This window comes from Lissotriton helveticus, chromosome 6 (genome assembly GCF_964261635.1).
Source record: "Lissotriton helveticus chromosome 6, aLisHel1.1, whole genome shotgun sequence".
NCBI classification, from domain to species: Eukaryota; Metazoa; Chordata; class Amphibia; order Caudata; family Salamandridae; genus Lissotriton; species Lissotriton helveticus.
The window spans coordinates 755,039,839-755,184,017 of NC_136067.1; the positions used below are offsets into that span (position 1 = coordinate 755,039,839).

At 45.0% G+C, this 144,179-nt stretch overlaps 1 long non-coding RNA gene across 2 annotated transcripts; it reads right to left on the minus strand.

Moving 5' to 3' along the window:
- Window positions 1–37,656: 37,656 nt before the first annotated feature.
- On the minus strand, window positions 37,657–118,003 carry LOC144761521 (uncharacterized). 2 transcript variants are annotated; one of them, XR_013595758.1, is made up of 6 exons: window positions 117,893–118,003; window positions 39,132–39,217; window positions 38,931–39,035; window positions 38,754–38,840; window positions 38,451–38,515; window positions 37,657–37,893 (listed from the first exon to the last, which is right to left on the minus strand). It is a non-coding gene; the product is annotated as an uncharacterized LOC144761521 (long non-coding RNA). The 2 variants fall into 2 exon arrangements; XR_013595759.1 differs by lacking the exon at window positions 117,893–118,003 and adding an exon at window positions 46,868–46,890.
- Window positions 118,004–144,179: the final 26,176 nt, after the last annotated feature.

Sequence of the window (144,179 nt, forward strand, 5' to 3'; positions counted from 1 at the left end):
AAAAAGGGATGAGGAGACTACAGATGGAATTAGAAGTAGGCAGCAGTAGACACATATAGGGGCCTCCAGCTGGAAGGTCAAACTCACAGCTGCAAGCAGAGAAGGACAAGCTGACAGCAAGAGACACTGAGAAGTGACATTTATTGAGATTCTTCAGGCGCGAGATAACAAGTAAATCCAAAACTTAGAAGTGTTGTTTGGATGCGATGAGTATTTCATGCCCAAATAAGGGTGTATTGAATTTAAAAAAAACGAATTCTATTTGAACTCCCTGCCCATTGCTTGACACAGCCAAAGGGATATCATATACACAAATACCTTGAACTCCCAGTGATATAAAGAACTTCAATACGTGAACAGATGGCGGAATACCCAATTAGTCTATCCCAGTTCACAAATGGTCAGAAATAAAGTCTACAGCTACTGTGTTATAGACTTGCATGTCACATAAAGAAAATTAATATAGGATTATCTACAGTTTGTATACGCCTCTTGGTAAATTTTACTATTTTTCTAGACATTCACCCCAGACCACATTTCTCGGGTTTTTGCAGGTGATCTGGCACAGAAAAGTAGGGGAGAGTGGTAATTATCGCACTACTCTAAATTCCAATATCAGTGAAAGCTCCTGTTTACACCGAGATCAGTATTTCCCCCACTACTCAGCATAGGCCATATTCCTTTGTCAAACTCTCAATATATGTGGTTTATTTTACAACTTGCACAAGTTCATGCCACTGAAAATTCCACCATAAGCCTTGCTAGCCATTTCATGTTTGGTGTCTTTGGAATTGTAATTAGTCAATTACAATTTTGAAAATGCCACTTTTAGAAAGTTAAAGAAATACAACATGAGAAAACACAAACACCCAGTTGAGACCTGGGTGAATTTGGTAACAAACAATGTCTCAACAGGTAATATTTTCCAAAGTCAATTAGATAGGGTGAAGAATCAATTCCAAATGGATAGAAATGGAAAATAACACGTAAGTTGAATAGTGCGGTCTGTATTGAAAATCTTAATGCAGGGCGTTTTAGTACTGTCCGCAATATTACATCATTTGCAAATGTACTCCAAAACATCAGAGCAAAATAAAGTGCATGTGAAAAGGTGAATGGCACAAGTGAGACACATGATATGATGGAATAAGCAGCGAAAGCAGTGCAATGTTTTAAAATGGATACATAATGAGCAGTAAGAGAACGATTTGCATCCTCCCAAGTAGTGCCATCTCAGTCCTGGACCCTTGGAAGTGTGCCTTAGGTGTTCTGCAAGCCTCTGTGATATTGTGGAACTGAGGCATCACCTCTGCTGTGCAGCACAACCCTGAGCAGAACTGGTACATCGCAGCTGCTGTGTGGATCTTCCCCATCATAAAGACCTGGATCCCCTTTGCAGCCTGCAACCTCATCAGAACAGCAGCCTTGTGGCTCTTCAAAACCAACGCATTGCCTTGACTGTGTGATGCATCCTCGATGCCAAACTACACACCGCAAGGCCTCATTGGTAGAATCATCAACGACGATGCAGGACCTTGCATCACAGCCTTGCTGCATCTCAGAATCAACGCATCACTTCAGGTGTGGGATACATCTTCTACGAGGACCCTCACAAGGCTCCACAGACCAGGATTTAAGGTAAATTGTTCAGCAGGTCTAACTAGGTGCTTGTAACTGGCCTGCACTCCAATGCAGTTGGTCTGAAGTTGTAACTTTGTTCTAGTCTGGCACGACCAGATATAAACAGTTGGTCACTGAAATCTTCTAAATTGCATCTCTCCGGTTCTACTGATTGGATTATTGGTTACTCTATTTTTATAACGTGGTGTGGGATCTTTTTTGTGTGGTGTTTTCACTTTATTACTGTTTGAAGACTTTGACAAATACTTTACAGATTGCCCATAAGCCTGACTGCTCTGTGCCAAGCTACCAGAGTGTAGCGCACAGGTTAATTTATTATTGGATTGTGCCTCACCCTGACATGGACTGTGGCTGCTGCTTGACCAGGGTTCACACTCCAGACAACCAATAACCCAATTTCTTACAACTTTACTCTAGTCCAGCGTTTCCCAAACTGTGGTCCGCGGACCCCCAGGGGTCCCTGACACATTCCCAGGGGGTCCGCAGGCAGCAGTTGTAAAAGCACTTCAAAGTATCTTGTTTAATTAGCAGTTTTCAAAGACCAATAAAAGTGTCAAGATAACAACAGTGATTAATGTCTCGGCTGGAGAGACATGAGAGTTTTGTCCAGTGCAGCTTTGACTTAACTAATGCAGCACAGAGGGTTACTATGCCTACTGCAAAGAACATGTACCATGCATTTTAAAAAACAGTATTTTAAATGCATAGGTCAGTGGATTACTGCTTTTGTCAGAGAGATTCTTTTGTTACAGTGCAGTTCATAAGTGATAATCGTAATCTAGCACAGTGGCCTATAAAATGTCATCAAACAGCTGCTTGCAAACTGCATGGTACAAGTTAGTGACTTATGTTTTTTCTCAGTCTTTCATTATCCTGATGCTGCTTAAAAAGGTTTATTTGGGTGGAAATGCATTTTTATTGTTAAAGTCAATGCTAACCACTGTGTTATGTTTGTATCTTGAGGTTGTGCTTCTCCAGTCCAGCACTCTTTAAAAATGCCTACCAGTATGAATGACATGTGAATTCTACACCTTGAAGTCCCCTTTGCCTTATGTAACATTTTCGATATACTGATTGACTCGTATGATTCACTGTCTCTATATGTGTGTGATGTAAAGTGCTCTGTCATCCTACAATGGTGTGAGACATGCTATAAAAAATGAAATACATGTGACGGACGGGCGAGGAGCGATGAGAGGCACTGTTGGAGGGTGACAGTGAGGGAATCATTGAAGAACCCCCAGAAAGATTGTCGTATTCTTGTGCATAGTCAGGTCTTCATTTACTATTCTTTAAAAGCTAATACAATTCAATATATAATAATAAATGTGTTGCAGAATGCACAATTGTTTCCTAAATTTCTTAAGGGGAGAGCCTCCCAAAGCCCCCTTTGTAGTGGTCAGGCTCAGTCACTGCACTTGGTGTGCACCGTATAAAGACGGGTCTGAAATCATTTGCCAGGGCTGCTTTGGGTTTCCAGTCTGGCCCTGGCAGGAGCAGGAGCCTTGTACTGCAAAATAAAACCAACCATTGAAAAGTTAGTCTCGGAGATGCAGCACCAACCTTCCCATTAACTTTTTTCGTTTTCTTGCAAATTCTTTCAATATAAAATACAACAGAAGTGGTGAAGTGTGTCGCTAGCCTCCTTGGCATAACAACACACTCCGCCACTTCAGAAACGCAGGGCTGCACCATATTTACAAGAATATGGAAGAGCCCTGCGTTTCCCCTGTGCTGGTGCTACACTTTTCAGGGGAAGATTGCTTATGTGCAGGAAGGGGGACCTTCCTGAACATAAACAAACAATCTCGAAATGTTGTGTTGTCACTTCTATGTGTTCAGCTTAATGCAGCACACATGGAAGTTACCAAAATGTAATTTTTTTAAAAGATTGTTGATGTGCAGGAAGGGTCATCTTCCTGATCATAAACAATCCTAAGCTTTTGCATAAACGAGGAGAAATGAAGCATTTCTTCTTGTTTCGCCAAGTTAAGACCAGGTTTTCCCTGATCTTAATTTTGGCGCTGCTTCCCATTTACGCTGCCCTTGTAAATAGAGGGCAACGTCAAAATCAATGGGTGTTGCAGGGGAAACGCCCACCATAACACCCACTGCCCACCCCTTTCACACTAAGCATTGGGTGAAAGGGGGGTTTATTCACAAGGCACCGGTAAGCCACGTTAAGTGGCTTAACGTTGCTTTGTAAATAAGGCAAAGCCCCTATCGCCACGGGAACGTCTCAAAAAGTGATGTTCCCATGGTGATTGGGGCTTGTAAATATGCCCCTAAAATCATTAGTTATTCATGTTTTTGTTTTGTGTTCACACGTGGGTTAATTTGTCTGAATGACTGTTTTAATGTTTGAAATTTAAATCCTACAAATTGCTTGGGGGTCCTCGCCTTCCAGTGGCGACTCAATGGGGGTCCTCAGTAGTCAAAAGTTTAGGAACCACTGCTCTAGTCTATTATCACCCTAGAACTCTCGGAGTCATGTCAGGGGAAGGAAGGGAATTCCAGAAGCAGATGTGGGGGGGAAGTCTAGAAGTCTCTCCCACTATAAAAGCTGGCACAAGGTATAAATATTGGACCCTGAGACCAACTCTTCAGTACACTTATGGAACAGTGTATACAACAGAAAAAGTACTGCCCTGCTGCCAGTGGACTGTATCAGAACACTCCTACCCAGTCAACAGATCAGGGCTTGATCCATCACCGTTTTTTAGCTCACTGCACCATCCCAGTTCAGAACCTGGCTATATGCAAATTAGTCTGTCCCTGGCCCAGTGCATCATGGGAACAGGGCACACCAAACTACCAAGCCAATTCTTCACTGGAAAGGAAACAAGCTTCCGGGGACCGGTTTCTGGCATTACAGCCGTCTTCGGCCCGGCTTGCTGGTAGTTTGGTCTGCCCTGTTCCCATGATGCACTGGGCCAGGGACAGACTAATTTGCATGTAGCCAGGTTCTGAACTGGGATGGTGCAGTGAGCTAAAAAACGGTGATGGATCAAGCCCTGATCTTTTGACTGCGTAGGAGTGTTCTGCTTAATTCAGATACTCTGTCCATCACCACCCCCCTTTTTGAATCGTTTTGGCCACCACAAGCGTGGAAGGGTATGCTCAGATGTGAGTCCCTTGCTCACTGCACCATCAGGATTCAGGCAAGCCGGGCCGAAGACGGCTGTAATGCCAGAAACCGGTCCCCGGAAGCTTGTTTCCTTTCCAGTAAAGAATTGGCTTGGTAGTTTGGTCAGCCCTGTTCCCATGATGCACTGGGCCAGGGACAGACTAATTTGCATGTAGCCAGGTTCTGAACTGGGATGGTGCAGTGAGCTAAAAAACGGTGATGGATCAAGCCCTGATCTTTTGACTGCGTAGGAGTGTTCTGCTTTATTCAGATACTCTGTCCATCACCACCCCCTTTTTGAATCGTTTTGGCCACCACAAGCGTGGAAGGGTATGCTCAGATGTGAGTCCCTTGCTCACTGCACCATCAGTATTCAAGCAAGCCGGGCCGAAGACGACTGTAATGCCAGAAACCGGTCCCCGGAAGCTTGTTTCCTTTCCAGTAAAGAATTGGCTTGGTAGTTTGGTCTGCCCTGTTCCCATCAATCAATCAATCACAGCATTTATATAGCGCACTACTCACCCAAAGGGTCTCAAGGCGCTAGGGAGGGGGGGTCCGCTACTGCTCGAACAGCCAGGTCTTGAGTTGCTTCCTGAAGGCGAGGTGGTCCTGGGTCAGGCGGAGGTGGGTCGGGAGGGAGTTCCATGTCTTGGCGGCGAGGTAGGAGAAGGACTGTCCTCCTGTGGTGGCTCTTCGGATGCGGGGGACGGCGGCGAGGGCGTGGCCGTTTGATCGAAGCTGGCGTTTGGGAGCGTAGAAGTTGAGGCGGCTGTTGAGGTATCCCGGGCCTTGGTTGTGTAGGGCTTTGTGTGCGTGGGTGAGGAGATGGAAGGTGATTCTCTTGTTGACCGGGAGCCAGTGCAGGTCTCTCAGGTGTCCGGAGATGTGGCTGCGACGGGGGATGTCCAGGATGAGACGTGCTGAGGCGTTCTGGATCCGCTGAAGTCTCTTCTGGAGCTTGGCGGTGGTTCCGGCGTAGAGGGAGTTGCCGTAGTCCAGACGGCTGGTGACGAGGGCCTGGGTGACCGTCTTCCTGGTCTCGGTGGGGATCCACCGGAAGATCTTGCGTAGCATGCGCAGTATGTTGAAACACGACGAGGAGACGGTGTGACTTGTCTGGTCATGGAGAGGGATGAGTCCAGGATGAAGCCCAGGTTGCGTGCGTGGTCTGTTGGTTGGGGTGCGCTGCCCAGGGCGGGGGGCCACCAGGAGTCGTCCCAGGTGGAGGGTGAGGACCCCAGGATGAGGACTTCCGTCTTGTCCGAGTTCAGTTTCAGGCGGCTGTTCTTCATCCATTCGGCCACCTCTTTCATCCCTTCGTGTAGGTTGTCTCTGGCGGTGGCGGGGTCGTTGGTGAGGGAGAGGATCAGCTGGGTGTCGCCGGCGTAGGAGATGATGTTGAGGTTGTGCTGGCGTGCGATGTCTGCGAGGGGGCCCATGTAGACGTTGAAGAGGGTTGGACTGAGCGAGGAGCCCTGAGGGACGCCGCAGATGACTTCGGTGGCTTCCGATCTGAACGGAGGGAGGCGGACTCTCTGTGTCCTTCCGGCGAGGAAGGAGGTGATCCACTCCAGTGCCTTCTCCTGGACTCCGACGTTGCTGAGGCGCTGTACTAGGGTACGGTGGCAGACAGTGTCGAAGGCCGCGGAGAGGTCTAGGAGGATGAGGGCCGCTGTTTCTCCGTTGTCGAGCAGGGCACGGATGTCATCGGTGGGTGCGATCAGGGCGGTCTCGGTGCTTTGGTTTGCCCGGAAGCCAGACTGCGAGGGGTCGAGGGATCCGTTCGTCTCGAGGAAGGCGGCCAGCTGCTTGTTGACGGTCTTCTCGATGACTTTAGCCGGAAACGGGAGCAGCGAGATGGGGCGGTAGTTCTTGAGGTCGGTGGGGTCGGCTGATGGCTTCTTGAGTAGGGCGCTGAGTTCGGCGTGCTTCCAGCTCTCCGGGAAGGTAGCGGTGTTGAAGGAGGTGTTGATGATGTCCCGCAGGTGGGGTGCGATGACAGCGTCGGCAACGTGGTGAGGGCAGGGGTCGGTCGGAGATCCGGAGTGGAAGGAGTTCATCGTGCGGATGGTGTCTTCGGTGTTGATCGGAGTCCAGGCGCGGAGGGTGGTGGTGGGGGGCGGGGGTTCGGTCGTTGCGTGCGTCGGTTGAGTGCTGAAGCTGTTGTGTATGTCTGCGATCTTGTTGTGGAAGTAGGAGGCGAGGGAGTTGCAGAGGTCTTGCGAAGGGGTGATGTCGTTGTTTCCGGCGTTGGGGTTGGAGAGCTCTTTGACGATGTTGAAGAGTTCCTTGCTGTTGTGTGCGTTGTTGTCCAGTCGTTCCTTGAATGCGGTTTTCTTGGTGGCGCGGATGAGTTGGTGGTGCTTTCGGGTGGCGAGCTTGAGGGCCGCCATGTTGTCCGGAGTTGGGTCTCTGCGCCAGGTTCTCTCGAGGGCTCGGCAGTTCTTCTTGGAGTTCTTGAGTTCGTCGGTGAACCATGGGGCTTTCTTGCTGCCGGGTCTGCTAGGCGGGGTCCTCAGGGGGGCGAGGTCGTCTGCGCAGTCGCTGATCCACTTGGTGAGGTTGGTGGCCGCCTGGCTTGGGTTCGGTGTGCTGGTGGGGGGGTTCATGCTCAGGGAGGTCGCGAGTTGGTCGGCTGTGATCTTGTTCCAGCTTCTGCGTGCAACCTGTTGCTGGTGGTGGTGGATCGTGGTCCTTCTGAAGCTGAAGTGGACGCAGCTGTGGTCCGTCCAGTGGAGTCCGGTGGCGTGGCTGAAGGCGATGTCCTTGCTGGATGAGAAGACGGGGTCGAGTGTGTGTCCGGCGTAGTGGGTGGGGGTGGTCACCAGCTGCTTGAGTCCCAGGTTTGCGAGGTTGTCCAGCAGGGTGGTGGTGTTGCGGTCGTTGTTGTTCTCCAGGTGGAAGTTGAGGTCCCCGAGGAGGATGTAGTCAGCGGAGGGAAGGGCGTGCGGGGTGATGAAGTCGGCGATGTCCTCGCTGAATTGTGTGCGTGGTCCCGGGGGTCTGTAGATGATGCACTGTTAGATAACCCCACTTGGGTCTTTTCAACTACTCCGCATATATCGGGATTATCTATAGTAATGGTGTCCACAGTGGAATAAATTTGGAGGAAATACTGTTTATCTTTGACGATGGTTCCAAAACTGAAGCACTGTATTAGGAAACAGAATGTGACACTACCTGTGAGAGAGGTTAAATCATCCCTATTGTATTAAAACATGGTGTATGGTGTTTGCCGTGATGAGTTTAGAGCTAAAAATGGATACTGACATACTGCTTTGTCCCCCAAACAGAGAAATTAAAACCCGAAATCTTCTTGACACAGGAAACCCCTTACAAGAAGTCCTGAGGAAGGTGCCACAATATCTGATCTACTGCACCGAAACGCGTCGACGCATTTTTTTAAACTAAAGAATCCAAGAGAAGCCTAGTACACACTGGATGCACATATATAAACTGTTTTGTCACAGTGGTACACAATAGTGTAAGCAATCTTGGGCTATTGGATCTAGAAATCTATAGTGGCGAGAATATCCACAAGCCATAGTTACAATAGGGGTTTTTACTTTATTTTACAATGTATTCTTGTGATATTTGATATTTTTATTGTTGATGAATTATGATTGTGTGATACATGTATTATTTTGTTCTGTATTTTTGTAGTGTACATATGAGATATTGATTGTATATCTTTTTACTTTTCAAAGAATATTGCTTTGAAATTTTAAACATAATTTTTGTGTATTGTCGTATGGAAAAATAAATATCTCCTTTTTTCAAATAGAGTGTTAACAAATTTTATTTCACTGTGGAAATTACTATTATTACTGTTCTCATGATGCACTGTGCCAGGGACAGACTAATTTGCATGTAGCCAGGTTCTGAACTGGGATGGTGCAGTGAGCTAAAAAACAGTGATGGATCAAGCCCTGATCTTTTGACTGGGTAGGAGTGTTCTGCTTAATTCAGATACTCTGTCCATCACCACCCCCCTTTTTGAATCGTTTTGGCCACCACAAACGTGGAAGGGTATGCTCAGATGTGAGTCCCTTGCTCACTGCACCATCAGGATTCAAGCAAGCCGGGCCGAAGACGGCTGTAATGCCAGAAACCGGTCCCCGGAAGCTTGTTTCCTTTCCAGTAAAGAATTGGCTTGGTAGTTTGGTCTGCCCTGTTCCCATGATGCACTGGGCCAGGGACAGACTAATTTGCATGTAGCCAGGTTCTGAACTGGGATGGTGCAGTGAGCTAAAAAACGGTGATGGATCAAGCCCTGATCTTTTGACTGGGTAGGAGTGTTCTGCTTAATTCAGATACTCTGTCCATCACCACCCCCCTTTTTGAATCGTTTTGGCCATCACAAGCGTGGAAGGGTATGCTCAGATGTGAGTCCCTTGCTCACTGCACCATCAGGATTCAAGCAAGCCGGGCCGAAGACGGCTGTAATGCCAGAAACCGGTCCCCGGAAGCTTGTTTCCTTTCCAGTAAAGAATTGGCTTGGTAGTTTGGTCTGCCCTGTTCCCATGATGCACTGGGCCAGGGACAGACTAATTTGCATGTAGCCAGGTTCTGAACTGGGATGTTGCAGTGAGCTAAAAAACGGTGATGGATCAAGCCCTGATCTTTTGACTGCGTAGGAGTGTTCTGCTTAATTAAGATACTCTGTCCATCACCACCCCCCTCTTTGAATCATTTTGGCCACCACAAGCGTGGAAGGGTATGCTCAGATGTGAGTCCCTTGCTCACTGCACCATCAGGATTCAAGCAAGCCGAGCCGAAGACGGCTGTAATGCCAGAAACCGGTCCCCGGAAGCTTGTTTCCTTTCCAGTAAAGAATTGGCTTGGTAGTTTGGTCTGCCCTGTTCCCATGATGCACTGGGCCAGGGACAGACTAATTTGCATGTAGCCAGGTTCTGAACTGGGATGGTGCAGTGAGCTAAAAAATGGTGATGGATCAAGCCCTGATCTTTTGACTGGGTAGGAGTGTTCTGCTTAATTCAGATACTCTGTCCATCACCACCCCCCTTTTTGAATCGATTTGGCCACCACAAGCGTGGAAGGGTATGCTCAGATGTGAGTCCCTTGCTCACTGCACCATCAGGATTCAAGCAAGCCGGGCCGAAGACGGCTGTAATGCCAGAAACCGGTCCCCGGAAGCTTGTTTCCTTTCGAGTAAAGAATTGGCTTGGTAGTTTCGTCTGCCCTGTTCCCATGATGCCCTGGGCCAAGGACAGACTAATTTGCATGTAGCCAGGTTCTGAACAGGGATGGTGCAGTGAGCTAAAAAACGGTGATGGATCAAGCCCTGATCTTTTGACTGGGTAGGAGTGTTCTGCTTAATTCAGATACTCTGTACATCACCACCCCCCTTTTTGAATCGTTTTGGCCACCACAAGCGTGGAAGGGTATGCTCAGATGTGAGTCCCTGGCTCACTGCACCATCAGGATTCAAGCAAGCCGGGCCGAAGACGGCTGTAATGCCAGAAACCGGTCCCCGGAAGCTTGTTTCCTTTCCAGTAAAGAATTGGCTTGGTAGTTTGGTCTGCCCTGTTCCCATGATGCACTGGGCCAGGGACAGACTAATTTGCATGTAGCCAGGTTCTGAACTGGGATGGTGCAGTGAGCTAAAAAACGGTGATGGATCAAGCCCTGATCTTTTGACTGGGTAGGAGTGTTCTGCTTAATTCAGATACTCTGTCCATCACCACCCCCCTTTTTGAATCGTTTTGGCCACCACAAGCGTGGAAGGGTATGCTCAGATGTGAGTCCCTTGCTCACTGCACCATCAGGATTCAAGCAAGCCGGGCCGAAGACGGCTGTAATGCCAGAAACCGGTCCCCGGAAGCTTGTTTCCTTTCCAGTAAAGATTTGGCTTGGTAGTTTGGTCTGCCCTGTTCCCATGATGCACTGGGCCAGGGACAGACTAATTTGCATGTAGCCAGGTTCTGAACTGGGATGGTGCAGTGAGCTAAAAAACGGTGATGGATCAAGCCCTGATCTTTTGACTGCGTAGGAGTGTTCTGCTTAATTAAGATACTCTGTCCATCACCACCCCCCTCTTTAAATCATTTTGGCCACCACAAGCGTGGAAGGGTATGCTCAGATGTGAGTCCCTTGCTCACTGCACCATCAGGATTCAAGCAAGCCGAGCCGAAGACGGCTGTAATGCCAGAAACCGGTCCCCGGAAGCTTGTTTCCTTTCCAGTAAAGAATTGGCTTGGTAGTTTGGTCTGCCCTGTTCCCATGATGCACTGGGCCAGGGACAGACTAATTTGCATGTAGCCAGGTTCTGAACTGGGATGGTGCAGTGAGCTAAAAAATGGTGATGGATCAAGCCCTGATCTTTTGACTGGGTAGGAGTGTTCTGCTTAATTCAGATACTCTGTCCATCACCACCCCCCTTTTTGAATCGTTTTGGCCACCACAAGCGTGGAAGGGTATGCTCAGATGTGAGTCCCTTGCTCACTGCACCATCAGGATTCAAGCAAGCCGGGCCGAAGACGGCTGTAATGCCAGAAACCGGTCCCCGGAAGCTTGTTTCCTTTCCAGTAAAGAATTGGCTTGGTAGTTTCGTCTGCCCTGTTCCCATGATGCCCTGGGCCAGGGACAGACTGATTTGCATGTAGCCAGGTTCTGAACAGGGATGGTGCTGTGAGCTAAAAAACGGTGATGGATCAAGCCCTGATCTTTTGACTGGGTAGGAGTGTTCTGCTTAATTCAGATACTCTGTCCATCACCACCCCCCTTTTTGAATCGTTTTGGCCACCACAAGCGTGGAAGGGTATGCTCAGATGTGAGTCCCTTGCTCACTGCACCATCAGGATTCAAGCAAGCCGGGCCGAAGACGGCTGTAATGCCAGAAACCGGTCCCCGGAAGCTTGTTTCCTTTCCAGTAAAGAATTGGCTTGGTAGTTTGGTCTGCCCTGTTCTCATGATGCACTGTGCCAGGGACAGACTAATTTGCATGTAGCCAGGTTCTGAACTGGGATGGTGCAGTGAGCTAAAAAACGGTGATGGATCAAGCCCTGATCTTTTGACTGGGTAGGAGTGTTATGCTTAATTCAGATACTCTGTCCATCACCACCCCCCTTTTTGAATCGTTTTGGCCACCACAAGTGTGGAAGGGTATGCTCAGATGTGAGTCCCTTGCTCACTGCACCATCAGGATTCAAGCAAGCCGGGCCGAAGACGGCTGTAATGCCAGAAACCGGTCCCCGGAAGCTTGTTTCCTTTCCAGTAAAGAATTGGCTTGGTAGTTTGGTCTGCCCTGTTCCCATGATGCACTGGGCCAGGGACAGACTAATTTGCATGTAGCCAGGTTCTGAACTGGGATGGTGCAGTGAGCTAAAAAACGGTGATGGATCAAGCCCTGATCTTTTGACTGGGTAGGAGTGTTATGTTATGTTATGTAATATTAATTTATTATGCGCGCAGATACTCCAGCAAAGGAGCGTCCCGGCGCAGAGACAAGGTAGAACATAACACAACAAGAAAATGAAAATACGGAAGAAGCAGCTTAAAACAGGAATGTTTTTATAGCCCTCCGGAAGGTCAAAAGGTCCTCCAACAAGCGAATTTCCACAGGGAGGGAGTTCCAAGCTGATGCAGCTTTTACACTAAACGAGCGGCCGCCCATACGACTAAGTCTGAATCTGGGGACCACAGCAAGGGCCAAACCCTGGGAACGGAGGGTACGGGTGGGAACATAAAAGGAAAGACAGCTGGATAAAATTTCCGGGCCTATACCTCTCAAGATCTTAAAAGCAAGGCACAGAACCTTAAAGAGGATGCGCTTCCTTACAGGAAGCCAATGTAGGGAGCGCAGAACATTTGTCACCGAACAGAATCTGGGCAGGCCGACAATTACCCTAGCCGCAGCATTCTGAACCCGCTGCAGGCGAGTTAACTCGGCCTGGTTGGCCCCGGCCAGAAGAGAGCTAGCATAATCCAGGCGAGAGATGATAGTTGCCTGGATCATCAGCTGCCTGGTCGGGGCATCGAAGAACTTGAGAACGGGTCTCAAGCCTCTTAACAGACCAAAGCAGCAGGCAGCAGTTTTTTTGGTGTGCCCTACAAAGGTGAGGCCCGCATCCAGCCAGACCCCCAGATTTTTCACCTCCGACACCGGGGTCGGAGTGGGTCCCAGCTCTGAAGGCCAACATTGGTCACCCCACAGCTCCACTCCCTTACCGACAACCATCACCTCTGTTTTAGTGGCATTTAGCTGGAGACAGTTACCTGTCAACCAGCTGGCCACCGCCTTCAGTCCAGACTGAAACCTAGGGGCCTCAGTCTCCGTGTCCCCGCTGAGAGTAACCGCCAGCTGTGTGTCGTCGGCATATGAGACCAAGGTTAGGCCCCACTGCCTAGCGACATCAGCCAGCGGTCTCACGTAAAGATTGAACAACGTGGGACTTAGCGAGGACCCCTGCGGAACCCTTATGGCCAGCGGTTGGATTTTGGACTTGAAGGGAGGGATGGCAACACAGAAGGAGCGGTCATCGAGAAAGGAGCGGAACCATTGCAACGCCTGGCCGCCAATACCATACTCCTCAAGCCGATGCAGGAGGATGCTGTGAGATACCGTGTCAAAGGCGGCGCTAAGGTCTAACAGTATAAGCGCCGCCGTTTGACCAGCGTCCAGCCTTGCACGGAGATGTTCCACCATCACAAGTAACGCGGTCTCCGTGCTGTGACCAGCACGGAAGCCGTTTTGTGTGGGGTCGAGGGCATTGGTCCGGACAAGATGTTCAGACAGGGCCAAGTTGACATGGGCCTCTGTGATCTTTGCCGGCCAGGGTAGCAACGAGATGGGACGGTAACTTTCAGGCTTAGACGGGTCCAGTGAGGGCTTTTTAATAATTGGGGACACCACAGCTTGCTTCCACCTAGCTGGAACTACTCCCGATTCCAAGGAAAGGTTGACAAGGGAACGCACAGCTGAGCGTCCCATAAAAGCCTGATCTCGAAAGAGAGCAGGCCTTACTGGATCAGAAGGAGATCCAGATTTGATTTGCAACGCAAGTTTGTCAAACCCGTCCATGGTAAGAGGGGGGAAGACAAGCAGAGTAGTGTGATGAGGTGGCCCACTGGTACTTTCCCAACCGGACCCTATGCTAGGGAATGTCCGATATATGGCTTGGACTTTCCCCAAGAAATATGAAGCAAGGGATTCACAGTGGGAAAGGGAGGTTACAGTCATGGAGGTCGTCCGCTTTGCCATAAGATCTTTCACGGCCTTAAAAATGGCCTTAGACGGATTGGCACTGTTCCTGAATTCTGCGGCATAAAAAGCCGCTCGAGCGCGACAAATAGCCCGATGGTAGAGCTTTACGGACCTGGCATATTCAGCTTTTAAATCAGCCCCATAGGTCTTCCGCCAAGCCCTCTCCGCCCGTCTACAGGCTCCCTTCAGGGCACGAAGGGCACCATCGTACCAGGGACTTGACTCTCTAGAGTTGACTTTAGACGATACAATAGGTATCAGAGAGTCAAGAGCCCTGGTAATCCAGGAACAAAAGAGGTCATACCCCTTTTCTACATCCGTCAAAGGACCCAGCGGCTCCTCTAGTAGAAGAAGATGAAAGTCTTCTAACCTAAGTTTATTCCAAGCTCTCCTCGGTACCCGCCTAGCCGAAGAGATGGAAGGGGTGGCTGAGACAGGACAAAGAATAGACACCAAGAAGTGGTCTGTCCATTCTACCGGTAAAATAGAGGTAATTTTAATCTCCGGCAAATTGGTGAAAAAGGGATCTAAAATATGTCCCCCCGTATGGGTCGGCTGGGAGACCATCTGGGAAAGTTGAAAGGCCTCTAGGTCAGAGGTAACGGAACGCACTGTCAGACCTGAGAGGGTGTCGAAATGCAGATTCAAATCACCCATGATGGAGAAGTTGGCACAATCTGCAACCAAAGGGCCAACAATGTCGGGGAAAGCATTTCTAAACACCACATCGCTGCCGGGCGGACGATAAACGACCATCCCGGAAAGCGTAAACTCAGGGCAGACAGAGACCTTAAGCAAGGCACTTTCACACCCAGAGATATTAAGGGCACTCCACACACAGGAAAAACTGGACCTTACTATTAGAGCTATACCCCCACCTCTGGACGATCTATTCAAGGTGTACATAGAATAGCCAGGGGGGCAGGCTAGATTGGGAATAGCATTATCCACATCCTGGAGCCAGGTTTCAGTTAAGGCAAATATATCCGGGGCTTCCTCCTCAATGAGGTCATAGATGTTCTGATGATGTTTCAAAGCTGACCTAACATTAAGGTTCAGGATCCGCAGAGAGGAAGGGGGGTCTCTAATACGGCGAGCAGCCAGGGAGTTGTTCCGAGGGAGGGGCCTCGGAGAGTCAAGAGCCCACCCTTTACAAGGACACTGATAAGGGCCTCGTAACGGATGCACCGGTGGGTGGATGCAACTGGGACTCACCTGACCGATAGAATACAAGCACTCCCGCGAGTATGTCAGCATGGCGGCGCAAAGATGGAAAACTAGCCGTTAACCAGAATCCCGCGACGTGTTCTGCTTAATTCAGATACTCTGTCCATCACCACCCCCCTTTTTGAATCGTTTTGGCCACCACAAGCGTGGAAGGGTATGCTCAGATGTGAGTCCCTTGCTCACTGCACCATCAGGATTCAAGCAAGCCGGGCCGAAGACGGCTGTAATGCCAGAAACCGGTCCCCGGAAGCTTGTTTCCTTTCCAGTAAAGAATTGGCTTGGTAGTTTCGTCTGCCCTGTTCCCATGATGCCCTGGGCCAGAGACAGACTAATTTGCATGTAGCCAGGTTCTGAACAGGGATGGTGCAGTGAGCTAAAAAACGGTGATGGATCAAGCCCTGATCTTTTGACTGGGTAGGAGTGTTCTGCTTAATTCAGATACTCTGTCCATCACCACCCCCCTTTTTGAATCGTTTTGGCCACCACAAGCGTGGAAGGGTATGCTCAGATGTGAGTCCCTTGCTCACTGCACCATCAGGATTCAAGTAAGCCGGGCCGAAGACGGCTGTAATGCCAGAAACCGGTCCCCGGAAGCTTGTTTCCTTTCCAGTAAAGAATTGGCTTGGTAGTTTGGTCTGCCCTGTTCCCATGATGCACTGGGCCAGGGACAGACTAATTTGCATGTAGCCAGGTTCTGAACTGGGATGGTGCAGTGAGCTAAAAAACGGTGATGGATCAAGCCCTGATCTTTTGACTGGGTAGGAGTGTTCTGCTTAATTCAGATACTCTGTCCATCACCACCCCCCTTTTTGCATCGTTTTGGCCACCACAAGCGTGGAAGGGTATGCTCAGATGTGAGTCCCTTGCTCACTGCACCATCAGGATTCAAGCAAGCCGAGCCGAAGATGCCTGTAATGCCAGAAACCGGTCCCCGGAAGCTTGTTTCCTTTCCAGTAAAGAATTGGCTTGGTAGTTTGGTCTGCCCTGTTCCCATGATGCACTGGGCCAGGGACAGACTAATTTGCATGTAGCCAGGTTCTGAACTGGGATGGTGCAGTGAGCTAAAAAACGGTGATGGATCAAGCCCTGATCTTTTGACTGGGTAGGAGTGTTCTGCTTAATTCAGATACTCTGTCCATCACCACCCCCCTTTTTGCATCGTTTTGGCCACCACAAGCGTGGAAGGGTATGCTCAGATGTGAGTCCCTTGCTCACTGCACCATCAGGATTCAAGCAAGCCGGGCAGAAGATGGCTGTAATGCCAGAAACCGGTCCCCGGAAGCTTGTTTCCTTTCCAGTAAAGAATTGGCTTGGTAGTTTGGTCTGCCCTGTTCCCATGATGCACTGGGCCAGGGACAGACTAATTTGCATGTAGCCAGGTTCTGAACTGGGATGGTGCAGTGAGCTAAAAAACAGTGATGGATCAAGCCCTGATCTTTTGACTGGGTAGGAGTGTTCTGCTTAATTCAGATACTCTGTCCATCACCACCCCCCTTTTTGAATCGTTTTGGCCACCACAAGCGTGGAAGGGTATGCTCAGATGTGAGTCCCTTGCTCACTGCACCATCAGGATTCAAGCAAGCCGGGCCGAAGACGGCTGTAATGCCAGAAACCGGTCCCCGGAAGCTTGTTTCCTTTCCAGTAAAGAATTGGCTTGGTAGTTTGGTCTGCCCTGTTCCCATGATGCACTGGGCCAGGGACAGACTAATTTGCATGTAGCCAGGTTCTGAACTGGGATGGTGCAGTGAGCTAAAAATGGTGATGGATCAAGTCCTGGTCTTTTGACTGCGTAGGAGTGTTCTGCTTAATTCAGATACTCTGTCAATCACCACCCCCCTTTTTGAATCGTTTTGGCCACCACAAGCGTGGAAGGGTATGCTCAGATGTGAGTCCCTTGCTCACTGCACCATCAGGATTCAAGCAAGCCGGGCCGAAGACGGCTGTAATGCCAGAAACCGGTCCCCGGAAGCTTGTTTCCTTTCCAGTAAAGAATTGGCTTGGTAGTTTGGTCTGCCCTGTTCCCATGATGCACTGGGCCAGGGACAGACTAATTTGCATGTAGCCAGGTTCTGAACTGGGATGGTGCAGTGAGCTAAAAAACGGTGATGGATCAAGCTCTGATCTTTTGACTGGGTAGGAGTGTTCTGCTTAATTCAGATACTCTGTCCATCACCACCCCCCTTTTTGAATCGTTTTAATCATGAAAGTAGCTCTATATTACCAGTGACAGGAATGTAGCCAGTATTTCAGCTATCTTTTATGAGTGTCAAGATTTGTTAATATGAAAGGCATATCATATGATCCTTCCACCATTTTAGAATATTTATCAGGACACCAACATTGACGGATTACCGGGAAGCACTTTGTTCAAGACCTTTACTAGCTCTTCTGCCAAAGTTGAAAAGGTCCTTATAAATCTAAACAGGTAATCCCTCATCTCTGTAAGATTTACCAAAGGGAATTTACTTAATTAGACTTGTCTGGAGGGTGAGTTTTCTGGCAAGAAGGAGAGCATTCATCCTTTTGTTTAAAACCCCTCACTCACCAACCTAGTGGTGACATGCTTCATCATCGGGGTCCACCCTGGCGGCCTAGCGCCACCAGGATGTGCTTCCACACCTGTACTACAGTGGAGCGGGTTGTGACTGTGGGTGCAAAAAAATTAATGTTAAAAATTGTCCTGGTTGTACTCAAAAATATAATTTTTATTATGGAGCAACTGAACAATATTAAAATGAGTGATGGGCGAGATCCTGGTAGGGGAGTTACGACCAAGAGATCTCTATATGTGTATGTACTGAGAAAAATCCTAACTTTAGGACTTTCGGTATTCACAGATGGCATTTAGGAGTCCTAAAGTTAGGATTCCTAACTTTACTACTACTAAATTGAGAAAATTCCTAATTTTAAGACTTTCGGCATTCACAGAAGGCATTTAGGAGTCCTAAAGTTAGGAGTCCTAACTTTACTACTACTAAATTGAGAAAAATCCTAACTTCAAGACTTTCGGTATTCACAGAAGGCATTTAAGAGTCCTAAAGTTAGGACTTCTAACTTCTGTGAATACCGAAATGAGTAAGTGCCTTCTCTGAATACGAAAATGGTAGTAAGTTTAGGATTTTTTCTTAAGTTAGTTCTGTGAATCGGGCTATAAGAAGGTATTAGTCAGCCTGCCTGTGGAGGAGTTTGAAAGTGTGAGGGCCATACAGTACCGTTTTAATGCCAAGCTCAGAGATTTCTTGGAGAGCAGGGCACAGGCCACCTCGGGGGACGACCACTAGTGCCCCATGCCGAGAGCCTGGAAGAGGTACTTGATGTGCTTTAACCATGGAATATTCCCCACACCCCCTCTGGACAGAAGATCCCCCAGGTCCTCCCTGTAGCTCACAAGCTCAGGAGTGGGCCAGAGTCGCTCCAGTATAGTAGCAGACGATTCGAGACAATCTCCTGGATGGGCACCAGACCTAGATCCAGCCTTAAGGGAGTTAGGGGGGTACTCTGGGGAAGTCTCAAGAGGCGCCTGATAAAGCTATTCTTGGGAAGGGATAGCGGGGCAGCGCTGACATGACCCCATAGGTCCGCACCATAGAGCGCTCCCCCTCTCGCCTGGACTTTGTAGATTTCAACGGGCGGTCCCAACGATTTAAAAGAGGTTTCGTTAAAAACCTTTAGGATATCGCCAGAGGATTGGGACCGCTTCAAGTTGGCCTCAGCCATGTGAGAGCCCCAGTCCATTCTATCATTTAGGTTAACCCCCAAATAATCAAATGTGGACACTCGGCCCAGCGCCATTCCATCCAAGTGTGGGTGGGGACAATTAGATTGTTTTGTGTTATAGACCATGTACTTGGTTTTAGAAAGGTTAATCTCTAAGTTCCTCAGTCTGCAAAAGCGACAGAAGGCCTCAAATGTGCGCTGGATACCCCCAGATGACTTTGACAATAGGAGGGTGTCATCGCCGAACATTAGGGATGGTATTTTCCGCCCGGCTAGACTGGGAGAATCCAAGTCTCTCGCTCCCAGTAGGTGCGCAATTAACCCGTTAAGGAAGAGTGAGAAGAGCGTGGGGGATAATACGCACCCCTGCCTCACTCCCTTTTCCACCGGGAACGGAGCCGACAATTCCCCACCCCTCCCGTACCTCACCCTAGCGTACGTACCCTGAAGCATGCGTTTAAAGAAGTCGCACAGGTACCCATCTCAAGTAATATTGCCCAAAGCTTATCCCTCTGTACCAGGTCAAATACGGACCTGAGGTCCACGAAGATCAAGTACAGACTACCGGCCCCTAAAGTAACCGTCTTCCAGTATACCAGCTGTAATCTAAACAGTTGGTCGGTCGTGGAGACCTTTGCCCGAAATCCTGCCTGAAGGGAGGTTAGGATGTGATGGTCTTCCATCCAGCTCTGCAACCTGGTTAGGAGGACACGGGCAAAAAGTTTCTGAAGGATGTCGATCAGACTAATGGGGCGGTAGTTGGCCGGGTCCAGGGGAGAAGCTTTCTTATAAATGGGTATGATTTCTGCTCCCAGCCAGGTCGGGGGAATATCCAAACCCTCTATGATGGCATTAAAGAAGACACAGATATAGGGGGCCCACACCCTCTGCTCGCTCCGGTAAAGATCACCAGGGATCCTGCCTAGGCCCGGTGCTTTCCCCGGGGTCAAGCTTCTAAGTGCCGCCTTGACTTCCAAGAGCGTACAGGGGTAGCAGTCATGGACCATACCCTCCAACTGGACTGGTTCAGGTAGACTTATTTGTACGGCTGTATCTACAGGAGGGTCCGAAAGTCTAAGTGAATAGAGGGGCTTAAAATGGGCAAGCCAGACCTCTTCGCTAAGGTTGTAGATAACAGCAGACGTCCCTGCAGCCGATCCCCCACGGACCAGGCTCCAGAAACACCTGTAGTCGCGGGCATCCAGCGCCGCTCTAATACTTTCCCATCTATCAGCCTCCCACTCGGACCTGGCCTCTCTAGTCAATCTTTTGTAGGTTTGTCTAGCATTTCTGATGTACTACTGGGTCCCCAGTTTCACCTCCTTTATCAAGGTGATTTTGGCCGCCCTACAGTTTTTAAGTTCAGAACCATTCTATCAACCCCCCGGGGTGATGGTAGCCAATCCACGTTAATCAGGGCCCTATATCTGTTACTCACTGGGATGTTATACTCTGGTTCATAACCGCCATAAAAGGAATAGGGTTGTTCCGGCCTGGCTGGTACCAGAGTACGTGGGTAGAAGTACCCCAGATGGCAAGAGTGTATTGAACCTGCAGTGGCAGGCCCACCACTACCTAATATATGTTTGACGACTCCAGGATCCCTAAAGTTGATAATTACGCAGTCACCACCAATATCTTTAGGTCTGGTCCCTAATCAGCTGACTCTACGTACAAATAAAATCTCCCCCTGACCAGATCCCATTAGGGGTCCGTGCCTGTTTAGCCAGAAATTGATTTTATTCTTTAGCTCGTAAAAGGTTTCACCGCGAGCACTGGCCAGAGGTGGAACTCCCGTAAGCACCACCACATACGACGATGCCTCTGGTGGTAGCTGAGGGCAGGGAAGGGATTTTTTAGGACCAGTTTGGTGAGGTTTCGGTGGAGAAATAAATTCGGGTCTACTCACGTCTGGAAGCTGGATTCCAGAGATTATCGGGGAGGGGAGGGAACCGCACGGTGTCGGGCCAGATGCAGCTGGGGGCGCATTAGGGCAATTGGTAAGACCAGGACTAGTAGAGTCTGTGGTAGGTTTCTGCAGGGTTGCAGGTGCCAGGACATGTGTGGATTTAATGGGGCAGGTACTATCACCTGGCTTTGAGCCTGTGGGGACAATCAAGATAGAAACAGACCCCGCTCTAATTTCAGAGTTCCCCAGTAATCTAGTTGGCTTGGCTCTCCCTAGGCCTTTGTTGTTGATGAGTGAGGCTAATCTATCGATCCTGGAGGATAAGGATTTAAAATGTGAGGGAATAAGCTGTTCCATGTGGGCCTGAAGATCGATTAATAAGTGAGTAGCCCACACGGGTGGTCCAATAGGGGGAGAAGGACCAGGCTCGGGCTGCGGACAAACAGGTGTAGATACTAATCATTTCGCTTGTTTTCTTGCAGGTTTCTTCTTCTTACGTCTGGGGTGGGGTTTAGGGACCTTTATACCTACTGGGTGTGGAGGGTGCGGGGAAACCACTACGGAGACATTCGCTTCCGGTACCATCTGAGCACAGGGTAGCTCCAAAAAAGAAGACATGAGGAATGAAGTAAATTCGATGGGGTTATCTGTGGCTACAGAGGAATCCCCTACTGACTGTGAGGGGAGCATAGCAGGGGTGAGAGAAAGTCGCCTTTCAGTGTTTTCGATAGCCGTTGCTACTACTCCTATTGTTTTTTGGAGCATTTTATCGGTGGCTGTGAGGCTCGGGAGTGGTTGGGTCGTGGCTGCTAATTGCCTAGTCATAGGGCGTGAGGTGGTGGACTTATTGTTTTTCCCCATAATGCTCATTATAAAAGCTAGGAGGGCGTGTTCCCCACTGCACAGAGATTTATAAGAACAAATTAAACTACGCGTTTATACAACAGGATAAAAGATAATGTACTAGTCAGCCCCTCTAGCGAAGCTACTCATAAAACAAAACCATGTAGGGGCAAGCTTTGACTGATTAGATAAACAATAAAGTAAATAAGTTACCACAACAATAAAAGTACCACGCCAGTGGAGGTTACTTTCAGGGGGGCTAAAAGGGGTGGCTCAGCCCAGCATCCTTCAGCCCCTGACGGCCACAGACGGGCCCGCCCTTGGCCCGGGCTTCGCCCGGCGCACTTCCCGCGGAGCGGGTATGAAAGACAGTTATGTACAAGTGAGGGGAGGGGCCAAATGCGCCGCAGGTGTGAGAGGCACAGGGCTGCTGGGACAGTTAGTCCTCGCGGGGGTATTGCGGCGGTGAGCGTTAGGCAGTCTCACTCAGTTGCACCCAGGGTCCCAGCCTCGTTGTCCTCGCTGGGAGCAGATATGGCAATTGGAGGTGCAAAGCAACAGCAACAGCCCACGGTGAGTTTCCCCTGGCGACGAGTGCGATACCAAGACTGAGGGCGGTAGATACAGAAAAAGGACTAGAGTGCGATATCAAGATTGAAGGCCGCTCACAAATCTCGGTCAGACGGACCCGGCGCGCCCCAGCAGACTCAAAGCAGGAAGGGGCCGTGCACCGCAATCACTGCATCCACTGGGTGAGCAGCTTGACTCACATCGGGCCATTGGACAATGGATGTTAGACTACCTATCCTGTTAAGTGTGGATGTTCCAGCATAATTTGTTTCTGTCCAGGAATGTCAGGGAAAGTCTGGTAGTCCCAAACAAGAAATAGGATAAAGTACCTCAAAGCTTTAAAAAAACACCAGCACACGAGAGCCTTTCTTTTTTAAATTTGTTGAACAACTACCTTGTTTTAGGAATTTGTATTTGAAAATCCAAAACTATGCTGTGTGGGCACCTTGAGGATTATGTGCATGGTGCCAAGACAGCTAATATTTCAGTGTCTTCAATGGGGCCACAGTGGTGGTCACTCGACTGCTGAAGGAAATCACATCTCCAGCAACCTGGCAGAGATTTCTAAATTAGATGTCTTCAAAGGGTAGCTCAGGGGCTACTGGTAGATTGCTAGTAGCTTGGAAATAGCTCACTGAAGTGCAGCAGAGCACATAATTCAGGCCACAGACATATTGAAGATGACTGTGCTACATATATCTGAACCCTTGGAGTTATTGCCAGCCAAAACAATAGCAGAGCCACATGCTTACACACAAACACACACTTTGACAGCCTGCAGCACCTGCAACATGGCCACTTGTCATGGCTCTTAATTCAGTCAGTCAGTCAAAAAGCTTTTATTATCGGTTGATAACCATAAAAAGACATTTTTACACATTTACAATCAAAGATAAAAATATTTACAAGTACTATAAAATCCTAAAAAGATACTGAGTTCATATGAAAGCTCCACTCTATCAATCATACAGTACCTGTGAAATAGAAAAGAATTGCCAGCCCTAGCCAGAGTGGAGTTGTTACAGTGTGGGATTGCTGGAGTGGAAGTATGTTATAACAGTGCATTAGCAGCCCCATAGCCAAAAAAGGCAGAGGCTGGATTTGGACTGGAGACAGGTAATGGTCTTGTATGCTTCAGACAGTGGTAGTGGTATGTGCATGCATGTAAGTGTATTTGTTGAAATCCCAACATGTAGCTCAGGAGCCTCTAGTAGCTCGCTATTACGCTGGATGTAGCTCCCTGAAGTGCAGCTCAGCCCAGTAGGTAATTCAGAGGGTCTAGTCATTTTGAAGATGGCAGTGTTACACATTTCCAAAATCCTAGGTGTACGTGTTAGCAAATCACTGGCAGGGCCACATGCATAGCCGCAAAACACACAGTTACAGCCTACAGTAGCTGCATACCCGTCAGTGCCCATAAATAGTCTGCAGTAATTGCTGCAGCGTATGCAAGGTCTCTGACATCTATGCACTGCAGTGGTTGTTTCTAAACAGGGAAGCAAAAGGGAGTAGTCCCTCTATGTTTAATAAACACTACATATTAAGCTTTCATCTGGAGTGACTTTTAACTATAGGAGGACTGCTTCCTCTTCCAGCCCTCCTTAGAAACAATTGATTTTACTGCAGATTAATTTTGCGTTACAAGAGTAACCCGCAATTGCCAAATTCCTCAGATTCCGCTGGTGGATTTAATAATTCCACCCAGGCCTACACAGAATGTATATATTATTGTTTTATTAAATATCATTGTCTAACATAGTTGTATTAAATATAATTTTTTAAATAATTTACTACATATTAGTTATATTAATTTTAGATATTAGTGTTATATTAAACATTTTATAATTTCTATTATATTTTGTAAATTTTAATGTGTAATTAATTTTGTTACATGTAATTAGCACTCTACAATTTAGCAGTGGGTTGGTGGACATGTAAGCATATGGGACGGGAAGTTTTATATATGATACATTATTGCTTTTACGTTAATTATTTTTGATAATTAATTATTTAATTGGTAATTAATTATGTAAATTAGGTAATTGACAAATTGGTATTTTAAATACATCAGTGCACTCTGGGATTTTTAATGTGTAATAGTAATTTTCTATATTAAATAATATATAATTTAATTGCAGATTGTTGGGTTTGTAAAGGAGTAGGGTGGGTAGTTAGTTTGATTTTAATATATATATTTTTAATTGTTTTCATTATATTTGAATGCAAAAAGTACAGTCACTTTTGGTAATGTAAAATGCAGATGGTATGATGCTTCCAATCACCACCCCCTTTTGTACCGCTTTGTTCGCCATAAGTTGACATGGTATGCTCAGACGTGAGTCCCTTGCTCACTTTGCCACTGGATTCAAGCAAGCCTTCGGGCTGGACTGTTCCCATGAGGCACAGGGTCAGACTGATTTGCATAGGCCATGTCTGAACTGGGGTGGCAGAGTGGGCTAAGGAACGGTGATGGATTAAACCCAGATCTGTTGACTGGGTGTGAGTGTTTGATTGGTTCAGATGCTCCGTCCATCACCACCCCCTTTTGTACCGCTTTGTTCGCCATAAGTTGGCAGGGTATGCTCAGACGTGAGTCCCTTGCTCACTTTTCAACTGGATTCAAGCAAGCCTGGCTGAAGACGGCTGTAATGCCAGAAACCGGTCCTAGGAAGCTTGTGTCCGGTCCAGGGAAGGCATGGCCTGGCAGTTCGGGCACCCCCTTTTGTACCGCTTCCAATCACATAGCCAAGTGTTCATACATAAACTGTCAGATAACATGCAAGATTTTAAAAAGAGGAGAATAAAACCCAACAGTACATGGCATTCGTAATAGTTTTCAGGGTACAAGTCTAGTAACGCAGTGATGGTTCTGCGAGGCGCATTCTAAAGATTATGATATGTCTCTCGTGTCTTGGTCTAGGGCATGAATGTACTCCCGGAAGCAGGACCAGACATGTATGGGACAAGAAGAGGGGGCTGCAGGCTGGCATAATCTTCCCCCATGCTCTCATATCTACTCAAGCTCTCGAGCTAGTCTTTAACGGAGGGCAGTCTGCTTCCTCCCCATCTCAAAGATATCTCCCTCTTGCCAAGTAATAGCACCATGGAGACTAGTCGGCGGATACCCTGAAGGACTTCATGAGTGTCCCCCAATGGGGCAGTCACGGGGTTGAGGGGCAACTTACAGCCGGTCATGTCAGAAATTTTCTTACATATATTTTTCCAGTAGCTCGCGATCATTGGGCAAGTCCAGGTCAGGTTGCAAAGTCTGCTCTGGGGGCTTGGCATATTGTGCAAGTGTCTGGGTTAGTAGGGTCAAATCTGACAATGTCCTTTGGGGTGATATAATGCCTATATAGGCATTTAAAGTATATCAGCTTGTGTCTGTGGCTGATGGAGATTCGCTTTATTTGTGCACAGCAGTAGCCCCATATATGGTCAGTGAGCAGGACTCCCAGTTCTTTTTCTCAGATCTCCCGTACCTTGAAGGTGGTGTCAGGCTTCATGGCCATGCAAACGTGGTATATTTTAGATGTCATATGTCTGCCATCTGCTGCCTTGATCACTAAGGTCAGAGACGGAAAGTCCTCCGGTGAGAGCGGGTACGTGGGTATAAGGGATTGGAGGGTGCTCTGTAGCATCTTGAAGACAAAGCGGTCCATGTAGGCCGCATCAGGTGTATACGCATCTTCCGCGAGTTATAGAACGTGGCCCTTAGGGAAGAGGTCACCCAGTGTATGTAGTGAGTATTTGTCTAGTGTGCGCTTAACTAGAGTTTCCATAGGGGGGGAACCCATGGATTGTCTGATATAGGGATGGCGTCAGAATAGAGAAGGTCCCCGGGTAGCATGCTTCTCAGCTTGCGCCATGCCCAGCATGTCGCGGCAACAGTCTGAATATCTTCCATGTCAAGCGGCATACGACAGGGTAGGATCTGGAAATGAAGAATTTTGTCCAGCTTAGCAATTCATTATTTTTATGTTAAATTAAATGTAATGTTTATTACATATTTAATTTGTAATCAATGATGTAAATAATTTAATTGATTAATAATTATTTTAATTATTTTTCAGTAGTTTATATTTTTTGATGTGTAGTACTTAATTTCTATAGCTTAATTTCTAATGTATTATTTTGTAGTAGGTTGTTGTATTTGTATGGGAATAGGGGAAGAAGTTAATTAAATTACAAATTATGTTTTTTAAAGAACATTTTATTTTAATTTAATAATTGATTTTTATGTAATTTATTTGATTTATTATTTGTTCAGTCACATTTTTAAATCCATATAATAATAAACATCTGAGAATGAATTGTTTAATGATTAGTTTCAGTTGTATTTGCTTTGTTTAGTAACTATTTTGATATTAATAAAGCTTTATTTAATACTTTATAGTTAGTGTTGGAGGTAGGAGGGAGGGAAGTGTTATCATTTTAAATGTATTTATTCCATTTAAATGTGTTAAATAACTTTTATATTATTAGATTTATTATCTCAATAACATTTAATTTAATTAATTTATAATGCATATCAATTGGAATGGCATAGCTAACACTTCCAAAGTCTAAAGTTTCCCGGTGTTCCCTTACATTTGAGTAGGAATAGTAAATCTAACCCTACCATGGGCCAACACTTTCCCTACTGTTGTTTGGAGTGGAGCAGTAAATCTAATCCCTCCAAATCCCAACACTTTCCCCACTGTTGCTTAGATTTGTGTGGGAATAGTACACCTAATCCCTCCAAAGTCAAACACTTTCCCTACTGTTGCTTACCTTGACTGATCTCGTCTTTGGCATCCATTAGCAACACAGGCACAAGCCATTGCTGCTTCCTTGCTGGGTTCTGAAATAATTTGAACATTCGACTGCATGATGCAGCTGTTGTACGATCACTAATCTTGACGTCGCCCCTTTGACTTCTATGTTCCAGACAGTACTCTTCAATTGGATTATATAATTAACTGCAAAACATTCCTCTGAACTTTCCTGCACCATTGGAATTCCTTGCCCCGAGGAACCAGCCAACACTGGGGGTCTCATGTCTGTACCGTTGCATTGATTTCAATGCTGATCCCAGCAATCGTTCCTCATGCAGCACTCCCAATTCAATGTAACCTGGTCCTGATGATGACCTTTTATCAGGTCAAAGCATTGTCGACTCTCTAGCGCAACCCACCACACATTTGCTTTGTTTAGTAACTATTTTGATATTAATAATGCTTTATTTAATAGTTTATAGTTAGTGTTTATAGTGTTATAGTTGTGTTTTGGTCTTTAAATCCTGAAAATTGTGTAGTGATTGTTAAATTGTGACTGGACCATTACCCGAAGTTTTGTGTATAGTCCTTCACTGTTCCTTTGCACCGTACCTTGCTGGTTCACCCTTGCCACTTTGCGCCATCCACACTGTTTCACAAGCACAATTTGCACAAGTGGTACAGGTTAAATGCCGTTAAATGGAACATAGTGCTTCTCTCTTAACTCTGTGCATAAAACTGCTCTGAGCATTGTTGCTAATTCATTGATCGTCTCCCTTCTTTTTTATCCACTTGCTTTCCTACAAATATTGTGTACATATTTAAAACTTGCCTTGAATTGGCACCTGTTGATACATTGTTACTTGTTCCATATGCTTGCTACCCAGGTCTCAACTGGGTTTATAGGTTACCTCCTGTTTTTTGTTGCTTAGATATCTTGGATTGGGAGCAGTAGATCTAACCATTCCAAAGTCCAACGTTTCTCAAACTTTTGCTTACTTTGGAGCAGAAATTGTAAATCTAACCCCTCCAAAGTCCAACGCTTTCTCTACTTTGCTTACACTGAAGTTGGAATAGTAAATCTAACCCCCTCAAAGTCCAACACTTTCCCTACTTTTGCTTAAATGAATGTTAGATTATTACTCCTTTAAAGTCCAATACTTTTGAAAGTATTGGTTATTTTTTATATATAGTACATTTATTTTCTAATTAGGTGCGATAAATGTTTTAGTTAATATGTGTCGGTTAATTTTATGTTGGTTTTATCAATCTTCCTGCCTCCTTATGGCAATCTTAACACCCCCTAACTTCATGATCTTCATGATCAAATGCCCCATTCGACCACGGAGGCAGGGTGGTGTGATTGTAGTCATTCACCGACACTCCTTACACATGAATCCCTTCCCTATGTATATACTCCTCCTATGAGAGAATGCAAGTCAAAATTGTGACAGAAGGCAGATCAGTGTATAAATTGCATTTTATGTATCACCCTCCAGGGATAAACAGATTTTCCCCGAACAAATAATAGAAACAATTACAGTACACTTCGTGCTTCACCTGAACACCATCTTTTTAGGGCATTTCACCCGCCTCAGAAAGTACAAGGATGATATAAAGGATAAAATATACCAGAAACATAAACAGTGATGATCTACTCTCTCTGTCAGAATGGCCTCACTCCTCCAAAAGGAGCATAGAAGACCTAAATAAGCCCTACAACCAAACAATGACAGACATAATGAGATAGTAACCCCACTACAGCGTAAAATACACAAAAACAACTTGTCCCATCCATGGTAAAAACAAAATCTATATGAAGAAAAAAGGAGGCTAAGACTCCCAGACAGACTATGGAGGCACAAGCCTTCCTCCGTGCATCCAAAACCAAAGAATCATTCTTCAGATCCCAACTAGATAATGCCAGAAACCAGCAAGGTAAACTCTTTGAAACTAGCAAACAACAACCTGGGAACAACAATGCCACCATGATCAGTCTCACTTCCACGTGAACTGTAAAGCATCCTCAATCTTCTTTGAGGAGAAAAAAATGAAAATGTAAAACTCAATGGTTATCGACAGAAAAATGTTACGAGATCGGAGTATCAGCATACACCACTCCCAACAGGAATTTACTGTCACAGAGAATGCCCAATCTTTCAGCCATCTCCCAAAGACCAAACTTGAGGCACCATTGAGTGATTTCAAACCCCTCATTGAAAAGAAGATCCTGAAGATCATAGCGTCAATTAAACTTATTATTAAAATATCGCGGGAAGCTTTAACGAAGAAATATGTTGTGCCGATTTTTAAGCCCACAGAAAACATTGACACGGATCTATGTAAATATGAACAGGCCATACATACAGCTGTAGATTTTATTGCCCCACTTAAACTATTCAAAAAACGGCCAGCCCAAAAACAGGAAGTTTGGTTTTCTGAAGACTTGCGGGTTCTCAAAAGAATCGCCAGGAAACTTGAGAAAGTCTGGAGAACGTCGTACCTGGAGGCGGATAAATCCAGCTACCAGACGGCACTGAGTAGTTACCACAAAGCTATTAGAGTTGCCCGTAAGAATCATGTCACTTTGCAACTTGAAGCGGCGGGTAAAGCTCCTAAAGCACTATATCTGATCCTAAACACCTTCCTAAAACCTGTGGCATGTGAAAGTACAGACATATCGTCGCAACAATTATGCGACCACATTTCAGGCCTTTCCACTGAAAAGATTGACAACATTTACAGAAAAATCATGCTGTCTAATCTACCAACAGGCCTATCCACAGGCCCCACGCAGATGAGGGTAGGTGCAAATCCGGACACACTCCCCATATTCCCTAAAATCACCTTGTTGGAAGTGGAAGGGCTGATTGACCATATTAAAAGTGGATGTCCGTCCGACCAGATCCCAGCTAGAATTATGGGGGTGGTTGGCAGGGCACTTGGCCCGGATATCCAGAGCCTTGTTAACCTCTCTCTGGGCACGGGTTGTGTTCCCCGGGTGTGGAAAAAGGCTCTGGTCAGACCTATCCGGAAGAACACCGCTATCCCATGGACGAACTTGTCCAATCTAAGAACGATTTTCCTGCTTCCATTCTTGAGAAAACTCATCGAAAAGCATGTAAACAAACATCTTTCAAACTTCCTGGAATCTAACTCTTTATTCCACGATACCCAATCAGATTTTAGACCAGACTATAGTACTGAGTCGGCGCTACTCGAGGTATCCGAGTCGATCCGAGAATGCACGGATAGGGGAGAGGAGGCCATGTTGGTCCTCCTCGACCTATCCGCGGCATTTGATACCATCTCTCATGACAAACTCTTGGCTCGCCTGCAAGAGGTAGGTGTCTGCGGGTCTCCCCTCTCGTGTGTAAAATCTTTTCTTACGCACAGAGTCCAACAAGTAATGTTGGGATCCTTTCTTTCCTCCAAAAACCACTGATCTGGGGCGTTCCGCAAGGCTCTGCCCTTAGCCCGCTCCTTTTCAATGTGTATCTCAAACCACTGGCAAAAGCAGTTGAATCCTGTGGCGTCAAAGTAACCTTTTACGCTGACGACACCCAACTGGTGTTCTCCTTCAAAGACCACTCCGAAAAATCATTCAACAACTTTCACCATTGTATGCTTAAAATCGCCTCCTGGATGTCTGCCAACAACCTAAAGCTCAATACAGATAAGACTGAAGTCTTATTTTTTAATCAGAAATCACCCTTATCTTCCAATCTCTAGTGGCCGACTGAACTCAACCCCCCCCCCCCGAACCAGTCCAAGCCGCCCGAAACCTAGGCTTTCAATTTGACACCACCCTCTCCTGTAAGACCCAAATCAACAAAGTCACCTCAGCGTGTTTCGGGAAGCTACGAATGATAAAAAAAATCATCCCCTACCTACCGCTTGACTCCCGTAAAACAGTAGTCCATGCCCTCATCACCGCTCATCTGGACTACGCAAACAGCCTGTACGTAGGTGCCCCTACTTACCTCATTAACCAACTACAAAAAGTTCAAAATGCAGCGGCTAGGCTGATTTGCAATATCCCTTACCGTCATTCCATCTCACCCCACTTGATCAAACTTCACTGGCTCCCAATAAGACTGCGCATTCAATTTAAAGCCTTAACTCTGGCCTTTAGAGCTCTTAATGACCGAGGCCCCACCTACCTACGTCGCAGAATGAGGTTTTCACAGGCACCACGAGACCTCAGATCTAACCATCTCCGCCTCATGACCTGCCCCCGTTTTCGTCTTGCACGCACGGGAGGAAGGGCCCTTGCAGTTGCCACTTCCAAACTATGGAATCAATTGCCCACTGAGTTAAGATTTCTGACGTCAGAACCCCTATTCCGGAAAAAACTAAAGACCTGTTTTTTTTCCCAGATCTAATTCTAGTTCTTCCTCCACACTCCCCTGACCCTCTGAGATAATGTATTCAGCGCCGGGACACCTCCGTTGGAGGTAGCTGTGCGCTCTACAAAATACTAAATAAATAAATAAATAAATAATTCCTGGAGCAAACTAGAAGCCTGGATCCATCTCAGTCCGGTTTTAGGCCGAAACATAGTAAAGAATCTGCCTTGCTGTCGATAACAGACGATCTCCGTATGTACCAGGACAATGGCATTTCAGCAGTCCTGGTGCTGCTGGACTTATCGGCAGCGTTCGATACCATATCTCATAACATCCTGATCGAACGACTGGCCGAGAGTGGACTGGAGGACATGGCACTGGCCTGGCTAAAGAGCTTTCTTTCCGAGCGCACACAATGTGTTAGCATGGGTGCGTTCCGGTCGGCTGAGGTTAAGATCACCAAGGGGGTGCCACAGGGCTCTTATTTGAGCCCGACTCTTTTCAACATCTATGTGGCCCCCCTGGCAAAGATTATGAGAGCCTTTGGTTTCAGTCCAGTATCATACGCTGATGACACCCAGCTGCTCTTCCCATTTAAATCTTTGACCGCAGAGGTCAAACGATCATTTTCTGATGGGATGAAGGCTGTCTCCCAGTGGATGTCTTCTAACTTTCTCCAATGCAATGTCACCAAGACTGAAGTTATGCTTTTCGTGAGGCTAAGATACTATGGGCCCCTGACTGGTGGCCTCCAGTGTTAGGACCAGTTTCTGAACCAAAGCAAGCGATCAAGAACCTCGGGGTTCGCCTTGAGCAGGAGCTCATGGTGGCCTACTAAAGGTCCCTAGGACAAGAAAGGCTCGCATGGGAGGCAGATCCTTTCGCTACTTGGTGGCGAAGGGCTGGAACGCCTTACCCTTGGACCTTCGCCTAGAATCGTCTAAAGCCGGCTTCATGAAGAAGCTAAAAACACATCTCTACACACGGTAACTCTAGCTGACTCTGCGGCCTGCTTGCATGAGTTTTTCTGTCTTAGCGCAGGGACACGCTAGTTGAGCGTAACTGCGCGCTCTATAAAACTCCCTTATTATTATTATTATCTATCTTTAAAACAACATGGAAATAACACAGTGGGATCTTGCTTCCATACGATAGGTCTCCTTCGCAGGGTATTTCCACTTCTCCCTGATTCCACCAGAAAGACTCTTGTGCAGGCTCTTGTGCTTAGTCGGCTTGATTACTGCAATGGCCTACTAGCATCTGCAAACGAAGAGGTCTTGGATAGACTTCAAGTGGTGCAGAACACTGCGGCCAGATTGGTCCTTAATGCCCCGCCCAGATTCCCTTCTAAACCCCTGCTGGAAAAACTCCATTGGCTATCTGTCCGCCAAAGAGTTAAATTTAAGATATGCTGTATAGTGCATAAGGGACTACATGGCTTAGGACCTTCTTACTTGGCAGAGAAATTTGTTCCGTATGTCCCCACGCGCTCCCTAAGGTCAAGCAACCAGCTGCTCCTGAAGGTGCCCTTGATTAGAAGGGCTAGGCAGGGAGGTAAAGCATTGTCAATGGTTGGCCCTACATTATGGAACAAACTCCCTTTGCTGTTAAGACAATGTGTGGACCACTCTAGCTTTAGAAAAAAATTGAAAACCGTTATGTTTTCAAATCTTACGGGTTAGACCAAGACTCATTTTACCCGGATCTCTGTTTAGGACTAACTGCCCCTTCTTTATGCTACTGGTGTTTCTGGAGCGCGGAGATACTTCTTCGGGAGTTGATTCAAGCGCGTTATAAACCCGCAAATAAATAAATAAATAAACCAACCTCCCATTTCAATAACCCAATTCCCACTGCAGTCATAAAGGATCTCATCCAACCTTTATTCTCCCTCTGGACCAAGATCGTAAACTCTTCACTAACCCAGTGATCGATTTCAGATTTTTTGAAGATTGGGCAAGTGACAAGTATCTTGATAAAAACAGGAGCTGATCCAGATCTAAACAATTTTCACCCAGGGTCAAATATTCAATTCCTGGTCAAACTGTTGGAAAATGTGAACAAAAACAACCCTATGACCACTTTGAACGGTTCAACCTGTGTAACAAGTTCCAATCAAGTTTTTTACTAGGACACAGCACAGAAACAGCCATCCTGCACATCATGGATGACGCACTCCAAACCCTGGACCGTAACAACTCCTGCCTATTCATCCTCCTCTACCTTTCCTCCATATTTGACATGGTCAATTACAGTAGTCTCTTAGAGTTGCTTGAACACATAAAAGGACTAACGATCAATGCACTCAAATGGTTCATCTCATTCATACAAAATCACCCACAAAGAATCAGAATGAGTGGCTCACTATCAAACAAGACATGCTAGACTTGGAGTCTCTCAAGGATCCACCATTTCTCCCACACATTTAAACATTTATATGAAACCGCTAACAAAGGTCCTCAAACAAGCAAACATTGGATATCCTATGTATGCACATGCCACTCATCTCTACTAAATACTATTCATTCTGGAAGATATCATTAGACTAAATAGCACTCTGCTGAAAACCCAAACCTCTTCCCAAGAAACCACCTCAAACCGAACTCCCTGAAAACTAAATTCCTATTCATCTCACCACCCCACAGCTTCCCCATACAAAAATGGATCAATCACCTGGATGCCCCTGAATGCCTATCCATCATCATTGAATCAACAAAATCCTTGGAGAAAACCTGGATACCAACCTCAACATGCAAGCACACATCAGGTTATCTTTACGCAGTGATTTCTACAACTTAACTTCCTCCAGAAAGTGAAACTGTTTATCCCATCACCAGACTTCAAGATTGCAGTTCCATACCTGATAATTTCCAAACTAGACTGTGGGAGTGTGCTGCAGTGATACTTATAACAGGAACGAGATGTTTCAACCATATCACTTCCTCTCTCACGTCATTGCACTGACTCCCATTCGAAGCCAGGATCACTCTGAAGAAAACTTACTTGATTTAAGAAGATGTGCACTGTGATGCACCAGCATACCGAGCTCAAAAGCTAGCAGTCTCTGAAGGCAGTCACTCCCTATGGCGTGCCAGTTCTGTCCTCTTAGAACCTACCAAGAATCAGAAAAATTAAGACCTATGCTCACACCTCTGGGTTGGCACCGAGTATATGGACCAATCCATCTACAAGTGTTTTCAAGAAAGAGGTTAAAAGGATTTTACTAAACATATTCCTACCATAATGACCAACAAAGGCCGACACCTGGAAAACATGCCATCAATCACTTTCAAGAAAAAGGTAAAAGGATATTACCAAACAGATTGCTTCCACAATTACCTGGACCAGGTTGTATTCCTTTACCTCCTGTCAATGGAACACCTTCTTAAGGAACCTTTGCTATCTTTAGCTTCTCCATCAAGCCTCTAGCAGAGCTATCATGAACGACATTTTATGCTTTGTGTTTTGTTGTTTTCTTTGTTGCTGACACTATATGCTATGGAAAGGGGAATGGTATTTCTACAAACAGATCGTTAATACCCTACTGCCATGTCACACTTTATAAAACTCTCTAAATAGAAGAATACCCTTTTAAAGTTATTGTTAATATTTTAATGACATTTGTAACCTATTTTATCATTTTTTTTTAAATAAAATATATATATTTTAAATATTTTTTAGAGAACATATATATTTAAATATTGAATTCCCAAAAATAATTAAAGGTATTTATTTTTAACCATTTTTTGTCATTTTAATATTTTAAGTAATTTCATATATTGGTGTATTTACTTACTTTTTTGATAATATTCTGTTATACAATATTTTGGACTCAATATATTGGTAGTTTACATACACAGTAACTAGATCCAATATTTTCTCATACAATATTTTTTACATGATATTCTGGTGTCATGATAGAACTATAGGATATGAACTTCTGACCTGCAGATCTCAATAAATGGCAGAGGTGAGAGTTAACTCACTGAACTCTGATAGCAGCAAAATTTGGATGAGCAATTTAACTTTTGTGGTATGCTATTTGGTAATCACTAATGCTAATGTATTAAAGGGAAATCTGGCCCTGATTTCCAAATGAGTAATTCCTAGTGGGTTGCCAATAGACCTACCTCATGAATGTTAATGAGGTATATCACAATTTGTGACTCACTATGTTTCCCTGCCATGACAGGGATGGGGGCTTGCTGGGGTCAGCAGACCACCATGTCTGTGATTGCTTTTAAATAAAGCAATCTTTTATTTTTCAAACACAGCCCATTTTCCTTAAAGAAAAACAGGTTCCATTTAAAAATTAAAAAACACGTTTCATTTTTATTTTTTAAGAGTAGACAGTGGTCCCCCTTCTCTAATTTTTAAAAAATTTTTTTAAACATTCTTAAAGGAGAAGGGGTCGCCTTCCCATTTGAGAATGGATTTCCACCAACTTTGATTTGATGGTAAAGTACATATTTTTTGCATATTTAGGATGCCCTAAACCCACCTATTCCAAATACTGAATCATCATAGGTCGCAAACATAAATTGCGATTAGGTAATCAGTTATGAAATCTTAAGTTGGGTTTCATACAATAGAATCAGACTTTTTACAAACAAACGGACCAATTCTAGAAATCAGGCCGTTAATGACTGCAAAAAGTCTTCTTGCAACTGTCCCCAAATCTTCTTGCACTGGCAATTCTCATCTGAACGTAACATGGAGTTTGCACCTGAACCGGAATTACAACTTGTGTGAAATTACTGCACAGGCTTGCCATGTCCTTCTCAGATACATTTTTGCTGCTTGAACTTTAACTGTCTGAATTTTACAGTTTGGAAAAAGGGGGAAATATTGTATGTTTATGTTCCCTCACATTCTGACCGGTGGAACTTATGGGTAACTTGTGTGTTGTACTGCAACTTGTATAAACCAAACCCTGTTCTGGCAGTATTTCCACAGCCGTCATTACCACATCAAAATGCTGACCTCGTCAAATGAGGATCATAGTAGAAACTTATTATCATACCTAACACTGTTCGTCTCATTGTAGATACCAGGCTATGCAAACAGTATATCGAATGCATTGATTTGTTTCAAAGAGTTATACTTAGATAAGCCTTAATTAATGTATTACCTGTCAATCCTGTAATGTGAACACATTTGCATACTCTATTTTGGGAAACAATTAAGGAAAATACTGTCTGACATTCTGAAGGTCATTTTGAGCCATTCCATACAATTTCTTCTTTAAACCTTTTCTTTTCACTTTTTTATAATCAAAACTAACAACCATGCAGCACGATTAACTTTGGTTAGATTAGAAGGTACACACTGTATAGAACTTTTGGAACAGGGGGTCTCTAGTTGGCAATGGTTTGCACCTTTTTTCTTTTTTTTTTTTGTCCTCATTTGCCTGACCCTCGTTTCCAAGAAAAGAACGCCAACCACCATACATGTCAGTAGGCCAAAGGTTAGATCGTAATCCTTAGTGACGCCCAGACATAGAGGCCTGACTGGCGGGAGACACTTTCTGGATTAACCGAGGAGGGAAAGATGTTAGGCGGCCTGCCAATCCCCTCTAGAACTCCATCGAGGCATATTTCGGCCTGTAGGACCAGTTGCTTTCGAACAGAACCACCACGTTGGACCATGGAGTATATAGGCATAATCATCGGACCCAGGGAGAAAAAAAAAAACCCTGGGGATGATGGCACGAAAATTACCTCCACTGAACCAGCAAGTTCCAAAAGGTGAGGTTACGTTTACTGCAGGATCTGGCCAGATCCACCTTTGATGTATCATATAGGGACATCAGCCAGCCTGCGTGTGATGGTACCTTAGAGTCGACCCAAAATTTACAGATCTGCCGTCTCGCAAGAAGAATTGCATAGAACAGGAAGGCCTTTGCAGGTCCAGTAATATTGTCGTCAAGCCCAAAAATAATCAATGGTAGTGTGAGGGATAATGATGTTTTAAGGATCGAGTCCAAGGTGACCTTTATCTCGTCCCAAAATAGATTGATTGGGGGCACTCCATAAACATATGGACGTCTGAGGCACCGGGGAGGTTGCATTTATTACAACATTTTCGTGGTTGGAATTTGGATAACCTTTGCGGGGATAGGTAAGCTCGATGGACCGTGAACAGGTGATTCCGCCTCAACCATGCGGGCTTAACGGTTTTGCTGTGAAGATATCAACCCAGGTGGTAATGAGATAAACTTGCCCACATAGTAGTGGTAAAACACAATAACCCACTTCCGTAGCAAGGACAGTTTTTTAATTAAACAAAAATCATAAAATACCACAATAGCAAAATAATTTTTTATATATTTAATTTAAAAAAAGCATGTAAAAACATGCGATACAGCTGAACAATTAGACGAGATATAATAAGAAAAAGTAAAAAAACAACAATCAAAATTTCATAAAAACATAATATTAATTCCTTGGTGGAACATAAATAGAATATGTTGTTGACGCGCGTTCCGCGACCAGCGCCTTCTTCAAGACAAACAATTTCTCAGATTCCTAAATGATACAGAATTACATTTATTTATCCCATAAAGAAGGACAACAACTCATATTATCAATCAATACAATGATCAAAAGAACAGCATAATGTGACATCTTATATTACCTGTCAAAGCAACACAAACGGAAGTGGGTCAAAATTAAATATGGCCTTAAATGATAAACAAGTAGCACCCAGGAAGGGAGAAGAATGATAAGTATAGACTTCAGTGCTCATTTTGAAAATATCTTATTAGGTAAAATGCCATAATTAGACATTGTTACTAGGCTGAAAGCGAGCATTTGATATTGATCAGGTCAGAAAGGATGTCAGTGAATTATTAAAGATAAGGAGAGTATAGAGAGGGTGCAACAGTCACTATTCACATGTTTCTCAATTTATTGTAACTAATCATTTTTAATTGGTTTATTATGATAATATACATCTAGCATAAATTCATATTCATGATCATGATTACTTAGAGAAGGACTATACTGACTGCTACATACAGTATATCGATCTAATAATCTACTTATGAACTTAGTTAATGACAGACAAGTACAGGTATACTTACTATTTAGCATGATGCATGCACACATATATATTGTTAGCACGACTTCTCACAATAGGAGAAAGGCTCTAAAAAAATGAAAAAACGCTATTAGGTTCAAGTAACTATAGGGTTTTGATGTGGAGGACGGCAATTAATTCATTAGAGCAGTGAGGGAGAAAACGAGGTTTCCTAGCTAATTTCTCTGGCTAGATTATTCTACGGGTTTATCTAAAAAGTTGTAATACCCCGTAGTTCTTACAGTTACATGAAAGGGCATATTGCCACTCAAAAGTGTGTTCGAAGAGCCAAAGATAGCAGACTTACTCGGTGTTTTCAATTGATTCGTCTTAATGATTCAACATCAGTGGTTCATAAATACAAACATGAAGTTCTTTGGGATCAATAAAATCTCTAAGGGACAAAAATAAACAATAACAAAGATAAATTTACCAACTTCAGTTGTGGTTTCAATTCTAATTCTGCTAAAGGAGGGTTCATTACCTGAGAAGAAAATGCTCACGTGCAAGATTTTGCTAACGGCGGATATAAGGTAAATGAAGACACGCTCTCTTGATTTCCTTTTTTTTAATAAAAATGGAGAGATTACTGTGGATATAAAACAAAGGCCCATGTCAGAGGAGTCTTATACCAATGCAGCTTGTGAAATGGGCAATAAGCTGTTAAATAGACCAAACGACATACCGTAGTTGTAAGACAAATAAGCTTCGCCTCCACTGTTGTAAACCGGCAGAAATAATAAGTTAGCTCTGGTTTAGCGTTATCCGTTCCTGTGAGGTAAAGGACAAACAAAATTGTATAAGCAGACCTAATGATAAGACTACAATTGGCCAACAACGCTGTACATGTAAGTCGAGACAGTGCTGGTTAAATGGTTGTGCGTACCTCCAAGCAAGTAAAATTCTTTGCGAGGTGTTTTACTGCTGATTCATGCATTACTGGCTGGCGAGGATAAACACGCCAGAACTGAAACAATATAAAAGGGGTGTGTGAACAATACGGTTCAATAAATCTGGGGCACATAACAAATAGCACGGGGGACAAATGCACATACCGGCTAGTGAAAAACGGATCAGCATGTAGAGGCTTGCTAGTTCGATGAATGTATCCGGGTCACGATCGACAACGGAGTATACAGGAAGCACCAGCGTGAACGTGGGCCCGCCTTTAAATAGGTGTGTCCTAGTAAGTTGATGTCACATGTTTCCGGTTGGAGAATCATGGAACTAAAGATAGGACTCTTTTTTCGTAGCTAATAGGCGTTAGTTTTCACTTTATGGTACCTAAGTCAAATAAATATAGAAACTATACCTGGATGGCGGGGCAATCTATTTGATCCAGTGATCCGAGAATATTCCAAGAATTAAAACGAAAGATAATTATTGAAGTTCTTATACGAACAGATCGCTGGATAAAGTATTTTATAATTATAACAAGAAAGTGAACAATCGCAATAAAGGAGTGTATGCATTTAGTACATATTGGCCTAGGATCATTATGCCCAAGTGTGTCACGATGTTGTAATATGGGCAGACCATCTTGTAAAGTACATCTGTAATATGGTATAGTATTTAGCTGCAGTCTGAAATTCAAAAAACAGTACCAATAAGGTATAAAGTCTCAGACTGGTACTCTAGGTCGTGGAATAAATGCAATTAAACTCCTACCAGGACTTAAGGTACAGGAGGGGACCGTATAAATATCATAAGGCAAGTTCCCCATGGTTACTCTATTCAGGTAATGGCTTTTTCCCATGGGATTTCACTGTTCAAGCCTGAGCGAAAGGTATCCAGGGAAAATATCCAAAAAACCTCCAGTTTTTTACGGATCTTTTCTCCGCCTTTGCTGTCTGGTACATTGACCTTTTCTAGAATGCGCCACTTAAAGTCATCAGGGCCGTGTCCTAGTTCCATAAAGTGTTTCACCATTGGTGCTAAAACTTTACCAGTTCTTATAGCAGAGCGGTGCTCGGTTAGACGAACCTGAATGGGTCGTGCAGTCTCTCCCACATAGCCCAGAGAGCAGGGGCATAAGAGGAAGTAAACAAGGTTGGCAGTTTTACAGTTCCACATGTTTTTAGCCATAGCCATATAGCCATTATGAGTGAATGATTCTCCTTCTATAATGTGGGAACATGATTTACAATTGGAGCACTTGAATGTGCCCTTCAAGACCTGATTTATGTGTATCGATCTCTGAACTAGACAATCAGGGTTAGGCTGGTTCTGAAATCTGGAACGTACTATATGGTCTTTTATATTCTTGTTTCGCTTATGAGCGAACAAGGGCTTCTCCAATTTGAGATTTCCGGTACTATTACTGTTCAGAATGTGCCAGGAAGAATTAATTACTTGTTTAACTTTAGCATCCAAGGTTGAATGCCTTGTTATACAGACGAGTTGTTAACGGTTTTGTACAGGAGAGTGAACGATCTTATCCACAAGTCCTCACACTGAAGGCCCATGTCACCTGCCCACTGCTCGTCAGGGAAGGTAAACTCCCCATCCACCTCCTACAAAATGGTCCAATACCAAAAGGCTACTTCTTTGCCCCCCGATTGCCTTTCTACGAGCTGGTATTCCAAGTTGCTACTCCTCCCCTAATGGGCCTTTTTCCTGATCAACTCTCTAGACCAGCTGACGAGCTGTATATATTTAAACCTAGATAAAGCTGGACCCACTCTTTCATATAGCTCGTCCCATTCTACCAATGCCCCTCCTGCTAGCAATTCACCCCATCTTAGGATCCCTGCCTCTCTTAGGGGTAGTGCAAGAATATCCCCACAACAGGGGGAAGCCCAGGGGAATCCCAAATTGGAGCGAGATTTGAGAAGTAGACCAACCCAATTCTTGCCTTAATCAGCACCCAAGTTTTGGCCAATGAGTGTATGATCTTTAGCCTCACCTTTTTGAAGAACTTCTGCTCCCCAAATTTAAATAGAAAACCATCAAATGGCAGGTCCGCCCCATTAAGCATGGCCTTAAACATTTTCCCAATGGATGAACTTGATGGGGATTTCAGCAGCATCCTAGAGTGCAACACCTGAAACGCCCATGCGTAGTATTGTAGATCTGGTAGGGCAGGCCCTCCCTTTTCCCGCCTCCTTCTCAATTTCTTCCAAGCCAGCCTGGTCGCCTTGTAATTCCATACAAATGAATTAATTTCCTGTTGGCATTTTTGGAGTTGCTTGGAGTCGAAGGCTAATGGGATGGTGTTGAAGATAAACGTGAACTTGGGAAGAATGGACATTTTTATTAAACTTATTCTCCCAAGAATGGTCAATGGGAGAAAGGTCCAAGATTTTAGAAGCGCCCGACATTCACGGAGGACCTGGTCCAGGTTGGTCTTTGCAGTGTTACCGATTTCCTGAGTGATCTTAATTCCCAGATAGCGCATTGATGAAGTTACTGCCAGCTGTCTGTTGCAAATGTTCCACATCATTATCTCAGTTTTCCCTGTGTTGATCTCATACCCAGAGATCCGCCCGAATTCTTCCGCCCTTTTAACAACTATAGGAAAGGCTTGCACAGGGTCGCAAGTATAGATAATGATGTCATCTGCATATAGTCCTACCCGCTTGGCCCATCCTCCAAACTCATAAGAGGGGATGTTATGCTACTCTCTCAAGGTTTGCGCAAAGGATTCTATATACAGATTGAATAGGAGGGGGGAAAGCGGGCAGCCCTACCTGGTTCCCCTCATGATGTTAAGGGGCTCTGTGAGAGTACCATTGACCAACAGTTTAGCCCTGGGATCCCTATACAGGAGATCGATGGTTCGACAGAAATTAGCCCCAAACCGAAACTTTCTCATTACCGCGGCCAGTTAGGGCCAATTAACCCTATCAAATGCTTTAGTAGCATCCAGAGTGGCCAAGGGGAGGGAAAAAGTAGAGGCGATGTCTATAGCTCCAACCAGGTCATGAGTTAGGTCTGCCAACTGACACCCCTTATAAATCCCTTCTGGTCTTGGTGGATAATTGAGCCGATCTCGCTCCCCAATCGTGCCAACAGAATGGCTGCAAAGATCTTATAGTCGTTATTTAGGAGCAAGATCGGCCGATAGGACCCGCAATCAGTCGGGTCCTTACCAGGTTTAGGGATTAGCACAATAGTCGCCTCACTCCATGACTCAGGTGGCGCCAAGCCATTTAAAAAAATGCCATTAAAGAGGGCAATCAACGATGGAACTATGGCAGGACCTAATACCCGGTACAACTCCCGTGATAAACCGTCCGGGTCTGCCGCTTTTCCTCGCTTCAATTGCCCGATAATTTTACTGACTGCGGCTTCCGAAATTTCCTTATCTAGGTGTTCGCTCTGATCCTTTGTAAGAGTAGGCAGTTGAACCATTCCTAACCAGGAGTCCCTAACAGTGGGGTCATCCGTAATCTCCTCCTTATAGATGGTCTGGAAGAATTCCTGGAAAGCGCTTCCAATTTCCGAGTTAGAAGTCCTAGCTGTTAAATCCCCTTCTCGTTTAATTTCCCTAATATATTTTTTGGCTTGGTCTGATTTTATCTTCCAGGCTAGGACCGTACCAGCCGCCTCTCCATACTCAAAATTTGAGAGTTTGCTCGCCTCCCACCTCTTTGCCACCCTTCCCTGTAATACATTTTCCAGGTTTTTTTTCAGTTTGGCCCAGTTCTCAAGATCTTCTACAGATCCTCCAGCTGGGCCACACCTCTGATCTATAGTACGCAATTCCTGCTCTAAGTTTTTGACTGCCTCCCTATATACCTTCCCTCTGTGTGAGGCTCTGTTGGTTATGCACCCTCTTAAATAGGCTTTAAGAGCTTCCCACACCGTTACTATACTAGCCGAGTTCAGGTTGATTTCCAGAAAAGCAGTAGACTCCACTAACAGGAAGCTTTTCTCACCCTCTACGAGTAGAATCGTCCGATCGAAGGACCAAGAGGTGTGTCTGATCTGTTGGGAATGTGTCAAGGTAAAAAGGATAGCTGAGTGATCTGATAGGTGGGAGGCAAGGTATACCAACTGTTTCAGTGCATCTCTGAGATTGTTACTGAAGAGAGCATAGACGATCCTCGACTTATGATTGTATTTAAAATTCTGGAAAAAGACCCCCAGAGTATTGCCCGCCCTCTCCCTCCATACATCCGCTAAACCTAAAGTTGACATTATTGATAGAAGGGTGAGCCTAGATTTAGAAGGCGCCAGGGCTCTGGAGTTCGGGGACTTATCAAGCCTGGGATTTAAAACTATATTAAAATCTCCGGCCCAAATTACCGGGTCTTGGGAGGTAATCAAAGAACTCTGAATCTTGTTTAAGTAGGATGGGTCATCGTGGTTCGGGCCGTAGTAGCCCACTAAGGTATATGGGTGGCCGTCTAGGACTATTCTAGTCAAGAGCCATCTCCCGTTGAGGTCCTCATCGTGGTCCACGATCTGTGCCTTAGCTACCCTCTTAAAAATGATGAGGATCCCTCGGATATTGGCATTGTGATTCGTGCAAACGAATTTGTCCACCCACCTCTGCTTTTTCAACATTTCATTTACTTCATGTTTAAGCAAATGTGTCTCCTGTATGATGATGACCTGCGCGGGGGAATCTCTCAAGTACTGTAAAATTCTGTGCCTCCTTCCCCTCACACGCAGGCCATTAACATTCCAGGATAAAAATTGAACCACGGTCATAGCCCTTTCCTACTACATCCCATCCCCCCACCAATTGGACTAACACCACTCAGATGTATGAAGAGGAAACCCTTGACCTGAGAGAGATCACTCGGGTGACGTTTGGAGAACTTTCTCAAGGTGAAATTAACGAGAACAGGTTTACAAGGACTTTTTAGCTCCCCCCCATCTGTGCCATCCCCCTCCCTCCCTCATTACACTGGCCAGATAGATAGCCAGGTTTGCGTCATTGGACTAGCCCTCCCCTCCCACCTCACCCTATGCTATGTACAGGGACCGGTAAAAGACAAGAATATAGAGAGAAAATATCTCGAAAAAAAAGAGAAGGGCGTAAGGAGGCAGGAAGGTAGGAAGGGAACTCCAACCCCCCCAATTTGAACTGTGAGTTCCAAATATATTTTGTGTTCCACCCACCTTTTATATCTTTTTGATTTCCATAAAAAAAAAAAGTTCTCTCTTTTTTTCCCCATTTATATTTAGCCCTTTTTCTTTATTTTATTTACTCTTCGGTTTACATACAGATATCATTTTTTAATGTTTTTTAAGCCTTTTATAATTCTTTATTCTTGTAGTTTATTTGTTCTTTCACTACGTACTCCATTTCAAGGGTACATATACAGGTGACCATCGGATGCCCCCAAAAAAGGAGAAATTGCTGTACTTAGTGCATGGGGAGATCTACTTCTTTTGGGTCCGCTGCAGCCTCAAGATCAATAGATGGAACATGGGGCGTAATCCCTTTATAGCTATAGAACCCCCCCCCCGTGAGTGTTCAGTAATGGATGTAATTAATTCATCAGCTTCCAGAGGGGAGCGGATGCTGTGCATTTTATTATTATACATAACCCTCAAGAAGGCGGGGAACCTCATCTGTACTGTTGCCCCGACAGCCCTAAACATTTCCATTTTCTGACCAAGCTCCCATTGTCTGTCTAGGGTAGTTTTTGAGAGATCGGACCGAACCTCGAAAGAGAAGTCTGGGGCCTTTAGTGACTTCGCCTTCAATGCGAGATTGAAGATTTTTTCCTTTAATGTATAGTAGTAGTATAGCTTTATTTCGATACGGTACATATCATAAAAGCAGGATCACACTTAGAAGCACTACGTATATTGCGCTCTGATGCTCGCCCATTTTTTGCATGCTGCATGGCAAAATTTCTTGGCTGGGCATGGCGCATAAGATCTGCAAAAAAGCTATTGATCCAATAATGTCTTCCTTTCTGTGACCTGTTTTTAGATACTAGTGTAAACATTTGCAAGGATTGCTTAAATGTGTATTTTATGTATTAATGTCTATTATGATTCCCTACGGTATTTTATATTATGCACTTTTGTAATGATTTTACTTTTTGTACTGCTTTTATGATATGTACCGTATCGAAATAAAGCTATACTACTACTACCTTTAATGTATAGGGGCCAGATGTAGGTAGGCCAATACCGGTCGGTAACGGCCGAATTTACCGATTTTCGGCCGTTACCGACCGGTATTGGGCATTTGGGATGTAGGGAACCCGAAAACATCCGAATCGGTAAAATTACCGAATAGGTAGAGTTACCAGATCGAAAACCTTACTGATTCGGAAAATATACCGAATCGGAAAATATACCGATTCTGTAAAGTTTGGAAAATATACCGAATCGGAAAATATACCGAATCCTTACCGAATCGGTAAATTTACCGATTCGTACAATAAGAAATGGTAAAAATGAGTTTTTGAGATGTGGGAAACCTCTTAAATACCGAATTTGCATGAAATTCGGTATTTAAGAGTCGGTATTTACCATGGATTCAAATCAGGTGGTAAACAGCTGCATGGTATAAAAAAGGCCACAAAATGCAACATTTTCACCAGAATGGCGGCATTCTATGTCATTGCGAGGCGGATACGGCTACAGGCAGAAGGAGAGAGGGTCTGGAGGAGGGAGGAGCAGGTGTACAGGCAGAGGATCACTCTATTCCAGCTTACTGAGCCAGAGATCCTACAAAGGTACAGGCTGGCTCCCCAAACTATCCTAACCCTAATCAGGGACCTACACCCACTATTGGAACATCCAACCACAAGGGCACATGCCATCCCACCCCATGTGCAGGTGCTGTGCAGCCTACACCTGCTTGCATCTGGGAGTTACCAGAGTGTGGTTGCTGCGGTAGGTGGGGTGTCCCAGAGCTGTCTGTCACGTTTCTTTAAAAAATTCCTTGATGCCATGTTGCAGAGAATGCATTTCTACATCAGCTTCCGTGCAACGCATGCAGAACTGCTAAGGACAAAGACAGACTTTTATCACATGGCGCATTTCCCAAACTTAATTGGCTGTATTGATGGTACCCACATACCAATATGCCCACCTGCTGCCACAGAGTACATTTATCGGAACCGGAAGTCCACCCACACCATAAATGTACAGGTGATCTGTGATTCCAAGTACATGATCACTGACCTAGTAGCCAAATTCCCCGGGAGTACCCAGGACTCCTACATCTTCCAAAACAGTGGGATCTACGCACGCCTGACAGAGGGGAATTTGACGAAGGATACTTGCTAGGTAACACACTGTGTGAAACTCCCTTGATACGTATTACAGGTGTGTGTGTGCATGTGAGTAATGTTTTTTTCTCTTGCCATTAGGGGACAGTGCATATGCCCTCCGGTCCTTCATCCTCACTCCCTACCTACAGAGGCGATTGAGATCTGTCAGGGGACGCCAGGAAATCATGAGGCATTTCTGAGTCTTGTGCAGGAGGATGGCTACTTGAAGCACCTGTGTCCTGTGGTACGGTGTGGGTAGTTGGACCTGCTTCCTGACTCTCCTCCCTCTCAGGTGGTGTGCCTTCAGTCTCCTGCGAGCGCCTGCGAGACGTTTCACCTGTGGACATATGAGCATACATTAGCTAAGCGCTACTGTCTCACGACACTACAATTAAATATGTATCACATTGTCTATATTCTCTATGCAATTCAGAAAAGGGGGTGGTGATGGACAGAGCATCTGAATTAAGCAGAACACTCCTACCCAGTCAAAAGATCAGGGCTTGATCCATCACCGTTTTTTAGCTCACTGCACCATCCCAGTTCAGAACCTGGCTACATGCAAATTAGTCTCTCCCTGGCCCAGTGCATCATGGGAACAGGGCAGACCAAACTACCAAGCCAATTCTTTACTGGAAAGGAAACAAGCTTCCGGGGACCGGTTTCTGGCATTACAGCCGTCTTGGCCCGGCTTGCTTGAATCCTGATGGTGCAGTGAGCAAGGGACTCATGTCTGAGCATACCCTTCCACTCCTATAGTGGCCAAAACGATTCAGAAAAGGGGGTGGTGATGGACAGAGCATCTGAATTAAGCAGAACACTCCTACCCAGTCAAAAGATCAGGGCTTGATCCATCACTGTTTTTTTAGCTCACTGCACCATCCCAGTTCAGAACCTGGCTACATGCAAATTAGTCTGTCCCTGGCCCAGTGCATCATGGGAACAGGGCAGACCAAACTACCAAGCCAATTCTTTACTGGAAAGGAAACAAGCTTCCGGGGACCGGTTTCTGGCATTACAGCCGTCTTCGGCCCGGCTTGCTTGAATCCTGATGGTGCAGTGAGCAAGGGACTCATGTCTGAGCATACCCTTCCACTCCTATAGTGGCCAAAACGATTCAGAAAAGGGGGTGGTGATGGACCGAGCATCTGAATTAAGCAGAATACTCCTACCCAGTCAAAAGATCAGGGCTTGATCCATCACCGTTTTTTAGCTCACTGCACCATCCCAGTTCAGAACCTGGCTACATGCAAATTAGTCTGTCCCTGGCCCAGTGCATCATGGGAACAGGGCAGACCAAACTACCAAGCCAATTCTTTACAGGAAAGGAAACAAGCTTCCGGGGACCGGTTTCTGGCATTACAGCCGTCTTCGGCCCGGCTTGCTTGAATCCTGATGGTGCAGTGAGCAAGGGACTCATGTCTGAGCATACCCTTCCACTCCTATAGTGGCCAAAACGATTCAGAAAAGGGGGTGGTGATGGACAGAGCATCTGAATTAAGCAGAACACTCCTACCCAGTCAAAAGATCAGGGCTTGATCCATCACCGTTTTTTAGCTCACTGCACCATCCCAGTTCAGAACCTGGCTACATGCACATTAGTCTGTCCCTGGCCCAGTGCATCATGGGAACAGGGCAGACCAAACTACCAAGCCAATTCTTTACTGGAAAGGAAACGAGCTTCCCGGGACCGGTTTCTGGCATTACAGCCGTCTTCGGCCCGGCTTGCTTGAATCCTGATGGTGCAGTGAGCAAGGGACTCATGTCTGAGCATACCCTTCCACTCCTATAGTGGCCAAAACGATTCAGAAAAGGGGGTGGTGATGGACAGAGCATCTGAATTAAGCAGAACACTCCTACCCAGTCAAAAGATCAGGGCTTGATCCATCACCGTTTTTTAGCTCACTGCACCATCCCAGTTCAGAACCTGGCTACATGCAAATTAGTCTGTCCCTGGCCCAGTGCATCATGGGAACAGGGCAGACCAAACTACCAAGCCAATTCTTTACTGGAAAGGAAACAAGCTTCCGGGGACCGGTTTCTGGCATTACAGCCGTCTTCGGCCCGGCTTGCTTGAATCCTGATGGTGCAGTGAGCAAGGGACTTATGTCTGAGCATACCCTTCCACTCCTATAGTGGCCAAAACTATTCAGAAAAGGGGGTGGTGATGGACAGAGCATCTGAATTAAGCAGAACACTCCTACCCAGTCAAAAGATCAGGGCTTGATCCATCACCATTTTTTAGCTCACTGCACCATCCCAGTTCAGAACCTGGCTACATGCAAATTAGTCTGTCCCTGGCCCAGTGCATCATGGGAACAGGGCAGATCAAACTACCAAGTCAATTCTTTACTGGAAAGGAAACAAGCTTCCGGGGACCGGTTTCTGGCATTACAGCCTTCTTCGGCCCGGCTTGCTTGAATCTTGATGGTGCAGTGAGCAAGGGACTCATGTCTGAGCATACCCTTCCACTCCTATAGTGGCCAAAACGATTCAGAAAATGGGGTGGTGATGGACAGAGCATCTGAATTAAGCAGAACACTCCTACCCAGTCAAAAGATCAGGGCTTGATCCATCACCGTTTTATAGCTCACTGCACCATCCCAGTTCAGAACCTGGCTACATGCAAATTAGTCTGTCCCTGGCCCAGTGCATCATGGGAACAGGGCAGACCAAACTACCAAGCCAATTCTTTACTGGAAAGGAAACAAGCTTCCGGGGACCGGTTTCTGGCATTACAGCCGTCTTCGGCCCGGCTTGCTTGAATCCTGATGGTGCAGTGAGCAAGGGACTCATGTCTGAGCATACCCTTCCACTCCTATAGTGGCCAAAACGATTCCGAAAAGGGGGTGGTGATGGACAGAGCATCTGAATTAAGCAGAACACTCCTACCCAGTCAAAAGATCAGGGCTTGATCCATCACCGTTTTTTAGCTCACTGCACCATCCCAGTTCAGAACCTGGCTACATGCAAATTAGTCTGTCCCTGGCCCAGTGCATCATGGGAACAGGGCAGACCAAACTACCAAGCCAATTCTTTACTGGAAAGGAAACAAGCTTCCGCGGACCGGTTTCTGGCATTACAGCCGTCTTCGGCCCGGCTTGCTTGAATCCTGATGGTGCAGTGAGCAAGGGACTCATGTCTGAGCATACCCTTCCACTCCTATAGTGGCCAAAACGATTCAGAAAAGGGGGTGGTGATGGACAGAGCATCTGAATTAAGCAGAACACTCCTACCCAGTCAAAAGATCAGGGCTTGATCCATCACCGTTTTTTAGCTCACTGCACCATCCCAGTTCAGAACCTGGCTACATGCAAATTAGTCTGTCCCTGGCCCAGTGCATCATGGGAACAGGGCAGACCAAACTACCAAGCCAATTCTTTACTGGAAAGGAAACAAGCTTCCGGGGACCGGTTTCTGGCATTACAGCCGTCTTCGGCCCGGCTTGCTTGAATCCTGATGGTGCAGTGAGCAAGGGACTTATGTCTGAGCATACCCTTCCACTCCTACAGTGGCCAAAACGATTCAGAAAAGGGGGTGGTGATGGACAGAGCATCTGAATTAAGCAGAACACTCCTACCCAGTCAAAAGATCAGGGCTTGATCCATCACCATTTTTTAGCTCACTGCACCATCCCAGTTCAGAACCTGGCTACATGCAAATTAGTCTGTCCCTGGCCCAGTGCATCATGGGAACAGGGCAGATCAAACTACCAAGCCAATTCTTTACTGGAAAGGAAACAAGCTTCCGGGGACCGGTTTCTGGCATTACAGCCTTCTTCGGCCCGGCTTGCTTGAATCCTGATGGTGCAGTGAGCAAGGGACTCATGTCTGAGCATACCCTTCCACTCCTATAGTGGCCAAAACGATTCAGAAAATGGGGTGGTGATGGACAGAGCATCTGAATTAAGCAGAACACTCCTACCCAGTCAAAAGATCAGGGCTTGATCCATCACCGTTTTTTAGCTCATTGCACCATCCCAGTTCAGAACCTGGCTACATGCAAATTAGTCTGTCCCTGGCCCAGTGCATCATGGGAACAGGGCAGACCAAACTACCAAGCCAATTCTTTACTGGAAAGGAAACAAGCTTCCGGGGACCGGTTTCTGGCATTACAGCCGTCTTCGGCCCGGCTTGCTTGAATCCTGATGGTGCAGTGAGCAAGGGACTCATGTCTGAGCATACCCTTCCAATCCTATAGTGGCCAAAACGATTCCGAAAAGGGGGTGGTGATGGACAGAGCATCTGAATTAAGCAGAACACTCCTACCCAGTCAAATGATCAGGGCTTGATCCATCACCGTTTTTTAGCTCACTGCACCATCCCAGTTCAGAACCTGGCTACATGCAAATTAGTCTGTCCCTGGCAAAGTGCATCATGGGAACAGGGCAGACCAAACTACCAAGCCAATTCTTTACTGGAAAGGAAACAAGCTTCCGGGGACCGGTTTCTGGCATTACAGCCGTCTTCGGCCCGGCTTGCTTGAATCCTGATGGTGCAGTGAGCAAGGGACTCATGTCTGAGCATACCCTTCCACTCCTATAGTGGCCAAAACGATTCAGAAAAGGGGGTGGTGATGGACAGAGCATCTGAATTAAGCAGAACACTCCTACCCAGTCAAAAGATCAGGGCTTGATCCATCACCGTTTTTTAGCTCACTGCACCATCCCAGTTCAGAACCTGGCTACATGCAAATTAGTCTGTCCCTGGCCCAGTGCATCATGGGAACAGGGCAGACCAAACTACCAAGCCAATTCTTTACTGGAGAGGAACCAAGCTTCCGGGGAGCGGATTCTGGCATTACAGCCGTCTTTGGCCCGGCTTGCTTGAATCCTGATGGTGCAGTGAGCAAGGGACTCATGTCTGAGCATACCCTTCCACTCCTATAGTGGCCAAAACGATTCAGAAAAGGGGGTGGTGATGGACAGAACATCTGAATTAAGAAGAACACTCCTACCCAGTCAAAAGATCAGGGCTTGACCCATCACCGTTTTTTAGCTCACTGCACCATCCCAGTTCAGAACCTGGCTACATGCAAATTAGTATGTCCCTGGCCCAGTGCATCATGGGAACAGGGCAGACCAAACTACCAAGCCAATTCTTTACTGGAAAGGAAACAAGCTTCCGGGGACCGGTTTCTGGCATTACAACCGTCTTCGGCCCGGCTTGCTTGAATCCTGATGGTGCAGTGAGCAAGGGACTCTTGTCTGAGCATACCCTTCCACTCCTATAGTGGCCAAAACGATTAAGAAAAGGGGGTGGTGATGGACAGAGCATCTGAATTAAGCAGAACACTCCTACCCAGTCAAAAGATCAGGGTTTGATCCATCACTGTTTTTTAGCTCACTGCACCATCCCAGTTCAGAACCTGGCTACATGCAAATTAGTCTGTCCCTGGCCCAGTGCATCATGGGAACAGGGCAGACCAAACTACCAAGCCAATTCTTTACTGGAAAGGAAACAAGCTTCCGGGGACCGGTTTCTGGCATTACAGCCGTCTTCGGCCCGGCTTGCTTGAATCCTGATGTTGCAGTGAGCAAGGGACTCATGTTGAATCGTTTTGGCCACCACAAGTGTGGAAGGGTATGCTCAGATGGGAGTCCCTTGCTCACTGCACCATCAGGATTCAAGCAAGCCGGGCCGAAGACGGCTGTAATGCCAGAAACCGGTCCCCGGAAGCTTGTTTCCTTTCCAGTAAAGAATTGGCTTGGTAGTTTGGTCTGCCCTGTTCCCATGATGCACTGGGCCAGGGACAGACTAATTTGCATGTAGCCAGGTTCGGAACTGGGATGGTGCAGTGAGCTAAAAAACAGTGATGGATCAAGCCCTGATCTTTTGACTGGGTAGGAGTGTTCTGCTTATTACAGATACTCTGTCCATCACCACCCCCCTTTTGAATCGTTTTGGCCACCACAAGTGTGGGAGGGCATGCTCAGATGTGAGTCCCTTGCTCACTGCACCATCAGGATTCAAGCAAGCCGGGCCGAAGACGGCTGTAATGCCAGAAACCGGTCCCCGGAAGCTTGTTTCCTTTCCAGTAAAGAATTGGCTTGGTAGTTTGGTCTGCCCTGTTCCCATGATGCACTGGGCCAGGGACAGACTAATTTGCATGTAGCCAGGTTCTGAACTGGGATGGTGCAGTGAGCTAAAAAACGGTGATGGATCAAGCCCTGATCTTTTGACTGGGTAGGAGTGTTCTGCTTAATTCAGATACTCTGTCCATCACCACCCCCCTTTTTGAATCGTTTTGGCCACCACAAGTGTGGAAGGGTATGCTCAGATGTGAGTCCCTTGCTCACTGCACCATCAGGATTCAAGCAAGCCGGGCTGAAGACGGCTGTAATGCCAGAAACCGGTCCCCGAAAGCTTGTTTCCTTTCCAGTAAAGAATTGGCTTGGTAGTTTGGTCTGCCCTGTTCCCATGATGCACTGGGCCAGGGACAGACTAATTTGCAAGTAGCCAGGTTCTGAACTGGGATGGTGCAGTGAGCTAAAAAACGGTGATGGATCAAGCCCTGATCTTTTGACTGTGTAGGAGTGTTCTGCTTAATTCAGATACTCTGTCCATCACCACCCCCCTTTTTTAATCGTTTTGGCCACCACAAGTGTGGAAGGGTATGCTCAGATGTGAGTCCCTTGCTCACTGCACCATCAGGATTCAAGCAAGCCGGGCCGAAGACGGCTGTAATGCCAGAAACCGGTCCCCGGAAGCTTGTTTCCTTTCCAGTAAAGAATTGGCTTGGTAGTTTGGTCTGCCCTGTTCCCATGATGCACTGGGCCAGGGACAGACTAATTTGCATGTAGCCAGGTTCTGAACTGGGATGGCGCAGTGAGCTAAAAAACGGTGATGGATCAAGCCCTGATCTTTTGACTGGGTAGGAGTGTTCTGCTTAATTCAGATACTCTGTCCATCACCACCCCCCTTTTTGGATATTCTCTATGCAGTCATTTCCTTCACTAGTTTGTTGTTGTGCTGTATGACATGTTCTTACATCTCCTGACTACTTATTGCATCATGCATTGGCCCTGTATAGTGCTAGCAGTACTGGACTGGGGTTCACTTGGCCACAAAGGGTACAGATAAGGATGATGGTATGGGGGTAATGCTGTGCATGTCCCTTACCGTTTTTGCTTGCAGCTCTGGCTGAGCTGTCTACTTCTCCCAGTCCGCAGACGCTGTCCGGTTCAATGGTTGAGGCCACCATCTCCTCAGGGGGGATGCTGGGTTCTTGCCTCCACCAGTTTTTGATGCCTGCTTGTGATGTTCAGCCAATTTCTTTTTGGTTTGGCTCCTGAGGTCATAAAATTGTTTTTTCAGGTCCTCTGTGTCTCTGGTGGTCACCCCAACTGCATTTACTTTGTCCATAATTTCCAGCCAGATTTTTCTTTTGGCAGATTCTGCCACAGTGAAGGACTGCCTGCCAAAGAGTTTGTGGTGCACCTTCACCACCTCCTCAACAAGGACCTGCAACTCCATGCTGCTGAATTTGAGTTTCCTCCTCCTCTCAGGCTGCTCTTTTTCCTTGCTGCTTGACATTTTACACTTTTAAAAGTGCACCAAACCCTTTCTGCTGCTCAGTGACTCAGCTCTGCTCCAACTGACTTTCCAGGGGCTTATAATTAGTTGCAGCTGCCTGTGTAGCCACTTCCTGGGAGGGAGGGGCAGGGTGGTAGCACCTGATTGGCTGCCTTCCCAAGTTTCACTTTTGTTTGCTTTCCGATTCTGTATTTACCGATTCGGTATTTACCGATTCGGTATTCCCTATGCATTCCTATGCGGCAAAAGCCCCATAGGAATGCATGGAGGATACCGAATCGGTAAATACAGATTCGGTAAATACAGAATCGGTAAATACAGAATCGGTAAATACAGAATCGGTAAATACGGAATCGGTAAATACGGAATCGGTATTTTCCGATTGTCTGATACCGAATTTTACCGATTCGGTATTTTTTACCGATTCTTTTTCTACATACCATTTACCGATTCTAAAATACCGATTCGGTAAAATTCGGTATTTTAGAATCGGTAAAATCGGTTTACCTACATCCGGCCCTAAGTAAGGAAATTCAGTAAGATCTTTCTAGGTTTCACTCTCCCGGGGTTGAGGCGGAAATGACCTCTGTGGATTCTCTGGATATCTCTCTCTCGAGAGTTTCCGCTGTTTCCTCCAGATTGAGGGCGTTCTTTAGTAGTTACACCACAAAAGCCTTGATGTCTCCACCCTCTTTCCCCTCCGGGACTTTGAGAAGTCGAAGGTTATTCCTTCTAGAGTAGTTCTCCAGGGACTCAACCCTTTCTTTCATCACATCCCCCTCTCTCTTTAGGGATTGGATCCTGGTTTCTGCAGACTCCAGACTCGCTTTTAGTTCCCCGACTGAACCTTCCAGGCTCTCTGTTCTTTCAAAAAGCCCGTCTACCTTTTTCTCAAGGGTATCACAAATCACCCTGATCTCGTTCTAGTTTGTCTTGGATTCCGCAAAGCCGTTCCTTATCTCATCTCTCATGGCGGTCAACAATGCCTCCAGTGAGCTGCCACCCCCTTCTCTCCGACCTTTCCTCTGACCATAGCGTCTCCTGTGGCCCCCTCAACTACCACCTCGGTAGGGTTGGGCTCCCCAAGATCTGCTGCTAAAATTGCTTTTGAGGTCACTGTTGTCTCTGTTGTGACAGCCGAACTAGTGGAGTCAATCGCTGTGACCACTGGGACCATGGTGTCCTCATTCATGTTTCCCTGAGGAGTACAGTCCTCCGCCTCTATGCTTTGTGTGATGACCAGGACTTGAGGCAGCGCTTTAAAGTATGATCGCAGCGAGGGTGTGATACGAGTCACACTGTCAAGGGACCCCTTGGTTTTACCTTTGCCCTTTGACCTGGGTCTGGAACTAGTTTTAGGGTGCGGTGCTCCCCCTTTAGTAAAGCCCCCCCTGCCTCACCCCTAGGCAGTCGCTAATGTTGTCCGCTTCCACCCCAGCCTCGACCTCAGCCTCGGCCCCAGCTTCCCCCTCTACTCCCACCTCACTTCCACCGTCCGTGCCACCATCTGGGGTGCAGTGGGGGGGGCCTTGCAACTCTCCCATTGCTTTCCCACAGGGGTACTGTTCCGGGAACCCTTCCTCCGCCTTCTGCCCTTGGCTCCTCGTCTCCCTGATGTATTACTGGCGACTTTCAGGGGCTTCAAACATTCAGCATCCTTAGTGCTCCCCGAACCCTTTATACCGCCCCCCCGCCCCCCCTCCTTACTGCTCAATTCACTGGAGGCTGCATGGGGTCCACGAGCGGTCTCCTTCGCTTCTGGATTCTGATTACTTTCTTCCCCGGTAGCGTTGTCCTCAGGCTTCGTTTGTCCCGAGCGGGGATTAACGAAGATTGGGTGAATCCGCCCTTCTCCCCTCTCGCCTCCTACTCTGAGGAGCCCGTGAGCCGCCGCCATGTGGCCGCGCCATAGCTCCACGGCTGCCTGTCTCCACCGCTGAAGCGAGGCGGGGGAGGTTCCGACTTCACGCCCACACACATCGGTGCAAAGCTCGGAAACCACTTTCCATATACCTCCCGTTCGGTTGGATGGTCCGGGGCACAGAATGTGTCACTCCTTGATCCCCAAGCGGATGCCCACAAGTTTTTACCTCATCTTAGGTGCCGGTAAGATCCGAGTAGTGAGTGCGGTACAGTGCGGTGGGGAGAGAGTCAGTCATTGACGCGCGCACCGCCCTAACCAGAGGCCGCCATGTTTCCCTCCGTCCAATGGTTTGCACCTTTGTCCAAATAGGGACCCTTGCTTCTAGTCAGGGTAAGGGGGCTACACTCCTAAAATAACCCCGACTTAAATCTGTGGTAGCTTGGCACGAGCAGGAAGGCTTATCTCGGAGGCAGTGTGTAAAGCATTTGTGAACACATTCAGTAATATAGTCAAACACTACAGATGGACACCACACAGGTTTTATATAAATAAGTATTCTATATATAGACTTAAAACAAGACCCAAACAATGAAAATTCACAATAGAACTAGGAAAATGACTTTTAAATGGTAAAAATAGCTTTGTTCAAAGTTGATGGTAAATGCGACACATTTCTCACAAAGTACCTTTGGATGCGTAACGCAAGATAAACAAAAGGTTCGTAGGGAGGACGATGAGTCGGTCCCTTGTTTCGGGAGAGGTGATGCATCTGTTCCTCAGTGCCTGCGCAAAATAGGCTATGTATCTGTTCCTTACCGGAGAGGAGGTGATGCGTAGATCTCATTTTGCGTTCCGGTTATGATGCGACAAGATGGCGCCTCGATGCGATGCGACGATCTGGTGCAATACGACAAGATGGCACCTTAGATGTGATGACCTGAAGGTGATGCATGAACGCCTGATGGCCGTGCGGTGACTCAGGAACTTCTGAGCTGCAACAGGCCCTGCGACATGCTTCTACTGTGATGCGACGGCGACCCTTGCGGTGGCATCATGCTTCCCCGGTGATGCGATGACAAACAGCTGCGAAGGAGAAACACTTCTCCGGTGATGCGATGGCGACCTCTGCTAGAGCGACACGCTTCTCCGGTGATGCAACGGCAACAGCTGCGGCGGCGACACGCTACTTCTCATTGCGTCGCGCTTCCAGCTCCCAACAATACGCAGGCTTCTGCAGATTTTCACAGCAAGGAAATTCAGGGAGGAGCTGGTGGTGAAGTCTTGTATCCCTGAGACTTCAGCAGGAGGCAAGCACACTTCAAACTCTTGGAGATTCTTCTTCAAGATGATGAAAGTTCATTAAAAGTTCCTTCTACTTTCCTTGGCAAATAAGTCACCACTGCAGGCCAACCGCAGAAAATAGCACAACATCACATGGGTAGTCAAATCGTTCAGCTTCTTTGGTTCCTCTCCTTGACAAAGGTTTGTCTTGATTCCCAGAAGTGATCTAAAGTCTTGGGGTCTGGGTCCCAATATTTACACTACTAATTTATTTGTTCTCTGAAGGCAGAGAGTGTCTGTAACTGGCCAAAACCAGTTCTGTCCTCACTGGTGCAGATTCCTGGCAGTAGGTGGAGACAGCATTGTTGAAAGCAGACCTGGCCTAGATAGCTGAAATGAAATCTCCTCCCCCTACTCTCTATTCTATGAGGGCTCAGGGGAGTGAAAGTAAATCTCCGCCCCCACTCTCTATTCAGCCAAGGTCCTATTCAGCCCAGCCCTGACACATCAGACTTATAAGCCCTCGTGTTACTCACAAACCAGACATGCAATACACAACCTAGACTAGAGGCAGACTGGATGGTTAGGTAAGAAAATACCTACTTTCTAAAAGTGGTATTTTTAAACACAGAATGTAAAAATCACCTTTACTAAAAGATGTATTTTAACATACCGAGTTCAGGCATACTAAATTTGTTTTTCTACCATGTTCCCTGGGTCAGTTAGGATTATGAGATGTTATAATCAAACTGCCGATTCTGGACAATGAGGACAGTTAGCCTTGCAATAGTGAAAAACTAAATTGGCTGTAATTCACTATCAGGACATGCCACACACACCAGGGCATGTCCTACCTTTAACTTACAATGCACCCTGCCCTTGGGCCTACCTTAGGGGTATCTAACATGTAGAAAAGGGAAGGTTTAAGTGCGAGTAAGTGGGTGCACTTACCAAGTCGACATGGCAGTGCTAGACCGTACACAGGCTTTGCAATTGCAGGCCTGAGACACACTTTACAAGCTGCGTCTGTGGGTGGCACAATCAGTGCTGCAAGCCCACTAGCAGCATTTGATCTACAGGCCCTGGGTACACATGGTGCACTATACTAGGGTCTGACAAGTAAATCAGATAAGTCAATCATTGAGTCACTAATCCCTTACAACAATTTACAATAGGGAGCACTTGCACTGTGGCACTGAATAGCAATGGCACAGTGCCCAAAGCATGTAAACCAGCAAAAACATATCAAAACATAGGAGACAATATCGAAAAATGGAGGGGAGACTCACGCCAATGGTACCAGGTCTAACAAGAACCTTTCATTAAATTTACATAACATTGTTCAGAAGACAAGTGTCTGAGAATAAAATAATGACACAGCAAAGAAACACAAGCAGTTACAGTTCTAGCGGAGATGACAGCGCCTCTACTAACCCGAGTCAGTACCCTCATGACTTAATCGGGGGTCATAAAATGTTCACACAGTCACCCATGCATCCAAGTCATCCTGAAGCTCTTCATATTTTCCACTGTGTTCCATGCGGAGCTCCTCCAACCAACGACCACTCTGCCACATCCCTGTTCCAGAGGTCCACTGACGGGACCCCTGGCCCCATCCAGGAGATAGCCACCTGCCACCTGGCCAACACCAAGGCCAACTGCAAGAACTTGTAGGTCATTTTCCTCCCCTTGGGCCTAGCAATGTTTTCCCGCAGACAGAATTGTGGTGTAAGGGTTCCCCACAGCACCATGGTAAGCAAACATCAATCTATCACTATGACCCAGTAAGCCCTCTCCTGCGGGCAACCCCAGGCCATATGCAGAAAGTTCACCCACACAAAGCCACAGTGAGGACAAATATTGGTATGATCTGGAGATATACGGCTCAAAGCCAGAGGAGTCATGTAGGTATGGTGGAGAAAATTTAAGTGAATCAACCTAAATGAGTGTTACTAGAGACTGACCTTGTCAGGGCACAGACCCGGACCCAGTCCTCATCCATTAGTGGGTCCCCGAGATCAATGTCTCATGCCAACTGAGCCCTCAAAGGTCAGCGAGTAACATCTGCCACCATGGCTTTAAACAGCAATGACACTAAGTGCCGGTTGTACCCACAAGACAGCAAAGCCCCTAGTGCACTGTACATGTAATGTGCCACGGGGTGCGCCATCCGCCCAGATGTATGGGGAAAACTCTGCCAGGTCAGCATAATGTAGAAATGGACTAGGTCCCACCTCAAACTCAACTTGTGCATCCTCGAAGGAGATGTAGTGCTCGTTAGGACATATATCCCCCATAATTTCATAACCCTCCACCCCGTCATGCTTGGTAGGACACATTGGTGTCCATGCGCTGGATTGAAACAAGGGTCCGTATTGGCAGCTAATGAGAAACGGTGCCGTCCGAAGAACCACTGCCACCAGCTGCTGCCACACACATGCGGTTTGTCAAACCACATAAGGCAATTCCATCGATATACCTGACACTTCCATCAACAGTATCGGGAGGGCAACTCCCCCAACTGTTCCAGCCACTAGCCGCTTTTCTCAATTACTGCTGTCGGCCAACCACCAGGCTGCATGCTGTATATGGCCTGCAAAATAATAATACTTCAGCCGGGGTACATCCAGCTCCCCTCCCTCATAACTCCTCACCAAAATCTCCCAGGCCACCCTGCTGTATTTACCTGCCCAAAGAAGTGAATTGAGCAATTAATCCAGTTGTCTGAATAGGCTGGAGGGTAGGTTGTATAGGAAAGTTTAAATTGAATAAAGGCAACACAGGAGAAGCACCATCTTAGAGTCAGCAATTCTACCCATAAGCGACAGTGGCAATGTATTTCAAATCTTCTCCGAAGAATGTAACAAATTCAGCACCAAGCCAATATTGTACCACAACTGGTTTTCTTTTGTGTGAGCAACCATCACTCCAAGGTAGCAAACACAGTCCAGTCCTCTGAGAGCCCCACCAATGCCGCCAGTCGGAACAGTAACAACCTTTTACGATTTAGGCAAAACCCGAACACCTCCCCAAACTCATCCAATAGGCATTGCAAAGCTCCAAGTGACTCCCTAGGAGCTCTAAGAAAAAACAGAGTGTTCACGGCTTATACCTTCCAGCGGTCTAGCATCGCTGCCAGCTCTATGCCACTCCTATGTAATTCGCAGCGGACCCTAATCACCATAGGCTCTAGCACCAATGCAAACAATAGGAGCAATAATGTCAAGTGTCTCCCCATTACCCAACTCTTCCATGATAGCGTCTCACCCAGCCCCAGGTGCTGAGATGTATATAAAGCAACCAAATCCATTCCCTAAAAAGCAGCCCAAACTCCATGACTCTCAAGACCTCCAGCAGATACCCCCAGTACACAGTAATAAAATCTTTTTCAATGTCAATCGAGACGAACACCATTTCCTCAGCCATACCTTCTACCTCATGTAAGACGTGCATGAGTCTCCTTAGATTCATCCCCTTGTTATGACCTGGGATAAACCTGCACTTGTCCTCGAGTACTAGGTCCCTCATGATAGGGCTCGGTGTAGTGTAGTTCCTATATTCCCAATAGGCTCTGCGCATTGGAATAATATATCCTCTAGATTTGACGTAGGACTTATGTCTACTAGGACACTATCAAATATATTAGACTTAATTGTGAGTGCAATATCCTCGAAAGGAGTGTATTCCGCTGGAGGTTCCTCTAACTTGTAGAAGTGGAACACATGTATTCTTGGATTTGCTTCTGGGAAGATAATTCATGAACAGAATACCTCTGTCTGCCGATATTCATGTGCCTCTATGACAAAATGTACCCTACCACCTCTCGGTGATGGGCTATTTTCTATAAGCTTTAAAGCTATTGTTTTCCGTTATTTTTTCCGGGATGATAATAGCATCCGCGTCGTCTTGTTGGAAACCTGTAACGTCAAGATCTGGTTGGTTTGTATTTATTGCAGCTCCACCGTGCTCGGTGTCGCTATTCGACATTTTGTTGAAAGTCTTGCAGAGCAAGTTTCAAGGAAACAAAGATAAGGTGCACAATATTTTGGAACACTGTATCCTTCAACGTTGAACAAAACCAAAAACTAATACATAGGATTTTTCGTTCTACTTAGTTGTGGCGGATATTTTATCCTTTAACCCACTCCAGACGTCTATTGGAGTATTTTACAGGAAAAAGGGGTTTCTGTGAAAAGCACGACTCAGTTACTCTAGTATCTAGGGTTAAACTAGTGCCTTACCAAACGTTGGGCGCCATGTTGTGTAGTTCCTATATTCACAATAGGCGCTGCGCATTGGAATAATATATCCTATAGATTTGACTTAGGACTTATGTCTACTAGGTCTTTATCGAATATATTAGACTTAATTGTGAGTGCCAGCTAGCTCTGAGGTCACTAGAAACTTTCTTGAATGAACAAGAAGTGATTAGTTTCTGACAACCGTATAAACATGACAACTTTGTTTCCCCAAGATAAAACGTATCTTCAGAACCGTGGAAACAATAGATAGATATTTTAAGTCAATCGTGCATGCTTTGTTTCATCAGAGGTGCAGAGAAATAGAGAGATGGGCGTTTTCAATAAAAGTATTTATTGAACAGTCTTCTTTCTCATGCAGACGAAATGAACTGCTACAACCGTAATACTGGCTGTAAAGTATAATGGGTACAGCAAGAAGAGTATTAATAATACAATAAATTATTGTAAAAGCATGGTATGGTTTCTAAGCCATAGAATAAATAGATAATAACAAAAGACTAAAAGTACTCAACTGGTGCTTCTAAAATACGCCTAACCCGATGTACCTAACCTAAGTCTAGTACGAGGGAAGAAGTAAGTGTGGTGTAGCATAAGTTTTGTATTTTTTTGCCAAGAATCATTCCAAGATTTCTCTTAGGGTCTAATCAGCTCCGTACCTTGGTTTAGAATGAAGGAGGTCTGGTATCTCTCTGTCTCCGGACTCAATTTCCCAACACCCCGCAAGAGGAGCTTGGAAACACTGGAGCTGGATTTCTCGGCAAGAGAAAAGACAGCGTCTCTCTCAGTGCGTCTGCTGGAGGGTCGGCTTCCTTCGGCACTTGCTGTAGCGAGACGCGTCGGCAAGTAGATAGTCAAACTGCTCCAAACCACTGTGTGTTTGCTATGGCAAGTGTGGGCATATTTATACCTTGAAGGTGCAGAGTTTGACGTACAGTTGGACATATTAATTTCATCAAAGAATCTCAGTTCTTTGAAAACTCCATGAGTTCTTGGACAAATCAATATTCAAGCAAGGGGAAGTCCCTAACTGCTGAAGCCGAATTTTCCAAGAAATCGTTGTGGCTTTTCGGAACTAGTGGAAGTATCCCTGCCTGTATTTGGACTGCATGGGCTATGTCTAAATATGGTTATGATTTCTATGCCTATATCAGGACAAGGTGATTTATACCTATATAAGGGCATGCATCGGGAAAATTACACAAGGGTCCTAAAATGCTATATAACACCCACTCCACTTTATTATGTTCGACATTACTAAATTTAAGCACTAAAACATATCTAAAGGATGTGTTTACAATCCCACTCAAAAATACATAAAATGCATTTGAAATGGTTGGGAACTTCGCAAACTAATAGACTCTTTTAAATCCACTGGCTGCACTGTGTACTTACAGGAACCAGCTTGCCTTAAAGTCATCAGGAATGGCCAGCTATCATTTTTTACGGATCCAGAGGAAGCGACTAAGCATTTAGAGAAACTTACGAGAGAGAAAGTTTAAAAATATGAAAAATATTTAACTAGAATCACTAAAATTTACAAGATATAAACTCGCCGTGCGCTTACCTGAGACCTAATAATTAATGGCGATGCACCCGGACTGGTTCTATAATTACTCTAGCTTTTTTTTTTTTTTAGGGTTTCTTTTCTCCTCTTTTCTTCTTTATTATGTACTTTTGAGCACCGTTGAAAGGGAGCAGACTCCATGCTCACAACTTCACTATGCTGCCCCTCCAGCGGCAGCAAGAGATAGTGGGGTGCTCCCCCCTGGGGGCCTTTCAGACGGGGGGGTGCCTGGGTGGGTCTGAGCTCTTTGGGTGGGAAGGGGCTAAAAAAAGGGGGAAAAAAATTATTGCAAGGGGGAAAAGGGGGAAAAATGCATAAAAAGTTGTAAAAACACTATTGAATCTATTTTTCGAACGAGATTGAACAATATTAACATAAGCTATGTCTTTTCTTAGATGTTTGGTTGGGAACGTTGCCGGTCTTAATAACAAATGTAAAAGAAAATTGGTACAAGAGAAGAAATGAATCTATACAAACCACATATGGCATTTATTACAGAAACACATATTAGATATCATGACCGCAAATTATTATCACAAATGGGCTATGATCTTGTTGTTTGCTCTACCATGGGCGCACCAATCCGAGGAGTTGCTATCTTGAAACAAAAATGGCTAAAAATGAATGTTATTAAAACAGTTGGTGATGATAAAGGCAGGTGGGCAATTGCTCAAATAGAATTTAACAAAAAACGCTACGTATTTTGTATTATCTACGGACCAAATGTTGATATTCCCAAACTGTATGAAAAATTGACTATTGAGCTACTTGATTGGGAAGGGGAATTGCTAATAATGGGGGATTTTAATTGCGTCATGAATTATGCTATAGATTCTTCAAGTAAAGGAACTAGAAATAGAATGGCTAAAGTGAGATTTGCTATAGAGGAATTAGCCAGGGTGCACAACTTGAAAGATGCTTGGCGCACTAAATATCCTGCCATTCCCGGCTTTACATTTTACTCATCCCCACATCAAACTCTTTCTAGGATCGATATGGTATGGACAACAGCTAATATTCTAAAAAATTGCGAAGTAGAGATCTGCCCTAAAGTCACCTCAGATCACAATCCAATACTGTTTGAATTTAAAATCCTGGACTCCAAACAAACTACCCGGCAGTTCACATTTCCCAGATATCTACTTACTGACCCTAAATTTATCTCTGGTATTAAGTATCACATACAGGAATATATATCACTAAATATCAATTCTACCACTATTAATTACGTATGGGATGCATGTAAATGAAGCATTAGAGGCTACGCACAACAATATATTTTTCGGGACAATGCTGAAAAGCGGGGGGAAGTAAAATCTGTCACCTCTACTATTTTAACAGCTGAACAACAACTTTCAGATGCTATTATCCAAGGCAAAACGAACACTAAAGATTTAAGTTTAATATTAGTTTCATTAAGAGCAACATTAAAAAAGACTCTTAGGGAGAAATATAGTTGTAAAATGCACAAATATAAGCTCTCACAATATGAACGGGGAGATAGGATTGGAAAAATTCTAGCTTACAAAGTAGCCGACAAGAAGGCTAAAACTACTATTAAAACAATAAAAGGATTAGATTCTAAAAACTACAATGAACCAGAGCAGATTTTGGAACAATTTGCCAAATACTACTGCCATCTGTATACCCCAGAGAATACACCTACTCTAGAAGCAATAGAACTATATTTAGAAACACACAAACTCAAAATAATGGACCAAGAAATAACTAACCAGCTCGATATTAAAATCTCTACTGAAGAAATAAGCAAAGCCATACAATCACTTCCCCTAGGCACGGCTGCAGGAGAAGATTGTTTACCAATGGAGATCTATAAAATTTGTAAACAAGAGTTACTCCCCCTATTCCAACAGGTGATAGACTCTATTGGGGAATCGGGAAGTGCTCCCATTTCATGGCGCACTGCTAAAATAATTTTCTTTTTTAAAAAAAACAAATCACCGGAAGAACAGGGATCATACAGACCAATTTCATTAATTAATACAGACGCACATTTTTTTGCCAAAATACTTGCTAACCGTCTCGCCCCTATAATGCCCGATCTGGTCAATTGCCAACAACACGGATTTGTGGTGGGGAGAGACACTACTGCCCACATTAATACCGCTGTAACCGCTTTTGATGTTGCGTCGATTATTCCTACCCCACTCGGAATGGTCATGCTAGACGCAGAGAAAGCGTTTGACCGAGTGGGGTGGGAATATTTGTGGGCCGCATTAAAGTCAACTGGCATACAGGGTCAATATCTGGGATGGATTCAATCTTTATATGAGACACCTACAGCCATAGTTAGCTATCTTGGAAATAACTCGGATACTTTTCTAATAATGAGGGGCACTAGACAGGGGTGTCCTCTTTCACCACTCTAGCCCTAGAATCCTTCCTAAATGCGCTAACAGCTCAGGAGCATATTACCCCAATAGAACATAAAGGCAAGGGCTTAAAAATCACTGCCTTCGCCGATGGTATCGCCATATACACCACTGACTTGGTACAAGCTATACCCAACATAATTAAGGAAGCCAGCGATTTTGGCGATGTCTCGGGCTATCGGCTAAATGTCAACAAAACCCAAGTGATAGCAAATTATCAACCTCTACACCCAATAATAGGGCTATGCTCTAATGCTACCTATCTAGGGGTGAAACTAACCTCTAATATCGACAAAATTATCCCAATTAATTATGATCCTTTACTCAAAGATATTACTTCCACACTTAAAAATTGGCATAAAATACCACTTAGCCTGATTGGACGCATCAATATAATCAAAATGAAGATAATACCTAAAATACTTTATCTTTTCAGATCCATCCCGCTACAATTAAACAAATCTTACATCAAGAAAATAGAAAGCATTTTTAGCAACTACATCTGGGGATACAAAAAAGCCTGTAGGTCAATGACAGCACTTAAACTACCAATCGAAAAAGGGGGACTAAACTTCCCTGATCTTAAAATCGACTTCTTTGCCACCTTTATTCAACGTATACGTAGCCTCTTGTCCCAAGAAGCTCCTCTATTCTACCACCAATTCATGCTAGGGCCACAAAGCAACCAGTTCTTATTCCGGGTACACGACCCAAATTACTATAAGAGAGTGAAATGTAAGACCGCTAGAGCAATTAAAAGAATTTGGGAACAAATTATGGTCACTGATAAAATATCTTTTTTTAATGCCGAATTGCCAATATGGGGGAACCAAGGGATGCCAAACATTTTCTCCGACGGTGCTTGTGCCCAATGGATAGATCAGGGTATTAACACCCTAGGAGATCTCTACAGCCCGGAAGGTTTCCTAAGTTTTCATACACTAAAATTACTTTATAAAATTAAAGATACCACCTATTTTAAATACATGCAGATACAAGATTTTTTGATCAATAAAATGAAAATCGAAACAGTTGAACGATCAGATATTCTCCAATGTATCTATTCGAACTACACTAAATCTCTCATTAGTAAAAGCTACACTCTTCTAAATAAAGGACAAGTGGGTGATTGCAGGAAAATGGCGGACAAGTGGACCAATAGGTTGGGTACTAAGATCAACTCTAGCCAGATTGCGGTCTCACTTAAACAATTAAATCGGGTGGTACATTCTTCAAATTTAAAGCTACAATTTTATAGGACAATCACTCAAATATACTACACACCACAAAGAATTTCTAGCTGGACTTTTGGCAACATTTCTAACGAACAGACCAAATGTTTAAAATGCAATAAGGAAGCTGCCGGCATAGAACATATGCTTTATCACTGCCCGAAACTCTCAGCTTTTTGGCTGGGAATAACAGATGTTCTTAACAAAAAACACATAATATCACCCGCTCTATCCGCCCACTTAGTTTTGCTAGATATACAAGATACTAGGAGCAACTTTCACGATTTACTAACAATAATATTTGCTTGTGCCAGATTGGCCATTGCACGGACTTGGATATCAATAGAACCCCCAAGCGTTATGGAATGGTGGTATCTAATGCATGAAATACATACCATGGAGCTCTCATTGGCTAAACTAAGAGGCCCAAAAGCACTGGAAGGAAGGGAAAAAATATGGGGAACATTTATGGACTAAATAGAGGACTTTAGTGTGTGACCGGCACGCTAATCTTTCTTTCTTTTAGTTTTTCTTTTTGTTATGTTTTAGAGCTTTGTGAATATTTATTTTGCAATCTCCTTTCTCTTCTCCTTCTCTTTCTTTAAATATAAAGATTTAAATTGTATAGATAACCATATATATATGTATAACTAATACCGTGTTTTATTTCTCCTCTTGCAATAAATAAAAACAATAAAAAAAAAAGAAATGGTTGTACACGAAAATGAGTATTTGTGTGTACGTAAGGCAATGGTTCCATTCAAAGCATATAGTATGACATTTGAAATGCTAACTGAATCAATCACTAAAATTACATTTATGAAATGGCTCTTAAATACAGAAGGAAAAGTCGAGACCATCCCATAGCAGAATATATACTGTTTTGGTTTGTGAATAAGGTCAATATTGTTTCTAGGAAGTATTCAAAGAATTCTTGTTCTCTAAGAATAGTTCTACTTTAATCAGATTACTTTGTGGCAAAAATAAAAGTTCAATTTTGGGAAAAAATTCAAATCAAAATCATAGAAAAATAGAATTCCAAAGTTAGAAGTTTTGTTTTGAAAAAGCGAAGGTCGAATTCAGAGTTCATAGAACGCTGTGTGCTAATTTCAAAAGTGATTCTCGGTGTCAGGAGAAAACATTAAATCTTCTAGGCTGGCAAAGAAGTCGTCTACCACAGTAGGCGAAAGTTGAACCACTTCATTAGGTAGATCAATCGTACACAGATGAGAAGCATCGCCGTCAACGTCACTCGCATTAGCAATGTCCGTAGTAGATGGTACCTGTGTGCCTGTTGGTACATCTATCTCACCCTCAGCTTGATTTGCTGGTGAGACCTCAATGAATAGCTCATCGGGATTGGTAGCCACTGGGGACAACACAATGCATGAGCCGTTACCGAACCAAGCAAAGCGTCAACATCCGTTGGCAGTGCTGATGGAAGTGTTAGACAGATATCCAACACCCATTCCACTCCACATAACAGGTAAGATGCAATCTTGCCAGATTAGTCCGAATGACAGGAACAATGTGGTATTCAGATCTCTCAAACGAGCCAAGCCAAGAATCTGTGTTATGCGCTCACGATACTGCATTGCTAGAAAAGTGTTCTCCATGGTAATCTATGTATCGCTGGTGAGTGTACTTGCCATATCGGAGCAGAAGGAACAAGAATAGTATCCCTGCTATGAGTCCCAAAATGAGAGGCAGGCCGCCGAACACAGAGTGCACGAAGTTTGGAAAAATGCCAAGTCTGCTTCAAAGGGTGCTAAATATATGTACAATACCACTGGTATCAGACATGTTTAAGATATGACCTAATATTTCTGTGAAATGTATTGGACAGTTTGTTGATAATAGGGCATGTATCTTTGCAGAGGACCTTGCAACTTGCAGATCATACGTCTCTCTGGGCGAGATCAGTGGCACAGTTTTCTGTAAAAGAATGGCTTTCATTCTGCTTAAAGTATCAATCCGTATAGAAGAGATGTTTAGTGAAGGCCATAGCGGCGACTCCCCGTCTGTCTTAGTTTTAGGAAACAATACTTGCATACAACAAGTGACCCTGGCTGATACACTAACGAGATAGGCTATTCCTGGCATTATTCCACAACAGCTGTGATCATTCAACATTATGTAGCTTCCATTGGAAAACTGCCTAAAAATTGGATCTATCACTGCTGCCGGGGAACCCTGCAGGTGGCAAGATAAGTTGGTCAAAGAACCATCGCAGGCTCCGTGTAAATTAATACCCTGACATAAAAGTGTTTCACTTAGTGCGTTTTGCAATTTTCACCACTAAGAAATACCTCCTTTCCCCCACTCCAACATTTGTGTGTGTGTGTATGGTAAATCCCAGGTTGACTTTATGTATTCTTTTACCCAACCTATCATACAGGCCTGCTGGTATGTGTTTCAAGCAATACTGAAACTGGGAAATCGTCACTGGTATTGTGATGGTGCCATGTATTATCCATTCCACGGCTGGTTTCTCAGAAGCAGTTAATGGTAATCTTTCCATTTTTTCTATGCTCAGCACCGTATAGTCTACTCCCCTCTGTGCCAAAGAGATTTGTTTATCTCTAAGGTTAAATCCAGTAAACAATGACGTGGCGTTGATTAGGTGCCAAGGCACATAGCCTGAACGAACGTTTTATAACGTCTAGACGAGCAGCATTATAGAACGCAATTGCGCAAGTCCTGTTCCATTATGTCTATGGCAGAGGATACAATACGGGCCAAAGAATACATTCTGGAATGCAGAGTCCTTAACCCATTGTCAACTACAGAGAGAGCTTTTTCTAAATTAATACGATCAATTTCTCGTATTCGTTCTGCAGTTTCCATTTGCGTGACTTCCATGCTTCATTATAAGCAGCATATATACGGGCGTATATGAAATGTTTATTACATGGTTTACGAGGTCCTAGTAAGAAATCTTTTAAATCAACGCCAACTTTAAGTAAAGTTAAGTGTTGTTTTATATCTGGGAGTGCGGATCTTTGTAGCCACTCAAGGTACAGTTTTCCCACACTGTAAGCTGTTATTATCCCTGGATGTTGTCTCTGGGCATATCTTGGATCTGGCCTAGATACTGTAAACCCTTGTGTCTTGTTCAGGAATCTATCTTGACAGTTATTCTTGTCTGTGGGCCAGATTAACCATGTTTTCCAATCAGGATTAGTTCTGTTCAGTTGTAAAATATATTTTACGTCTACCTCCTCATCTGTAGTTCCATTACTATCAGGTGTGAGTTTAGGTATGGACGGTTTGTTTAAATCTTTTATCTTAGCAAGGCCAAGACAAGATGTCTGTTGAATAGTTTCATTTAAAAACATTTTTTGTTCTGGGATGATGCAGCCTCTGAATAAGGCTGCTTCTAAACCTTGCACCTGCCAGTCTTTTGTGCCCCAGAGAGTTTTTGTCTCAATGTTGTCTTTCCAAAAGTCAAAACCTGATGTGGACAATTGAGCATAAAAGGCAGCAGAATAAATGTGCTTAGTGTTAGTCAACATACTTTTCATTTCTGTCTTATATGTTTAAAGTAAAATGTTACTGGATTTGTGACATTAAAACCTGAGATGTATGGAACATTTTCATGAAATGTTTTTGAGCTACCTTTTGGTGGCATCAGACAATGTTCCCATTGATTATAAGTAAAAACAATTCTAGGGTTTGCACATTTGTGCAAATAATAATGACCATAATGATTAAAACAATACATTTGGTCATAAACTGATGAACCTTCTAAGTATTCATGTTTTGTAAATTTTGCTTACATTTCTAAGTCTGTCATCATGTTATTAACAGTCTCAAAGTCCCAATCATCAGAAAATGTGCTGTGTGAAACAAAGTGACTCAAGGAAACCTTAAATTGGTGTGGAATCTTAAACAGCTCTACAGGACCATAAATGTCATAATCAGTTCTACATCATATTATTCCACCAGGTAGGGGAATGACTGTGATGTTTACTGATGACAGGTCTCTTTGTTCACAGTGAGATGATTTGTTTGACTTCAGGAGCAAGTTGATGTTCTTACTTGCTGTGTCCATGTTACTATATCTTCCATATATTAGCTTTCCCAAACTTAAAACGAGAATGAGCCATAGTAGGAGAAAAAGTACACCTAACACAATTCAAAATTCAACCCATGGTGAAACCAGATATGTATTCGCAAGCTGGTGACAAAGTTATGTTACTTGTTCCTTGAGAGTTTTACTTGCTGGCGTTGTTTCGGGTTCACTGGGATCCTCAGAAAATGTATCAAAATTGATGAAATAGCCAGAGGCAGTTCTGTCAATTGTTGAAATTGCATCCGGATTACTTGAAATTGCTGGAGCGACTTGATCCCTTGACATGTTAGTATAGTCAGATGTTACATCATTGTAGATGGGTGTTTCTTGCCGAACTGTTATTTGGGTTTCAAGAGGCACAAGTTCCATTGCTTTGTTGCATAGTCCTTCTTTTCTTACTGCAGATTCTTCAAAGGTGATGAGTCTCTCAGATTGAACCTCTAGGATTGTAGCAAGATTTGGTTGTCTGCTACATCTTTGGAGTCCACTGGGCCTGCTACTTTTTATCGGCCACATGATGTGGTTTTACCAGGTCGATGGACACAAACCGGTTCTCCTTTCTTCCATGCAGGGGCGGCAGTAACACTGTTCTTGATCCGTGGATTGCTAAGACTGGTACTGGTTTTCTGTAAGAAGGCCCAAATTCCTTCTTATCCGCTATTTTTTCTCTGACCAGATCCCCAATCTTTGGAATCCAGACAGGTCTTGCTGGGACAGGTGTTTTTTCTTCCGTGGTCGTTGACTTCTGTAATGTGTTGCTTAGACTTCCTCATGTTTCATTTAAGTCCTGCAAAACAGCCAAACAGTCTTTGATATCAAAGGGTTTCTGTTCTACCACTGAAGTTTGATGATCGAGGTCTTTGACAATCATTCTAGTACCAAAAAGGATTTCATATGGAGTGATTCCACCCAGAGAATTTCTTGGCAGATTGTTAAAACTACGTTGGACACTTATTAAATGTTTGACCCACCCGTCACTCAAGCCTAATAACCTAGCTGTTATAGATTGCTTTACGTCCCGGTTTTGTCTTTACACTATCAATCAATCAATCAATCATAGCATTTATATAGCGCACTACTCACCCGGAGGGTCTCAAGGCGCTGGGGGGAGGGGGTCCGCTACTGCTCGAACAGCCAGGTCTTGAGCTGCTTCCTGAAGGCGAGGTGGTCTTGGGTCAGGCAGAGGTGGGTCGGAAGGGAGTTCCAAGTCTTGGCGGCCAGGTAGGAGAAGGACCTTCCTCCTGTGGTGGCTCTTCGGATGGCGGCGAGGGCGTGGCTGGTCGATCGGAGCTGGCGTGTGGGAGCGTAGAAGTTGAGGCGGCTGTTGAGGTATCCTGGGCCTTGGTTGTGTAGGGCTTTGTGTGCGTGGGTGAGGAGACGGAAGGTGATTCTCTTGTTGACCGGGAGCCAGTGCAGGTCTCTCAGGTGTCCGGAGATGCGGCTGCGGCGGGGGATGTCCAGGATGAGTCGTGCTGAGGTGTTCTGGATCCGCTGGAGTCTCTTCTGGAGTTTGGCGGTGGTTCCGGCGTAGAGGGAGTTGCCGTAGTCCAGACGGCTGGTGACGAGGGCCTGGGTGACCGTCTTTCTGGTCTCGGTGGGGATCCATCGGAAGATCTTACATAGCATGCGCAGGATGTTGAAGCACAACGAGGAGACGGCGTTGACTTGTCTGGTCATGGAGAGGGATGAGTCCAGGATGCAGCCCAGGTTGCGTGCGTGGTCTGTGGGTTTGGGTGCGCTGCCCAGGGCGGGGGGCCACCAGGAGTCGTCCCAGGCGGAGGGTGCAGATCCCAGGATGAGGACTTCCGTCTTGTCCGAGTTCAGTTTCAGGCGACTGTTCATCATCCACTTGGCAACGTCTGTCATCCCTTCGTGTAGGTTGGCTCTGGCGGTGGCGGGGTCTTTGGTGAGGGAGAGGATCAGCTGGGTGTCGTCGGCGTAAGAGATGATGTTGAGGTTGTGCTGGCGTGCGATGGCTGCGAGGGGGCTCATGTAGACGTTGAAGAGTGTTGGGCTGAGCGAGGAGCCTTGAGGAACGCCGCAGATGACTTCGGTGGCCTCTGATCTGAACGGGGGGAGGCGGACTCTCTGTGTCCTTCCGGCGAGGAAGGAGATGATCCACTCCAGTGCCTTCTCCTGGATTCCGACGTTGCTGAGGCGCTGTACTAGGGTACGGTGGCAGACAGTGTCGAAGGCCGCGGAAAGGTCCAGGAGGATGAGGGCCGCTGTTTCTCCGTTGTCGGGCAGGGCTCGGATGTCATCGGTGGCTGCGATCAGGGCGGTCTCGGTGCTGTGGTTGGCCCGGAAGCCAGACTGCGAGAGGTCGAGGGAGCCGTTCGTCTCGAGGAAGGCGGCCAGTTGCTTGTTGACGGTCTTCTCGATGACACTACCGAATTTCCCTCAGGATGGAGTGGACTTGAGTACCGCAATGCAACGCCCAGATTTGCCATGGCCTCTTTGTAAGCTTGAGAGCTGAATGCAGGACCCTGGTCAGAATGTAGCGTGTCGATTGTGTATGTGCCGATAAAGACTCACAAATCTTTTATAACAGTTCGAGCGTCAGCTGAGCGCTGATGTCAGATTTCCTCCACAGGATCCAGTTGTTGAATCAATGGTTCCACTTCCAAATATCACCAACACCCTGATAGTACATACAAGGTGTTCGAGCCATTAGGTGAGGGAAAAAAGAAGAGAAAAAAAAAAGAACGGGAAGGGAAAGGAAGGGGTCAGCAGGGAAGGGAAATCTGAAATGACAAAAGTACACCTTCATAAATACCAAAGAAATACGTAAATGCTACACTCATATATTCTCGCTAATAGGAGCCAAGTATACCTTCTTAAAGAAAGGGAACCAGACCCTTCAATGGAGTAACAATCTTCACTCTCCACTACTGCCTTAGTAATTCCTAGGGGGAACATAAACGAGAAGCATATAGATATATAGTCACGGGCATTTATGTGGCACATCTAAACAAGGACACATGTGAGAGCCTAACACGGTTTGGGACCTACCACTGAGCAGCATGGAGGCATTTAGAATAAAGGGATTCTGAAGAAATGAAATGGAATGAACTCAGGATAGAACAAACCCAAAAGTTAGAATTGAAAGATCAGGACACGATAGTGTGTAGGAGGCAAAAACCACAACACTCCGCTCCTCTAGTACTGATAAAGGTACTTCTTATCAGATACCTGAATAGTCTCCAATTTGAGGGACGCTACAGTAACGCATAGTTGCTATCACTACTGCGTTCTGCTGCCTTCACCCAACACACAACAGTCCTGCAAACACGGCAGCGCGTAGTTCCTTTCACCACTGCACTCCGCTTTTGCCACTTATAATCCAATGGAAATTAATGCCCCAAAACAAGGCAGCGTGTAGTACCTATCACCACAACGCTCTGCTTTTGCCCAAACTTGATATAGCCTCGACTCCGCTGTATTTTCCAACTAAAGGAAGCACACAGAACCAGTAAACTTCAAATGAGCAAAACGCAAAAGAAACTGTCACGCCGCTTCTTTTCAAACAGAAGCGGTAATCAGAGTTTATAACAACACAGACATCCGCTGCCTCTTGCACACGGGTTCCGAGAAATGTACATTGCCTGCCAGTACCGGAGATATCCAGGAACTGCAGAGCGGCGAAACACACGAGTCGGTGTGTATCCAGTGAACTCCTACCTCTAGTCAGGAATTCAACGGAATACCCGAGCTTGTTTGAAATCCAGGAATTGACGTGCAGAGCAGCCGCTCTCACGTCCGGAGGATGAAACAGGAACCAGAATAACACGCACCAGGAAGCGTGTTCCAAACCCTAAAGTAGCTTCCTGGTTGCACCGCAAGGGATCATGGGCAACGTAGTCTGAGCAGTGTATTTGCGCAATGCAGGCGCTGATGAGACAGAACCTGACAGCATGTCCCCCTTCCTCGCGCCTCCTAGGCCCAGGCCTCAAAGGAAAACGACAATGATAAGAGCGAATTGCAGCAGGAGCATGCACATTCCCCACAGGCTCCCATGAATCGTCCTCAGCCGAGTAGCCCTTCCAAGAGACCAGGAACCACAAAACACCCCTTTTTATCCTCGAGTCCTTAAAACTCCGGACCTCATACTCAGACCCAGCATCACAGACCACAGGCGGAGGTGCACGCCTTCTAGCCGAATGAGCAGGCTTCAAAAGGTTGCAATGAAACACAGGATGTATTCTGAGCGTACCAGGCAACTTCAGTTGTTAAGCCACCGGGTTGATCTGATTCACTATGGTATAGGGCCCTATGTACCTGGGATGAAATACAATGCGTAGCTTGAACCTGATGTTGCGAGTTGACAACCACACTCTGTCTCCCACTTGATAAACTGGACCCTTATTCCGGTGTCTATCCTCCCATTTCTTGTATTCCTTCTTCGCCTGCAGCAGATGAACCCTGATCTTCCTGTGTATGTTGTGAAGTTTTTGCATCTGACCCAAGACCGTGGGTTGCCTTCGACATCTCCTCAGGGATACGAACCGGAAGGATTCGTGCATCAAAACCATTGGTAGCAAGGAAAGGAGAAACCCCCACAGAACAATGCCACGCATTGTTATAAGTGACTTCAGCCATCCATAACATAGAAACCCATGAATCCTGGGCGTCTGTAGCGTAACACCGGAGATACTTTTTCAGCGTCTGGTTCAGACGCTCTGTCTGCCCATCTGTCTGAGGATGGAAGCTGGTGGAGAGCGAGGATTGGATCCGCAAAGCCTGACACCATATCTTCCAAAACCGGGCAACGAATTGTGGGCCCCTATCCGAAACAATAACCTCAGGTACTCCATGTAGTCGGATAACATTGGTCAGTAGTAATTGTGCCGTTTGGCTTGCTGTAGGGAGGTTCACACAGGGGATGAAATGCCCCAATTTAGTGAGACTGTCTATGACCACAAGGATGGCTGACTTACCCTGATCCGGGGGTAGACCGGTAATGAGGTCTAGACTGATATTCTGCCACGGTCTTCTAGGTGAAGGCAATGGCATCAAGAGGCCTTTCTTTTTTCCAGTCACATTTTTGGCTCTTGCACAGGCCTCGCACTGCTCTACCCATTTGGCTATATCTGTCTTTTCATTTTCCCACCAGAAATGTCGTTTCATGAATTGTAAGGTCTTTTGTACGCCCTGGTGACCAGCCAATGGGGAGTCATGGCACCAAGCAAACGCCTTCTTTTGCAACGCTGTAGTCTGGAGATACAGCCAGTTTTCCTGAAAAGGCAATCCTTGTTTCAACAAACGATTGTTACCCTTTGTAGCCCAAAGAACCCAGGCATTCTGATCCTTTGTCTTGCGAACAAGCTCCAGAAAAGAGTCAGCCTGAATCACGCACACCACCTTTCCTGGGTCGACGATGGCTACCAGGGCATCGTTATTCTCTTTTTCCTCAACCTGATCTCGTCGGGAGAGAGAGTCTGCTTTCATGTTATTCACCCCTGGCCGGTAAGTGATGGTGACATCATACTCCGAAAAGAAAAGCATCCATCTCATCTGTCTCTGCGTGAGATGACGTCCTGTCTTCATGTAGGTGAAGGCTTCTATGGTCGGTGAAAACTGTGACTGGAAATCTAGCCCCCCATAGGTACTGACGCCATTCTTGGAATGCCCTTTTTATGGCTAACAGCTCCTTCTCGGCTATGGTATAATTCTTCTCTGGCTGGCTCAACTTTTTAGAAAGGTAAGCTACAGGGTGGAGTTGTCCTGTGGCTTTATCCCTCTGGGACAGGATGGCCCCTATGGCCTCATCCGATGCGTCTGCTTCTACAATATGTGGATGTTCTGGTTTTGGATGGGCAAGAATAGGTGCGGTGGTAAAGACTTTCTTCAAGTACTCGAAGGCTTCCGCTGCTTCTGTCGACCACTGGAATTTAACCCCTTTCCGGAGCAACCTTGTTAGGGGCACCGCCACCTGTGAGAACCGCAGAATAAATCTGCGGTAATAATTGGCAAAGCCTAAGAAGCTCTGCACTTCTTTCACACATGTGGGGGTAGACCATTCCTGGACCGCCTGTATCTTTCTTTCAGACATTTGCAATCCCTCCTGACTTAGCATTATGCCCAAGAACTCAACAGTGGACACACTGAATTCACATTTGCTGATTTTGCAAAACAATGTGTGCTCCCTTAACTTCTGCAGTACCTCTACCACATGTTGGTGATGCAATGAGGTGTCCTCTGAATATATCAGAATATCGTCTATGTACACCACTGCACTGATGTCCACGAAATCCTTCAGAACGTCGTTCAAGAAATACTGAAATGCCGCCGGAGCATTGCACAGTCCGAACGGCATCACAGTATACTCGAACAAACCGTATCTGGTCTTAAAGGCGGTCTTCCATTCATCCCCCTCACGTACGCGAACCAAATGGTACGCACCTCTCAGATCCAGCCTGGTGAAAACCTTTGTGGTTCTGAAAATTCTGAACTCGTGTAATAATTCAGACTCGAGAATAAAACTTTATCGTAGCATGACGAATTTAGTATCAAAAGACCGAGAATGACGAGTACACCATGTACAAGCATTGTCAGTATACTCGAGTGACGATTTCACCTCGAAATCGTCATTTTCGTTCTGAACCCTTGGCTTCCATTTTATGTATGGCAGCCATTTTGTGAGTTGCCCTTTACATAGGCCTTAATCCAGCCAGATTCAATTCCAAAAGTACACGTACTCCTTAATCGACTTTCATATGACCTGTGCAAGTTGGAACCATTGCCCCAGGCCAAACCTGTTAGGTCAGTTCCTCTCCAGTGGCCGAACAAGATAGCACCAAGGCTCAACAAGCCGTAAAACCTTCTTAACGCACACACACCCTGCCGAATCTTGCTCACATCTTTCCCTGCTCATTTCTCACTTGCTTTATGATGGGGAGGTGCCCGTTTTTATTAGGGGTCCACCGATATCTGATGAAAGGTTGGGCCTTGCCGGGTGATTTGTTGTAGGCAGCACGAATTGAAATATGGACATGTCATCATGACTCTGCTTTTTCTTTGTATTGAAAATATGTCAATGATCTACTGTAAAACCAAGAATGTTTGCCTGAAGCTTAAAATTCTGTATAAGAAAAGAAGCCTGACTTTGTAAATTCGAGCAGTCTCCTGAGAATATACTTCCCATGTGTTGTACTTCTAGGACACTTGTTACCTTGGTTGCAGCAATAAAATCGATCCTTGACTTCACCTAGAAGACTCTGAGTTTCTGTGGTCTGAATCAGGAAGGACTCGAGGTCTCTGGGTGTACCCTGACACCGCTGGGTTGCCGGTTCTTAAAAACACAGTACCTCAGTTGGCGCCCAACGTGGGGCGATTCCAGTGGTACCAGCCCGGCCAGAGGTTCGTGAGGAGCTTCGTGTGAAAATTCCGGAGGACGGCCAACCACTTCATCGACCCCTGCATGTCGACGTGGTCCGAAGGTCTTTGCTGCAAGGTTCCCCGCTTCCCAACGGCTACAGAGGACTGCTGCCATGGCTATCGCCCTGATTTGGACCCTTGAAGTTTGGTAGAGCGAAACACTAAGACGAGTCTTCTGGTGACGTCATCGACATCTCAGTTAAGTATAAGTGGAGCGTCTCCCAGTCCTTAGTTGGCTTTGATTTGGAGCTTGCAAGCGCCAAAGCCAAAGGACTCGTGTATTCACGAGAAATATCGTAATCGATAATCCTTTGAAGTTTGGAGCTAGACTAGAGAGCGAAGATGCCTAGTCTTAGACTTGGAAATTTGTTTTGTCTTGGTTTTAATAATAGGGACTCCCGATTGGAGGACTCATGTCCGGTTCCTCCGGTTGGAACTCCAACCTACGAGTTATATGTCAAACACGGAGTAGGCCCCATCACATACAATGAAGTATGGATCAAATACACCAAAAAGGATGGTGTTTTAAAATGGCCCCAATATGGTAGCTTTGATACTGAAATCCTAGATAACCTCGAAGTTAAACTTTTCAAAAAGAAAGCCCGGCCGGCGATGTTCGACTCTTTTCGCCTATGGCGTAAAGAGGCCAAACAAAAGGAAATTAAATTAGAAAAGAAAAATAAGAGAGAAAGGGGTATTTCAGTAATGCAAGCCGCTATGCAGTTTAAAGACAATGAAGAAGAGCAGCTGAGTGAGCAGTTGCACAGGCAACGTAAAATGGCAATAGATAAATGCTATCCAGTTTTGCCATCTCTTCAGCAAGAGGCAGCAAAAGAGCGTGAAAAAGATCCATTAATGTCGCATTTATTACGTTCGCCACCCCCCTATGCGCAAAATGTCACGGCACCCCCGCAACCTTTAGTTGTGCAACCTGTGCCTACTGTTCCTCCACAGCACCCACCAGCTGTTCTTCAGCTGGCTCCTGCTCCTTTGGTGCAGCCTCCTCAAGGCCCACCGATCACACCTGTTTCACCTGTGCTTTCTACGACTTTGCCTAGTACACCTTCTATTTCTCCTGATGCTTCCTCTGCTATTGTCTCTGCCCCAGCCCTATCTCACCCCGTTTTTCCACCCGTTCTTCCTTCAGTTTCACCTTCCGTTCGGCAGAAAATGGCCAGCACTGTTACTAACCTTTTCTCACCTCTTTTCGGGTCTCCTACTACGACCCCTAACATGGGACGAAGACAGTTGCGAAGTCGACTGCCTGACTATCAAGAGAGAGATTCACTGAATCGTTTAGCGCGTAAATGGGTTATGGATACTGTAAAGTATGATGTAGAGTCCATCATGGAAGTCTTCCGTCAATGGGAAGCACCGACTCAGAGATATGTTTTTGAACAAATGTGTGTTTTTCTTTGTGAGGATTTGGAAGACAATGATCTGGAATGCAACCCGCTAGAGTTGTGTCGTGTACGGTTCAAGTTTGGAGAGGGTATGATTGTAGGTCCCGATGTCGAGAGAGCGGTTGAAATATTGTTATCATATCGGAGTAAGGGGAGCAGTTCTGGGTCACAATCTGAGCCTGGTGCATCTAGTAGGAAAAAGGCACGACAATACCCCATGAGAGAAGTTCCCCCACAATGGAGAGAGGGCGACACAACTGTTGACCCCCCTATTCTGCCACACTTTCAGCGTGTATGGGTACATGTCCCATGGAAGCGAGCTGAAGTTTTAGCCCTTAAACAGACATTACCTGATCCGTGGAAAAATCCTGCAGTGTATTACAAAGAGTTGTCACAGACTGCTGGATCATGTATAATGAATTTAGCCGGTATCGATATGTTATTTGGGAATGTTGTTCCACAGCCTTTATGGGGTAAGATTCGTCATACAGATCATGATCAGGAATTAGGTGACTCATGGGCTAATATTGCTGCTGCAGGTGCCCGACAAGTTGGTGGTGCTAAACCTGAGCCTTTAATAGCAGAACTCCCTGGTAAAATAGTTGATTACATGAAAACGATAATGCCTGCAATACGTGTAAATTGGGATAAGTTGTCTGCATGTAAGCAGAAGAAAGATGAGACGGTCTCAGATTTCTTCACCAGGTTTGAAGAAACATTTGTCGACCACAGCGGTCAAGATATGACCACAGAAGGTGGTCAGAGATTGTTCGTCGATAAATTCGTGCACAATCTACTTCCAGAATTGTGTAAAAAGTTAAAGGATTCAGAAAGTTCTTGGGCTGTTTCATCTTCAGCCCAGATATTGGCTACTGTGCAATATTACGAAAATAGAGACGAGGACGAGAAAGATAGAGCAGAAAAGAAAACCAAGGAGTTGAAAACTAAGGTTTTGTTACAGCAAGCATATCCGCCACGTGGTGGTGGTGGTCAAAACAATAGTGGTCACAATAACTATCAGAATAATTTTCAGCAGCCTCAACAATATCAGAGGAACTCGCAAAGAGTCGAGTACACTCAGCCACGTGTCCCTGTAGGCCCCAATCAGTGTTCGTATTGTAAAGAAGAGGGTCATTTCAAGTATAGTTGTCCTATTTTATTACAGCGTGCAAATGGTGCTTCTGGTGTAAGAGGTCGAGGTGTTCAGCAAGCGTCTAGAGGTAGAGGACGTGGAAATTTCCCCCAGAACACACAGTCCCTTCCACCCCAAAATTCTCTAAATAGGTTCGATCAGCAGAACAACGCACCTGACAGGACAGCTCAATACTATGTTGATGATTATTATACAGAAGATGAGTATTTGGAAGGTAATGATTGCTAGGACAGCCATAGACAAAGATAGGGAGTTGTTTCAGTTCCAGTAGATCAGAGTGGACCTTACGTTGAGGTGATTACATCAGGTGTGTCAGAGCCTTTTCTGTTGGATACTGGTGCTACAAAGAGTTCAATTATGCACTCCAAACTCCCTGGCGCACCTTTGTCTGGCGAAATGAACGTTTCTGTAGGTTTTTCTGGCGCCCCAGTTAGAAATCCGATTTCTGACCCTTTGTCTCTTTCTGTTGGTCCTTGCTAATTCGAAGCACCCCTTATTCTGACAACAGGTTGTGGTGAAAACTTGCTAGGATTGGATTTGTTAAAAAGATTGTATGCGACTTTGTACTGTTCTCCTTCAGGAGTACAACTTACTTTAGGTAAGAAAGTGGTTTCTCCCATGTATCTGTCAAGGGACAAACTTCCAGCAGAATTGTCATTTCTTCCAGATTTTCTTTGGGCTGCTGGTCCTAATGATGTGGGTCTTTTAGAAATACCACCATATGTTGTAACATTGAAAGCCAATGTTCAAATGCCACGAATTCCCCAATATAGAATCTCTAGTGAAGGAGAAAAAGCTTTGCTAGCGATCGTTTACGAATTGATTGAAAAAGATGTGATTGAAGAAACACGAGGCAACATTTGCAATAGTCCTGTTCTGCCTGTTTTAAAATGAACTGATCCCTCTCAGCCACCTGTGTACAGATTTGTGATTGATCTCAGAGAGGTGAATAAAATAGTGGTGCCACAATTTCCAGTTGTCCCCGACATTACTACATTATTAACTATGATTCCAGCTTCTGCCACTTGGTTTTCGGTGATTGACCTGAAGAATGCTTTCTTCAGCATCCCGATTGCTGAGGAGAGCAGGGATATTTTTTCCTTCAGTTTAGGAGGTCGCAGCTTCCGCTTTAAACGCGCTCCTCAGGGCTACTGTGAAAGTCCATCAATATATAGTCAAGCTCTAAAAACACAGCTTGATACGATTGTTTTACCTGAAGGTGCTACTCTTGTACAGTACGTCGATGATTTGCTTATTGCTGCAGATACTGAGGAAATTTGTAAGAAAGCAACGATGTCATTGTTGCGCCATCTGTGTGATTTACATCACAAGGTGTCACTTTCCAAACTGCAATATTGCCGACAAGAAGTGACCTACCTAGGTCACCTCTTATCGAAAGAGGGAAGGAAACTGACCCCAGAGAGAATTCAGGCAATAGCGAAATTGAGTGTGCCAAAAACGCAGAGAGAAGTGCATGCTTTCTTGGGCATTACATCGTACTGTAGACAGTGGATTCCAAATTTTTCGTTATTAGCCAAACCTTTGGTGGCATTAACATGTAAAGATACACCCAATCCTATTCCTTGGTCTGAAGAGTGTCAGAAAAGTTTTTCTGAATTGCGCACAGCATTATGTTCGGCTCCTGTGTTAGGTACCCCCAATTACAGTAAGCCCTTTACATTATATGTCCATGAAAAGGAAGGTTGTGCATTGTCAGTTCTGACTCAGTTATTTGGGGACAAACAGCGTCCATGTGCATATTTTTCGTCAACTTTGGATCCAGTGGCTAGAGCATTGCCAAGTTGTTTAAAAGCCACAGCGACAGCAGCTGTTTCTATTCGACAGTCTGCTGGTCTAGTAATGAATAATACACTAGTCGTGATGGACTTTGCATACAATTGTTGAAGCTGCACGTGTCCCACATAATTCAGCTCAGGCAGCAGAATTAATTGCACTTACAAGAGCATGCGTGTTGTCGAAAGGAATGAAAGTGACTGTCTATACCGACAGCCAGTATGCATTTGGTGTGGCTCATAGTTTTGGACGACTGTGGAGAGAACGTGGGTTCCTGACTTCGCATGGAGCTAAGATTCAGCATGGTCAGTTGGTGAATGAGCTTCTTGAATCACTGACCATGCCCCTGCAAGTGGCGGTTGTAAAATGTAGTGCTCACAAAAAGATGACTGATGATGTTGGTCGTGGAAATGCATTTGCTGACGAAATCGCGAAAGAGACTGCAAGGAATGTGATGAGCCGAATGTATGTTGCAGGCCCTGCAAGATGGACTGGTGATGTTGGAATGTGTGAAGACACAATAGAGAGTGTGAAGTCCATCCAAGCTGAGGCCACCGAGAAAGAGTTGAGCACGTGGAGAGAAAGTACGGGTAGAATGGATGCAAATGGTTGTTGGATTGAATTGTCAGAGCATCAGAGATGGTTGTTACCCGATGCATATGTGCTTGCAGTGGTTACAATGGCTCATGGAATGGCTCATATCAGCGTAAAAGGGATTTGCGAGTTGTTGGCTCCAGTATGGCAAAATTCTGGAATTCCCAAGTGTGCAGAGAATGTCGTCAAGAATTGCATGGTATGTCTGAAGCACAATCCTGGTAGGGGAACCCCAACTCCAGCTGGTCATTTTGCAACTCCTACGTATCCGTTCGAGGTTTTGCAGCTAGATTTCATTCACATGGAGAGGTGCAACAACTTAAAATACGTACTCGTTGTTTGTGCCTTCTCAAGATGGGTAGAAGCCTATCCCCTGAAAGACAACACTGCCTTGTCCACAGCAAAAGCCCTTGTGAAAGAATACTTCCCCAGGTTTGGAATGCCTAGAATGGTCTGGTCTGATAATGGAAGTGAATTTGTGGGTCGTGTGATGAAGAGAGTGTTTGAAGGGCTAGGTGTTCGGCAGAAGTTCCACGCTGCAAATCACCCCAATCAGCTGGATTAGTAGAATGTTACAACGGCACTTTAAAACTTAAACTGGCCAAAATCCAAGCGAGCACAGGTCTTAAATGGCCTGATGCTCTACCCCTAGCACTCCTGTCCACCAGAATGACTGTGCACTCACGAGTGAAACTTAGCCCTTACAAAATCGTTTTTGGCCGCCCGGCCAAAATATGGGGAGTGCCACGACCCACCAAGTTCAGCGAGCTTGAACACCCTGTTTTGCTTGATTATCTGTATGAATTGACGGCTAAATTGCATGTTTTGCATCAACAGGTTCACGACACCCTGCCTCCGGTCTCTGAGACTCCAGGTCACTCCATCGACCCTGGCTCCTGGGTCCTTGTTAAAAACTTCCAGAGAACTAAGAACGACCAGCCCAGGTGGACCGGACCGCACCTCGTCCTTCTTTCCACGAGATCGGCTGTTCGAGTGGAGGGGAAGGCCAACTGGATCCACGGGGTCCACTGCAAAAGAATCCCTTCACCTCTGCCATATGACCAGTGGGTCCAGAAGGGTGTCGCTGACCCAGAACCTAAAACCGCGCCACATGCCATCCCTTTCAATGATGCACGTGTAAAAGGAACTAACCTTGAGCGTGAAAGCGAGAACATCTTGCACGAGGCTGTGCCACCATCCAAGCGATTGAACACTACTGAGCCTGAACTCTTGTTCCAGGATCAAACAGTACCCGGAAGAGAACGTTACAATTTGAGACCGAGACCTATGGACAAATAAAAGATATTTCTTCTTCCCTTCCAAGTACTATTTTTTAAGTGCAGCTCTCCCATCTGAAGAAAACGTGCTTATTTTTGTTTTTCGAACCGCCATCCGGGTTCCGCTGCTAGGGCCGCGATTGTTTAAAGTCTTCGGGGTGCAGCTGACGGCGTTAGGTCGGCAGTTCTGGTTCGTCCAAGGGAGTTGCCCTAGCCTGACGGAAGCATTTCTTAGCAGAATCAACCTCCCGTCGCGGGCAGCACTTTAGAGAGGATGGAGTTTTCCGAGATGGAGAGACCTGCCAAACCAACGAACTTTAAACGCAAATTATGTAAAGTAATGACAAAGAAAAGCTTTTTAATATTGTGCATTTGTATGTTATACAGTATGATGATATTTTTAATAAGTTACGTTTTATTCTCTTTCCGTGTAACATTTGCACCCACTGCATCACCCATACCTCCTCCTACTGTTTCCCCTCATTCTTTCCACCCTCTTCCTGACCATGAATCCAATAGGAGATTGGAGTTCATTAATAACTCCTTTGTTCAGCTGTTGCACCAACACCAACTTGTAATGAACACGACTAACTGCTGGGTGTGTGGTCTTATGCCTCACACAACGGATAAAGGTATCCCTTATGTGGTCCTGCCATTCAGCCACAATGGTTCTGTGTGGGCATACAGAACAATGTTCATATACGCACGTGAAGTCCAACCCCTTCGTTCTGTAAAAGACAACCCCAAGACTAGCGCCCTAGTCAAAGGTATAGTTGACATGATTAAGGGAGAAATCTCTTATGAAAATACCCCGGACGATGAGATATTTGCATATGTAAATTGGAACGTGACCGGATATGAAGCTACTCTAAGTGAGAAACAGCAAGCTAAGAGATCCTCCCCGATTTGGATTGTACCCCATCAGGGTCACCTGTGTCTGCAAGGTACTGGCAAGAATCCCAGAGCTCAGTTAGGGAAGAGTGTCTGTACTGAAACGTATGTTTTTGGGTCTCAGATTTCCCCCGCGTTTTCAGCAGCTAAGGGTACTTATTTCATCTGCCATGATAGAGCCTATACATGGTTGCCCCCTGACTTTTCGGGCTCATGTTTTGTTTCATTTCTGTTGCCCCCCACCTACACAGCAGTGGCAGATTACCACAGGACAAGGATAGTTAGAGGCGTCTTGAGTAAAGAAGACACTGCAGGTCAAGAATTTGGGGACTTTGCAAAGGGTTTTCTGCCGTTCTGGGGATCCATGGCTAACAGCAGGAACATAAGGCAATTGACAAGGGTAGTTGAGTCCACCGTGATTGAAACTGCTGGTGCCCTTAGTAACTTGACTGCTGAGCTCCAGTCGGATCGACTTATGACCCTTCAGAACAGGGTCGCGTTAGATGTCATACTTGCAGACCGGGGTGGGGTATGCAAATTGATTCAATCGAGTTGCTGTGTTTTCATCCCAGATAACGCTCCAACGGTGTACCAGCCCATCTCCAAACTACATAAGATTTCCGACTCTATTCATGTGGACAAAGGAGATTGGTCATTAATGGGATGGTTCTGGGAACTGATATCCGCCTGGGGCTGGAAAATTCTGATGGTCATTGGGATGGTCTTAGCCATTCTTTTCCTGTTCCGTCTGTGCATACAGTGTGCTCCTGCAATATGTGGCCGCTGTGTTACATCATGTGTAAGAAAGCCTGTATCAAGAGATGAACTAAGTACTAGAATGATGTTACAGCAACATCTCAATGACTTTAGGAATATAGATCTGGACTCAGATTAGCATGGGGATAGATTTATTGCCTATGTAAGGGCAAAAGGAGGGTTTGTGGTTCTGAAAATTCTGAACTCGTGTAATAATTCAGACTCGAGAATAAAACTTTATCGCAGCATGACGAATTTAGTATCAAAAGACCGAGAATGATGAGTACACCATGTACAAGCATTGTCAGCAATTTCACCTCGAAATCATCATTTTCGTTCTGAACCCTTGGCTTCCATTTTATGTATGGCAGCCATTTTGTGAGTTGCCCTTTACATAGGCCTTAATCCAGCCAGATTCAATTCCAAAAGTACACGTACTCCTTAATCGACTTTCCTGTGACCTGTGCAAGTTGGAACCATTGCCCCAGGCCAAACCTGTTAGCTCAGTTCCTCTCCAGTGGCCGAACAAGATAGCATCAAGGCTCAACAAGCCATAAAACTTTCTTAACGCACACACACCCTGTCGAATCTTGCTCACATCTTTCCCTGCTCATTTCTTACTTGCTTTATGATGGGGAGGTGCCCGTTTTTATTAGGGGTCCACCGATATCTGATGAAAGGTTGGGCCTTGCCGGGTGATTTGTTGCAGGCAGCACGAAGTGAAATATGGACATGTCATCATGACTCTGCTTTTTCTTTGTATTGAAAATATGTCAATGATCTACTGTAAAACCAAGAATGTTTGCCTGAAGCTTAAAATTCTGTATAAGAAGAGAAGCCTGACTTTGTAAATTCGAGCAGTCTCCTGAGAATATACTTCCCGTGTGTTGTACTTCTAGGACACTTGTTACCTTGGTTGCAGCCAATAAAATCGATCCTTGACTTCACCTAGAAGACTGAGTTTCTGTGGTCTGAATCAGGAAGGACTCGAGGTCTCTGGGTGTACCCTGACACCGCTGGGTTGCCGGTTCTGTGCCGGTTCTTAAAAACCCAGTACCTCACCTTGGCATGCCTTACTTGATCTAATAGAACAGCGATAAGGGGAAGAGGATATCTGTTTCTAATCGTGTTTTTATTTAGCATGCGATAGTCCACACAGGCTCTCAGATCCCCATTAGCTTTTTTGAAGAAAAACAGAGGAGAAGCTGCAGGAGATCTGGATGGCCTGATGAAACCTATGTCCACATAATGGTCTAAATATTCCTTCAAGTGGGTTGTCTCTGGAACGGACAATGCATATACTCGGCATGACGGAATGGTGGCCCCCTCTATTAAATCTATTCGGCAGTCGTAGAGCCTGTGCGGGGGGAGCTGCTCTGCCTTGCTCTCGCTGAAGACATCCCTGCAATTGCGATACTCAATTGGTAAGCACACCGTTTTCTCAGCTGCTGTGGACACCAACAAAGGTACCAGCATAGGTAAAGACTGAGCACTCGCATGCCCCTCCATATGTAGAGGTTCTGCGGTGGGTTTGTTTGTTTTCAGAAGTACTATGGCGCTCAACAGGTAGTGGATGAGTTGAAGGCTATGTTTGTTTGGAGTTGGTGCAAGTGGGTCAGAGAGAAACCCTAAACTCTGAAGAACAGGGATGTCAAAGATCCTTCCCTGTGGTTACTTGTGAGCAGAAAGCCAATGCACACAACAATTTAATGTGATATCAATCATCACCAACAAATGTTGAAAAAGAAGTACCACGGATGTGTTCTTTTTGTGTTGTTTTTTTATTTTCTGCAATATAGTTTTTTAGAACATGAAACCAGCTGACACGTGTTTCGTCAAGCAGGGAGCTAACCCGTGACTCTTCAGGGCTGTCAAACGAGCATGAGGAACGTGGTCGGTGGAACGGTGATAATTCCGACCCGGTCCTAATCGGGTATTCACGCAGGGCGTGGTTAAATAAGGAAATACGTCTTGGTCAATGTGGAAAACGATGAAAAACGGCGGGTAATGCCGTGAGTGAAGTAAAAGTTCTTGTGGGTCACATCTGGGGTTCGATGTCATTCAGGTCTGGTTTGGAAGTGGGTCTGCGACCACTACTGCGTTCTGCTCCCTTCACCCAACACACAACAGTCCTGCAAACACGGCAGCGCGTAGTTCCTTTCACCACTGCGCTCCGCTTTTGCCACTTATAATCCAATGGAGATTAATGCCCCAAAACACGGCAGCGTGTAGTACCTATCACCACAACGCTCCGCTTTTGCCCAAACTTGATATAGCTTCGACTCCGCTGTATTTTCCAACGAAAGGAAGCACACAGAACCAGTAAACTTCAAATGAGCAAAACGCTGCTTCTTTTCAAACAGAAGCGGTAATCAGAGTTTATAACAACACAGACACCCGCTGCCTCTTGCACACGGGTTCCGAGAAATGTACATTGCCTGTCAGTACCGGAGATATCCAGGAACTGCAGAGCGGCGAAACACACGAGTCGGTGTGTATCCAGTGAACTCATACCTCTAGTCAGGAATTCAACGGAATCCCCGAGCTTGTTTGAAATCCAGGAATCGACATGCAGAGCCGCCGCTCTCACGTCCGGAGGTTGAAACAGGAACCAGAATAACACGCACCAGGAGGCTTGTTCCAAACCCTAAAGTAACTTCCTGGTTGCACCGCAAGGGATCATGGGCAACGTAGTCTGAGCAGTGTATTTGCGCAATGCAGGCGCTGATGAGACAGAACCTGACAGCTGAGGCCACATCCAAATTAATCTTGTCCTAATAGTTGTGGGACCGCATTCACCCATGGTGACGTCTGCGTGTAGAAAGTCTAATGCTGTCTAACAATTGTGTCTGTACTGGGCTGGCTACACTGTTGTCAGGTATCTGGCGGCTTTCTAAGCTATGATCTCTGTAGCAGTGATCGCAATTAATTCCAAATTTGTAAATGTGGGCATCCATTCCTGGCCACCAGTACGTCTCTTTTAATTCTGGTAGAGATTTTGAGATCCCTTGATGTCAGACCATCTCCCATATGAGCTTCTTGTATCAAAGCACCTCTACGTTCCCTGTTTGGAATTACCCTATCCCACACTCCAGGGATTCGAGCAAAAGGAACGGAGTTGCCATCAATTATGTATGCATATTCGAGTGGATAGTTTAGAGGTAACGCTGCACTGCTGCCTTTGCTTGTGCCATTGACAGATAGCATTGTTTTGCCGTCTATTTTTGTTTTCGAACGAGTTATTGCAGCTACGGGAGCCGCTTGCACAGCTGCCTTCGTGGCTTCATCAGCCAATGAATTCCCTGCAACGTGAACGCCATCACGCTGATGACTCAGTGTATGGATCACGTGAGTCTTTTGTAGTTCTTTCTGTAATAGAAAAATTCTTAAAGCAATTTAAGCTTGATTGTGCCACCTTTTGTGTCTTTGAAACCGTTTTGAACCCAGTTCTGCAAGTATTTGTTGTAAGATTGAACGCAGTAATACGAATCGCACACTATGAGTGTGGGGAATTCGTGATCGGTATTTTCCAGCGCCATCTTGAATGCCTGTAGTTCAGTTCGCTGAGCTGTACAGTCTCCTAGAGATTGACTTTTTGTGACCATAGGTCTGAATTTACCATCACGCCAGCGACCTTTAACAATCGCGCACACAGCACTGTAAGCTTGTTTTCCCCCAATTGCGTGCTGTGCTGATCCGTCTGTATAAATTATACAACCGTAATGTTCTAGAGGCAGAATCTCATTTGGCAGAGGACATTCTTGTTCGTAATTTAGAAATTCTTGAGTTTTCAAGTAGGGGTCAAAAACTTATTCAACGTCTGTTGCAGCAAGAGAATTAACCCATTGTATCCATCTTGGATGCAAAGCTTTTGCATTCAGAATGCTCGCTTTTGTCACTGCCTCTAAGGTAGGTACAGGATTAACGACCTTTAAGCGTTTTCCCTGTGTGAGAGCTCTCTCTTTTGCTACTGCAGTTTGAACCGCTGTCAGAATTTTTTCTGTTGAAGTGAATTTCATTTCAGCTTGTGTGTACAAGTGTGATTTGTAAGCTATTGGCACCTTTTCACCTTCATTAAAGGTTAAGTAAGTGAATCTGCATCTCCCTGGGATGATTCGGATTACAAGGTTGCGTACATTTATGCGTGTCTGTAAATGGGTTGCTGCTAACATGTCTATTTGCACTGAACGCAAAATTTCTGTGTGTTGTGAATGAATGAATGAATGAAGGAATCTTTATAAAGCGCATGCTGCCCTGAGGCCTCGTAGCGCAATGGACGGACAGACTGGAGTGCAGAGTAAGACCGGTTAGAAAAGGTTTGTAAAGAGATGAGTTTTCAGGAGACAGCGAAAGATTTGGAGGTTGGATTCCCTGAGGAGAGCGGGAGGCAATGAGTTCCAGAGCATAGAAACATTCCAGGAGAAGGAGCAGCCATCCCATCTGGATCTGTGGATCTTCCTCGTAGTTGCGAGGAAGAACGTGCTGGAACGGAGATTCCTAGATGGATGGTAGGCAGTGACGAAGGGATGAGTAATTGCAGGTCCAGTTTTCCAAATAGAACCATGGGCCAAGCACATGGCCTTGAAGCGAACTCTGGACTGATTCGGCAGCCAGTGCAGCTTCCTTAGAACTGGTCTTGCCGACTGTCTCCGAGGAATCTCGAGGAGAAGGCGGGCACAGTTCTGGATTACTTGTAATTTCTGAACAGTGGCCTGTGGGGCGCCCAAATACAATGCGTTCCCGTAATCCAGACGGGACAGGATGATGGCTTGTACCATAATCCTTCGGGCCAGGATGGGAAGTAGGGGGAGGATCTTCCTTAACATCCTCATCAGGCCAAAGCAGGTGGCAGAGAGCTTAGTGACTTGATAGTCGAAGCAGAGGGAGTTGTCGAGCCATATACCTAGGCTCTTAATTTGGAGCATGGGAGCGGGCATTGTACCGAGACAGGGCGGCCAGTAGAGGGCTGGGGACAACAAGGGAGACTTGCCAGAAACATTAATTCCTTCTTGTCACCGTTCAGCTTAAGGTGGGATAGTGCCATCCACTTGGCTACAGCCTCTAAGCAGATGCCAAGATCACACGATGACCCTTCGGGGGTTGTTTAGCGCAGCCACCAACTGGGTGTCATAAGCGTAGGTACAATTTCAATTCCAAATGGTAGCACTATGTCAGCCAATGGCGACATATAGATATTGAAGAACGTGGGGCTCAGGGAGGAGCCCTGAGGAACCCCGTAGCTCAGAGGCTACCGATTGGATGTGACCATACCTTCAGAGACCTGGAAAAAACGGTCCTGTAAGAAAGAACGGAGCCAGGTGATGGCCAGGCTTGACACTCCAAGATTTTGTAATCGCTCGGCAAGGATGTTATGGTTCACAGTGTCAAAGGCGGCACTAAGGTCTAGCAAAATAATTGCTGCTGCGCCGCCCTGATCTAAGAGTCTCCTGGCTTCTTATGTGACTGCAATTAGTGCTGGCTCCGTCCCTAACTTGGGGCGGAAGCCTGTCTGGGAGTCATGGAGAAGTTTGTTAGACTCTAAATAGTGAACTAAGATGGAATTAATGTGTTTCTCTGCTAACTTGCTTAGCCAGGGGAGTAGGGAAATGGGACGGTAATTGGCCATGTTAGTGGTGTCTAAATTAGTTTTTTGAAAAGAGCTCTGACTTGTGCACATTTCCATGCCACTGGCAACTTTCCTGAGGTGATGGAGGTGTTGATAGCATTCATAATTACCGGAAGGATGACATCGGTGACTAAAGTGAGGTGTTGTGGTTTAGCAGGGTCCCTGGGAGACCCTGAAATTACCTGCGCAATGAGTCTGTTCAACAATCTCATCTAACAGAGGAAACTCAGTGAGAGAACACGGAAAATCAGAGTGGGGGCTCTGGGGGCTCTCGTCAGATGGAAGAATAGATCAGTCTGATCAGATGTAAAGGTTTGGGCTATGACCTGAATTTTTTTATGAAAGTATTCTGCCTGGCTATTACAGCGGGATTGAGCGTCCTCCGGATTGTGGGATTTCCACGGGGCGGAAATAGGCGATTTGGCAATACGGAATATTTCCTTTGGAGCGTTTGCAGCAGCGCTAATTCTGTCCTTGAAGAATGCGGATTGCGCAATCTGGATATCGCCCTTGTAATTCCTAATGGCTTGCCTATAGGCCTTTTTCCTATCTTTTGTCAAGTTTAATCTCCAGCACCTTTCAAGCTTCCTACATTTTTGTTTGAGCTCTCTTAATTTTGGAGAGAACCAAGGTGCCAGTTTGTGTTTGGAGTTTATGCGAGAGGATTTCTTTGGGAGCAGCGTGTCAAGCGACTTTTGTATCCAGAGATTAAAATTACTGTTGGCCGTGTCTGGATCAGAGTCAGAAACAGGGGTAGAAGCGGCCAACAATGTGGACCATTGGGTGACTGAAAGGTTTGACCACTTTCTTTCCAGCGACACTGTAGCAGCTTCCCAAGCCAGAGGGACTAGCCAGTGGTCGGTCCACGGAAGGGGAATGGGGGTGTCAACTAGTAGATTCTGAGCAATGCTGAACACAGAATCAAGAAGGTGCCCCTTGCTGTGAGTGGGGGCAAAACCCTTCTGCGTGATTTGGAGAGCCGACAGACCGGCTAGAAGTTCAGCAGCTAGACGGTTGGAGGGGTCGTCCAGATGGATATTGAAGTCCCCTAGGACCGTGAAATTTGCTGGGCTAAGGGCCAGTTCTGCTACACACATAGGGAGGGTATTCAGGAATTGACCTATAGGTCCGGGGGGGGCGATATAATAAAAGGCCGGAAAAGGTGCTAGTTGGTGAAAATTCAAACGAGAAGGTCATGCCTTCACAATCAGGTATTTCCTCAATAGCGGAGCAGCACCAGAAGATATCTTTAAAAATTATGGCTAGGCCGCTGCCTGTTCCCGACTTACGGTCCACTCTGGGCATTGAGTACCCCGATAGAAGGATCTGAGTGATGGCCGGGTCCTCTTCCTCCTGTAGCCAGGTTTTGGTTAGGAATAGTGCATCCGGCTTATGGTCCTCCAGCAGGAGTTGCAGTTCTAGTGAATGTTTGGGGAGGGAGCGACAGTTTAAAAGAAAAAGTTTTAGTGGGGGTATAGTCGCCAGGGCTTCCTTACCATAGAGAAGAGGTTTAAAGTTGCAATAAGGGCAACTTAAGGAACTACGGACGGGGGACAATGAGTGTGTACAGTTGGGAAGCAACATAAAGTGGGGAAAAGCATTGTTTTCCTCATAAAGCCCTCACCCACCGACCTAGTCGGTGGCATGCTTCATCATCGGGCCCACCACAGTGGCACCGAATGTGCCCCGGGTGTGCTTCAACGCCAGGAGACTGCAGAGCTGGTATGTTGCTGAGTGTGCAGTGAAAAGGGGTGAGACAGTATAAATTAAAAGCTATGCAAGAGGTCCCAGCACCCGAGGGTAGATTATCTTTAATGAACTGGGCCTTTGCTAGCAGATAAAAAGGCAAAGAGACGCGGTGGAGTGCTGATTATGACCTCCAGCGTCTAGTGCGGTCTACATGTTTCAGCCAGTGCCTTGTTGAATTTAAGCTGGCTTTCCTCAGGACCATTTAATATGTGCAGGGTGCAAAATAAACTTAATTTAAGTGAGGGTGGTAATTTGGCTATGTGTCGCGCTCGCTAAGGCGCTATAACTGTTTTGAGGGGATTCCCTCAAGCTTAACTACATTTAACACATAGGACAAAGACGAGACGTACAAGGTAGAGTCATGTCAGTATAGTAAAATTCACTACAATGAGCCGGCTTATAAGGTGGTGTACGGCCTATAAACGGCTATTGTGGACTCATGGCACGTGCATGAGACTGGTGATGATTTTATCAAAAAAACGGTAGTGTTTAGGTGGTGGGCTAAAAGAGCGTATTTACAAGGTGAGGTACAGGTAAGTATGGTACTAGGTCCTCACTCTCTTTTTCCTTGTAAAAAGCTTCATGGGTCGCTTGGCAGAGAAAGAGACCCTGTTGGCAGAAAGGTAGATTCAACAAATGTCCGACCTGTGGGAGGAAAAAAGGTGGCTTACCCTGTTTGTAGTTGTAGCGATTCAATATTACTCACGAGATTTTCGGTCTGGTTCCTCCTTGGACCTATTCGTCCTTCCGCGGCGCCCGTTATGAGGGAAGTAGAGCTTGCCGCCTCTATTTTATACTGCCCGGTGGAGTAGTTTCACCTGTGTATAGTAGAGATAGAGGGAGGGGAGACACGCTAACAGCCTAGTCATTGCGGGCTGAGCGCGCGGGTGCCGGTGAGTAGTGCGTGGTCTTGCGCATGCGCTGAGAGGTGGTTGCAGGTTCTGGTGCACGTGCCGGTTCAATGCGCATGCGTGTATTGAGGGATTAGCGCCGGAGTGTTGCGCATGCGTATAGACGTCAAATGAAGTCCTACAGAGGACTCGGGTATGGGCATTGCTTGTGCGAAAGGGTTGCCAGTGTAGCGTGGACACGAAGTGGTAATCAACCTGCACATTGCATTAAAGGCAGGTGGAATGTGTGTATGTACTGGCATTGGGGGAAGAGAGCCCATCAGATAGAGGAGGAGCATGGGTGGACATGCTCATGCAGGGGATGCCCTGACATTGGTATCACAAGGTTGTGGATTCTAGCGCACATAATGTAGGGATTTAAACAGCTAAGGAATTCCAAGGTATGGCATCATTAAGGCCATGGGTGTGTGTGGACAAACGGTATATCCAACGTTGTTCTTTTTGAAGAAGGATTTTTTCATTGATTGAATTGTCAAATTTCTCAATGACTGTCCAGGAGAAGTCATTGGGGGTGTGGTTGTGGGTGAGGAAGTGGTCTGTAAGTTTGCTGATATTTTTGCCGCATCTTATAGTGCTCCTATGTTCAGTCATACGTGTCCTTACTTTCCTGGTTGTCATGCCAATGTATCTGAGGCCGCACCGGCAGGTTATAAGGTACACCAAGTTGGATGAGTTACAGTTGGTTAACTGTCGTTGCGTCCACACTTTGCCTGGTTCTAGGTCCAGAGTTTTTGAAGGGGACGTAAGGTGGCACACACTGCAGTTGTTGCAGGGGTGATGGCCAGTGACTTTTGGAAGTCCCCAGATGTTGACTAAGGTATTGTCGTTGGTATTTACCTTCGGCAGGGGTCTGGTTTTGACTAGTTGGTCTTTCAGATTGGTGTCCCTTCGGTATGCGAAGCGCGGTTTTTCCCAATTCCTGGTGCCAGAATTGATGATCTTCCAGTTGCGTCGTATGATGTTGGCTACCTGGTTGGATGCTGTGTTGTAGGTTGTCACACACGTCAGTGTGGGTTCTTCCTGCAGTTTTTCATAGGTTTCCAAGAGTGCTTCTCTGTTCTGGTTCCTGGCTCTTTTGCAGGTTTTATTTATTATCCTAGGCGGATAGCCGCGTTCTTTTAGTTTGTCTGTAAGGTCATTGGCCTGTGACTTGTAGTCCTGGATGCTGCTGCAGTTACGTCTGATGCGTAAAAATTGCCCGTAGGGTAAATTCTCCCTTAGGTGTCGGGGGTGGAAGCTGTCAAATCTGAGTAGGAGGTTCCTTGCTGTGGGTTTGTAGAAGGTGCTCGTCACGAGGCCTCCATTCTGTGGTTTTATGTTTAGGTCAAGGAACGCCAGTTCGGTTGCACTGCTGGTGCTGGTGAAACGTAAAAAGGGATCTTGAGTGTTGATCCAGGTCATGAAGGTGTCCAGTAGTGCTTGATTGCCTTCCCATATCAGTAGCACGTCGTCGATGTAGCGACGCCACACTACCGTTTTTTTGATAAAATCATCACCAGTCTCATGCACGTGCCATGAGTCCACAATAGCCGTTTATAGGCCGTACACCACCTTATAAGCCGGCTCATTGTAGTGAATTTTACTATACTGACATGACTCTACCTTGTACGTCTCGTCTTTGTCCTATGTGTTAAATGTAGTTAAGCTTGAGGGAATCCCCTCAAAACAGTTATAGCGCCTTAGCGAGCGCGACACATAGCCAAATTACCACCCTCACTTAAATTAAGTTTATTTTGCACCCTGCACATATTAAATGGTCCTGAGGAAAGCCAGCTTAAATTCAACAAGGCACTGGCTGAAACATGTAGACCGCACTAGACGCTGGAGGTCATAATCAGCACTCCACCGCGTCTCTTTGCCTTTTTATCTGCTAGCAAAGGCCCAGTTCATTAAAGATAATCTACCCTCGGGTGCTGGGACCTCTTGCATAGCTTTTAATTTACACTGTCTCACCCCTTTTCACTGCACACTCAGCAACATACCAGCTCCGCAGTCTCCTGGCGTTGAAGCACACCCGGGGCACATTCGGTGCCACTGTGGTGGGCCCGATGATGAAGCATGCCACCGACTAGGTCGGTGGGTGAGGGCTTTATGAGGAAAACAATGCTTTTCCCCACTTTATGTTGCTTCTCGACGTACCTATAGAGTCTTCTATATTCTACTAACCTAGCTAGTCCTTTTTGATATTTGTACATATAACCCAGGGGATCTGGCCTAGCTTACCTAGTCCTCTCTCTCCCTTTGATCTAATCATGTGTACAGTTGGGGCCAGAGGTAGCGCTTAGAGTCATTAAGGTTTGCGCACTGTAGGTGAGAGTGTTATTTACACTGCCAGGGGTTTTGGCGCCTGGTCCCGGCCGGGCACAGCCGGGCGCAGACGGACTTGCCTTTGCGCGCGTCTGCTGCGTGTGCCCATGAGCACAGACCTAAGTAGGTGCTGGGGGCGCGAAGGCTGGAGCGCCAACCCCACCGGAAGTGATAGCAGATCCCTGGAAGCCCTCCCCACAATCGGCACTTGCCGTGGCGGACCGGGGCTGGGGGGAGGGAGCAGATGAGGAGCAACGTGAAGAGCACAGTGCAGGTACATTTTTAGTGTATTTAAAAACAAAATGAAAATGCGAGTCAATAGCGCCTTACACACGCACAACTAGTGGCATCCCCCGCCACTGCGGTCGCCGTGTCCGCTGCGCAGAGCACAGACCTAAGTAGGTGCTGGGGGGCGCAAAGGCTGGAGCGCCAACCCCACCGGAAGTGATAGCAACTCCCTGGAAGCCCTCCGCACAATCGGTACTTGCCGTGGTGGACCGGGGCTGAGGAGAGGGATCAGATGAGGAGCAATGCAAAGAGCACAGTGCAGGTAAATTTTTTGTGTATTTAAAAACAAAATTAAAACGCAAGTCAATAGTGCCTTACACACGCACAACTAGCGGCATCCCCTGCCACTGGGGTCTGCCTTGTTGATTCCAATTAGTAGGTTTGAAATCAGGTTTGATTAGTTCGAACCCTTTCTGTGTAATTTAGAATGTAAGTTCTTCCGAAATTCAGGAATCCTAGAATTGACTGTAAGTTCGTCAGCGTTTTTGGAGGTTGGAGCAGCGCACGCTTTTCTAAAAAGTTTGCTGCCAAGCTTTTACCTTCACTTGAAAGTTCGTATCCTAAGAATAGGACAATGAGATGGGCAATTCTTGACTTTTTAAAGTTGAATTTGTACCCTTCAGATGCGAAACCAAGTATTATGGTGTTCACTCTGTTCAAGTGCCTGACCAAGTCATCATCTGTAAGATAGATGTCATCGACATAAGATAATGCCTCATCATCACACGTTTGTAGTAACTCTGGCTGAAAATAACACTGGACTATTCTTGAATCCCTGGGGGAGATGACAGAAGTGACACTGTGGCCCCATAATTGAGAAAGAGGTCAAATACCTACTTTCAGGTGCAATGTTTTGACAGAAGAAACCGTTAGAAATATCTAATGTGGTTATATACTTTTTGCGCACGATGTTATTCATCAGTGCCACACTGTGTGCATTTTGTACTGCAAAGGTTTTGCAACAGGAGTTTAAATTTCTGTAGTCCAAAACTAGATGATATGTATTGTCTGGTTTGGAGACAGGAAACGAAAGATTGTTCATTGACGAGGTGCATGATTCAATCACCCCTTGGTATTCAAGTTGATCTAAGATCTCCCTGACCTGTTTTTTAGCTTCTTTCTTAACTGGATACTGCCTTTGAGCTGTAGGTTGATTTTTTAACTGGATCTTATGGTGAGGAGAGTCCACATCCCATCCCACATGATTTTTATATAATTCTGGAGCCCGGGCTACAGCCCATTTTCTGGCATAGGTGTATTTTTTATGAATAGGAATATAATTTGAGAAGGCTGGCATAATGATCTCTTTGCCCCTTTTGTACCGCTCTTCCCCATTTGAGCATTCCCTGACAAATTCAGGTGGCCAGTCTTTTTCAGCCAGAAGAATGTCATAACCCTTAGAGAGTTTCTCCCAAAAGAGTGCTCTGATTTTTCTAGTTATGTCCCCCTCTATCCTGAGTGTTACTTCATATAACTTATGGGGTACACTAACCCTGGTGTTGGCAGTTTCAACGTGAATGTACTCATTCAAGTCCACTGTCTCCAGATGATCCTTCAGGATCTTGCGAGCTATGGTAACTTCTGCTGCGCTGTCCAACATTGTCTGGGCCCACTCCCCGTTCTTGAGTTGTGTCCTCAAGATCCTCAGCATGTCTGATTTTTAGACTTGCTACCTTCTTTTTGGTGAATTGAGTTTTCTTATTTTTTGGAACGTGTTGATCATCTTTGGACTTCATGCGTTCTTCCTTGTGTTCTGTTCATCCTCTTCTTTCGGATTTCTGCGAGGAAGTCTGAAACGTACGGGAGGAACGTGTATCAGTATCTTGATATCTATCAGGTTTTCTCAGATTATCCCTGTTCCTGAGGTTATACCTCTTTTCAGAGGGTTCCTTTTGAGGAAAACTTTTTCAGGATTTTCTGTTAGTTCGGGTTTTACTGGTTTCCCACCCAAACTATCTCTACCTCGTTCCTCATAGGATTTTTCTATTATTCTGGCCAGTTCATATGGTTGCTCAGTTACATCAAGTTCTTTCAGTTTTTGGCAGATTGCCACGGATGCTGCTTCACCTTTAATATTAGCTAATATTATAGCTGAGACCTCTTTGAAATCCTTCAGTAACTTCATACTGAGATTTAAAGCAGGCTCTGCCCCGTATTCATTTTGAATCTTTTTCAGGACGTCTGGTATTACCGCCATAGACGGAACACCATGTGTTTTTGTGTAGATTGCAGCAAAGACTGTACCCCAAGTGTCACAGTCCTCCAGGTGTGGTGCGATCCCCATTGGTAAACAGATTGTTAGAATCCTGTGTTTCTCATGAGGTGTACTATCGGGAAATACTGCCTCGATTTGAGTAATTGTTTGAGCTAACCAGAATGGAATTTGTTCCCTTTTTGTGGGCAATTTACCAATGACCAATTTTATAGTCTGTGGTGTAATTTTGTTTTGTGTTCCCCTGATGAGGGGAGTGCTGTGGAATTCTTATAGCAGGTTGGACTGTTAGAGTCCACATGACATATTGTACCAATTGTCTATGTATTTTAATTAATTGTTTTAGCTGAGCTAACAGTTCTGGACCTGTCATTCTTTCAATGTCAGGATGTGGTGTATAGCTGGCTAGTACCGGCCATGTTGCTCCTGGTCTACCTAGTGGACCGAGTCTGGTAATGTGATTTTGATGTTGTAGGGCGCCTTTAAACAGAGCGCATGCTCCTGGAATGTTAATGGAATTTCAATATCCTCGAAAGGAGTGTATTCCACTGGAGGTTCCTCTAACTTGTAGAAGTGGAACACATGTGTTCTTGGATTTGCTTCATGGGAAGATAAACCATGAATAGAATACCTCTGTCTGCCGATATTTATGTGCCTCTATGACAAAATGTACCGTACCACCTCTCGGTGATGGGCCATTTTTTATAAGCTTTATAGCTATTGTTTTCCGTACATTTTCCGGGATGATAATAGCATCCGCGTCGTCTTGTTGGAAACCTGTAACGTCAAGACCTGGTTGGTTTGTATTTATTGCAGCTCCACCGTGCTCGGTGTTGCTATTCAACATTTTGTCGAAAGTCTTGCAGAGCAAGTTTCAAGGAAACAAAGATAAGGCGCACAATATTTTGGAACACTGTATCCTTCAACGTTGAACAAAACCAAAAACTAATACCTAGGACTTTTCGTCCTACTTAGTTATGGCGGATATTTTATCCTTTAATCCACTCCAGACGTCTATTGGAGTATTTTACAGGAAAAAGGGGTTTCTGTGAAAAGCACGACTGAGTTACTCTAGTATCTAGCGTTAAATTAGTGCCTTACCAAACATTGGGTGCCATGTAGTGTAGTTCCTATATTCCCAATAGGCTTTGCGCATTGGAATAATACATCCTATAGATTTTACGTAGGACTTATGTCTACTAGGTCTCTATCAAATATATTAGACTTAATTGTGAGTGCCAGCTAGCTCAGAGGTCACTAGAAACTTTCTCGAATGAACAAGAATGGATTCGTTTCTGACAACCGCATAAACATGACAACTTTGTTTCCCCAAGATAAAACGTATCATCAGAGTCGTGGAAACAATGGATAGATATTTTACTCAGTTAATCGTGCATGCTTCGTTTCATCAAAGGTGCGGAGAAATAGAGAGACGGCCGTTTTCAATAAAAGTATTTATTGAACAGTCTTCTTTTTCATGCAGAAGAAATGAACTGCTACAATCGTAATACTGGCTGTAAAGTATAATGCGTACAGCAAGAAGAGTATTATAAAATAATACTGTAAAAGCATGGTATGGTTTCTAAGCCATAAAATACATACATGAATAAATAAAGGCTAAAAGTACTCAACTGGTGCTTCTAAAATACGCCTACCAAGATGTACCTAACCTAAGTCTAGTAAGAGGGAAAAAGTAAGTGTGGTGAAGCATAAGTTTTGATTCTTTTGCCAAGAATCTATCCAATATTTCTCATAGGGTCTAATCAGCTCCGTACCTTGGTTTAGAATGAAGGAGTTCTGGCATCTCTCTGTCTCCGGACTCGATTTCCCAACACCCCGCAAGGGGAGCTTGGAAATACTGGAGCTGGATTTCTCGGCAAGAGAAAAGACAGCGTCTCTCTCAGTGCGTCTGCTGGAGGGTCGGCTTCCTTCAGCACTTGCTGTATCGAGATGTGTCGGGCAAGTAGATAGTCGAACTGCTCCAAACCACAGTGTGTTTGCTATGGCAAGTGTGGGCATATTTATACCTTGAAGGTGCCGAGTTTGACTTACAGTTGGACATAATACCGTCATCAAAGAGTCTCAGTTCTTTGAACTCCATGAGTTCTTGGACAAATCAATATTCAAGCAAGGGGAAGTCCCTAACTGCTGAAGCCGAGTTTTCCAAGAAATCGTTGTGGCTTTTCGGAACTAGTGGAAGTATCCATGCCTGTATTTGGACTGCATGGGCTATAGCTAAATATGGTTATGATTTCTATGCCTATATAAGGACAAGGTGATTTATACCTATATAAGGGCATGAATTGGGAACATTACACTAGGGTCCTAAAATGTTATACAACATCAGGCGATTAGTTGACATTTTACACAACATTTTTACAACTGTATTCATCATTGTAAGTGGACGAAATGCCGCTAGATATGTCCTATCCATGCCCGACTTTGGCAACATACAGATATCCCTCTCTCTCATGCATTAAAGCAGTACCCCACTCTCCCACCCTTCTAGGAAAACATCTAAGAGTTCTTGTGTGAGAGCAGCTGAATAGTCCTCATAAAGCTCAGCTGGAAAACCTTCCCACTCAGGAGCCTTATTCCTAGGAAATATCCTCAGCACTGCCCTTATCTCGTCAAGAGTGAGGCCTGAGACCAAGTCAGTACCCTACACCCCACCCACCAGTGAGATCTCAAGGCCACCAAGAAAAGTCCAGTTCCGAGTCTGCATAATATCCTGATTCCCCCTGTAGAATCCCTCCAAGTGTTGCTGAAAGGTGGCCATAACAGCAGCTTGAGAGGTTGCCAGCATGCCATCTGCTGCAATTTAGTGAACTATTAGGGTAACAGCCACATCTCTATGCAAACTCCAGGACCAAAACGTTCCTGAGTTATCGCCTTCCTGATGCAAATGTTGATGATACTGCTTCAACGTTTATCTTCCCAAACTGCCCCACATATCTGCAATGCAGGGGTGCACCTCAGTTTCCTCCCTCCGGATCTCTTGGTCTGACAAATCCCACTTCTGGAAATCAGCCATTCCATCTGCCACTGTCTGCAGTTCCCGCTGCAATGGCTGTTGCATTTTATACATCAGCCCCATACACTGTCCATGCAATATTGTCTTCATGGCCTCCCATTCAGTGGGCCTACAGGAAGTCGACAGCCAATTACGCGCCATATAATCAGTCAGCGCCTGCAACAACATCTCCCTACCTTGCACATCGGTCAGAACATCCACCAGAAATCATCATACCATGGTCCATGCCAAAGCCCCACCACATAGCAGTTCGCAACATGCACCTTCTACTTCTGAGCCACTTTCTTAGCTTCAGCATCATCCAACTGCATCTCCTGAAGACAGGCTATGCGAATTTTGTGATGTTTCAGGAAAAGAGCACCGTATACCTCTTGATGTAAGACCTGAACCCTCAGACGTTCCATGTCAATATTCTGTACTTATCTCTGCATGCTTGCAATTTAAGATTGCAAAAAAAACCTTCCATCTCCTGCAGTGCTGTGGCAACCCATCGTAGCTGCCACACTCACACCATAACAATGTAACCACAATGGTCAACTTACACCACTCCTGGACAAACATAGAAAATAAAACCTACATGTGTCCACCCAATTCATGTGCCAGAACCAACAAACCATCCCCTGCCCCCTCCAACAGGGACAGGGCCCCAAACACTTGACTCCCAACCTGACTAAGCAGCACAAGAAAACCACCCATAACCACCTCTCAGGAGAAACAGATGCCACCACACCACTGCCTAAGCAATGAGGCCCACTTGGCTGTAGATACACCTGCGTTATCTCGTCCACTTCAAAACACACACAGCAATGCACACCCATGGGCCACCATACAATAAGCATACTATAAGGGCTCACAACATACTCTCATCCTAGTCCCCAAAGCCAAGTCACTCAATAAAGATAAGGGAATTACAACTGTACCAGTTCAGTCAACATTGTTTTAGGCACAATGTCTGCTGCAACACAGAGGGTGCCAGACACTGGACTGGCCAAGGGGAGCAGAGCAGACCCCCTACCAAGTGTTAGTGGGACAGCTGACGCCAACACCCGCATTGTGCCATCCTCCTGAATTGTAACCCAGAACGAAGCTGACTTTTTGCTCTCGGCCCTGCCATTTCTGGCTCCTCCAAGAGCCATGGGCAGGCCCAGCACCCGACCCGGCACATCATTGCTTCCCCAGCCGGCCAAGAGACGACCTGTCCCAAAGTTCCAGACCCCACCCATATGCTCAAAGAGATGTGCTTTTAACTGCAAAATAACTTCAATTTCGAAGTATACAATAGCATATACTTCAACTGCAGAGTATGCGGCTTTTGTTTTAAAACTATAAACCATTTGTGCAGCTCCTGTACCTTCCTAGTGCAGCCAGAAGTTACTGCAATCTTACGGTTCTCAAACATAGGGATCTCTTGCTCCCTGGAAGCTCACAATATACAATCTCTGTGCTGGTCATTTAGGATTTTAGCAATGATAGCCCTCAGGGGGCCGCCAGGCAGGGGAGGTGGCACAAACGCCCAGTACACCTAGAAGCCTTGAGTCTGTAGCTGCTGTCTCATCCTTTGTTGCAAGAACACCTTAAGAGATGAGGCCTCAGGAGCCCCAGCACCCGAATGTTACTGCGGCGAGCATGGCCCTTTGCATCATCCACCTTAAATTCCAACTCCCGGGTAACAGTAGTCATTTTGGCTATTTGTTGTTTAAGTATAGATACATCCCCTGCAGACTCTCAATATTGCTCTCTGCCACCGTCACCTTGTCAGCCACTTTCCACTTGCCAGCTCCAAGCAAGTTGATATCTATAGAAACAGCCTCAATCTTATTGTCCTATACCACTCGGGAACCCTGGATTGTCACTAGCAAATCTGCACATGTGGGGCCACCCTCCCACTCTGGGAAAGCACCCCTAGAATTTGTGCCACCCTGACAGTTTATCCTCCGGGATGTCTGTCTGGGTGTAGTATGTTGCATGATAGTGTTGCTGGATTTTGATTAAGCAGCCGTCTTCTTTTCCATGGCACACGACCCCCAGCAATCACAAAACAGGCCCTTCAAGCATCCAACTATCCATTAGTATTAGCAGGCGACCCAGTGTCTCTGGGCTGGGCCCAAAAAGCACCAGGTAAGGCAGTGGTGCTCTTCAGATCTGATTCACAATAATCAGGTAGGGATGGATCACTTGTCCTGCATGACCTGGGTATGCAGGTTGCGTACCAATATGTCCCAATTAAAAACCCTCATGCACGTGTCTGATCTTTCGTGGAAGCGGTATATCTTGGTTCTCAGCTTATTGGTCACGTGTTTGCATAATCATTGGGTTAGTGGTTATGCATCCTCCAGCCGGAGGTTTACCCCTGGTTACCACAGTAGTGATCAGTGATGGGTGGGGTATGTCAATTAAAATGAACTCGTATAACCAGATATTCGTCTTTTATTAGATCTGGGTTTGAGTCAATGTTAAAAAATAAAAATAAAAAACATAAATTGCTGTGTGTTAGAGAGTGAATAGGGATCTCACACACTATAATAAGTGTTTTAAAAGAAGGTCGACATGTTTCAGCCCTTGATTGCCTAGTAAGGTCGGGTGGGCTTTCTTCAGGACCAAGTGAAGGGTGTGTAGCGACCAAGGGCGTCTCTGTGAAGGTGATCTCCTATGAACAGAATTGACTATTTGTGCGGAGAAGTGGGAACACGGATATATTAATCCTTCTCCTGATAAGGTCTCGTAGATACCTGTAATACACAATTAACAGACATACAAAAGAAAGGGGTAAGGGGAAAATAATTGTAGGACTGGTGTACAAAAACAACTCTTTGTGTTTAAAGAAAAGTTCTGTACAGCAACTGGAAAATGGCAATACTTCATGAAACTATCAAAACAAGGAAGGGGGGACCAGGGAGCTGGTTGATGGTCCAGTGTCCATGCTCCCCAAGAATGTATTACATCAAAAACAGGACACTGTTCCAAAAGGCCAGGTCAAATGATCCAAAGGCCTTGTGATAGGAAAAGGTGGAGAGAAAGGGAGTCCTAAGTAGGGCGGACCCAACAAACAAGGGAAGGACTAGTCTTGCCTCTTGTTGCCCTCACACACCCCAGGGGTGTCATGCTTCATCATTGGGCTGTGCTCCTCATTGGGCCGGCGCTGCAATTCCCAACGGGTCCCCCGAAGGGTCGCTTTTTCGGAGATCTTTTGAGGCATGCCGGATGGTGCATGAGGGTGTGTGGGGTAGGGGTGGGTCCAATGTTAGGGGTATCAATAAATGCGTGCATAGTGAATGAAAAACTGGCAAGGGGTAACCTCCTAAAGGTTATAATGATGTTACATCCCTCTTGGAAGATTAAAAAACTCTAATTTAGAGTATAGCCCAGAATGGCACATTGTGCCTAGGTATCAAAAAACGGTCAACATGTTTCACGCCTCCGTCGCCACTAAGGTCATTGGCGCTTCTTCAGGACCAGGACATAAAAACAATGGTGAAGTGCACGTGAATAGAGAAATACAAATGTATACCCAAAGTACAGGTCAGGGTGGGCCATTATGCTGCTCCTGACCAAAACCTAGGACAAGAAAAGAGAAAAAGAGAGAATGCAATGGAAGTGCATTAGCCTTGCTTAATACAACTTAGTGTGCCACTGCTGTGTGCATCACATACCAATGTCTTTTTCTCTTTTCTTGTCCTAGGTTTTGGTCAGGAGCAGCATAATGGCCCACCCTGACCTGTACTTTGGGTATAAATTTTTATTTTTCTATTCACGTGCCCTTCACCATTGTTTTCATGTCCTGGTCCTGAAGAAGCGCCAACGACCTTAGTGGCGACAGAGGCGTGAAACATAAGTTCAGAACCTATCACACCAATAGAAATTTTCAAACAAAGATTTGTCATGCAATATTTCCAAATTCCACAAAATTACACGAAGTGAAGAGAAATAGGGTTCATTTAATCTCAAAGGCTTTCCCTCAGTCCAGCCAACACGTGTTTCGTCGATTGGGCGGAGACCCACGACTTCATCAGGGCTGGGAAAAGATACAATACAAAAATATATTGGAGTTGCGAGATACACTATCTCGTAATTGTCAAATATACATTAAGTCATTCTATTTACATGAAAATGAGTGGGAGAAAACATTTCTCATGTACATCCTCGTGCAGTATAGATCCATGCATTTGGGGAGGAAAAAGAAGGTGGGAGTGATAGTAATCTCCCATAAAGAAACGAGTAGAGACATCTCAATGTCCAGAGATGGAAGCAATACCCCACAGTTCGTGATAGTTATTCCTATGTATATTGTGCTATAATAAATGTAGTTAATGGACTTGTGCTCACCCCAGTATTCATCAACCCGTTTGGTGTTCAATTTCGTGAATTAATAGTGCCGGTTCTATAAGTCATTCAAGATAATATGTTTAAAAAAAGGTGCTCTGTTAAACTCATTAGGATGCTGAGTACTTCATACTCAGGCTTACCTGATATCAAGTGCTAATGGACCTGTGTACCTAAAATGATCAGGTTATAAAGGATATTAAATTTCCAACATGGTCCACGTTCTACCTCTACATTTATGACAATGTTATATTTTAAAGCCGTGCCATAAGTAGAAAACGTACCTTCTAGCTGGTTATACTTCCGGCCCAGCTTTATGTACATGGGCAAAAAAAAAATTTCTTTGTCAGGTCTTGGTCTGTATCAAATGAGTCCGCTAAAATCACACAACGAATACATTTTGTCCTGATCTGGTCTATTTAAAGCCTTAATTTGATTATTTAATCCTGCCAGTATAGGGTCAAGAGCTTACCTTCAGATCGGTAACTCTTAATATTTCACGTTCTCCGGTAATCTATTTATTTGATCCCGGCATAAGTCTAGGATCGTCAAGTCCTTCCTCCAGTAGTATCGATGGAGTGAAGTTCTCGCCCGCTGCTAAAATAAAAGCCACAGGCTCGTGTTAGTGCGAGTGCTATTAGAAGTAACCTATTAATGCTCGTCATTCTACTATGTCCAAAAGACCCGTTAGATGTACGGCGCTTACCTCCCAATATTATGGAGTCCTAGGGCGGCAAAGTCCCGACCGGTCTTCCGTATTTTGAAAGTCAGCGTTCGTGACCCGGAAGCTAGTACATAAACAGCGGCTTCCCAATCCGGTTCACGATTCAGGTCTAGCGGTGATACACGATATCTTAATTCGCCATATTTGAATGGTGTTCAAATATTTACCGAGAATATCATATCCTTGCAATCTCAGTGCGTCGGTGCTCTTAGTTCTACTTGTAATCACGTGTAATGCAGTGACTATATTTAGCCTAAACGTGCATTAACTTAGTAAGTGGTTATACAGTGTCAGATGAGAACTGTGGGGTTAAAGACATATATTATTATGCATACATTATCGACTGTCATAAATATAATCACAGTTGTCCGTTTTCATTATGGTACATTTAACACATTATTACAAATTTGAAGTAGGAGGGTACAATCAGATGTTTGATTGTAAAAATCATTATATACAGTTCAGTTATGATTGACAAAACATCTCTTTTGTTTTGATGTTCAATATAATACTCCAAATTAGTCACCCAAATAATAATGTAGTTCCTGATCTGAGTTCATCCCGTACTCAACCGCACGCATAGTCAATATCCATGACGCTTCTCTGCGCCTCAGGGCCAATTCTCTATTGCCTCCTCTTGGATCATTTTTTACCTGATCTATTGCACAGAAGCTGATTGTTTTGCATTTGCCTTGTTTGGGACATTGGTTCACGTGTGTGGCAGTGTTATATCTCGTGTCTTGGTGTTTGATGGCTCTTATATGTTCAAAAATCCTCTCCTTTAACATTCTTTTCGTGCTGCCTATATAAAAACTGCCACAAATGCATTTAATCATGTAAACTACAAAGCAGCTATTACAGTTAAGTAGTTGCTTAATCACAAATTCTCTTCCCATGTAGTTGCGAAATGTTTTAATCTTGTTCATTGCCATGGGACATATTTTGCAAGTTCCACATTTGTGGAAACCAATGCTTTTTTGTGTCAGCCAGTCAGGAACTGTTTTAGATTTTACTGGGTAGGTTGGACTTATCCAGGATTTTATACTCCTCCCCTTTCTGTATGTTATGAGAGGATTTTTAGTGATATATTTATTCAGAGCTTTATCATTGTTTAATATCCACCAATGTTTATGCATACTGTTTCTCAAGACAGTTGCTGCATTATCATAGTTAGTGATCAATCTGATCTTATTATTCTTATTGTTCTCTTTCTGTATGTCCCGAAGGGTCATTTCTCTTGGAATTTTGTCTATTCTCTGTTCTGCCTTGGCAATCATGTCTCTATTGTACCCTCTAGATATGAATCTACTCTTCATGTTATGTTTACATTTTAAAAAATCATCATCTTTACTACAATTTCTTCTTGCTCGGGTAAATTCTCCAAAGGGAATGGATTGGATTTGATGTCTTGGGTGTGAGCTCCCAGCATGTAATAGGGAGTTACAAGAGGTTGGTTTTCTGAAAAGTCTACTTTGTATTTTGTTGTCTTCAATAAACAGTGATAAGTCTAAGAATTCTATTTGAGTGGTACTTATGGAGTGAGTTAAATGAATACCCATCAGATTTGAATTTAAATGTTCACAAAATTCCATGAGACTATTCATGTCTCCAGCCCAAATCAAAAGACAGTCGTCAATATAGCGACCCCAGTAAATGATATATTCACTCCACTTTGTGCCTTGTGGGCCCCAGATCCACTCCTCCTCGAACCTGCCCATGAACAGGTTCGCATACGAGGGGGAGAATCTGGAGCCCATGGCTACTCCCTGTTTCTGACGGTACCAAGTGGTTTCAAATAGAAAAACATTGTTTTGTAGTATTAGATTCATCATATCTAGTAGCATCTCCGTGTGTGCCCATTGGGATGCTGGTCTTTTCTCCAGAAATTTCCTGGCTGCCCTAAGACCCAAATCCGTTCTTATGTTGGTATATAAGGAGGTGACATCTAGGCTTGCCATAATCATGCCCTCCTCCCATGCTACATCCGACAAAATACTTAGGATGTGCTTAGTGCCCCTGATATATGCTGGTAAGTTACGTACCAGTGGCTGTAAAAAGTTGTCAACATATTGCGAAAGTCTCTCAGTGGGGCCCCCTATGCTGGAGATGATGGGTCTCCCTGGTGGATATTGGGCGTTCTTATGTATTTTGGGTAGAGTATAGATACAGGGGAATCTAGGTTTGTCTATTTTCAAATATGTTAATTCTTCCCTGCTGATAAGACCCTCATGCCACCATTTTTCTAGGTGGATGTTGATGTTAGCCTTTAGTTGTCCCATTGGATTTCCACTCAGTCTTTCATAGCATGTGTCATCTCTCAGTTGTGTCAAGATCTCAGTATTGTAATTTGTCGTGTTCATTACCACGATATTCCCCCCTTTATCTGCCTCCCTGATGGTCACATTTGATAGTTTACATAATTCCACCAGTGCTTTACGTTCATCTATATCTAGATTATCAGACAACCTTTTATGTTGCCTGTTATGTTTCAAGTGGGTGTATAGGTCTTCAGTGACTAGTTTGTGAAACATGTCCACACTATTACCACTCGGTAATGTGGGAGTCCATCGAGACTTGTTATGTAGACCACTAGAGATGGTGTTATCAGGTTCTATATCATGGTCAAGTAACAATTCATCTATAGACATATGGTCCCTGTCATCATCTACTATAGACAATAAAATCTCACTATCTCTGATATCTTGTATTGTAGGTATTACACGAGTCGCATACGAGGCTTGTGTTTCTATGCTTTTATTCACAGTTTGCATACAATCAAAATGTTTTTTCAATTTTAATTTTCGAGTAAATTTGAATAGGTCCACCATAGATTTATGGATGTCGCCCTGTTCCTTTGGACAGAAACTCATGCCACGTTCAAGTACAGAGATCATACCAGGAGATAGTTCTTTATCACTGAGATTCACCACTTGCACACCAGTACATTCATTCATATTATCCGTTACTTCCTCCAGGACCTCAATCTCATTCCCTGTCTTCCTGCATTTGGATCCTCCTCTTTTTCCCCTCCTTGTCCTTTTGGTGTATTTACCTTTTGTCTTGATTGGTCCCTGTCTCCCCGTTTTTTCCGTTTCACCTCCCTTAAAAAAGCACTACATTGTGCAGCGTCATCAGAAGAGATTCCTTCATTTTCACTAGGAAGGGTCTCCATAGATGTTGAAACAGAGCTCGCTGGGGTTAGGTTTTGAGCTTGTTCCGTGGTTCCCTTTGTTCCTTTATCTATCAAATGATCATATTTCCTAGCGTAGGTAAAAACTCTACCCTGTTTGTAGTCAGTCTCATCCCTTTTTATCTTGCGCGCTTTGCGCTGTTTAATATCTATCTGGTGTTTCTCTAGTATCCTCTTTAGAATTTCGTAGTTTTTTTCTGTGGCTTCGGGGAGGTTAAGTTCTTTAATTTCCAATTCCAATGATGCAATTTCACCCTGCAGTTTCTTAACTTTGCGAGAAGCATTTTCAATTAGAATGTTCATCAGATTATTTGAATTGGAAATTAATTCCTTTTCCCAGGCTAACAGGAGATCCTCCTCAAGATCGTCATAAGTTGGTAATATTTGTGAGCGGAGTCCCCTAGGGATTCTCTTAAGACGTACATATTGCTCCAGAGTAGCTCCATCCCACCATTTTGAATTCTCGGCTATCTTAAGTCTTTCTAGTTTGACAAATTTCTCCCTCAAACCCTCATGCAAGTGGTGAATCTCAGTGATAAAGAACTATCTCCTGGTATGATCTCTGTACTTGAACGTGGCATGAGTTTCTGTCCAAAGGAACAGGGCGACATCCATAAATCTATGGTGGACCTATTCAAATTTACTCGAAAATTAAAATTGAAAAAACATTTTGATTGTATGCAAACTGTGAATAAAAGCATAGAAACACAAGCCTCGTATGCGACTCGTGTAATACCTACAATACAAGATATCAGAGATAGTGAGATTTTATTGTCTATAGTAGATGATGACAGGGACCATATGTCTATAGATGAATTGTTACTTGACCATGATATAGAACCTGATAACACCATCTCTAGTGGTCTACATAACAAGTCTCGATGGACTCCCACATTACCGAGTGGTAATAGTGTGGACATGTTTCACAAACTAGTCACTGAAGACCTATACACCCACTTGAAACATAACAGGAAACATAAAAGGTTTTCTGATAATCTAGATATAGATGAACGTAAAGCACTGGTGGAATTATGTAAACTATCAAATGTGACCATCAGGGAGGCAGATAAAGGGGGGAATATCGTGGTAATGAACACGACAAATTACAATACTGAGATCTTGACACAACTGAGAGATGACACATGCTATGAAAGACTGAGTGGAAATCCAATGGGACAACTAAAGGCTAACATCAACATCCACCTCGAAAAATGGTGGCATGAGGGTCTTATCAGCAGGGAAGAATTAACATATTTGAAAATAGACAAACCTAGATTCCCCTGTATCTATACTCTACCCAAAATACATAAGAACGCCCAATATCCACCAGGGAGACCCATCATCTCCAGCATAGGGGGCCCCACTGAGAGACTTTCGCAATATGTTGACAACTTTTTACAGCCACTGGTACGTAACTTACCAGCATATATCAGGGACACTAAGCACATCCTAAGTATTTTGTCGGATGTAGCATGGGAGGAGGGCATGATTATGGCAAGCCTAGATGTCACCTCCTTATATACCAACATAAGAACGGATTTGGGTCTTAGGGCAGCCAGGAAATTTCTGGAGAAAAGACCAGCATCCCAATGGGCACACACGGAGATACTACTAGATATGATGAATCTAATACTACAAAACAATGTTTTTCTATTTGAAACCACTTGGTACCGTCAGAAACAGGGAGTAGCCATGGGCTCCAGATTCTCCCCCTCGTATGCGAACCTGTTCATGGGCAGGTTCGAGGAGGAGTGGATCTGGGGCTCACAAGGCGCAAAGTGGAGTGAATATATCATTTACTGGGGTCGCTATATTGACGACTGTCTTTTGATTTGGGCTGGAGACATGAATAGTCTCATGGAAATTTGTGAACATTTAAATTCAAATCTGATGGGTATTCATTTAACTCACTCCATAAGTACCACTCAAATAGAATTCTTAGACTTATCACTGTTTATTGAAGACAACAAAATACAAAGTAGACTTTTCAGAAAACCAACCTCTTGTAACTCCCTATTACATGCTGGGAGCTCACACCCAAGACATCAAATCCAATCCATTCCCTTTGGAGAATTTACCAGAGCAAGAAGAAATTGTAGTAAAGATGATGATTTTTTAAAATGTAAACATAACATGAAGAGTAGATTCATATCTAGAGGGTACAATAGAGACATGATTGCCAAGGCAGAACAGAGAATAGACAAAATTCCAAGAGAAATGACCCTTCGGGACATACAGAAAGAGAACAATAAGAATAATAAGATCAGATTGATCACTAACTATGATAATGCAGCAACTGTCTTGAGAAACAGTATGCATAAACATTGGTGGATATTAAACAATGATAAAGCTCTGAATAAATATATCACTAAAAATCCTCTCATAACATACAGAAAGGGGAGGAGTATAAAATCCTGGATAAGTCCAACCTACCCAGTAAAATCTAAAATAGTTCCTGACTGGCTGACACAAAAAAGCATTGGTTTCCACAAATGTGGAACTTGCAAAATATGTCCCATGGCAATGAACAAGATTAAAACATTTCGCAACTACATGGGAAGAGAATTTGTGATTAAGCAACTACTTAACTGTAATAGCTGCTTTGTAGTTTACATGATTAAATGCATTTGTGGCAGTTTTTATATAGGCAGCACGAAAAGAATGTTAAAGGAGAGGATTTTTGAACATATAAGAGCCATCAAACACCAAGACACGAGATATAACACTGCCACACACGTGAACCAATGTCCCAAACAAGGCAAATGCAAAACAATCAGCTTCTGTGCAATAGATCAGGTAAAAAATGATCCAAGAGGAGGCAATAGAGAATTGGCCCTGCGGCGCAGAGAAGCGTCATGGATAGTGACTATGCGTGCGGTTGAGTACGGGATGAACTCAGATCAGGAACTACATTATTATTTGGGTGACTAATTTGGAGTATTATATTGAACATCAAAACAAAAGAGATGTTTTGTCAATCATAACTGAACTGTATATAATGATTTTTACCATCAAACATCTGATTGTACCCTCCTACTTCAAATTTGTAATAATGTGTTAAATGTACCATAATGAAAACGGACAACTGTGATTATATTTATGACAGTCGAAAATGTATGCATAATAATATATGTCTTTAACCCCACAGTTCTCATCTGACACTGTATAACCACTTACTAAGTTAATGCACGTTTAGGCTAAATATAGTCACTGCATTACACGTGATTACAAGTAGAACTAAGAGCACCGACGCACTGAGATTGCAAGGATATGATATTCTCGGTAAATATTTGAACACCATTCAAATATGGCGGATTAAGATATCGTGTATCACCGCTAGACCTGAATCGTGAACCGGATTGGGAAGCCGCTGTTTATGTACTAGCTTCCGGGTCACGAACGCTGACTTTCAAAATACGGAAGACCGGTCGGGACTTTGCCGCCCTAGGACTCCATAATATTGGGAGGTAAGCGCTGTACATCTAACGGGTCTTTTGGACATAGTAGAATGACGAGCATTACTAGGTTACTTCTAATAGCACTCGCACTAACACGAGCCTATGGCTTTTATTTTAGCAGCGGGCGAGAACTTCACTCCATCGATACTACTGGAGGAAGGACTTGACGATCCTAGACTTATGCCGGGATCAAATAAATAGATTACCGGAGAACGGGGAATATTAAGAGTTACCGATCTGAAGGTAAGCTCTTGACCCTATACTGGCAGGATTAAATAATCAAATTAAGGCTTTAAATAGACCAGATCAGGACAAAATGTATTCGTTGTGTGATTTTAGCGGACTCATTTGATACAGACCAAGACCTGACAAAGAAATTTTTTTTTTGCCCATGCCACATAAAGCTGGGCCGGAAGTATAACCAGCTAGAAGGTACGTTTTCTACTTATGGCACGGCTTTAAAATATAACATTGTCATAAATGTAGAGGTAGAACGTGGACCATGTTGGAAATTTAATATCCTTTATAACCTGATCATTTTAGGTACACAGGTCCATTAGCACTTGATATCAGGTAAGCCTGAGTATGAAGTACTCAGCATCCTAATGAGTTTAACAGAGCACCTTTTTTTAAACATATTATCTTGAATGACTTATAGAACCGGCACTATTAATTCACGAAATTGAACACCAAACGGGTTGATGAATACTGGGGTGAGCACAAGTCCGTTAACTATATTTATTATAGCACAATATACATAGGAATAACTATCACGAACTGTGGGGTATTGCTTCCATCTCTGGACATTGAGATGTCTCTACTCGTTTCTTTATGGGAGATTACTATCACTCCCACCTTCTTTTTCCTCCCCAAATGCATGGATCTATACTGCACGAGGATGTACATGAGAAATGTTTTCTCCCACTCATTTTCATGTAAATAGAATGACTTAATGTATATTTGACAATTACGAGATAGTGTATCTCGCAACTCCAATATATTTTTGTATTGTATCTTTTCCCAGCCCTGATGAAGTCGTGGGTCTCCGCCCAATCGACGAAACACGTGTTGGCTGGACTGAGGGAAAGCCTTTGAGATTAAATGAACCCTATTTCTCTTCACTTCGTGTAATTTTGTGGAATTTGGAAATATTGCACGACAAATCTTTGTTTGAAAATTTCTATTGGTGTGATAGGTTCTGAACTTATAAACTTTAATCTGTGGATTATTGGTGGGTTATGATGACAACCCATGCCTAGGCACCCAACTACATACATAATCATCAGTATAAATATTAGCCTATATATCGTGAAGCGCCAATTCTGCCAAGATCAGTCATCCTCTGAACCTGCAGAGGCGTGAAACATGTTGACCGTTTTTTGATACCTAGGCACAATGTGCCATTCTGGGCTATACTCTAAATTAGAGTTTTTTAATCTGCCAAGAGGGATGTAACATCATTATAACCTTTAGGAGGTTACCCCTTGACAGTTTTTCATTCACTATGCACGCATTTATTGATACCCCCAACATTGGACCCACCCCTACCCCACACACCCTCATGCACCATCCGGCATGCCTCAAAAGATCTCAGAAAAAGCGACCCTTCGGGGGACCCGTTGGGAATTGCAGCGCCGGCCCAACGAGGAGCACAACCCGATGATGAAGCATGACACCCCCTGGGGTGTGTGAGGGCAACAAGAGGCAAGACTAGTCCTTCCCTTGTTTGTTGGGTGCGCCCTACTTAGGACTCCCTTTCTCTTCACCTATTCCTATCACAAGGCCTTTGGATCATTTGACCCGGCCTTTTGGAACAGTGTCCTGTTTTTGATGTAATACATTCTTGGGGAGCATGGACACTGGACCATCAACCAGCTCCCTGGTCCCCCCTTCCTTGTTTTGATAGAGTTATGGCACGGCAGTTTAGCCGAGGGACCTTCACACTTTTCTATCCCTTCTGGTTTCTTTTCTTTTCCTGCACGAGACCTACTCTGATGTAATGGATGGGAGCTCCTAGGGTATACACACCAGGGTTACCCTTTTTGACCTTTCCACGAAGTGGGTGACACACACGTCTGTTTTTATGCCCCTCTAGTAATATTGGTTTAGACCCCTCCTCTGCTAACATTGAGAGCATGAGATCTATAGGGGGTTATCCTTGTTGTTAAAGTACACACCTTACTGGTGTACATTCTTTTGATATCCTGCGTCTATGTTTATTATATCCACTCGCAAACTAGAATGTTCATGCCCCCGGGAGTAGTGGTACCAACTTTGCACATGCGTGCTGCGGATGAGGTGACACGCATGCGCGGTTTCGACCTTAGGTTCAGGCCCGCCCCTGGCAGGAAGTGGGACCCAGGTATCTACGAGCTCCAGCGATTAAGGCCCGCGCTCACGCCGCGTCCAGTGCACTAACAATTTAGTGGCGGCAGAACGCGATAGGTAGTATGCTGCAGGCACCAGTTATAATACAGCCCGACAAGGTGCGGGCGCCTTACTCTCAAAGCTATTGGAGTGAGATTCGCTCATATTGGGATATAAGAATCCCTCAAGCGTTTACTGAGGGGGTTAATGTCTCATTTGGTTTCAGTAAGTAACAAGTGAAAGGGGCCTTTTATTCGCTTGTGGACAGGCACTGATACATGAGTAAGAGTTCATCCGTTTGGCAATATGATTTCCCTTGAGATGTGTTATACCATGATATGTTCACATGTTTTCCCAGGCTCCCATCTATAGTTTTTTGCTAAATAAGGGAATGACTAATTTCCTACAGGTCTCGCTTTCTATTCTTGTTTTGACATTGGTATGTGATGCACACAGCAGTGGCACACTAAGTTGTATTAAGCAAGGCTAATGCACTTCCATTGCATTCTCTCTTTTTCTCTTTTCTTGTCCTAGGTTTTGGTCAGGAGCAGCATAATGGCCCACCCTGACCTGTACTTTGGGTATACATTTTTATTTCTCTATTCACATGCACTTCACCATTGTTTTTATGTCCTGGTCCTGAAGAAGCGCCAACGACCTTAGTGGCGACAGAGGCGTGAAACATGTTGACCGTTTTTTGATACCTAGGCACAATGTGCCATTCTGGGCTATACTCTAAATTAGAGTTTTTTAATCTGCCAAGAGGGATGTAACATCATTAAAACCTTTAGGAGGTCACCCCTTGCCAGTTTTCATTCACTATGCACGCATTTATTGATACCACTAACATTGGACCCACCCCTACCCCACACACCCTCATGCACCATCCGGCATGCCTCAAAAGATCTCTGAAAAAGCGACCCTTCGGGGGACACGTTGGGAATTGCAGCGCCGGCCCAACGAGGAGCACAGCCCGATGATGAAGCATGACACCCCCTGGGGTGTGTGAGGGCAACAAGAGGCAAGACTAGTCCTTCCCTTGTTTGTTGGGTCCGCCCTACTTAGGACTCCCTTTCTCTCCACCTTTTCCTATCACAAGGCCTTTGGATCATTTGCCCCGGCCTTTTGGAACAGTGTCCTGTTTTTGATGTAATACTTCATGAAACACACACCACCATGGCAAAGGTCAACTCACTCATTCCATGTGTTTTCACCCTCTATGTGCGGTGAAATAGGGGTGTCTTTTTTTACTGCCAAAATTTCTCTGCTCATTCTTAAGTCATGAATTGTGCGATAATAATTTTATCAAGCATATACTGATTCACTCACGCTGATAATAAATTATTATTGTTGTCCTGTTATATATTAATTCTGACATATGTTTTTTTGAGAAAAAGAAGCTCCCACATTGTGCATAATATTCTTAATCTCACCCAAGATCGATTAGTATTTTATGCCTTGTGCCTCGTTGTTCCACAGCCGATTAATGTCAGAACAATAGGATAGCTTAGCACTGCCACTGCCAATTAGCGTTGGAACAATAGGGTAGTTTAGCGCAGTGTGGAGTTATCTCAATACGTGCACGATCAGCGATTTTTTACAGCGATATTAAACACATACCTGTAGCGGGTTTCTATCCGTGTCTCAACGGTTCCCCAGTGAGTCTAGAAGGCCTACTGGAATAATTTATAGGTTTTTAGAAAGAGGTTTTGATAATACATTACGGTTTTGTAGCTGTATAAGACGTTCCCTCCCGCTACCTGCAGTCCTTTTATCGAGCACTACTTGTGCTGACTCTGCCTCTGGGGCCCGGGAAACTGGTGTTGCTTCCGGGTGTTGTTTTATCGCGTGTGCGAGTGTCTTCATTTGTAAAGAAAGACTAAATATCTTGAGTCTGTTCTTTATTATGTATCGCCAAAATAGAGCTGCGAAATGATTATAAATACATTTTTAAATTCAAGACGCTGTCTGACAAATAAAATTGTTTTGAAGAGAATCACTCTCTATATAAATTAAGTATTACTTATGATAAAAACAGACTTAACGCATAAGGCCCCTCTTCCCTTTCCAACGTCATCATTAGCGTACTAATGTCAGGCTAAAAAAGACATCGCTTTACGAAGGACCCCTTTCCAAAAATAACATAAGGGGTAACAGACAGCATCTTGAATTTATACATTTATTGTTATTAAAAAGAAAAGCATTATGGAACATGTTGTGCAAGTAAGGCCTTGTAGGCCACTGGAGCTCTAATACCCATATGTGATTCTTGTGTCGAAGCTTTAATAGAAAATGTGTTAAAAACAGTTTCTTTCTTATTATGTTTTTAGAATAGATTCTGTGTATCTAAAATCCACAGTCAATGCCAATAACCATTAAGCTATTGGTACTGTTTAATTATTTTACAGCATTTGCTTGTAACCAGAAGCTATTTCACAGCTTCAGGGTGCTGACAGAAGGTTGGATTATCTCTGACTCTTCTGCGACATATTAGCTGTAGAAAACCCAGATATATGGAGGCTCATTTTAATTACGTGACATTGAGGGTTCACTCTGACAAGTCATGGTACTGATGCCATCAGGTTTAGGAGCTGCCGAAGAGGTTGTCAATAAATTAAGGATTGACTTCCTTGAGAGGCAGAGTTACTGGTGAGTCCCGGAATGCCACACAGTCACCTTCTGATTAAAGGAAGATCCCTCAGTCAATTAGCATTCCATCCCGACCAGGCACCCTCTCGGTGATAATGTTATAGGTTGAAACGTGTTGGCTGATTGCTTTGGTGATACTGCTATAGATGGGAGTGTAATTCTTATCACAGGTAACTTAACCACTGATGATGTAAATGCTACTGAGTGTCAGTCACTCTCTCTTTACTGTAACAGTTTTGTCTTATTTGTGAAGCTTATAATTCTCAGAAAAATGTCAAAGCTCAAGTACCTGAAAAATGCAGATACTGGCCATGGAGAACACAAATGAATGGTCAGCAGCTATTCAAAAAGGCATCAAATAATCCATAGTAGGTAAGTAAACATGCAATATAATTTGAAGGAAAGAGACACTCTAACCACCTCTCCTCCAGATATTTCCTATCATGAATGTAGCTAGGTGATATTAAAACAACATTATGCCTAGCAAGTGAAAATCATATATCCAGGAATGAAAGAGATATGCTTCTGCACAACATCTAGTCACATGTTATGATCTGTTTCTCTTTGAAGAGATATCTAGACAATTTTCTTTTGTAGTTGACACAACTCCAGGCTAATGACAATCAAGATAAGGGTTAATATGGAAAAAGAGGCATACATCGATGGAAATGAAATATCGTCTTTTTTAACAGATCCGGCTGCTGTGAACTCTACATCAACCTCGATTTGCAAATATGTAGCTAGGCAGTGACCTAGGTCCGGGGTTTGCTGATTGATAGATTACAGGTGGGAGGGTGCATAACTGTCAGGCAAACACTCGGGCAGGAAACTCCTGAACAATCCACAGATAGTTGAATCGCCATTACATTGGTCAGGAGAGATTGCCCTAATGAAGTACACATGGCTGGAGGGGGTACGCGTTCTCCTAAAACACCATAAAGTCAGAAGATGTGGAAAATGACAATGTATATATACATAAGCGGCGTTCATTTATGTTCACCCTCGCCACTGTTGAAAGTAAGCGAAATTCACGAAACAGTGGCCACGCCATCTTGCCCCCTTTTTAGGCCCCATCCCGAACATAGACAGCAGCCATTTTGTGTGTCATGACCTCTCTGCCCACTGCCAATAGCCTGCGCGCCTCTCTCTCCCCCTCACTCCCCAGCCTCGCAAGTATCCCCCCCGCGCCCTGACAGCCCCCGGTCTCTCCTGCTTGGGTCATAAACGCACCTCTAAACACGACCCTGTCTCAGAGCCACATCCCGTGCTGAAACCCCTGCCCCCTCGCTCTTTCATCCCACCCTTAGAACAGACCCTTTGATAACCCCTTCCTCCTTGCCCAATTGTCCGGCCTGATCCCAGGCCATCACTTAGCCCAACAGATGCAGTTTATTGCCCCAACAGTAGGACCTCGCCTCACTTCAAAGGAGCGGGGATTAATCAATGCCCTCACACCCCTAGATCCGACCGATCACCCGCATTTCTGTTCCCAGCGGAATGTCCAGCTGCGCGATAGCCATCATGCTGAGATTAGGGGTGGGGACTCCTACTGTAGATATGTGTGGGAACGGGCCTGAACTGGGGATTCCAAAGATGCCTTTTCCGTACTTCAAAGCAATACCACTTTTGTCACAAATGTAATAAAGCCATAAAACTGTGTATAAGAGGCCAGGCCTCAGAGATGCGGTTAGAGCACCTCGAGAAGATACCCTGTTGTCTGATTTGACGTGTTCTGCTCCGTCGGAATAAACTCCTGTTTCCTGCCTTCCAGTCTCCAGCGCCTGCCTCTTTATTTGATAAATTGTGAGTTGGGTGAGAAGCGGCTAACGCCGGGCAACCCTTGAAAGGGATAATCGACCTGATCTGCCTGAACCCCTTTTGTTTAACAATTGGCGTCCCAAACGTGGGGCCCATCAGCGACACGTGGATCCAGTGGGAGAGGTCCCAACGACAGAGTGAACGACTGCAACGATCGGGAAGAGCTCCTGCCCGATAGACCCTTGTCTGGCAGCCGATCATCCGAACTTCACTGGTTCCGAGCAGACCTCTCTCGAGTGATCTACGGTCCTGACTGGGAACCATCAGGAGTGCCACAACAATTACGGAGAATAGAGGACAATCGGGCGCTGGAAGCGGAAGACGAGAAACTGCCCATGCGGTCCGGGTAAGGTCGTGTAACACGTCGAATTGCGAATTGATTGTTTGATTGTCATTGGAAAATACTAGTATTACGCATTTGATTGTTTTGTCCTGAGAGATTCTCTGTCTACAAACGGGGAAGGATAGGAGTATTCTCCCTTTGCAGATAGTGAAGGGTGGGTAGCGCAGGCTTTTGCCCCCGTTGTAACCCGTCGCGCCTACTTCCCTCTCCCTTTGATTGATTGTTATCCAAGCATTTATTGTTTTGGAATTGGTTCTCTTTGGATCATTCTCTATTTGCAAACAAGCACAGAGTCGCAATACTCTGTTTAGTCTTTGCAGATAGTGAAGGATAGGTAACGCCGGCTTTTGCCCCCGTTGTAATCCGTCGTGCCTATTTTTATCCCTCATTGATTGATTGTTTGACCGGACATTAATCGTTCGGAATTGGTTCTCTGAAAGGATCTTCTCTGCCTACAAACAGGGAGGAACAGGAAGATCTCTCTCTTTGCAGATAGTGAAGGGTAGGTAGCGCAGGCTTTTGCCCCCGTTGTAACCCGTCGCGCCTATTTTATTCCTCATTTGATTGATTGATTGTTTGTCCGAACACTGACTGTTTGGAATTGGTTCTCTCTTTGGGTATTCCCTATTTGCGAATACTGTAGAATAGAAATATTCTATCTAGTCTCCGCAAAGTAGTGAAGGATAGGTAGTGCAGACTTTTGTCCCCGTTGTAACCCGTCATGCCTATCTTCCCCCCATTGTTCAGTAGTTGGTTCAGCCCGGACCATTTATTAGAGGTAGATCATCTGGCTCCACCGGAGGACACCCCTAATAAAATAAAAACATTAGGAACAACCCCTCAGGAGAAATATGAAACTAGTGAGAAGAGCCGAACTCAACGCCATGATGACTGCAAGACAGCCCGGCTCCACCGCCCACCCCGCCCAAATAACGACAAACCCTACGCAAATATTATAAATATACAACACTCCAGCAAAGTGACATGTTAAAACGTTTTATTGTGCAACTATATATATTAAGCAACTATTTACATGGCAAACGGCTGCAACAACAAACCCACAATGCATTTCGCCATCTGCTTGACGCCGCTCCTGTCCCTCCTTCCTCAAAGTAGCAATGTTGGGCTACTTTGGGCTACTTTTTAGTAGGTTTTTGGGCGTTAGAAAGTCTACAAAAGCCATCAGCTGGCGAGGTAGCGTCGGTGGCGGCCTGGGGTGGAGGACCATTGCGCAAATAGCCCGGAGGCGACACCACGCGCCGAGGCCTGACCCCAGGATGTATCAGCGTTCCGCTCGACGAGCCCCGCGGTTGGCTGACCGGGGGACCCGCTCCTGTGGCCTTGGCAAAGAGCGGCGGGCGCCATCGGCCGGAGAAGTCGTGGGGTGAATGGCCCGGCCCGGAATGTACTGGTCCTCCCATTCCCTTCTTCTCCCGGCACCTTGCAGGCCACGGGGGGGAGGGGGATGTCTTGCTTATGCCTCAGACCCCCCCTCTTTTTCATCGCCTGGTCCAGCCATAACGAATGTCAGCGAGACGGCGTGGGGTGCACTGGGAGGAAGAGGCGGCGCGGACGAGCCTCTCCCGCCTCCCCAGGTGGAGGCCCCTCAGCTGCACCCCCAACACTCCACTCACCCGACAAGGGTTCGTCCACTCTTGCAGTGCAGCGACGCTCCACTCACCCAGCAGGGTCTCGTCCACTGTGGCGGTGCAACAACGTTCCGCCCGACAGGCTGGAGTCCGTCTGCTCTTACGACCCAGTGACTGCCGGTAGCTGCAGAACTCCTAAAAATGGTGGTCGACTCTGCAGGAATGGGCCTGGTGTGAAAAGATGGCCGGGTAGCCTATCAACCAGAAAATGGGCCCCCGTCCAGAAGCGTTCTCCTCAGCCTTGAAGATTCTATGAGAACTGCAGGGGCCCCAGGCCCCCGATGGGGAACGACTGCCATGATTGTCCACAGAACGACCAAGACGTAGCCACGAGACGTTGGCGCCCTCATGCTGACGCCAGCCTCAGTTTGAATGACCAAAAATACTGCAGACTACCGATTTGATCAGTTCCGGTGGAACACCAGTATGACCCGGTAGGAAAGATTGTTGCCCCCCCCCTTTTTTTGATTGATGGTTCATGTCACCGGTCCCTTCTGTTGCCCTTTAACGAAACTTTTGGACTGCCGAAAGAGGCTCTGGTCCAACCATGAGTTGGTGAAGACATTTTTTTGACTATACATGGACCTGCCTGACCCCACCCAAAATGGCGCCGGTACAAACGAAACTCGCAACTCCCTGTTGTGTTCCGGATGTTCAGCCTTGATATCATGAGAAATGTATGCAGTTTTTTTGAAGCGCATGGCGGGAGGGGATGGGTACTGATTGAACATTCGGACAATGAATTTATGTTAAGTTCTGACGCGTCATTGATTAAAGTTCGAATTTTCGACACTTATGGTACTTGCCCACAATGAATTTTCGATATGATTTTATTGCACTTATCGTACCTTTATGTAATCAACGACCACCGACTCCGTTACGTTTTCCTCAAATAAATATGCCCTCATGTACAGTTCCAGTCTGCACCGTGGCCGGCCCACGTGGTTGTAGGCCCGCATGTGTACGCCAACATTTCTTTTAATAAAAGTCTTTGTGAAAAGCAAACATAGTTGTAGCACTTGGATTGGTAAGGTTCGAAATAAATGGCCATTGTTTCCGATATACATAAAAATACAGGTGAAATAAAGCAATTCGATTACTTAAAGGTTAAAAAGCAGAGTACACAGAAATATTGCAAATGTGAATGGTCCAGGTCTGTTGCGGGTGTTTTTACTTTTGTGCAACGTAAAGCAATCGATAAAGGTCCCGGTATTTAGCCTTTACTGTATATGCCACATATATCAGGGAAGCTGTTTCAGATGCCCCTAAGCCACTCCGAAGGAATGCCACCTAGCCCCTCTAGTTTCCGTGCCTGATGAACAAAAAAAAGACCCCGCACCACTGTAGACCATCCCTCCTCCTCGAAGGAGAGCACGAGTTCACCCCCACTTTACACTGACTACCCTTTTGTTTTGACCCTCCCCTACACACGATCCGCAATACCACGCGTGGGCGATCTATACAATATACAGTCCATCAATGATAATCTCTCCCGCACTACCAGTCCCTCTGGGCTTAAAACGCCGAGATGAAAGGGACTGCATCCCGCGGAGATAGGTCGAATATGTGGTAAGTAAAAGCCTGTTCGGGTTTATGCGCGCAGATGTGTTTTAAAACGCTGCCCCCACCCCTTCTTTTCCCCTTCTTTCTGCAGGTCACATCGGAACATCGATTAAAGAATGGAGAAGACCTAAGCAACACGCCATGGTTCCGCGGGGGAAAAATGATATAATATCTATGGAGACTGCCCCTGAGAACGTGACGAATTTGTGTGATATGAATGCACGCGTGTATGCCCGGATGTGTATAACTCGACTGGATACACGTCGCACACGTTTGACTTGATAGGAAAGATGTGTTATGTATGACTTGAGTGATGATCGAACGGCCGATGGAATGGGGAAAAAGGGGTCTGAACATGATGCCTATACACGACGAACAAACAAAAATATAACACTCCCTTACTTAGAAACGGCTGTCTCTCTCCCTGAACCCAGCGACTGGAAGGGTGGCCTGAAGCAGAAACTTGGCCGGGTATTGCAGTATGACAAAAATATGACTCCAACCGGCACCCCAGATAATGCAACCAAGAATGACGTGCACCTAAGAGTAGATTCATACGGTAACTAAATAGGGGAAGGTTCAGGAATATTCCGGGGTGAGGTTTACCCAAGTACCCTCCTCCTGGAAAACTAGGAATATTGTCGATGTTTAAGATTTACCACCTCCTTCTTGCACCCTCATAGACGTGAAACTCAAAGCTGCCCATTGCTCTCCCGACTGACACCCTCCGTTGCCTCAGCCTGAATACCCATTCGCTAAAAACGATTCGAAGATCCCACCGTGAGTATTAGCCCGACCAGGTTAGTTCCCGAACAATTGACAAAGGTGTAAGTATTTGCAACCAAGGCCAACAGCAAAAGGCAGCCAGGTGAATTAAATAGGATACTAAGGATGCGCAGCATGCAGGAGGAAATCTCTTTTTGGCCAAATACCGTTCTATGTTTTGTCTTGGGTTTTTGTATATAATACATGTACTACCCGCCCGAATTCATGTGTACGTAGTGTATGGATTTACGTCGTCCCTCAGTCTGTGTTCCTATATAACCTGACCCCTACTGTTTTGTGTTGTGTGCGCACTAAATGGCCTATTATTGTACACGTCTCTCTCTCTCTCTCTCTCTCTCTCTCTCCATGTCGTACGTGTACCGAATAGGTCATTTAAAATGTGGACGACTCTCCCTCCGAGGGTCCCCCTGTTCCCTCTTCCTTTGTGTGGTAACGTCGTGCCCCGCCGGCACGAGCCTAATTGGTATTCAAACACAAAAGTGTTTGGCAAATTGACAGAAACTAAAACAATTGTAATTTGCCATATTACTACCTCTCCTTTCTGTAAAATGATGGAACTTGAATTGGCTATGAAGGAAAGGACAGGTAAGACGACTGATGTCCCCTAATCTCGCCTTTTATTGGAGGACTATATGTCAATGGCCTTCTGTTCTCAGCTCGTTAGAAACACAATCTCCAATGCCCAGATTGCCCCACCTCTCTGCACCCAAGTACGGATGTCCAAAACGTCCCCGTTCCTCCCGATTGACCCCAGCTCCATATCCCGAAGTATAACTGATGACCCTGACTAACTGTTGCTCCCCGAGAAAAGAATGTTTAGCCCCTACCCCTCTCTCATGATGATGGAAGACTGCCAGGGCTTGGGTTAGAGAGACGAGTCTCTATCGAAGGATCCGATTTCGAGTTTGAAGAAATACACAGTTGATAGGAGTCTGACCTCTCTCCCTATACGTCATGAATGAACGCCAAATAGAATTAGTACAAACTCAGTAGACATGCCTGTATACATGCTCCACAGTGATAACTTCTGACCGTGACCGATGAACGTACCCCCAACTGCTTAGATTTGGGGCAGAATTGAAATGTATAAATGTCCTCTCCTGCCAATTCTCTAAAACATGTTTTGTACTCATTCAAAGATACACAGTCTCCGGAAAAAAGGGACCGGACGTGACGCACAACCTGGCCGCAGATCATGAGGCACGTGTGACCTCGACCTAAGGTGGAGCCGCAGAGCAACGGGACGCAGGGACGAGGCACCACTCCCAAACGCGGAAAATGAAAGGATGGAGGGCTGCCTTGAAGCCCTCTGCTTGTTGACCCACGCGTGCCAGAAGTCCCCGCCCCTTTGAGCCCGATTGATGGACCTGCCTGCTCATCACCCTTTGCTCCCTTGGTTTGTCTCGAAGATCTGGTCCTACTCCGCCCTCTCTTCCCTCGATTCTCCGACCAACCCCCCCCCTGTTTCTTTTCACGTGGATTTTGACTCAGAGAAGAAGAACAGCATTTAGGTAGAGTTGGGTTTGCCGCGGAAGGAGAAAGAAATGCAGGTGCCCAGCATGAGGCACCCTTAAAAACATTAGTTAAGAAACAGGACTGTGGTCTAACAGCAGAGGACAGATCACACCCTGCGACGTGTAAAGAAGGATCCGAGCTGGACCTATAGCTCCACCGCCGGTGCTCAACAGCGCCAACGGAAGAAAACGAACTACCAGAGCCTACCAGTGATGGCTCACTACTAAAATGACACTGTGGCGAAGACCCCCCCCCCTTTTTTCCTGAACTTTCTACCCCCCCCCCCTTCTGACTAATTGCTTGTATTGGACTAAATCCCTCCCTCAACCACTTTTGTTGCCTTCAAAATGTTTCATCGGTCACTTTTAAACACGACAAATGTAAATTCATATGTATTCCACCTCGTATGTCGCATCGGCTACACATAGTTATATACAATCCGCCAGTACTGACAAACGCTATCTCATTGACCACACACGACTATATGTACACCCCGTTAGTTATGACAAACACAGAAATGAACTGACTTATGTTAAAAAGCGGCGACTGTGGAAAATGACAATGTATATATACATAAGCGGCGTTCATTTATGTTCACCCTCGCCACTATTGAAAGTAAGCGAAATTCACGAAACAGTGGCCACGCCATCTTGCCCCCTTTTTAGGCCCCATCGCGAACATAGACAGCAGCCATTTTGTGTGTCATGACCTCTCTGCCCACTGCCAATAGCCTGCGCGTCTCTCTCTCCCCCTCACTCCCCAGCCTCGCAAGTATCCCCCCCGCGCCCTGACAGCCCCCGGTCTCTCCTGCTTGGGTCATAAATGCACCTCTAAACACGACCCTGTCTCAGAGCCACATCCCGTGCTGAAACCCCTGCCCCCCTCGCTCTTTCATCCCACCCTTAGAACAGACCCTTTGATAACCCCTTCCTCCTTGCCCAATTGTCCGGCCTGATCCCAGGCCATCACTTAGCCCAACAGATGCAGTTTATTGCCCCAACAGTAGGACCTCGCCTCACTTCAAAGGAGCGGGGATTAATCAATGCCCTCACACCCCTAGATCCGACCGATCACCCACATTTCTGTTCCCAGCGGAATGTCCAGCTGCGCGATAGCCATCATGCTGAGATTAGGGGTGGGGACTCCTACTGTAGATATGTGTGGGAACGGGCCTGAACCGGGGATTCCAAAGATGCCTTTTCCGTACTTCAAAGCAATACCACTGATGTCACAAATGTAATAAAGCCATAAAACTGTGTATAAGAGGCCAGGCCTCAGAGATGCGGTTAGAGCACCTCGAGAAGATACCCTGTTGTCTGATTTGACGTGTTCTGCTCCGTCGGAATAAACTCCTGTTTCCTGCCTTCCAGTCTCCAGCGCCTGCCTCTTTATTTGATAAATTGTGAGTTGGGTGAGAAGCGGCTAACGCCGGGCAACCCTTGAAAGGGATAATCGACCTGATCTGCCTGAACCCCTTTTGTTTAACAAAGACACATGAGTTAGGAACACATAGCCAATCACGACCTAGCACACGTAATGACCATGCGCTTCCCATGCCAGACATCTAGACACTTTCACTCCTGGACACAGTGCGTCCACTAATGGTCAAGAACTTTCTGTAGTAACCATTGACCATTAATTTATGACTCCAACGGCAGTAGCCAACATTCCTCACCATATATGGTACGCGGGAAACTTTTATGACTTGTTGTATTCTTGTATATAAGAAGGACACAAACCCAATGTAAAATGAGACAATCCTCAAACCTACTGTCTGTAACTGTTCTCCCGGCTGAACTGCTTAATTAAACAAACTGTTCCTGTTTTGCCAAACTCCTCGGGCCCGATTCACAAAGGTAAAGTTAGATGAAAGTCTAAATTTATGTCTTTCGGTATTCACAAACAGCATTTACTACTCATAAATGCCCTTTGTGAATACCGAAAGTCTAATTTTATGACTTTTAGTATTCACAAAGGGCATTTACGAGTAGTAAATGCCCTTTGTGAATACTGACAGTCGTAAAGTTAGACTTTCGTTTAACTTTACCTCTGTGAATCAGGCCCCTCTTGTCTTCTCGAATTCTAACTCAAGCAACATTTTGGTGAGCAGCCTTAGGAGGATTGGGACCTCATACTCGACTGCAGCCTTAGGAAGATGACCCTGCCCAGATGGATTCCCATTTGCACAATGAGAACGGTGGACAGACACCGCAATTGCTAAATCCAGGGCAGAGGGTAACAGACTACATCCACACCTAAAACAAACTCTAAAGCATTTGGCATATGGTAAACAAGAGAGAAGCGTAAAAAGATAACCTGAGTGCCCTGCCACTGACAGGGTGTGTCATATTACCTATTGTATATGTCCTAACTGTATCAGTCGTACGGCGACCTCAGAGGCGTTTCCGCAGAAGTCCCGTATGTTCGATATCTGGCGCTAGGTAAGGTGAATATAGTGTATATTGTGAATATAGCTCTTGATAACTCCCAGGATGCTGATTTTTGTGAAATAGCCTAGGTATCCTCATTGTGTGAGTTGACACCTCAGTCTCATAGTTTTTTAGTTCAACGGTTTCCCAGTGCTAAAGAGGTTTCTTAACACTTTTAGTATCTTGAAAGCGTGTGGGAGGTGCATCTAGCTTGACCCTGGGCGCTACAGGGCAGAATTCCGATAAAGGAAAACTTGGACCTAGGAAACTGGGCGTAACTCGTGTGTGACCAAGAGGGGCCTGTGATTCTAGAGTTATTACTAAGTGGTTTCTATGATTATCACTATCAAAGGAGAGAGAGAGGACTGGGTAGCTAGTCCGTATCCCCAGTGTTTTATATGTGAAATCAATAAGGACTAGCCTATATGTGAATTTACATATACTCAAGACTGTACGACAGGGTACAAACCCTTTTGTTTGTTCATGAAGCCCTCACCCACCAACCTGATTGGTGGCATGCTTCATCCAAACAACAAGAGAGTAAGGGATTTAGAGGTCACTCTCCTACACCTATCAAATATATTTCAACAACTAAAGAGTGACTAACAGTTAGTGTGCTGTGTAAGAAATGAAAACATGAAAACAAGGAAAAGGAAAGACAACTCTATTGGTAAGAGGAATAACTCTATTAGTAAAAAGAACTCTCACTCACCCTAGTGGTGACATGCTTCATCATGGGGTTCCCACGAGGGAGACCGAATGTCCCCCCGTGTGCTTCAACGCCTGTGGTTGCAGCGGAGCTGGTTTGTTATGAAACAGTTAGTTTGTGCCCAGTGATGTGAGTGCTAATTTAAAAGATCCCAGCAGTACCTCAAAAAAACTTTCTTAATAGGTCAGCTGGTCACATTAAAATCAAGTGGGGACTGTGTGGTGATTTTTTTGAAAATCACTGTGTCCTAAAAAGAGGTCAACATGTTTCTGCTGTTACATGCTATATTCGGCTCAGCTTTCATCAGGACCATAAAGAGAAATCCCCGGGGGTCCGTGCTCGCTAAGGCACGTCCACACCGTGAGGATATGTATGTGAAAAAGATTTTGAGAGGTTTTTATATTAAAAAACTCACGGTTTTGCACCGTCTCAATGAACTCCTAGAGGGTCACCAGGAGCCCATTACCACACAGGAAATCAAGTGTGCCACATAGATTAGCAGCAGGGCATGATCTTCACGCTGCGTGTCATTAAATACACAGCGACTCGCCACCGTCCACCTATCTCGGTAACTGCTGCTATCTGGAGATGGTGGCATGCTTCATCATCGGGCCCACCAAGTGACGCCGAGTGTGTCCCGGGTGTGCTTCGACGCCTGAATAACCTTACGGAGGCCGCAGAGACAACAAGAGGTTCAACGCAGACACTGACCGAAAGTTTCGGTACACTCCTCTGCCGGACTACTCCATGGGGCTAATTTGGCAACAAGCCAACTAATGCTCTAAGAGGGAGTCTCCCTCACACACGTAAAGCACCTTAGCGAGTGCTACACATTTTCAAAATTACACAATCACTTAAAATTAAGTAATCTGCACCTACACACTTTGGTCCTGAGGAAAGCCAGCTTTAATCATAAAGGTCTGTCTGAAACATGTAGACCACACCTGGATGTAGGAGACCCTAAATAACACTCCTATAACATCCAACAGCCTTTTTTTAATGCTAACAGTGACCCATTTATTAAAATATAATTTACCCTCGGATCACTGTATAGCTTTTAAACTTTCACCTTCATGTCACTACACTGCACACTCAGAAACATACCTGCTCTGTTGTATTCAGGCGTCGAAGCACACCCGGGACACACTCAGTGTCACTGGGTGGGCCCGATGATGAAGAATGCCACCGACCAGGTTGGTGGTTAAGGTCTTCATGAACAAACAAAAGGGTTTGTACCCTGTCGTACAGTCTTGAGTCTATGTAAATTCACAAATAGGCTAGTCCTTATTGGTTTCTATGATTACCACCTTTGTCTAGGAGCGGATAGTGGCATACTATATAGTGCACTTAGGAATGTATTCCACGCTAGTCTTCTCTTGCTAGAGCATAATATGTGACGAATGTACTAATTGTGTTACAATGTAATTTGTTTTGTCAACCATTATTGAAATGTATTATTATGTGATGATATTGCACTGATTGTCTAAACTGTATTGTGTGAAAATATTGAGATAGTGCAGTTGCTATGTTAACATATTACATATTCACTCCATTTTGCAGTACTACACAGGCAGTCTTATTTTGTTTTATTGAAATTCTTGTTTGAACTGTTTTGTTAAATAGTAAGCACTGAGCTCATAGTATGTAATTTTTAAGAGTGCACCACGTACGATTGCCCTACAATTAGACAAACAAAACTAGAAAAACCTCATTTTATTGTATTTTTACAAACTACTAAAATTGCCATGGATTCCCCATTAAAACATTAGGAAGCTAGATTCCCCAAACATATAAAACGATTAAATAAGTTTTGCCAAGAGTGGTATTTACGAAGGCACACACATTTCCAAGGCACAAGGAGACAAACTTTGACACAAATCCAAATGAACACACTAAAACACATATAAAAACTAAATATGCAGGGCAGAGGAGAGACAAAAGAGAGTCAGTTTTAGAATTGTGGGCTATCTTTAAAGAGGTTCAATCCAATATCTCCACATTGCAGAGAGGAACAAGCTGTCGGCACATCCCCATCAGATGCAGGGATGGATGTACTCACACTGGCTCCCCCTGCATTAGGATATTCAAACCCAATAATAATAGGAGCCGACGAGCCCCCCAGCGCAAGGTAAGTCAGGTCTAAGCCCAAGAAATCCAAAAGCAAGCAAGACCAGGCGCTTCCAGCACAGTCCATGTTCCTAGGGAACGTCCCCAAAAGCTTGACTCCCCGTCCATCGCACTCGACACATGACACCTGAAAGCCTGGTAAAATGCACATCCCCACTGGGTCAGGCAAGCGTGAATGTGTGTCAGGGAAGTTTGCGGTAGTTCTCGATAGTGACTCAGTGAGCTCGGCAGATAAAGGAAGCTCCAGTCCCACGGGAGCCGATGACGAGGAGTGGCCACAGGGTTTGCCCAGGTAGCCGGGAAGGAAACAGAGAGCAAATTGGAGGGTGAAGACAGGATAACTAAAGCTGCTGTTAGCGCTGAGCAAAAGGGTCAGGCCAGATAGCGTGAGGGAGAGAAGTATGAATGGAGGCTCGAGAGAGAAAGGGAGGTAAAATGAGAGTACAGGATAGTGCACTCTTCCCATGAGGAAAGTGGTGCCAGGCACAGGGTGTAGCGCTGGGAAGAGTCAGAGGTTGATGAAAGGCTACTAGCAGGGCTCAGAGCCACATCACTTGATCGACATAGGAGACGGGCTGACCAAGAGATAAAGGAACAAGGCAACCTGGTACTTACCCACCCACAACGTAGGAAAAAGAACATGACACCTGTGCATGCACGTGAGGGAAGCACCAATGAGGATACGCATTGCTCCTCATGAGTGTACGACAAAGATAAATAAACCAGAGGGAGATATTAGCTAAAAGGGAAGGCAAGATTTTTGTGTACCCGCTTTGTGACCTGTTAGCAGATTGGACTGAGTAGAGGGACCAATATGACAGGCCGTGGCCGAGGGAAGGATCGTTTGAGCTAGAAGCCATGGAAGCAGCGGAGAATTGCATCAAGCAGGAAGGAGGAAACCCTAGTTGGAACTTCCTCTACATCCAGTGATTCTTCGCTAGATGGGAACTCTATGTTGAGGAGAAACCAATAGACTCATCTAGCGTGAGAGTGTACCCATTACCACAGAAGGGCATGCCGGGGATTATATGCGTGCTGGGGGCTCAGATGGACAAAGAGGGTTGAGAACAAAGTTACCGTCATTGCTGGATGGGGCAGGGAAATGGATTACATGCTTTGAGAAAAACACCGCAGGTATCAGTCTAGGAATAGGAGACATTAGGAGTCTGCTAAGCAGCTTAATTGGGGAGCAGACCCAAGCTTGCATTCCAGAAATCACACTAACCTATACCCAGCATGACAGGGCTGCATTTAACAGGCACAGGCATTGGCTCTGGACGACCCTGAGAGAAATATTCTCTGACTGCCCAGATGTAGAAGGCTAATGGCAGAGACCATGAAGCCAGATTAAAGCATAAATAACTTACTGAACAGAATGAGGAAATGATGGGGTCAAGAAACTGGACAGCAGTGGACTGATACGGGGTCACAAGTTACATTATTCTACAATATTTTGAAGAAAGGGTTACCCAATGAGATACAGAATGGGTTGGACATCATAATTGGGTTGAATACCAAACTCAGACGGGAGATACAAGCTCATATACTCCAATACTATAAGAAAAAGCAAGAAAAGGAACACGAGAAGCAGGAACAGACTGAAAGAGGCACAGCAAAATGAGTTTAGCACAACTTGAAAACGATTGCCCTTGAGGGGGCGGCGATGGCTGCAACTGTGCAGATGGAAACAGTCACGATGGGGGCTCCACTGCAAAATTTTAGAGGTTTCCAAACAGGCAGTCCAGGAGCATGAACAGGTTATGATAGTGGCGGCCAGGAGGGCTGGTCACAATCACACCCTAGAGAGTGCTACTACTGCTGTAGGCGGGGTCACCTGGTAGAGAGGTGCTAGATGAAGGCATACCATGCGCAGCAAAAGCAGCAGAGGTTAGTAAGCCAGTACCAGCCACCACAAAACCCCCCAAACGTCCCTCCTTAGTACCAAGCACAGGGTAATCAGAACACACCATACACTCAGTCGCATGGATGCTCGCCGATTGCCACACAACCACAGAAGGGATTAAGCAATTGGGCAAGCACGTTGATGCAGAAGCCACAAACAGGGAACCCAGCACAACAGGGAATGGGGCCACAACCCCAGCAAAAAGGGGTGACAAAGTGGGAAGGTAGCGCTTTCATGCAATGCCAGGGCTAAAATACATAGCGAAATAGGCCCCCTCAGCAAATAAAGACAGGAAATAATATTAATGCCAATTACCCAACCCCCAGTAGTTCACTTCCGATAGGAAAGACATACATCATCCCCCTTTTTCAGAACAGAAAGGACGACAGACAGCATTGTGGGTTCAAAAGATGTTACTTGTTTCCAAGAATTCAGGGTTGCTGTGGGCTGTGTTAATCGGGTGTCCACATTAAGTTCACCATGGACGGTGGGTCAGTGGAAGCACAGAATATTCAGAGTGCCTCAAGTGCCTGCAGAAACTAGGCCCCACTCTCCTGATGATCTCCCAGGATGGTGTTCACCAGCCCCACACCAGGGGCAGGGCAGTCTGACAAGAGGGTGAGAAAGAGAAATGTTTTAAAAGCCAACACCAAGGTCCCACAGCCAAATTCTAACGTGATACAGTTCAATTACCAAGTCAAAAGGTCCCCGTTCTTCTGGGCATCATGCCCGCCCTCAACAATTCCTTCATGGCGTGTAGTCCCGACAGAGCCCCCAAATGCTCCAAAACCCTCAGAAGCAATGGAGGTCTCCCTTTCAGTTATGAACAAAACCATTCTGGATGACGGGTACCAATGTTCTTCTCATGCCTAGGATGGTAGGATCCTATAATTCCACAAGCCCCAATTGCAGGAGTCAACAAGCCTAGAGGCTTCAGTGTAGGGTGACCAGACATCACAGATTTGCCCAGACAGTCCTGTTTTTTTCAGTATCTGTCTCGGCAGATTTTCCCACATTCTTGGGAGGCCCCACTGAACTAGCCTTTATGAGCCCATAGTTAATCTATGTCCCGTAGCGGCTAGTGTTTGTGTTGGTTCCGTTGGTGACGCCATCTTCAAGGCATTCTTCACATTGGATGCTATAGTTGTTTTCGTAATGTTTTACATTGCATTGTATCTAGCTTTGAATGATGGCTTAGTTTGGGCATCAATACTCACTGGAACATTACATAATTTGTGTAGGGAGTATTATTTGGTGAACCATTACTTGTATCTCACATGACTATTGTAAATTGCAATGTACTGATTGATGATCCCACTATACATTACTGTTTCACCTAGGGTGATGTTTATTCTAAATGCCAATAAACATATGTTTAAAAAAAAGAGCCTTATCATGAAGAGCTACTCTGGCTCAGAGCCGAGCCGAGTGCCTATGTTTTAGCTCAGTGTTGCACTGCCCTTGCATCACGCAAGGGCAACGCAGCACCAAAATAGGATTTACGAAGTCACACATGGTCACCTTACCATGTGTTCCTTGGTAAATCTGGAGTAACGCAAGGCACCGCAAGTTGCTGCCTTGCGTTTCTCTGACTCAGGGAGGAACTCAGTGGTTGGAGCATGGGTGTTCCCACGCATCCACCCATGGGTTTTAGTGCATTCACAGATTTACCAATAATAGACCTGGAAACATGTCAACATGCTACGCCTTCCCAGGGGACAGGGCCGGCCTAAGGCATGTGCAAGCTGTGCACCTGCACAGGGCCGCCAAACCCAAGGGGCCGCCACGCCAATATATAGCCTTAGATACATATTTGCGTGGCGCCCCCTGGCAGGGATTTGGCGGCCTCGGGCCCCTACCTACACTCCCTGCTCAGGGCCTCCGTGAGCCTAGAGCCGGCCCTGCAAGGGAGGAGTAACGAGGAGAAATCTATTTCTCCTAGTTTTTTCCTCTTTCTATACGTGCTGCATTCTGCAGCACACATACAAAGAGGAATTGTTTTTGTGCGGGAAGGTATTCCTCCCTGCACAAAAACAATTCTGTTTGCAGCGAAGGCACCCTTGCACCATGGTGCATTGGTGCCTGTGTTGTCACGAGGCAGCCAAAAGTGAGCCAGTGCAGGAATGTGCCACATCTTGAGAGATATGGCATAATCCTGCCCTCTCCCTTTCACGCAGCCAGTATTGTGTCTTGCTGCATAGAGTTGCATGAAAAAATGATAAATGTGGCCCTTAATACATAGAACTCGATATTTTTTCCGAGATAATGCATGAATATAGAAAGAAGGAGCGGAAAAGCGAGACAGTCCCTGCGACAGGTCAAACGCAAAAAACAAAAAACACAGGCGCTCATCTGCGCTGGCCAGAGCAGCTTTGTGAAGCGGTCCCTTCTGTAGATTGAACGTAATCACACAAGTAGAGTTGTTTTCTTATTATTAATTGCAAATATTTAACTGGACATGAACAAATAAAAGCAACCTAGTTGTCTCGAAGTAGAATGAGACCAGATTAATGCTTTCTGCTGGCACCAGTATGCACAGCGAGGGAACAGCTCAGGTGGCAGATGGTGACGCCGGAGGCCTGTTCTGAAACAGTGGCATGCGGACGCAACCCGCACTCTCACTTGAGAGAGGGATTATGAAGCAAATAAACAAGCGGCCAACAGAAGAGTCTATACAACCGGCAAACTGCATTTGGCTAAAACAAAAAACACTACTTTCTCATATACAAGGTAGTATGCAAGTTTACAAACAAACAGTTACAATGTATTTTTGAGCGTAAACGTGAAGGAAAAAGGACATTTTCGTTTAAGTTCAGGGAGTTGATTACAAAAGACAAATTTCTATTTAACAGTTTGGCAAAATGCACCAAAAATCCTGTGGACAGAATCAATGTGTTCTCTACTTGTCTGTACCAAACGCAAGCGATTTATATGCACTTTTCAATGGGCCTGTACCCGCAAAATATTTTAAAAGAATGTTTTTACAAGTTTGAAAGATATAATTGGATTCTAACTACAGGAAAAAAACAAACAGAAAAATCATTTTGTTCGTATTAAGCACAATGGGCTTCTGCCTACACGTGTGACAGAGTCATTACCTCCACCCGAGGTAATTGGCTTGGCAAACAATATTTGACCAATCAACTGTGCTTTCTAAGAGTGCTAAATGCTGCATAAAATAAATGTTATTGTTATATAACATAACTGTACATATGCACTGGATGCAATGGGTTAAGTATGTATATGAATGATTGCTTTCTATATTGAAAGAGTAGAACACACATTGCGGATACTAGCAAACATACGTGGGGACAGATTTACAAGCCCCTTGTGCCGCGGGTGCGTCACTTTTTGTGACGCACCTGTGGCGCATTTTACTACCCCATATTTACAAAGACAGGAACAGCCACCCTGCGTGTGTTTTAATGTCTTTGTAAATATGGCCCCTTTACACGCAGCACTTTGCGTGAAAGGCGAGTTCCATGGGTGTTGCTGTGGGTGTTCCCACGCAACACCCATGAAACCTGACACATTTCTAGTTTTATGATAAATCGTAAACCTGAAAATGCGTCCGAATGAAATGCATTCATTTCTTCTCATTTTTCCCCCTTTTTCTGTGCGTATTGCATTCTGCAGTACACATAGAACGAGGAAATCACCTCTGGTGATTGTTTATGTACAGGAAGGTGTCCCTTCCTGCACATAAATAATCACAAAAAAAATGACGTTTTGCAAATTCTATGTGTGCTAATGCAGCACACATAGATGATGTAAAACACCATTTCTAATGGTTGTTTGTGCAGGAAGGGAACTCTTAATGCAAATAAACAATCATCCATGTGACGCAGGCATTCTTGCACCGAGGTGCAAGGTTGCCTGAGTCGGCGGATGGCAGCCCATTGTGCACCAGCGCTGGGGCGAGCATAATAATGCGACATATTATTCTAAATATGTAGGAACCCTGTGCTCTGAAAGGGCTGCAGCGTGGCGCAGCCAATGGCTTGCGGTGCCACGCTGCAGCACTTTCTTGGAAATGAGGCCCTTGCTATCTTACAAACATTTAAAGCGAACCAGGTTATAATTTCATTTATTAATTATACAATAACATAATAAACAAGGAGGTTCCTTTGGGCTTAAACTGGCAAATTAACTATTGTGGTTAATCCTTCTAAGATGACTTCCATTCTTAAGTACGACAAACACATCATGTGATTAAATAGTACGCGATGGTGCATACTAGCCATCGTCCATTTTAAAATGGGATACGCGGCGGTGTTTGTGTGACAAGGTCCCATTTTGTAAAACAGCAGTGAGTGAATGCGCTGCATCTGGAAAGTTATTTTTCACACATATAGTTAAAATATTTCATTTATATAGCTTCAAGGGGAATTTGATATATTTGATATGTTTGATGGATTTAATGAAAGTAGGCCTACTATCACTAACGTAGAACTTAACATGAATGGCTAGAGGTATTGACTTAAGAAAGGTCGAGAAACAAGATGTAGAAGTAAAACTAGTCACATGGCAGCATCTTTGTGATGAAAGTCTCTTAAACAGCCACTCGCGGGACTCTGCGGAATCTTGCAGGGCTTTTATGTAACTCTGTGGAATTCCACAGAGCAAACCTCCGCGGGTTCCCACCCCTATCTGTGAATCAAAACCCTCCCAGTAGCCCACAAACAAGGGTAAAACATAGATCCACATATATATATATATATATTCACAGAAAAAACCATAGGTTATAGACCATATATAGTTAGGAATTAGCATTTACAAAACCTTAAAAATTCACTGAAAAAACCATAGGTTATAGACCATATATAGTTAGGAATTAGCATTTAGAAAACCTTATTTTACTCACACAAAACCATTGAAATTCCATATATAGTTAGTTGCACTAACTATATATCGCGCACCCGCAATCCACTGCTGATGATGTCACATATTACATCATTCATGACATGGTCAGTGACATCACTGATGACATCACTGATGACATCTCAAATGACATCACTGATGACATCACTGATGACATCTCATTTGACATCAATGACCACATCACTGATGATATCATTCATGTGACAATACAATGCATCTCCTCACATTTTAATATAACCTCTGTTTCACCCAGTGTTAAATACAGAGTATAATTTTTGAAACCATTGACACACCAATACTAGTTACTATGTACGCACTCACTGATTGCTACGTCTACACACACCTTCACTCATTCACCCATACAATCATTCATACATACAATCACTCATCTTTACAACACTATCATATGCACTCATACACCTATACAGACACTCACAGTCTGCCACTCATCCATGGAGTTACTCACACACCTAGTCAGTCCTGTAAAGAATCAATGACACTTCCATTTTCTTGTCTATACAGTTAAACATAGAGCACCTTACATTTTCAAACATATACTAACACATACTTACCTTCTTATACAATCATTGATACAAGTACACATTGATCTGCACAGAGTCACACACCTCCCAGCTAGCCACACACACACTCAGTCTCCCATACAAATACTTGGGCAATCAATCAATAACCCATATAGTTACTCATATAGCTACTGATCAACACATGCAGCAGTTTACAGAACAACAGACATAATGATGCACAAATTAAGACAGTTTAGTCACTAACCCATGCACTCAGTGAGACACATTTAATCACTCACTCATACAGTCAGTCATGCACCTACTAAATCGTTCGTCCAGACACTTACACATCCACTCATTCTTCAATATGTAAGACATATTTCAACTTTACAGAAACATACAGTCACTGGATGTTGTCATCAGTGATGTCATTTGAGATGTCATCAGTGATGTCATCAGTGATGTCACTGACCATGTCATGAATGATGTAATATGTGACATCATCAGCAGTGGATTGCGGGTGCGCGATATATAGTTAGTGCAACTAACTATATATGGAATTTCAATGGTTTTGTGTGAGTAAAATAAGGTTTTCTAAATGCTAATTCCTAACTATATATGGTCTATAACCTATGGTTTTTTCAGTGAATTTTAAAGGTTTTGTAAATGCTAATTCCTAACTATATATGGTCTATAACCTATGGTTTTTTCTGTGAATTTCATTGGTTTTTTAACAGCTAATATCTGTAGCTGTAAAATGTATTCTTCTTTAAATCCAAAAATATATTTTATATGTTTATGAATAAAATTTTTTTTAAATATTTTTTTTTCTTCGTTCCCGCTTCGCGAATCGGGAAGCTTCCCGTTAGCTGACCTTGATGCCGCGAAATAGACCGCGAGCCGGTAAACGTTTCTTTACCGCAAGTGCCGCGTTAGAAAACAACATCGTGACGCCTCCCGTCCGCATGACGTTTCACGTTGTCGCGTGATACGTCATATGACGTGCTACGTTAGCGAACTGGTACGCGAAGCGAGTCGCAAAGCGCAGGTTTCTGGAAGCAAACCGGGAGGCCCTGCAAAGCGCTTAACGTAAACACAGCAAGTCATGTGACTTGGTAATAACACTTTTCATTGGTTCATTTCACTTTTGGTTTCCTAATGATGTAAGACTAGGTCATATAATCTAAAATGAACACTTTTGATTGGTTGAGAACTCTTGTTTTTCCCAAATGATGAAAATCCCTCCTTCTTTCCTCACTCTGACTTTCATCATTGTGAGAGAAAGACCCTTTGTGATCACTAAGCAATGGCTTCTTTAGTAGCTTCAGCTGGTGCTTCCCCACCACCTCCACCACATCCAAGGAAGAGTGGACCACCTGCTCAAGTTATAATTCAACAAGAAGAAGAAGAAGAGGAACAGGACGACGAGCACGAAGAGAGGCAGTTTTTGCCTGAGCAGCCCAGGACGTCTCACCGGAAAGAAAACTTCATTTGGCAATTTTTTAAAATTCCCAAAGGTCAGAAAAAAGTAAATGCAAGATACGTAACTTGCCTTATATGTCAAGATAGACTGTCCAGAGGAACCGAGAAAAAATACAGTTTCGGAAACTACACAATGCATCGCCATATGACTAGGTGGCATCCTAACAACTACAGTGCTGCACAGTTTCGGAACGACCTAGATAATCTCCCTATTATGGCCAGAAGATCTGTTGTACCGGAAGTAACGGGACCAGAGGGCAGGGAGATGGTGCCAAATATACAAATGAAATTTGGTGAAGTAAAACACATCTGCGTATTTTGCGATGGATTCATTTCCTACGGAGAAAAAAGCATCACTCTGATCAACAGAGCTATTGACTATCATATGCAAGTTTGTACGAAACGCCCAAAATAATAAATACTTCTTTTTTTGTTTTGTTGCTCCTGTTGAGCCCTTTACAATGAATCGTTTTCATTGCCCCCTCCAAGAAAAACCCCAAAAAATATAAAACTGTTCAGAAAAATTCAAAAAAAGTAAAAAAATGTTCCGAAAAATAATAAAAAAAATATAAAACAACAAAGACAATAAAAAAAAGTTCTTTTCAGAACTACCTCCCCGTTATTAAAAAATTGGTACAATATTTTGGAACTGTGCCAACCTCTATTTCTCTTAGTTCGCTTCCCAGTTCGCTCGCCGGTACGCGAACCAGAAGCGAACCAAAAACAGTAAGTATAAGGGAAGGAAACAGACACTTATGTTAAAAGAAAGACAGCTATAGGGGAGTAAACTAGAGATACTATTACCCGTAATCCACTGCTGATGATGTCACATATTACATCATTCATGACATGCTCAGTGACATCATCAGCAGAGGATTGCGGGTTTTTTGGCAACGTGCCTTATCCACGGTTTAATAACGCTGCCTTTTGCTTTATATAAGTTTTCAAATTGTATGAAATATATACCAATAGGTCGTTATGAACCTTTAGGTAGTGCTTTTCTTCATGAGGTCTGGTCGCTTCCATACACATACAGATGTTTCAAAGATGATCAAGAAGTTTATCTGAATGGAGAGGAATGCACTGAGACGCCAGATCATTCACTAATGTGTAGGCACATACAGTTACACGGTTCATGCAACAAACACCGACCAAATATGGCTTGCGTGTTGCAAGGCACGCCAGTTCCTGCTATCATCCCCACGTTCAAGTTGTTGGAAAATGGTAGTTATTTGATGCTCAATAATGAAGATTGTTCTGAGTTAATTAAAAGTATTCCTTTTATCGTAACAGTAAGTGAACGGGTTATTTGCTGCAGAAATGTTCTATTTCCTCCCACACATGAACATAGGGAGTTTTCAATCTGGCCACAAATACCAACCTTGGGACAGATTTCAACGGCATGGCAAGAATAAGAGCTCTTTTGTCTCAGAGAGAGGTGGCCTTGAGTTCGGCCCGTGAAACTTTCGTGCTTCACATAGCGAACACCCGTACAGAGGTGCAGACCCTTTTCAATTCAGATTTGCCTTTCAATTTCAGCAAGATGGTTCCGACTATCTTTAACGCATCCTCCACAAAGACCCTGGCGCACGTTGTTACCAGTGGTCTCGTGACTTCATTTGAGAAAATCTTTGGAGTCATCCCTGCTTCCTTTCATTCTATTTTCTCCACTCTGGTTCGTGGATTGGCATTTTTACTTGCATTACCAGCGGACGCTCTTGTGCTTTTTTACATTTTTAAATATGGATGTCCCTCCTATGCAACCTCCCACCCTGCAGCTGCTGACACTGTTCCGCAATCGCATGCTAGAATATTATGGCACAATGCCGTTGGCGATATTAAGCACGGCATATGGATTATCTTTTCGATTCTCCTACTTCACCTGTGTCCAGCCTGTATTTCACTGCCTGACCTGTGATTTCGATTGGGCCATTGATTTGTGTCTCTGCGGACCGGTTTCTCCTGACGTCGACTTTAATCAGCTGATGACTCCTATCATTACTCACGAGTTGGTTTGTCCCGGCGAAAGGATTATGGCTGTGGCATTGATGCATGGACTACTTGGTCCCTGGAATTTACTGGCGGCAGCACAGTCTTTCTTGGAACAGAGCTTTCTTGAAAACCCACCGAGCTGTCCTCTGATGGTGATAGAGGATCCGGTGCTGGGAGAGCACGTATGTTCTTTTCCGCTGAACTGTTTTCGGATGAAGACGGTGACTTCCTATTGGAGGCTGTTGCAGCTTATTTTGCATACACAGTTATGTCATAGACCTTTTTCATGTTTGATATGCTGAGTACTAGCATTTCATTGACAATTCATTGACTTATTTGTCAAGTTTTTATTATTTACCTTGCCTATTGGCTTAAGACTCGATAAAGTACTTGGCTGTTTTATTTTTCTTTAGCATTAAATTTTCCTAGTTTTTAATGCTTTACCTTGCGGACCGTCCACATATAAACTTGCAATCTGCTCTCATGAGATGGCACTTCTATTATCTTATTCAGTTCGTTTCCGGATCATGGGGAGGTGTCATCTAGGTCCTGGATATCTTTACACCGTGTTAAGTTAGCATGGGCTCATTACCGGTTTAAACGCCATTTTTCCTTTTTTGCAACTTCTGCACACGACACTTAGTTGTTGCTTTAGCTTTCCACCTAGTAGTTCATCGTGGTTTACATGAGAATAATATGTTATTGCTCTACTATCTGCTTTGCTTGTTAAACTATATCTGTACAGCGAGTGCTAAAGTTTCAAGAACAACACGATACAGAATTGTTATGAGGTCTGATCTCCACGACTTCATACTCATAACATAAGTGCAACTTCTGCCAATTCTGGGCATGAGGCGGGTTTTATATTGCTTTGCCGAACACACATACACAACAGTTGATGCGGTTCACATGAAGAGAGAGCTGGTGTATGCTGATGTGATTCCTTCAAATCTAAGACACTAAAGTATGGGCACGCCCTAAACCAACACAAAGAGACCTTCTTAGCAAATAATATAATATGTGTATTAGGGATAGTGAGATATAAGCAGCCGCGGGCCGTGGAGGGAGTTACGGTGAGGCAGGGAGGCGGGGAGGGGGAGAAGCAGGGTGGAGCCCTCTCTACCTTGCCCCTCCCCCTCCCCGCCTCCCTGCCCCACCGTAACTCCCTCCACGGCCCGCGGCTGCTTATAAGTGTTGCTAACTCTTATTCATTTACAGCATGTTAACATACTGTCACCATTCGCTTTTTATGTACTAGTAACTATGCTGGTAATTTTGCTACTGATAATATGTGTACTTGTATTCTCCACCCTGCTTCTCCCCCTCCCCGCCTCCCTGCCTCACCGTAACTCCCTCCACGGCCCGCGGCTGCTTATAAGTGTTGCTAACTCTTATTCATTTACAGCATGTTAACATACTATCACCATTCGCTTTTTATGTACTAGTAACTATGCTGGTAATTTTGCTACTGATAATATGTGTACTTGTATTATCTAAGATACTACGCCTGAGAAGACGGCATTAGTAAATAAACATTTCA